The sequence below is a fragment of the Amblyomma mixtum genome, chromosome 8 (genome assembly GCF_055824585.1).
Source record: "Amblyomma mixtum isolate Tamu chromosome 8, ASM5582458v1, whole genome shotgun sequence".
Lineage (NCBI taxonomy): Eukaryota > Metazoa > Arthropoda > Arachnida > Ixodida > Ixodidae > Amblyomma > Amblyomma mixtum.
Window position 1 is genome coordinate 14,371,147 of NC_143019.1, and position 113,730 is coordinate 14,484,876.

At 46.3% G+C, this 113,730-nt stretch overlaps 3 protein-coding genes across 6 annotated transcripts; 2 read left to right on the plus strand and 1 right to left on the minus strand.

The window, feature by feature from the left end:
* Positions 1–46,216: 46,216 nt before the first annotated feature.
* On the plus strand, positions 46,217–57,233 carry LOC149331430 (uncharacterized). The gene is made up of 4 exons (XM_089555499.1): positions 46,217–46,744; positions 51,429–53,401; positions 55,492–55,697; positions 57,085–57,233. The coding sequence occupies exons 1-4, from the start codon at positions 46,217–46,219 to the stop codon at positions 57,231–57,233; spliced, it is 2,856 nt and encodes a 951-aa protein (XP_089411625.1).
* Positions 57,234–62,140: 4,907 nt separating this feature from the next.
* On the minus strand, positions 62,141–69,052 carry LOC149331431 (uncharacterized). Its single transcript, XM_089557345.1, has 2 exons — positions 68,264–69,052; positions 62,141–62,501 (listed from the first exon to the last, which is right to left on the minus strand). Exons 1-2 carry the CDS (start codon positions 68,980–68,982, stop codon positions 62,141–62,143), a joined length of 1,080 nt encoding a protein of 359 aa, XP_089413471.1. The 5' UTR covers positions 68,983–69,052.
* Positions 69,053–76,851: 7,799 nt separating this feature from the next.
* On the plus strand, positions 76,852–107,153 carry LOC149331432 (uncharacterized). Of its 4 annotated transcripts, none has more exons than XM_089556568.1 (5): positions 76,852–77,226; positions 96,524–96,588; positions 101,366–101,569; positions 102,335–102,599; positions 104,754–107,153. In XM_089556568.1, the coding sequence occupies exons 3-5, from the start codon at positions 101,367–101,369 to the stop codon at positions 105,093–105,095; spliced, it is 810 nt and encodes a 269-aa protein (XP_089412694.1). In that variant the 5' UTR covers positions 76,852–77,226; positions 96,524–96,588; position 101,366; the 3' UTR covers positions 105,096–107,153. The 4 variants fall into 4 exon arrangements, with proteins under 4 accessions (XP_089412694.1, XP_089412692.1, XP_089412696.1 ...); XM_089556569.1 differs by having other exon boundaries at positions 76,901–76,969; XM_089556566.1 differs by lacking the exon at positions 96,524–96,588.
* The last annotated feature ends 6,577 nt before the right edge of the window (positions 107,154–113,730 follow it).

Here is a 113,730-nt window from a genome sequence, read left to right on the forward strand (position 1 = left end):
CGCATCCGGAGACAGATTTCGGAGAGACCAGTTAAATTGCACACAGGGACGGTGTAATTATAGTTCATTACAATGTTCATCACCTAAATTAGGGACACTGTAGGGCGAACGCCTGACACAACAATCTCCTGTACTACTGAAATTATCATCCCTGCACAATATAGCGCGCAGTTTTTCTCGTCCCTTTCGTGCTGCACTCAACTAGCTTCCGACACAACCGTGTGCCGACCCGGCAAGGTCCTAGCTTGGTTGTTTATTCTTGGGAAGAGGGCGTCACTGTCCGAAACCCTTTTGTGCGCGGGCATGCGGACGGACGGGCTGGCCGGGGCTTACGGGCATACGTGTGGACTCCAGAGTTCGGTTAGCGTTACGTTTGTGCGTCCGCTCTTTGAGGCCGTGTGTACATATATATATATATATATATATATATATATATATATATATATATATATATATATATATATATATATATATATATCAATGCTCGCACCCGTTGTATGATCGAGCAGACGGCAGAGGAAGGAACGGGTGTCGTAAGATGAACGCCACCGCCCTGTCTGTGCCGGGGGTGTGCGCTGGCGAAAGAGTGGCCACGGCATCCTCTCGACTTCGGACTATGCGCTGCGTTCTCTCTTTGCGAAAGGAGTCCCTCCCGAGTGCCCATAGGTGCGGGGAGTAATCCCCGCGGGAGTTTGTTGCTCGGGTGCTGCGGCTGTGGACAGATATCCCGAGGGTGGACGGGAAAGAGGAGGGTGGGAGGAAGGGAAGGGAATGGAAGGACACTCTTCTGACCGGAGAATATTGCGACTGGAGAGAGGGAAAAGTGTCGGAAAAGTGGTGTTCACGGGGAAGGGTCCTCGGTCGTCACAAACATCACAGGTCATGCAATCGTGAAGTAAGACGTACATAACCGAGAGAAAAAATGAACCTTTTTACTTTCGCCCTCATTTAAGAAGCGCGCAACGACAATTACTGCGCAATCTGTACAGTCCCCAGTACTCAATCGGGAAGATGAACGTGACTTTGGGCTGCCTACTGGTTAACGCGAAGGTATTGTGCAGTGCATAAGACCCTCACCGGAGCAAAAACTCGCCGTCATCCGGCGTTCTCCAGAAACACCGTGATTGGATGGCGGACAGTGACGTCATCAGTAACGTCACCAGACCGGATAAATCCCATTGAATAAAGGGCAGTGATGTCACCAGGCCGGGGAATGCCCATTGGCTGGAGGACAGTGACGTCACCAGGCCAGGTTCGCCTGTGTTAAACCTCCACCTGTAAACAGCGGCAGGTTGCAGGTGGTGCAAGGGAAAAGCTCCGGAAGAGCATCCTGGATCTCACAAGACCCACCACAGTCACTTCCGGCAAAAACATCAACAGCTTCGAACGCTATCGCGTTGTCAACACACAATGGAATTTGGCGTCTGTGTTTATTGTTTGAGACATTACCAGGACAACGACAACACAAGCACACCTATAGCGCTGCCGCCGACAGGTATTGCGGCCTATATGCCTCAAATACGGTATATCGGTAGGTCATATTTATTTTTATTTATTTATTTCATACTGCAGATCATCTTACAGATCCAAGCAGAACACTCCATATTGAGAACACTCCAAAGCCTCTTTAGTGTCGCTGCTATCCAAGGGTCTCAAATTCTCGGCCCGTGGAATCTCCCTGTATAGCTCCCTGGCCCACAGGAGTTCACCCTTCGTACCTCAAGCGCTATGATTGTAGCATATTCGTTTCTTTTTCGTCCGATCTCTATTTCCTCGTTTTTTCTTTTCATCCGATTTCTTTCTTTTTTTTTATTTTGGAGAATAAATTTTCAGTTGCTATAGTGTGCACCTTAACGTGCTTTCGTACCTTCCCATAGCATTTTTGAAAAATTCTTACGAACCTTCGCACTACTAATACATCCCGTTTTCATCTGGATCTCATCCTTTAAAGGGAAACTGCATAGGTTTTAGAAATCATCGAGCTTAAGAGAGTCGAATGTGTGAAAGGTGCAGGTAACTCTTGCGAACTCTTTTTGGTCTAGCACTTGAAATAGTGAAGTAATCGCCGATTAAAATCCGAACGCCCTTCAAGCTTCTCCGCAGCGCACAACGCCAAGTGGGGGGCGCATGATGACTTTATCGAAGGTATCGGTACATTTCCAACCCACAAACGCCTTCTTTAAATGAAAAAAACCAACGCCACCGAAGGCAAACCCTACCGAGCGCTGTTTGGCAGCGTCTAACGAGTCAGGGCAGGGTGTGGCTGACGACAGCGGTAATTTGAAATCATACCTTCCGAACTACTTTCAAGATACCTTCCGTGACGTCACGCTGAGTTTTCTTGCACTTCTTCGGTGCATTGAGAAGAAGCGCAAAATTCAATCGTCGATTACGTCACTATTTTAAATGCTAGTGCAAAAACACTTGGCATGCTTTACCTACAGTCTATATAGATTTGAATCCTTGAATATCGCGAAATTCTCAAAAAAGTGCTGCAGTTGCCCTTAAAAACGCTTTTTGCTGTTTGACATCAGAAGGTTGCACACCGTGTCGTACTTTTAAGTCAGGGGCTAAAGATGCTTTACATGGGAATCGCAGTGTGCTGTAGTCTCAAGTCTTGGCATCGTCACCGCCTGTGAGTCAGAATTTGACTTTCGCTGTGTCCGGGAAGGCAGAAAAGGGGTCACAGGCTGTGAAGAAATTCGTTGAACTTGAATACTACAAATCACATGGACATTTCATACCGAATATGCCGGGTGTCTCAAATTATTCGAAGCAGATATATCTTTTTAATAACACCAGTTAAAGATACTTCGGTGTGGTCAGTGCAAGTGGATTGTGCGGCATGGCGGACATTATTTACTTGATCAAGTGCAATAAAGAGACGACAGATTAAATAAATTAACTACTCACCTTTTTATTTTTGGAATTAGGGCGCAAAATTACTCTGCGAAATTGAATGTGGTCAACACCGGAAGTGAGCCCACGTTCTGAAATTTCTGAATCTACAGCGGGGTTTGAGATGTCGAACGTGAAAAACAGTTGTTTAAAAACTTGTTAGATACAGGCTTCCACTTTACGCACTGATTAAATGGCGTCACTCGAATATTCGAATATTTGATGCAAGAAATACTTACGCTGTTCATGTGTTTTAAGACGTAGAAGATGTTGATGTAGTTTTCGTGACTGCGCCACATACAGCGACGTCATTTGTTGAATGCGTAACGAGAGAAAGCAAGCCTATAGGGAGCGTTTGAAGACATCTTTCTCGCTTTCAATATCTCGAACAACGTTGGCGACTCGAAAATTTTAAAAAGTGGACTGACATTCGATGTTGACGGCCTTCAATTTTGCAACATAATTTTGCTTCCTAAAACGAAAAATGTTAAAGGTTATTGGTTAATTTTGGGTAACTTTGGTTAATTGTCCTTAGGTTACACTCTATCCTGTAGATAATATCCATCATGGCGTTCAGTTTAGTTGAGGCTATTGTAAGTTACTTGCGAAATTAGCCTTGCGATCATCCTTCCATTAAATATGTATGCGCAGACCACACCGGGGTATCTTGTATGGCTTTTGAAAGCACAATCAGTACCGGATAATTTGAAACATCCCGGTATACACAGGGGCTTTGATTAAAGACTGCGTAAAGGTTGCAAAGCCGTTTCCATTTTGGCCGCCTCTTTTCTTTCTTGCTACAAGCTTAGAAAACAAGATACTGTCAATGCTGGCCGCGTGGCGAGGTGAGTGTCAGACTCCTGATGCATACTGCCGGATAACAGAAAAAAAACTTATCCAGCACTCATGCTAGGGGGAACGAACACAATGCACCAGTGTCTCACAGAGACAGTTATTCTTGGGCGCATTAACTGAACAACTACAACCGCGGCGACATTATCTGATGCTCTACAATTTGAAAGGGTCATTGTCAAACGGTATAGCAATGTTACAACACAGGAAACGGGTCTCACACTGATATCTGCAAGGTGCCTCAGTGCGTTTTTTTTTTCCTGGACTCAAGCGCTACGCGACCGCAGAAAACACTCGTATCACTCGAGGTGTCTTGTCTAGGGCTCAATCAGACTGCTAGGTTAAGGTGTAGACTAGAATCGATTCCAAAACTATTCTCTTTCGTCACCGGTTGCTGCTCCACCGCGCCCTCGTTGCCTCAAAGGTCATCTAATCGTGATGTGAGCGGTATTGGGATAAAATCAAGTGAAAAACATTTGTTATATTACGCCAGCATTAATCTCCAAGCTGCCTCGTTGACCTCCTGCGTTACTTGCAGTCAGCTGTCCTCGTAACCCGCGATCCTGGAAGCCGTCGCCATGAATTACTATGTGCATCTGCTCCTCCGCAAAGCATCGTCATCATTAGCCTGACTACGCCCACTGCAGGGCAAATGCCTCTCCCATGTCTTTCCGGTTAACCCTGTCCTTCGCCAGCTGCGGCCACTGTATTCCCGCAAACTTAGTATTAATTTCATCCGCCAACCTGACTTTCTGCCGTCCCCTGCTACGTTTGCCTTCTCTTGGAATCCACTCCGGTTATCTTGCCTTTGCATTACATACTCTGCCCAAGTCCGCAAAAGCATGCGTGTGCATTGTTTCCAGGCGCCTCCAAAAGTATATACGTATTTTAAACATGTGCTCCTCTTTGCCCTGCGACCTGTCCTCACCATTTTTTCTCGTCTTCTAGTCACGTGCCAACCTTTCGGGCTCAGCATCGCACAGAAGCTATCGGCAGGGCTGGGCTGGCAGTCTTGGCCATCATTAAAACCATCTTTCACTCTGCCATCGTACAGGACAAAGGAGCGAAGCGCAGAAACCTCCGTTTCTGCGACCCTGCGACCTCCTGCCAGCACCTCAGCGAAGCCTCGGCGCCAGGTGCCACAGCCGAGCAATACACAAGTCGTCTGCTGTCTCCACGGAGACGTGAACGGGCTAAAAAGAACCCCGCTATGCGGTCGGTCGGGCAGTGGTCAACAATGAATCTCCGCGGGAAGGATTCGGAAAAGGATGGCTTGACCATCAGGAAGAAGCGCAAAAAAAAAAATGGAAAGAAAATAGAAGATAGTAGTTGACGGCCTCGGCATTTTAGACCCGCTGACCCAAAGAACAGGGAGAAAGAGCCGCACGGGGAGGTTAAAAAAAGAGGAAAGTTTAAAAAGAAGGGGTGGCGGGAGAGTGCCCCCGTGACAGCTCGTTGGTCAAGAAAGTGAAAGCGGCCGGTCAAGAAAAAACGACCGCCCCTGGACGGGAGGCTCCAAAGAATGGAATGGACGGAGGAAGCCGCTCCCACGCTAGAAGCCTTTCGCTTTCGCAAAAGGGAAAGTTCACGGTGTCGTCCGCTGCTCTCCAATGGCTTTAGTTTTTGTTTCTTTCTTTTTTAGCGCTGACCGTTTTGACCAGTGTCCACTGCGATCACGGATCACTTCTTGTTTCTTTCAAAAAACACTTTTCTTTCCTTTACTTTTATTTTCTTTTTGCATTCCGGTATCCTTTCTTTGGCACTAGCGAGTGTGGGAACAGAAGGGGAGAGAGTGAGCGGTGAAAAACAAGTATTGTGCTTGGCTATACCGGATGTCTTGCAACACAACTGGCACGGCAACATGTTAGGAGGTTTCGCCAGTACAACCAAAGCTCTGGATGGACATGGTATCTGTGATGGGCTGCGCATCTGGCTCTTAACGACCTTCTGATGGAAAATGGCCCAAATGGCAAAACGCACTTGCCTGATGCGGCGCTTAAATTCTATCACTCCCAAGATGGCGCAGTCATGTTTACACCCGATTATTTTCTCAATCCAGCAACTGCTTATGCTCGAATCTTCACATTTTTGTCCTTCATTCTGCTACAGGAAATTGACTGGCGAACCAAACGCATGCGCCTACTGCCGACAAATTAGTATTAAGCATCGCTAGCATAGGAAAGTGTTTTGTGAAGTCCTGCTGAAAGTTGAACAAGTTAGCAGCTGGCATCTATCTGGCTAGAAAACAGAGCGAGAGACTGCACAAAAGAAATGCACACCACAACCACGCTGATCACTGAAAAAGATTTACGTTTGTTTGTTTATTTTTTCCAACACTAAGAAAGCTACAGCTCCGGAGCCGAGAGTGTCGTGTGCGAGACCCCGCACTGATGGACGAAAATTTCTCCGGCCTCCGCAAGCTTGGCCCACGCGACTCACGATGAGCAGCCACGCCTCGCCATTCCACCAACGCGACCTTTTGTAAATATGTTCCATCCATTCTGCGTTGTAAATAATGTGTAAAGACTTGAAGAATGGCTACTCCGCCCTTCTTCAAGAGAAATGTGCATGTGCAGGACATGTATGTACAAACTAAAAACGGATGCCAGGGGTCGGAAGGCGTAGTCAACGCTGGTGCCGAGAGATTCATGGAGCGTCAGGTTCAGAAAATTTGCTGGAATAACGCTCCCACGGAAGGCGCAAAGCAGCAATAACTGGATACCATTGGAACAGGCATTTGTTTCCTGTGGATTTAACTGTCCTTATGAGAACATGAAAAAGAAGATGGTTATGATGCCAGTGTTCTAAAGCATGCCTGCTGACTTGAGAAGTGCGCTGAATGCAAATAACTCTTGAGGGAGTATAGCCAACTGCTGTAACCAAATCCTCCAGTCAGATCCTTCAGGTAACTCGCTGACTGTTCCTACTGTGCCATGATAAGATTAAACTAATCGTCTGACATACTCCATTCTTTGCTTTTCCTCCCAGTCTTCAACGAGGCCTCTGTTTTATAACACCTTTCAGGATTTTGATCCTCCAGACTTAATAAACACATATATCTTCCCAAGCAGCAGAGGTAATTGGCCCAATATGGGGAACGTATTGGCAAAGACCCGTCCAACAAAGAACCAGAGTGAAAGCAGCTATTTGCAATATTGGGCCAATTATCTGTGCCGCTTGGGTTAATTGAAATTGGCGACAGAAGTCTCCCGTCCGCAGTGCCCATTATATACCGATATTGCGGCATCTCCAGCTGAAGGATCGCATTGCGGTGTTTTTTTTTTGTTTACTCATTTTTCTGCTCCGACTACAGCCGAGTGTCCAACGGGTGCCGCTCCGAAAGGTTGTGCGCACAAAAGCGCCATTGGTCCGGGCGCTCCCTCCTTGACCAGCTGCTGACGGCAAGAAAGTCTAGCAGAGCGAAAAGCGGTCCACACTGCCGCCTTTTTTGTCGGGCAGCAGAGTTTTTCGGCGTGCGCCCTTCTTCAACCAGAACCGGGTTAGCGATACTCGCGGAATCACGCGTGAGTAGTTCCAGGTGACCCTCCGAGAACGGAGGGAAAAGGTGTGTCTACCTCTTGCGCCTGTCGTGTGAGAACCGCTCGAATGTGCGCATCCCACGTAACATTTCTTTTGTAAACACTGTGCTGGACCCAGCCTGGCGGTATATGGCCGTACCCAGGCTGCTCTTTGGGTAGTTTGCGTTACGTAACGTTTGGATTAGCTCTTTGAAAGCCGCCTTTGCTAAAGCTGCTTGCTTCCTTCATCCCTCTCAGGGTTTGTGCTAGTATAGGTTTTGTCTAATGCCCCGCCTTATATTGGCAGCAGTATTTGTAGTTATTTTCTTGTTTGTTTCTCGTTAACTCTAGAGGTTGTTTCTACTAATATGTGTTTACTACGATCAGACTGACAACACAGAATGTAAACCAGCAGGCTTGTCTGAAGACTGACAAAGTCTTCCTTTCAATTTCCTTTCCGAACTGCAGGACGCAAACTTAGGAATGAGAATTATCGATAATAAATAACCATAAAACCTGAGTACAACGCTCTACCCCTGAAAATCGAATGTCACCCGGTCAGTGCTACAGATAACTCTGCTGACTGCATTATTAAGGCGAAAGCCTTTAATGGCTCATATATCGTCCGTTAACAAAGCGTGTCACACGCGTTTAGCCCGGGAACTACAAAAGATAAAAGAAAGCCAATGGTTGCTTCATATAGAGGAGAAAAAATGAACCTAGAAACCAAGTTCGGTGACTGTAGGTTAATTATTTAATTTATTATAGGCAAAAATCTCGAAATTGCTTCGATATAACGCAGACGTTGATATATATAGCCATGGGAACGGCGTGACGGCACATGCACCGGAAGTCGTCACGGCTTAGCGAACATTGTCGCAGAATGGTCGGAAAAACGCTGGATTTGTGTAAATTAGATAGAAAAATGTGTAATTAAGCGTAATTAACACTTGAGATCCCCGAAAGATGTATAATTTGGGTATCGATATAGCCACGGGAACAGTGTGACGTTACATCCACCGAAAGTCGTCACGGAAAAGTGTCCTCGGCTTTCGCCTCTCAACACTTTAGTTGCCAAAGTGTCCTCGCAATTTTCACTTTCACCACATGCTATTTATAGCACAGCCGAAAAAAAAGCAGCTACGGCTCCCGAATTTGAGCGCGTTTGCCTTCCAAACTTCTTTCTGGGGCGTCATTCCCGGTCACCTACGCTTCGGTCCGGTGTCCACAGGGAGCTTACGTGTTTCCACCTTTCCCTTCCCCACACTTCACCAGTCCTGTATTTCTTTATCCTTGTTTTGCTTTCTCGCGTGTCCGCCCAGAGACGAAGGCAGATGGAGGCGAGCTGATGGTGAAGTACACACTCCGTCCGGTTCCCCGGGCGTACGTGTTGAGGGAACGGGGTTGGACTGACGCACCACTGCTTGACCCCGTATAGCGCCCCCTTTCGGACGGGGTCACCCCGCGACTTCGCACGCGTCCACCCGATGGGCCTTGTCGCGCGACAGATGCCCCGCTTCCATCGTCCCAAGGTCACCCTGGGAGAGAGAGGGGGAAAGGGGGCTCGAACAGAGGCTCTCGCCTCTTGGAAGCTCGAGAATGAGCTGCAAACAGGGCATTACGTAGGCTTCAACCAAAGGACACGACAGGGTGTCAACAGAGCTCTTACGCAGACGACCTCCTCAACAGCACGGCTGACGAGCTCAACAAGAAAAACATGGTAACAAAAGCAGCCACAATTGAGAAGCATGTTCACCCTAAAGTCCCCTTGGCACACCCCACACGTAGGTTATAAACATGGTGCTTCGCTGTGCGATTGTTTTGAAAAGTGCTTTGTCTACTCTTCTCAGGGGTAGCTAAGAAATTTCAAAACCAATTATTTCTTTTTCATTTCGGCGCACACATTATGGTCCCCGTTTTCACTTTTACACCACTCTTCTGCGATAATAGGATCGGATAACCCCGTCGACTTCTTCAAAAGTTTCGACGTGTACACAGTGGGTGTTGGGATTCAATTTTTGTGCACTCCACTCAAACAATATTTATTCGTCAGCGAAAAGCATTGTTAGTCAGCTCTCCCCCCTTCCCCCCTCCCCCTAAACACACACACACGCGCGCGGTACAAGAAAATTGTATTGGACTCCACCCCAAAAAACATTCTGGATACGTGCCTAGCGCAGTCAGATGTTTTTCAAGACGATCTACAAATTCTGTATTGGTATTTTGTTCCTCAAGCCAATAATTAAACAGCCAGCTAAATATTCTTTACTAATTAATTAACTTTGAAGAAAGAAAAATATTAGACTAGGCCATGCGACTCTGAACGATGCTCAGTTGGTTTCACTGGGTTTGAGACACACCACCCTTTTAAAAGCTTAGTTACATTTAGCTGGGACACTTTATATGAAGGATGCCAGGCGTCATCGGAATTAAGGAACGCTTAATTGAATGCAATACGAGCTCCTCGTTTCCCTGTTCGTGTGTGCTGTAAAGCACGGTATACGAAGAGGTATACATAGTGTTCATTAACAAACATTTCACTCATGCGCCAAGATAGCTTTTTGCGTGTCCTGAAGCCTTTTGTCGCAAATAGCACTACAGATCACTGCACTTGTGCTATCACTATTGTCCTAGTTTTGCAAATTTTGTAAAATTTCAAAATGTTACTGAATTGATTCGTTTATTTTTACATGCGAACAGCAGGCCTTTGTCAGGTATTGCACAAACGCATTTAGCCTGATCTCTATCGGTTTGTAGTCAGTGTATTGGGAAAACGAAATAAGAAAAAAAATAAAAAAATTACGGAACGATCAGACACCTGATGCACAATTCTGCGAAAGCAGTTGGATTTTCCCTGACGAAAACTTAGGCACACACAAACAAAAAAACGGGGTGTGACAGAGACAGGACGTACCCTGAGATGGCGATGGTGGTAACAACTTTAAAGAAAAAATAAATAATCTCGTCAAGGGTGGGCTGCTGCTTGTCCAAGAGTCCGTGAGCCTGGGCTTCACGGAGAGCTCTTTCCACTCGCCATATTTGGTCAGTTGGTTCGGTCAGATGGGTTTACTTCAGTGATATGAAAGAAATATTTGTCCTGCAGTTACGTAGTTAGCTTCATGATGTTTATGATGGGGAGAAACAGCGTGAACGCATTTTGACTGGCGTTACAAGTTGCAAGACAAGCTGCTAGCGGCATTGAAGTAACGTTTCGTCCACAGTCGTCCTTCAGAGGCGCGATACAGTCGAGCCCGGTCATACGCGTATCGAACTCAAACATTTTGAATTATCGGCTGTATCGAATAAGCAGATAATCATCTTGAAAATCCTGTGCAAAATAATAGAAAAGTCTAGTTGTACGTCGAACTCTAATCTCATCGGTCATTCGGCATTGATTGTAAAACATTTTATTCGCCGGAAATAGCTTGGTAAGAGGTCGCGTTAAGTGGTCGAGAGTACGCAGCCCTCGACGACTTTGTCAGCCCACTCCACACTCTTAGAAAAAAGGTAGTAGTACTTACTAACTTTGGGGTAGTAACTGATTGTCACATATGTTACTACCCTGTTAGTAACTGCAGTTAGTAACGGGGGGGTTAGTAACAGTTACTAACCCATTGAGTTAGTAACGGCTGCTACCCGCAGTTAGTAACGGGAAGCTAGTAGTATTTACTAAGAAAATGAATAGAAACTCGCATATGCTGCTAGGTTGGTGTGCTGGCATGGCTTGTCTCATTTGTACGTACTCGAAAAATAAAAAAGCTTCACAGTCAATGTGACTAATTCCGGAATCCAGACAGAGCTATTAGAACGTGCTGGCAGTAAATCACACACTTAGGTTTAAGCTTACCGCGCATTACATGTAGAAATTATGCGAGATGATGGCATCAGTGACCTTACCGCGCGCACACAAATATTCAGAAGGCAGGAAAAGCACAAATCAGGAAGAGTCACACACACGCACTGCGCGTGCACATGTAGGGAAATCTTTCTCAGTCTTATACTCCGTGAATCAGACTCTCATTTACGGGCTAGTGGCTCGTACCTGACCTGACCGCATGCCCCTGCAGAAATGTTTAATTACAAAACCAATTTATTGGCATGACAGTCTGAGCTAGTTACATTCTTTGACTATATTTTGACTTTATTTTGGGGTAAAAGGAACGGTTACTAACTAGGTAGTAACTGGCGACTACAGTTAGCAAAAAGGTAGCAAGTGCTACTTTTACTAACTATACCTCGAAGAGGGTAGTAAGCAGTCAGCAAAAAGTAGTAAAACGAAGTCAGAGTTAGTAACTGCTGCACTTACTACTAGGGGTGAGCGAATATTCGAAATTTTCGAATATATTTCGAATATTATATTTTTAGTATTCGTATTCGATTCGAAATCCAAGTAATCGTGTTGTTTCGAATATTCGACCTGACGCGAATATTCGTATCTAGCCGAATATTCATTGTGAGCACCGGCGTTCATTTCGGTACGCAAGCCCTTTCGACAGATACGTAACATGGTGGCGCCCAGAGCAATGCGCATGGAAGAAGGAAAATTCTTCCTTCCTTCAAGTGCCGTAGCAGACTGCGCTGGTGAGCTTTTTTGTGGCTATACCTGCGAAGCTGGTATAGTCAGAGCTGTGTACGAAGTACCTCGCAATACGTGTCAGGTCAGTGCGAAGTGAGAGGGCATTTTCTGTGGCTGGAGGAGTCGTTTCAGCTAGAAGGGAACTACTTCAGCCTGACCATGTGGAGCAGCTGGTTTTCTTTCACGACAAACTTTTATGTTCATCCCAGCAACGCGCTTTTGCGCTGATGGCAAGCTAGCCTTAATCAATGCTGTGTACCAGCCATCTTCTCTGATATTTCCACTCTTTTAAGAACAATGTTCGAGACTTTGGTACTTTTTGTGCAGCCACAGACACCTCTGGTGTTCATTTAATCATCGATAGTTGAGCTGTAATGTTCTTGGGTGCTGAAATAAATGTTTTGTAGTGGTTAAATGCGTCTGTCCTTGATTATTCGATACTCGATTCGATATTCGGAACCAAGTATTCGTATTCGATTCGTATTCGAAAAATTTGATATTCGCCCACCCCTACTTACTACCTTTTTACTACCCATTTACTAACATTTTACTAACTTTTTTTAAGAGTGGTGCTCCGCCAAAACTTGCGTTCTGCGGTTAGAGCTAATCAAACGGCGCGCTGCGCCTCTGCAAATGGAGCTTCTCTTGAGTGCGCCCGACCCCTTTTCGCTCGCGAAGATGGGTCAGCTGCTTGAGCTTGTGCGCTTGCTGGTAGCGCGAGCGCTTCAAAATCGCGCGGCCAGGTGAACGTGGGATATGCTTGGAGGTGGCCTCTTGTCCCTCGTAGTCATTTTCCATGCTGCATCGCTGTCCTGCCAACCCCTGAACAACTACAGTCTAGCGGCGTGCTTCAATAATGATAAAAGAATTTCCACATTTTATTCCCCCTCCCCCCCCCCCCTAAAAAAATAAATAAACAAGCGTTCTCAGCAAATTGTCTTCTGCGGCAAAGAACCAAAAATTGCCAGAAAAAGCCCGAATTATGGACCATTTCGCTGAAGAACTCTATACGTACCTCAATTCAAGCTAAAAAAAAAAAAAAAAAACAACCGATTCCGACTCCCCGAATTCTGGAAAAAAATAAAACCCCGAAGTGAAGAGACCTATACTCCTTTCCAGAAGTTGATAACAGCGCTATGAAGGCTATGAGCGTGAACAGCTGGAGAAAAGGAGACGATGAGGCTCGTTGTGACACCTATAAGTTAAACTTTCCGCTCTCCTTATTGGTTTGCAAGACGTGTAGCTCTTTTATAGCGCGGTGAGTGAGTGTTGAAATGTTGTTTGCGTTATCCAGGTGAATTAAAGGAGGAAGCAGTACGAGGTGAAGAAGAAAATATATAATCTTGACGCAACAACGACAATAAACGACAATACAACGGCAATATTTTGGCGATTGGAATGCATTTCGGCTAGAACGTCACCCATTTTCTCGGAAGTGTATGCGCAGTTTTTTTTACCCTTTACTCGAACGGAATGCTACCTGAATGAATGGCTTTATACCATGACACCAAGAACGCATCAGGCTTTGTTTTTGCTCCAGATATTATTCTTCTTTGTTCTATATATCCTGTCTAATAGCCTTGTTTTGTTGGTTTAGTGTGAAATACAAGTCCTGCTAGAGCCCATGATTCGCGGTGGCAAACAAGAGAAGAAAAAGGGATGAGATGCGGTGCATGGTTATGGTTATGCGGCCCAGTGGTTCGAGCGCCCGTCTCGGCTGCGGGAGGTGGTTGGTTCGAAACCCACCGCCGGACACCCACCGGTAAAAATGGGTACAAGCGTCCCCCGGCCTGGCTCTCGGCTTTCTTTAGGGGTGTACGTTTGGGAGAAGTCATGAAACAGGATGAAACGGATGAAACAGGAGGCGTTCCCCATTGAAAGCTTTTCCTAGTGCCTACAGGGACGCACGAGAGAAAAATACATTTCCATTACACAAATTTACGCACACTTATTATGAAAGAAGCACATGACATCAAGTTTTTTTTTTTTACCTGCTGTTAGCAGCTTTTCTTTTTAGCGCACGTTAACAAAGGCTCTACTAGCTTTTGATCAACATACCTTTCCATCGGCTTCTTTCTTTCGTCTGCCATGTTCCTGTACTGTTTATACCTTTCACATAAACCGCCACTATAGCCTGCGGAAAGGTTCCGACATCCAGAAAGTTCGGTGGCTCACTCAATATGACAAACACGCACTAATGCTTTCACTCGCTTTGTGCATGGCAGTATCGTTTCAAAATATTTTGCCTTTAAAGCCTGTCGCAGCAGTAAAACACGCATATTTAACCATCTGTGAGGCACATTCATCTCTCTTCGCGTGATAAAAACTAACTTAAAATAACAAAATCAGCGGCTGCTGTTCGATTTGGTTATACGCTACAATTAAAGGGAAACTGCATCGGTTTTAGAAATCAACGAGCTTAAGAGGGTCGAATGTGTGAAACTTACAGGTAAAGCATGCGAAGTCTTTTTGGGCTAGATCTTGAAGTAGTGAAGTAATCGCGGATTTAAATCCGGGTGCCCTTCAAGCTTCTCCGCAGCGCACAACGACAAGTGTGTGTGTGTGTGTGTGGGGGGGGGGGGGGGGCATGATGACGTCATCGAAGGTATTGGTGCAAAACATCTGTTTTGAAGGAAAAAAAACCAACGCCACCGAAGGCGAACCCTGCCGAGAGTTGTTTTGCTGCGTCTAACGCGTCAGGGTAGGGTGTGGCTGACGACAGCGGTAATTTGAAATCATGGCTTCCGTGACGTCACGCTGAGTTTTCCTGCACTCGTACGGTGCATTGAGGAGAAGCGCAAACTGCAATCGTCGATTACGTCACTGTTTTAAATGCTAGTGCAAAAACACATGGCATCCTTTACCTACAGCCTACATAGATTTGAATCCTGGAATATCGCGAAATTCTCGAAAAAGTGTGGCAGCTGCCCTTTAAGTAAAGATAAATTCTTTTTAAAGTAGAAGTGAAGACAGCCGGTGGCATAATTCAGATAGTATGGAGCACAAACACGACAGGAGGAGGTCGTGGGTTTGGTTGCCATTGGGGATAAATCTGCTCGTCAACTTTGCCAGATTATCTTCTACCTGAAATTATTATTCAATGACTTTCCTTCCCAGAGCAACAGTAACAGAAAAAGCAATGATACTGTGCAATCTCCCGAAATCTAACTCGCTTAATTTGAACATCGGGTTAATTCGAACTACACTTTGGTCCCACAAAATGGAGCTTAGATTCGAACTTCGCATAATTCTAATATATTTTAGGCCTCGTTTGAGTTAGAATCATCGAGATTTAACTGCAGTAACGTTTCTATAAGCTCTCGTTGACTTTAAAGGGCAACCGCAGCACTTTTTTGAGAATTTCGCGATATTCAAGGATTCAAATCTACATAGGCTGTAAGTAAAGCATGCCAAGTGTTTTTGCACTAGCATTTAAAATAATGACGTAATTGGTGATTTAATTTTGCGCTTCTCCTCAGTGCACCTAAGGAGTGCAGAGAAACTCAGCGTGCCGTGACGGAAGGTATGATATGTCGTCAGACACACCCCGCTCTGACTCGTTAGACGCTGCCAAACAGCGCTCGGCAAGGTTTGCCTTCTGTGGCGTTGTTTTTTTTTCCTTCAAAGCAGGCGATTGTGCGTTGGAAATGTACCGATACCTTCGATGACGTCATCATGCACACCCAACTTGGCGTTGTGCGCTGCGGAGAAGCTTGATGGGCGTCCGGATTTTAATCGGCGATTACTTCACTATATCAAGTGCTAGCCCAAAAATACTTCTCATGCTTTACCTGCAAGTTTCACACTTTCAACTCTCTTGAGCTCGCTGATTTCTAAAACCTGTGCAGTTTCCCTTTAAGGGTCGTTAACCTTTTTCGTATGTGTATCCATAGTAAGCCATATCCCTCCAAAACTCGTCTGCTCATACCATACATCAAAGAATTCGTTTTCATTCCTTGCCGTATAGTCTCAGCACTTTCCTAATTTCGCTATTGGCGCCATGTTGACGCACGATTGTGGGGCACCATCATCGGGGACCCGTTCGCAACCCTGGTCAGTTGTTTCGTTTAGCGCCTCCCGTCTCCCACTTTGAAAGGAGGAACAATGCAACAACGAAAATACAGGGCCCAGAAGCAGACCCTGGCGGTGCAGTTCCCCGCCAGAGTTCCGCTCACAAAGGAACTTGGCGCTAGCGGGAAACGGCGACTGGACATCGGCGGCGTTCCCAGAAAGCACGACCCATCTGCTCGAACTACAGCGCGAACGCTTCGGACCCAAAGGGTTACAGCTCCGGGGAGCGGTCAAGCTGTGTGGACGTTCCCGGCCCATCAGAATTGTCGCGTTGTGAGTGCGGAGAGTTGAAAGGGTTACCACGTCCGGTCCGGCGCCAATTTTCGAGTGTCCATTGTGAAGAGAGGAGGGTCCAAAGAGAACGACCATTTGGGGAAACCCCTGCGAGTGTGCGTTAATCTGCTCGCCACCCTGTAAGCGAGCACTGAAGCGAGAATGGATGAGTACGGCTGCTGGTGGGTACAAGTCAACAACCCTCGGCGTCCAGTGTTCCAGCTTTATGCTGTGCGTTTGTGTTCTCTTTTTGTTGTTGTTCAGCGGGTTATTCAGAGAGGAGCAGCAGTGGATTTCGAACCACGCTGGTGTTGTTCACTGACCGAAAATATAATGCAGTAAAACAGGCTTCACAAGAGCCTATAGCCCCAGATGCGAGTGTAGTTATGAACGTTACAATGAATGAAGAAATTGAAGTGATAATAGAGAGCAGAAACGTGAAAAAGAAATCTAATCTAAACTGCCTCACAAACATGCGCAATGTTGCGCAATGCGCCTCACAAACATGCGCAAGTTATAATGCGTAATTGTATAGTGCAACGGCTTTGAAAGTAATTTGTTGTCAAGGCACGAAAGGGAGCGTCAAGATTTTTTGCAGCGTAAATAAGAGCGCGATCTAATACGTTGTCCACATGTCGAGTGGTCGTGTCAGACAATCGCCATTCGCCTTTTGGGAGACGCATCACCTGTAGTCCTGCTGCGTACTAATGGAAGGTATAGCCCACCGTCTCGGCGCAAAGTTATTTCGAGACGATACCTCAGCGGTCAGGACACTGACACCTGCTGGCTTGCCAAGACACATGAAAAACGCTCATATGTGCCGACTGATATGCAGTGTTCAACTTTTGGGAGTGTTTGAACGACGGTGGGTGAATTAGGCACTGGTGTTGCGATATCCCAGTGAATTAGTTAGACGCGAGCGAGTGGGGGCCCATACGCTCGAAAGTCAAGTTTGAATCTAGGAAATTGACATTTACGTGCCAAAGCACTGTGAAGCATGCACTCCACGGAAAGAAGGTATCTGGTTTACTTTAGAATACTTAGACAGTAAACAAGAGTTTCGTGCATACTAGCGGACTGCCATCGTCACTGGGGCAACTTATTCATTTTTCATTTAATTTATTCATTTTTAGGCAATACAAATGCTGTCAAAGAGGCAAAACAAAAGGAGAATTTTGGCCTCCTGAATAGGTCATGGCCTTGTCGGGTGCAGCAGATGTAGTAGCATGTTACACCTTATACATACATCCTAATCGTGAAAAGAGCAGATGCTTTATAGAATTCTATCTTGAGAAAAGACAATTTGCGCGAGAAAAAAAACAACAACATCGTCCAGAAACACACACTAGAAGTACAAAAGTGCTTGCAACATTTGTTCACAAGACATAAAGTGTAGGGTTCAGTACACACGCACAGACTGTGAGACATAAATGTCAGTTCGCTTAGTGGCGGCAAGGAAAAAGATAAGAATAAGAGAGCAGTAAAACAAACAAGTGCATCAACGCTACTGTTCATGGCATGACAGGACGTATGCTCTTCGCATAAACTTGTATGTATACTGATGTGACATTTCTTTCTTTTTTTTGCAGTTTTGATTACCTCTGGATCGGAACTACAAAACGCCATAATTAATGTAGCATTTGAGTTCGGTAACTTGTTCTCAACCATTCGGCCGGTAAGAATGTGTGGCGCAACGAATAACCAGCATCTCTTTCCAGGTATCGATTGGAAAACGCCACAAAATCCATTGTCGTCTCTTTATATACAGGACGTTTCAACTAAGACTTTACTCAATGTTTAATAAATAGGCTTTCAGAGTTAAAAGAGCGCTTTTTTATTGGCATATCAATATCATTGATGTAATACATCAGAACACCGCCACGATGTGCTAACTACCAAGATGGTTAACCAATATTGATTAGGCAACATTTTAATTATTGTTAGGCTCCTTGATTACTGAGAGGCATGTAGCCCAGGGTAAGTAATATCCACATTAGGTTTTAGAATTTCCAAAACACGGTTACACTCGGCGCTGTGGCCCAACAAATTTGGCTATTTCGACGAGTAAGATGCACTGGAGAGGTTGCTTTGCCCGCAAGCTTCTCGAAAGCGCATTCATTTTGGCAGTAAGTAGCGAAAATTTGTTGGACCATGGCGCCGATGGTAACCGTGTTTTGGAAATTCTAAAACTGATATGGATATTACGGTGGGCTACATGCCTCTCAGTAATTAAGGACCCTAACAGTAATAGTCAAAAAGTTAACTATTCACTATTAGTTCCTGCTAGTTAGCACGTCTTAGGTATATTCTGACGTACTACACGGCTGACAATGCTGTGTCGGAAAAGGTGTTCTTCTAACTCAAAAACCCTATTTTAAAAATTGTGCAAAAAAATAGGAGAAACACCCTCTATATATAAAATCAATTTCAGATGATAAGAATCCATAAAAGACGATAGGTTGTGATGAGTCGTAAGTTCAGGAGAACTGACTTGTCCGTTTGCAGGCTGAAACAAACTTGTATCTTTCCTAATAAGCACGCATAAATCTTTCGCTATCAGTTTTGGCGGAAGTTCTCCATGCCAACAGGCAGTAGTTTATACGAGATTGAACAAGAGAAAAATGAAATCACTTCTTGAGCAAAACAGTCAACAGTTTATGAGGTCTGTACAACATTCCAACTGATTTGACAACTTTGATGCGAAGATTATTCGAATGATGACATTATCTATGTTTCTTACCAAAGGTGACTCCAGCAAAATGAATGATTATCAACCTGTCCAATACCTGAAGTTCAGTACGACAGTCTTACAAGATGTGATAAAGGCTTATTTTTTGCACAAAACAAAATCAAGTTCAGCTTTCATGGATAAAAATTTTGAATATTGGAGTATTGTAAGGCATGGTTATGGAAATATTGAAGGTAATCGTCCATTCTTGTGATATGTAGCGAAATAAATTTATTTCAAAGTGTTTCCAACGATCGCATCGCACAGTTAAAGGGGCACCGCGATGATTTCCTCAGTACTAGTTAATATCATTAAATAGAATCGCCATGCTTTCCAGAGACCAGAGCAAAAAGAATTATTGAAATCGGAGCACGCAAACGAAAGTTATTCCACCCTGAAAATTCAAAATGAAAAGCTCAGGCGAAAACGCATTTCACTCGCTCATTTCACTCACCCAGTACCGAGATTGGGCGCTACCAATCAGAACCGCGCCTAGCGCACACGCAGCGGAAGCGTGCATGCAGTTGTTGCTTTGTCGGGGCTATAGACAGCCGCGCGTTTTGACGGCGTCTTCCCCCGGTGTACGCGGCGCCGTAGACAGGGCAGGGGTGACTAATAACAAAGGAAGCTCCCCGAATTTAGTCGGACTGGGAGGCTGTCGGCAGTAGCCCCACTCCTCCCCAAACTCGACTCCCGTCTCCTGTCCGGCCTTTCTCTTCACAATTTTGGGCAAGGTGTGTCGACTGGCTTTTTTTTCGCTGCCGTCTTGGTATGGTCACGGCCGGTCTCGACGCGCGCGCTTTCTGGTTTGAGCCAACGTTTTTTCAACAGCGCTGACCGCCACGAAGGTTTGAAGCGGAATGGAAAGTGTCGCCCCTAGCTGTATTCTTGTTAGTTTTCGTTCGCTTTCCCTGCTTCTTTCCAGCTTTTGTGGCATCCGAAAAGCTTTCAACACTCAGAGACATAATATTTTGGATCCATTTCGCAAGTATAAAGGAACAATATGCATACTGGACGCACAACCAATGAGAAAGGCAGCGCCCTATCTGGATGCCACCTCATTTCCGCTGCCGCAAATGGCCGCCGCGTTGCGACACCATCGGCTCGAAACAAGCATTTCTAGCGAAGATTAAAATATCAAATATTATGAGTTCGGTGATCTCATTGCGCGTTCAAGACTCACAATGTCCCTTACTCTGTATACAAAGAATAAAGACCCCATGCTTTATCTACGTCGCAGGGCACCTTTAAGACTGCCATAGAAAACCAATAGGGAACGCTTTTCACAATAGCAAATACGTTAATAGAAAAAAAAACATACAAGACTGCAGTAGGGGAATCTGCGGATACATTGATTGTTATAGTGAAATCTTACGTTGTATGAAATAATTGGTTTCATAAACGGTTTCCTGTTAAATTGCTGAGTATCATCGGCATATAGCATTATATCATTAGTTAAAGAAACGTTAACTATATCCTTAATATAAATAATAAAAACTAAAGGTCGATAGAATGAATCACTGCCGAACTCCATATTTCATAACATTTATTGTGGATTGTGCACCGTGTACTTCTGTCTCGACTGAAGATAGCTACGCATTATTTAATGTGCAATACAGCTTATTCAATTTAATTCAGGTTTGCTTAATAAAATATCGTGTTTCATATAATCATATGCTTTTCAAATGTCTAAAAAATTCCTACAGTAAAAAACTTTCTCTTCATGTTGTTAAATGCGCCATTTTTAACCCACATGCTGTAATGCGAATCCCGTTGACTTGCCTTTTCTGGAATCCGTATTGACAGTTCGTTATTACGTGCGGTGTCGAAAGAGAACTTTATCAAACGGATGTATGTAACACGCTCTGCGATTTTTGGAAAAAATGACGGAAGAACCGAAATAGGCCTATATGAGGAGGAGGAGGAGGTAGAAGAGGAAAGGCAGGGAGGTTACCAATCCCCCGGCGTGGGTATGTGCCATTCAGCCTGAGGACATCATCATCATCATCAACCGAAAGAAAAAATTCAGGGGGCACTTTGACTGTCTAAAGTGGGTAGAGGCGGAAGCGTTTTCCGCACCACCTTCGCTGTTTCTGGGGCACTGGTGGCGTCACATGTAATTGAGTACTAATTACTAAGTGATGACAAATCACTAATTAATGGTTAATTACTGATTAATGCCTGAATACTAATTAACTGCTAATTAATGCCGCTTAAGCTTCGCCTTTAGGAGTGGAACGCGACAGCGCGTTGTAGCGCTGCCAGGGAGACCACGGAACGCCACCACCCGTTCGGCGCGATGCCTTGCCCTTTGAACGCAACGCTTTTTGAGGAAAGGAAATGGCGCAGTAATTCTCTGTCATCTCGGTGGACACCTGAACCGCACCATAGAGGAAGGGAGGAAGTGGGAGTGAAAGAAGATAGATAAAGAGGAGCCGTAATGAAGAAAATGAAAATTGTATTTGAGGAAAGGAAATTACGCAGTAACTGTCTCACAAAATTCAGGGGGGCACTTTTTTGACCTAAAGTGTGGTCACTGATGTGTGGTTAAGATGTTAAGCTTCGCCCCTAAGAGTGGAACGCGACAGCGTCTAGCAACGCTGCCAAGGAGTCCATAGAACGCCATCGCCCATTCGGTTCTACGCCTCGCCGTCGGTAAATTGGTTTTTGAGGAAAGGAAATGTATCTGTCTCTCATTTGTCGGTGGACACCTAAACCTCGCCGGAAGGGAATGGAGGAGGATGAGAGTGAGTAAAGACACCGTATTCACTAGACGCGCCTTTGTTCATTCCAAACCATCGAGATGGCATGGCGGAGTGGATAGCATGCTCGTCTATCACGCCGAAGACCGGGGTTCGATTCCTGAGCTTGACCAATTTCTTAATCGGTTTTATTTATTTATATGGCCTGACTCGTAAAGCTAATTAGGCTAATTGAGTAATTAAGCAATTAACTAAGGTCAGTCCCACTTACTTGGAGCATCACTATACGATCCCTTCAATTGGTTGCATGGTTACTAGCCAAAGTACAATTGGCCCCGTTTGAAATTCGCGCACTGTGACGTCACGACCCTTTCCACCAATTGAAAAGCGTGACATTTTCTGTCGACAACTGCTGCTTACAACGATGTGCCATTAAAGGCTTCCGCCTTAATAATCGGTTTGCTACCCTACAAAACAGGCCTATAATTGCTTAGATCAATGTATTGTCCCGAAGCCGTTTGTTCCATACATGCCAGTGTTAAGTGCGTAACGGACAAGCCGAGTTTTTAAACACATGATTGCATGCAGCGTTAGTTGTACCGTATAAAACGCCCACCTCCTCTGAATCACGTGACTGCTGATTAGACCCCACGTGACCACATATTATCAAAAGCGTCCGCACCCCAGCCTGCATATATCCTCAAGGCCTTGATCCCCCTGAGCCCCATTTTCCTTGGTTAGCAGGTTTAGCGCAGAAGTTTTCGATTACGACAGATTACTTTTCCTGGGGTAAACTCTCTCTCGCTACCACTGGTAAAAAAAAAAGAACCGAACCTCCTGTTTGCGAACGTCCTTGTAGCCGCGACGGCAGCGAAGGAAAATCTCTTCGTGGGTCTGATGAATTCTTTCCAACTGCGATGCTGGGTCAACACTTTCGCAATTACAACAATGAGCTGACGGGCTAGTTTAGGTTCCAATATGGCAACACAGCGCTAAGAACAATTAAGACATAGAGAAGAAAGCACAGACAAACGCTGACTACCAACTGAAACTTTATTTTCAGAGGAGTAGCAAATATGTCAATAAGGAGTTGGCACTGTCTAGAGATTACTGCACGATCAGCCTATTTCAGCGGAGTCACATCACTAATAAAACATCGGAAACTTTAACGGCAGCTCGGGAGGTTTTTTTATAGGTTGCCATATTCTATTAAAAACATATACTGCTTTTTTTTTGTTAAGTTCGCGATTCCATGGCTTCAGTTCAGTCTCTACGAGGAACACTGCATATTCGAAATCACATACCACCCCCTCCCCGCAAGTGCTTAACCGCTCTGCGTTTCACTAACAAAACTTTGAGGCTTATATCGCATCGTGTAAAACGTTTTCTGAATAGCTCACCGTTATCAGTCGCTATGCTTAAACCATTCATTACGCGTAAAAAATCTTTTTTGTTGTGATGTCTGCGGCGAGATCACACCGCCACACGATGCATCATCCCCGGACTGACTGAGTTTCGGCTTCGGTTTGCTGCTTTCGCGTTTTTTAAATGGTTCCATTCGATATTTTTGGAAAACCCTGATTATTGTGATATGCCCATCAGTTCGAAGTGCTTGAAAAACCCCGGAGTGGCCTCTTAAAAGGCGTGGAGCCTTAAAGGGGCTGCGAAACACTGCCTGGAAGAATACCGGCTATACTTCAGGTGGGTTCTTTATGTCACACAGATGCTGACTTAAAAAGAATTACAGGAATCGATACACAGGAACGGGAGTTATTCAGTGAAGAAATTTCAAAATACAAGCAAACAAAACACTGCCCTCAACTCGATTTTGGCGGGGCTTCCCACTCCTATTTCGTTCTCCCAATGACGGCACCTGGCGCAACCAATCAAAACAGCCAGCCAGAGCACGTCGCGGAAGTTTGTACTCCATGGTTGCCTGCTCTCTGTAACTCGTTCTTGCTGAGACTGGCAGCGTTGTTTCCATGCCAGAGCGCCCCTGGTGGTGTATTTTTATTTTACTTGCTTTACAGGGCTTTTATCTAAGACAATCAAGTTGTTTTTGTTGATCTAATATAAAACGCAGACAGGTGACAAAATGTGTCTCTATTTATTCACACAATTTGCAGTATATTTACTGTTTATCCGGTCATCAAGCTCGCGCCAGGTGATGTCATATCCGCTGCTAAAAACCCGCCACTGTGTGGCGACACCATCAGAGCTATGAAGTTGTTTTTGGGAGGACATTAAAATATTAAAAAACGGAATGTACGCGGTATTACCGACGCTAATAGCACCATTATAACTCACTGTATGCAATCAACAGGCAAAACAGTTAACTAAGATTGTGTTTCTGGGCCCCTTTAAAATTACAGAGGTGAAAATGCCCTTCTTGGGACCAAGCAACGGTAAAAATGGAGAGCAAAAAGTGTTAAGGAAAACAAAAACAAACAGAAGCACGGCCAGGAGGGGTAGGCCTGATTGATTGATTGATTGATTGATTGATTGATTGATTGATTGATTGATTGATTGATTGATTGATTGGTTGATTGATTGATTGAGCTTCCATTGTCGAGAATGGTCGCTGACTGCAGGGCTAAAATCAGAGGCATCATAAAGGACCAACAAAACGCTAATAATTAAAGCATTTGTTGCGAAGAGGCAAGTCCGGCTTCTCAAGGATAAGGTTACGTGACCAAAATCAAAACATCAACAGTGCGGCGAGACATAAGGCAAGCTACCGGACGCACTGTGCATGCTCAGACGCGTCCAGGAATCCTAGCTATTTTCCTGCTTGTCCTCCGAAATAAAATTTCACTTGGTAGTCAGCGCATGTCTGATTTCCTCCTTACGGCGTTGTTTCTAAAGAGTCAAAATGATGTGAAATATGACGCAAAGGAATTACCTATATGTGCTTAGGGAGGATGTGGGGGAAGGTGGGACGAGAAAGGGGGTAGAACCCGTTCGTAGTCCCACATCAACAACAGCACAAAGAAATACCCCTCCCTCGAACAAAAAAAAAAATTCCCGCGTTCTCACACTCGCAAGCTCCCGCAGCCCCATCTGTCGCATTCTCGCACGTCGGGGGCGACGTAGTGATTGTCTACCAAACCAGGTGGCCCTAGTAGGTTAGCTTTGCATAGCCTCGAGTAGAGGCGCGCCCTTTTTGAGACCGGCCGTGCGGTGCCTTTGCTAGGAACACTAGCTCTAGCTAAAGCTCCTCGATGCCCTAGCTGGGGTTCGCCTACATAGCTAGCGATGCCCTACTTACCACAGCGCAGGTAGCAGAGTTAAGCGAAGATACTCAATTATGAATTCTAAGCTCTGAGGGAAAGCCGCTCCTTGTGTGACAAGAGCCTTCATTACGGCATCATCGGTGGTGTTTGGTATACTTGCTTTTTCTTAGGGCGCAAGCTACAATGGGTCAGAAGCAACAGATTTTCCTTGTACTGTTAGCAGCCACTGATACCGCCATAGACTGCCCGCTAAACGTGGCAAAACCCCGGCAGTTCTGGTTCGCTTTTCCTCACGTGTAATGAAGGACCAATGGATGGCAAAGAAGCAAAGTATGCGGGAAGCTGAATCCACAGTGTACTTTCTTGACAATTTAACAGCGCAGAACAAAAAGCTCATGTGGATGATGAGGACAAGGGCCACAGAAAAGCAGTACGAATATGCTTGGCACAGTAATGGAAAGCTTTTTGTGCGCAAGTGCCAGGGTGAAACGGCAATACGGATCGCGTGTGTTGCTGACCTGGAAAATATCATCTGAGCAGGCACCGCCTCTACTTCGCCTTACTGATCAGTTTTTTTCATTATTTTTCTTTTATGGCATCACAAACAAAGCCTCTTTACTACAATGCTTTATCTTTTAACTCTGCGGTGCGCAGTTGTCTTGTTCACGAAAATGACAGGATGTCAGTCTTTCATGTGAATATTAGAAGTCTAAAAAATAAGCACTTTGAAATGCAATCAGCTTTGGATTCCCTGAATCACAGATTCGATATACTAGCGTACACCGAAACATGGTTCACAAATCAAAATGATGTTATCTTCTTTCGTGGCTACAAGTTTGAAGGCGTGTTCAGAGAAAACCGTAGAGGAGGTGGCGTCGCATTGTATGTTAAAGAAAACCTTGACTATGAAGTTTTATCAGATTTTTCTCTTGTCGATACCCACTACGAATCGGTTGCTATAAAATGTCATGGAACACTGATCGCTTGCATTTATCGGCCCCCATCTAGTGAAAGTGCCGAATTTATCAAGTTTGTGCGTGATCTTCTTGAATATGCTTGTATCGTAAATATCCCTGTTGTTTTGGTTGGAGACTTTAACATTGATCTTTTGACAAACAGCTCCCCGCGACGTCTTTTTTGTGAAGCCATTGATGCATTTCTCTGCACCAATGATATTCAGTCACCAACAAGAATAACCTTAGAGAGGGACTCATTATTAGATTTATGTGTTACAAATCATGAGTTATCAAGAGTGCTATCAGGTGTGCTTACATTTGATTTGAGCGACCATCTGCCTATATTCTGTTTTTTTCCTCGGGCGATAAAAAAAAGGAAGCAAGTACCAACTCCCCAGATAGTATATCGCAGTTTCAATCAAGAAAACTTAGCTAGGTTTAGATCCATGATGGAAAGCACTGCCTGGAGCGAAGTTTACAATGAGTTAAATCCTAGTATAGCGTACAATATCTTTCTTCAGTTAGTAAAAAGCAAATATGATACCGCATTTCCTTTGACAGTGGGAAAAACTCACAAAAAGTCTCGAAAGCCGTGGGTTACGAGAGAGTTATATCGACGAATTCAAACCCGTGACAGGCTTTTTGACAAATTCATCCAATCAAAAGATCCAGTCATACTTAAGGAATACAAAAAACTTAGAAATAAGTTAGGCTCTGATATTAAAAAAAGCTAAGAAACAGTATTATCAGAATAAATTTTCAGCAGTCTCCAATTGCCCAAAGAAAATATGGGATTGTTTGAGCGACCTCATGGGAAGGGCGACAACCCATATTCCCAGCACATTAACATTCAATGGTGTTGAATACAGTGGCGCTGCTTTGGCAGACAAGTTTAATGCTCATTTCCTATCCTCTGGCGAATCATCTCAGAAGCAGGATAGAAATCATGAAATTGCTCAGTATATTGCCTCTCCAATTGGTAGTTCCATATTCTTGAATCCTTGCAGCGAACATGAAGTATTCACATTTCTTAGAAGCCTAGACAAATCCACTGCGGCAGGCGCAGATGAAATTAAGGCCGAGCCTATTATTGCTGTTGCCGATCTAATTAGCTTGCCCTTGCAGCATATATGTAACAACGCGTTAGTTCAAGGTATTTTTCCAGATGGTATGAAAATTGCCAGAGTGGTTGTTTTACACAAAGGTGGCCCTTATGACAATATAAACAACTACAGACCTATATCTGTACTCCCTTTGTTTTCTAAACTGCTGGAATATTTGATCAAAATCAGACTGTGTAAGTTCTTTGACGACAGACAAATTTTTGTTAACGAACAGTTCGGATTTCGTGAGAAGAAGTCAACAGAAATGGCATTGCTTAGTATAAAGGAAAAAATATTTTCTAATATGGATGACAAACAATCTACAGTTGGACTTTTTTTAGATTTCAGGAAGGCATTTGATTCAGTTAAACATGATATTTTATTTTATAAGCTACCGTTTTATGGCATTCGAGGAGTTGCCTTAAATCTGATCCGTACTTATCTTTCCGGTCGCGTTCAGTATACATGTTTGAATGGTCATCAATCACAACCTGGTCAATTAATATACGGTGTCGCACAAGGGTCTATTTTGGGTCCAGTATTTTTCTTTCTTTATATCAACGATATAATAGCCATCCCTCGAACTCCCACAATAATTTTATATGCAGATGATACCAGTGTATTTTTTTCTGGCATGCATCTTAGTAATATTCAGGCTGAGGCAAATGCATGGTTACAAGAATTGTCTTTATGGTTGAATATAAATAAACTAGAGTTAAATGTTAATAGAACAAAGCTTATTGTATTTAAGGCACGTAACAAGCCTGATAACAGTGAAATTAATCTTACATTCAAAAATAGCGTAATTGAGCGTGTTTCTTCCTACAAATTTTTAGGCATAATCTTTGAAGAACACTTGAGTTGGACCCTGCATATTAATAAGATTCATGCCAGCATATCAAGGTCATTATGTGTATTATATAAACTTCGAGACCTTGTTCCGAAATGGCTGAAGTGGCAGTTATATTATACCCTAATTCAATCACATCTTCATTATTGTTTACTTGTTTGGGGATCTACAACGAAAACTAACCTCACGAGGCCTATAACATTACAGAAAAAAGCAATACGATATGTCGAAAACCTTGCATACAATGATCATACAGGTTTGTACTTCTCTAAGCATTCTATTCTAAAAGTCAATGAATTATTTGAGTTGAAACTGCTTTCTTATGTGTTTAACGATTTCAAACATCATCCCACTAAATATGTTCAATTAAACTCTAGTAGTGACGCGCCTTATAAATTAAGGCACGTCAGTTACAGAGTACCATTCGTAAGGACTAACTATGGAACCGAAATGCTTTCATATTTAATTCCCAGTCTTCTAAATAAACATACACAGGCCATAGAAATTATTCAGAAATCTGTTTCCCAAAAGTTATTCAATAGAAATGCTAAAGCTTACCTCCTTTCTCGCCCGAATGATTAAAATTCTTGATGTCCCTGTTTTTCCGTCAACTCTTTGAATTCTCGTGTTTTTCTTGTTGTGATGTGCCTTGTAAATATTTACTTTAATTATGTCATTGCAAAAGTATGCACCTTCCTCCTACTTTTACCTTGTATAATTATGTGTTGTGTATGAAGCTCTTGCTTCTTTTGCCGCTTGTTCTGAGCATTGTGTCGGGTGCTTGGGCCCCGTCAGGCAGAGTGCATCTGCCTTTTGCCCCTGTATCCTAGACCTTGTTGTCTAAATAAAGATCTATCTATCTATCTATCTATAACTACGCTGAAATTCCGATCGTCATGTATCTCGTCTCCAAATGCTCGGTGATTTTCCCAACGTTTGCTGCACCATGGAATTAACGGGGTCGCCAAGCATTTACTTAAGCGTTTTCTGCTTCCTTTTCTTTTTGCTGCAATACATGCTATACTAAATAAAGAGAGTTATACCGCAGCGCGATCCGCGATTAGCCGACGTGATCCGCTTTCCCGGGCCCCACTGCGCACGCGCAAAACATTATGGAGGCGCCAGATGGCGCCACGTTCCCGTCAGCTGCGTTCGAGGCACAGGAAGCTAAGAGTAAAATACTATATGAAGAACGCCTGAGGAAATTGGACGATAACAGATGGGCAGCTAAGGTATTTAAATATTTATACAGAAAGAACGTTGACTCACAGTGGCGGAAAATAACTAGAAAACTAACCAGTAAGTATGCCGGTCATGCGGACGGAGAAAGAAAGAGCATTAAACGACAGGTTGAAAACGCGGAAGTTAAAAATTGGATGAATTCAATGGAAAAGAAACATAGTGTAGAACTATATCGATTCTGGAAAAGGCAGATCAGGAAAGAAATTTTCTATGATAACTCAAGAGGCAGTGCCCTACTTTTTGAAGCTAGATCAGGGTGTCTTAGAACGCGCAGCTACAAAAAGAAATTTAACGAAGAAGATGACACATGTGCAGTGTGTGGTAGATCTGTGGAAACAATTGAACACCTTATAATCAAATGTGATGGTATCCATCCGGATGTCGATGCAGGCACAGTCACTCTTTCTGAGGCCCTAGGGTTTAAAGATAACAATGGTCATGCAAATAAATCTGCAGTGGAAGTCAGCAAAAAGCGATTGGAGGATTGGTGGCTGAAAAGCAGATATGTGGCATAAGGTTAGAATTTTAGGAAACCGTAGGCAAAGATGATGGAGAATCTTAATGAGAATTGCCAACTGCGTGTGGGCCTGCCACGTCGGGACCAATCAGCGCGTATGTAGCAGTAGCCCGCGAAAGTGGATCACAATAGCGGATTGTGGATCGCGCTATGCTATAACTATGGCTATAGCTATAGTGCATGGAATATACTCTAGGCACTATACTGTAACTTTCTTTTTATCACAGTGTGCACCGCCATCCTCATCGCCATGGAGGAAAGAAGCCTACTTCCATGCCTACTTCCCGCCGCCAGTGACAGCTCCAGTACCAGAACCCACGGGCAGATGGCGCCAGGTGTCTGCATGTGGCGACTCGGGAAAACCTGCGCATGCGAAGGCGCGCTGCAGGTGCGAAGTCTGCTGAGCCAGCATCATGTGATCTCGTGACCTCCTGATATGATATTAAGAGTTGCGTGAGGAAAACAGCCGCACAACTCTGCCCCAGAGAAAGCATATTTAACTAGCCCTAGCTTAAGCTCCTTTAGGCCTAGACAGTCACTGGAAAAAGAAAATGAAATTAGGCTGGAATCACAAGCTATCACACATATTACTACTGAAGTTAACTAACAATATTTTCAAAATCTGTTGAAGCGAAACGATATGACCTAGCAGATTTGTATTACATATTGTTATGTGTATTATGAAATTTGCGTATCATCATAATCATCAGGGTTGGGCATGGTACTTGAAAAAGTATCTTCGATTTCGATACCCGATACCATTAAAAATTTTATTCCCGATACCAATAAAATATACAGAACCAAATGGTTTCCGATACAGGTACTCGATACTTGAGCAAGGTGTGTTGCTGGGCGAGTTGGGGTACATCTTCAGAAACGCAGCGCTTGCAGACAATTGAGGACCAGAACGAGAAGGAGCGCAGCGCAGTTGTGTGTCCTTCTCGTTCTGGTCCTTTGTCTGCAAGCGCTGTTTTTCTCAAGATGTACTCGATATATACGTCCCATAAGTCTAATATTAATTAATAGAGCTAGCAATATCATTAGGTAAGCTAAGAAATTTCTCCGAGGTTTCGGGAATCTTTAGTGTATTCGATATATCGCAGTGTTTTTATTCCGGCCGCACGGATATACTTCCAATTTCTTTAAACTGCTGCAGGCGCAGTTGACTTCGTTAGAACCTTAGCATTAAACTAAAGCCGTGGTGACGTTGAAATGATCGCTTCCACTGGCAGCCTAGCCAAACCAGTCTGCATAAAAGTAAGCTTGAAACATTTTCTGACACTTTTAGTTTTGTTACTGCAATATTTGCCAAGTTGCTTTTGCCTTTGCCCTATGCTATGAGGTGCAAACTGGGTGGGCTTGAGAAAACCGAACAGTTATTTCCCAAGCATTGTATTCAAGAGAAGTTTGAAGTTGAACACTCTATGTCAAAAGCTATAACGAAGACAGCGAAAAATAAAATGGCTGAAAATTTTTATGAGGCAAAACGTGTCTTGCTAATCTGTTATTTTGATGTTACCTTCACAAAATGATTTTACTCAAACCACCGGTCTAAAAGAACCTCGCGAGGCTAGGTGCTGTAAGCGAAAGAAATGGAAAACAGAGAAGCCGAGCCTGTTGCCTTGTTGCATTTTATGAAGGTGGATTTTATCAACGGGTAATAGTGAAGCATAGCCACATCGACCCTAGGATTTTAGAGGTGTACTTAATCAAGAAACTCGAGCGTTACTGGTCGGATACAACTCAAGAACTAAACGGCAGATGGCCCTCGAAGGAGGCCGTCCAGACAATGGCGTCGACCGATTTCCGTGACGCTGCGGTTAATCCGATTAAGCTGTGATTATACCCCGATCACCTACCGCCCCCTGCGATTTCACGCTAGTAAGGGAGTAATTACTCACTGACATCCACCCGAGTGCAGCCATGCGTCCACAAAGGAAAGCTCGTATAACTTTCTCAGAAACTTCGTAGTTAAAGAAAAATTCGTCCTGGTCCGGGGTTCGAACCCGCGACCACCGCTTCACCGAAGCAGTCGCTCTTCAGCTTTCCTTTGCGGCCGTATGGATGCGCTCGGGTGGATGTCAATGAGTAATTACTCTCTTACTACAAATCTACTCCGCCTTGGGGGATTCCCCTAAAACAGTTGACCGATTCCACGCTAGCCGGACCAAGAGGATCGCCATTGGCTGGAGAGGCCGCTTGTGGGGCAGTTGACTCTTCGTTCTAGAGTTGTATTCTTGAGAATGCGTGCGATGATGTATTTTCCTCTGATGACCCCATTGCCACGAGTGTGAAGCGTGATCTTGACAGCGAAAGTCTTCTATTTATGTTGACAACCACAGCCTTGTTAATTAAGAGTAATGGCTGTTGTTTCGACCCCAAGAGTGAATGTGGCTTCTCGTCCCTTCTGTTACTGAGAGTGCGGAAACGATACATATACGTCGTCTCTCTGTCGAACAACGAACGTAGGAAGAAGTGGGATCATTCATTTAGGCATCCTCATTTATCATTACATGCCGTTTTATGCCCTGAGGCAATAAACATCGCATTAAAAAAAAAAAAAAAAAGTGGGATCGGACTAGCGTTGCACTGGCATCGTCCCTTCATGATTTTAATACACTCCCTTTATTTTTCGTGAGATACTGCTTGAGCGAATGCCTTCGGTCCAAAGTCTGACTAACAGCAACCTCCAAATCTGCGCACATTTCTTTTTTTTTTAGTATTGAGTATTGTTAAAATACACGGTACACTAAAAATGTATTTTCGATACCTGTACTCTGACACTTTCATTTTTTGCAAACGATACCTAATACCTATACACAAAATGTAAGTACAGTATCATATAGTATCGAAGGTACATGTACCTTCGATACTGCCCATCAGCGGCGTAAACCCCCCTTCTGTCGATGTTTTTTTTCGCTCATGTTATTTACACACCGCATCCATATACGTAAAAACGAAAATAAGACGATTGTATGTTTATTCTCGAAAAGATTGATGTACATTGTCGCGGCTCTAGGAAGCGGAAGTTATTGCGGAAAAGAGCCACTCTTCTTCGCCATCGCGCGATGTATGACACTTCTTTAATTTGTTGGCACAGTTCACAGAATTAAACACACCTTTTCACGTCATCCTACTTTTTCATCCTTTTGCATTGTCCTCGAATGATCATAAACTATCGCGATAATAAAAAGTGCTCTGTTTTTTTTGTGTGTTTTTTTTTCAAAGCGCCTCTCCAGCCGGGCGCAGGTTCACATCAGATTCACATGAATGAGGTAGAAGTTTTGACAAATGACATCCGCTCGCAATGGCTGACTTTGTTGTAGAGCAGAAACTTCTGTGTTGTATATATGATGTGAAAATATTCTAAATAGCCTGGATTTTTCGTATGAGTGTTTTTTGTCAGAAAATATGTTCTTTACAAATCAAGCCCTCGGTGTCCCGCGTATACTCGCATTTTTATAAAGATATTATAGCGAACGAAACCAGTAAAATGACGAAGATATTGTTTGGGCGCAGACTCTCTTTCTTTTTTATTTTTTTACCTGGGGGGATAACACCCCCCGCAAAATATTTCTCGCTATGCCACTGCTGCCTATGCCTGATCGTCATCAGCCTGACCACGCCCACTGCGAGCAAAGGCCCCTCCCATAGCCGCCTTATCCCGGCAGACTTAATCTCATTCAGCCACCTAACTTTCTGGCACCCCCTGCTACGACTGCCTTCTCTTGGAATCCACTCCGTTATCTTGGCTTCGCATTACAGGCCCTGCCCAAGCCCATGTCTTCTCGATTTTGATTAGGATATCATTAACCCGGGGTTGTTCCCTCACCCGCTCTGAACGCTCCCTGTCTCTTAACGTTACACCTATCATTTTTCTTGCCATGGCTCACTGCGTTGACCTCAATTTAAGTTGAATCTCTTGTGCTAGCTCTACATTTCTGCCCCATCGGGGATAACCAGTAAGATACAGCTGTTATATGCTTATCTCTTGAGGGATATTGGTAAATTGCTATTTATGATCTCTGAGAGAATCTTTCAAATGCGCTCCACTTCATTCTTATTCTAGTTATTTCACTTTCGGGATGCCGACCTGCGGTCACTAATAGCCCTAAGTAGACATATTCCCTTACCATTTCCAGCACCTCGCTACCAGTCACTGTTCTGTTGCGATACTGCTAAATAGTACTTCAGTTTTCTGCGTGTTAGTCTTCAAACCCACCGTACTGCTTCGCCTGCCTAAGTCATTGATCATGCTTTGCAGTTCTTGTCCTGAGTTACTTAGCAAGGCAATGTCATCAGCGAATCGTAGATTGCTAAGGTACTCTCTATGAACTTTTGTCCCCAACTTCCCCATCCAGTCCCCGGAATACCTCCTGTAAACAGGCGGTGAATACCATTGGCGCGATCGTGCCTCCCTGCCTGACATCCTTCCTTATTGGAATTTTATTGCTTACATTTATGGAGGGCTATGGCTGCTCTGGCGCCGTTTTAGATGTTTTCGAGAAGTATTTTTACATATTTTTATATAAGGCTCATCTACACCCCGATTCCGTAATGCCTACATGACTGCTGAGGTTTCGAATGAATGATGCTTTCTCGTAATCTATGAAGGCTATATATAAGGGTTGGTTGTATTCTGCGCATTCAACTATCACCCTGATTGATAGTGCGAATATCGTCTATTGTCGTGTAGCCTTTAGGAATGCCTACCTGGTCATTTGGTTGATTGAAGTCTAAGATTGTCCTAATTCTATTAGCGATTACCTGAGTAACTACCTTGTTGACAACGGACAGTAAACTGATTGGCCTGTAATTTTTCAAGTCCTTTAAGTACCCTTTATTATGTATTAAGACGATGTTGGCGTACTTCCAAGCTTCCGGTACGTTCGATGTTACAACGCATTGCGTATACGGGGTGGCTAGTTTTTCAAGCGCAATCTCACCTCCCTTTCCCCCGTTTTCATTTTCCGGAATGATGGCCAACGTGTTCAGCTTTCTGCAGAATAAAGAATATCAATTAATTATTCCTGAAGGGAGAGGCGAGGGAAAAGGAGGAAAATGGGGGTGATGGTACGTGTTTTCTTTATAATAAACGGGAAGATCAAGGATCCATAGGTAAAGACGACAGCTGTACTCATGTATTTTGTTCAACCTTCTTTAGAGCAATTAAGCAAACAAGGGAAGGGGAATGAGGGGCTCGTTATAAATATGACAGAAGCCAACAGCCAGAGAAACCAAGGGGCACGGGGGATTTTTTTTAATTTATTTATTTATTTATTTTGTGGTGTTCATCAATTTAGAATATTACTGAATATGCTATCGCTTAAAGCTAATTGATTAGAAAAGCAGAAGAAAAAACAACCACATGCCGCCGGTGGGATCCGAACCCACGACCTCCGAATTACGCGTCCGGTGCTCTACCTCTGAGCTACGGCGACGGCTGTCGAATCGTCTGCTTTCGGGGGTATTTATATTTACAAATAACCTAACCTTGAGAGTGTTCATCAGCGCCACCCACGTTCGTAAGAAGTATAGAAGGGAGCGGTAGAGCAAGGTATAAAAGCATCGAGTCGAAGAGTCGGGTTAGCGGGAGGGGAGAGGATAAATGCGAACCGCCGTAGAGCCTGCGAGACAGCGGTGCCGTTTCTCAATCTTGGAAGCTGCCATTGCCGTTTCCGCTGCTGTCACTTCAGTTGAACCGCACTCGACTCGCTAAAATCGAATTCATGTAAACACGCAGTCGTCGAGTTGGGCTGACCTTGCTCAACCTGATCCTCTGACTCGACCCGCCGCTGTTTTTAAGTGATTGTGCGCAGTGGCCGCTCGCGCGCACTTATTTTCGGACAATGCTTGGACATTAGCGCGCGAGCGGCGGGAACTTGATTACTTTTGTATTTTGTAAATAGTGTACAAAGCTCTTCCTTGTCCTTTCTTGCTATCGATCCCCTCTATACTCCTGGCTATCTCTCCCTTTCTCTTTAATTTCCGCCGGCTGCAGCTCGGGAGCTTAAGATACTAGATAGCAATTGCCGCGGCCGGCAACACTCTTTTGCTTCACCTTTTTTCTTCTTTTTTAGAAATAAACCACTACCACCACCAGCCGCTGCCGGGTTCGCCTCACTGTGCGAGCCGGTGACGTCACGGTGGTCACTGTCGTTCCTGTCGACCTCAGCAAACGCCCCGACCAGCTGTCCATTTAGTGGTGGTGGTAGTGGTTTATTTAAAAAATAAAAAGTGAAGCAAAAGAGTGTTGCCGGCCGCGGCAATTGCTATCTAATATCTTAAGCACCCGAGCTGCAGCCGGCGGAAACGAAAGGGAAAGGGAGAGGATAGTGAGAAGTGTAGAGGGGAGCGACAGCAAGAAAGGACAGGGGAGAGCTTTGTACACTATTTACAAAATACAAAAGTAATCAATTTCGCGCCGCTCGCGCGCTAATGTCCAAGCATTGTCCGAAAATAAGTGCGCGCGAGCGGCCACTGCGCACAATCACTTACACAAGAAGTAAACTGTATGTACATAGCCTCGCGCACGTAGCGTCCTGTCTCGGATTAATCGCGCGCGCGGCACACTGCACTAGCGGCCGGGGTGGGGCGCCCGGCCGCGTATACCGTCCGAGGTAGCACCCACGGAGCGTTCGTCGTTCAGAGAAAACTTTTACAAAGCACGTGTCAACTACCCCCGCGAATTTCTCTAGCGATTCAGTCGGCAACGGACACATGGAAAAAGACGGGTGTGGATGGGGGTACAGGGAACAGCTTAGGACGTTATTTTTGACGAGTTCAAAAGGGTGTCTGTAGTGGTTCAGTGAGCGGAGGAATGCGGGTAAAGAATGCGGATAGCCCTGGTCCGAAGTTTCCAGTTTTTCTGAGATCGCCGAAACTGCAGAGAGAAAAAAAAAAAAGAACAGAAACACCTTCAGGAAACCGCTGGGTCGGGCGGTGACGATGGTTTCCTTGAGAACGCAGTGCATTCCTGCAAGTGTCAACGGTTTCTGCACGAAAGTAAACATCTGGTTGCTGTCCCCTCCTTTGTTTGCTGTCTTTTTAGTGTGTATGCGAAACCAATGCGTGCAAGCTCGTGTTAAATAGTGTACAAAGCTTTCCCCTGTCCTTTCTTGGTGTCGCTCCCCTCTATACTTCTCCTCACTATCCTCTCCCTTTCCCTTTCGTTTCCGCCGGCTGCAGCACTACAACCACCAGCTCGTGTTCTCTCACATGTGCTTTCTGTCGCTCCCCTGTTTCTTTACCCCTCCCTGCCTGCTTCTAGTTACTACGGTCCCCGCTCCCCCCCCCCCCCCCTACCCAAGTCCCACTACCCTCTCCCTCTCCAAAATACCCGAAAGCTTCCAACGTCACCACCATCATGGCAGTTGCCGCACCTAGCGAAAACCTCTTCCTTCTCTTTGTAATTTATTTTCATAAAATTAATAACTTTACTAATCTCCTCTGGCACTTGCCCTTCGCCAAGCACGTTACACCATGAATTCCTTCCAAGAAGTTTCTCAGAAAGCTGAACAGCTTTCCTTCGTAGCCTTATGGCTGCTGGTTGGTTGGTTTATGGGGTTTAACGTCCCAAAGCGACTTAGGCTATGAGAGACGCCGTAGAGGAGGGCTCCGGAAATTTCGACCACCTGGGGTTCTTTATCGTGCACTGACATCGCACAGCACACGGGCCTCTAGAATTTCTCCTCCAAAGAAATTCAACCGCCGCGGCCGGGATCGAACCCGCGTCTTTCGGGTCAGCAGCCGAGCACCATAACCACTGAGCCACCGCGGCGGCGCTTGGGTGGATGTCAATGAGTAATTACTCCCTTATTACAAATCTACTCCACCCTTGGGGCTTCCCCTAACCATTTGACCAACACTGTTACCACTTCGAGTTATTGATCAATTCGCGCTCGTCCTACCATAACCTTACCGTCCTGGTTAGCTCAGTTGGTAGACCGACTGCTCCGGTGAAGCGGTGGTCCCGAGTTCGAACCCTGGACCAGGACGAATTTCTCTTTGACTGCGAAGTTTCTGAGAAAGCTGTATAGCTTTCCTTTTTAGCCGTATGGCTGCTCTTGGGTGGATGCCAATGAGTAATTACTCCCTTAATACAAATTTCATTTCATTTTATTATCTTAAAGGCCCCATAAAATGGGGTGTTACATAAGGGGTGGCAAGAATAAAAGCACAAATTCACAATGACAGGAAAGTTTCTACATTATCAGTGAAAAGACTTGGGCAAGTGATGGTGGCAAAGTTGTTTGGAAGGCCGTTCCAGTCTGCGGCTGCACGAGGAAAGAAGGAATTAGAAAAAGTGACGGTGCGTGATCGTGGACGGGCAACTTGTAGGCGATGGCTGGTGCGGTGAGATATGCGTGCGGGTGGAAGAATATAAGGTGCGATGTGCATAGGGCTGTGGAAGAATTTGTGAAATAAAGACATGCTGACAATGCGACGGCGGAGCGATAAGGGTGATAATCCGGATGCTGTTTTTAATGGGGCACCGCGATGATTTTCTCAGTACCAGTTGATATCATTAAATAGATTCGTCATGCTTTCCAGAGACCAGAGCAAAAAGAATTATTGAAATCGGAGCATGCAAACGAAAGTTAATCCACTCTGAAAATTCGAAATGAAAAGCTCAGACGAAAACTCACTTCACTCGCCCATTACACTCACCCAGTACCGAGATTGGGCGCTACCAATCAGAACCGCGCCTAGCGCGCCTGGTGCAGTTGTTGCTTTGTTGGGGCTGTAGACAGCCGCGCATTTTGACGGCGTCTTCCCCCCGTGTACGCGACGCCGTAGTCAGGGCAGGGTGACTGACCACAAAGGAAGCTCCCCGAAGTTTCTTTTTGAGTTGGACTGGAAGGTTGTGAGCAGTAGCCCCCCTCCCCCCCCCCAAACTCGACTCCCGTCTCCTGTCCGGCCTTCCTCTTCCCAATTCTGGGCAAGGTTTGTCGACTGGCTTTTTTTTCGCTGCCGCCTTGGTATGTTCACGGCCGTCTCGACGCGCGCGCTTTCTGTTTCGAGCCAACGTTTTCTGAAGAGCGCTGGCTGCCACCAAGGTTTGAAGCGGAACGGAAAGTGTCGACCCTAGCTGTATTCTTGTTAGTTTTCGTTCGCTTTCCCTGCTTCTTTCCAGTTTTTGTGGCATGCGAAAAAACCTTCAGTGCTCAGAGAGATAATATTTTGGATCCATTTCGCAAGTATAAAGGAACAATATGCAAACTGGACACCCAACCAATGAGAAAGGCAGCGCCCTATCTGGATGCCACCTCATTTCCGCTGCCGCAAATGGCCGCCGCGTTGCGACACCATCGGCTCAAAACAAGCATTTCTAGCGAAGATTAAAATATCAAATATTATGATTTCGGTGATCTCATTGCGCGTTCGGGACTCACAATGTCCCTTACTCTGCATACAAAGAATAAAGACCCCATGCTTTGTCTACGTCGCAGGGCACCTTGAACGAAACACTGATGTTATAAGAGTACGACGAATGAATGAAACGAGCAGCTCGATTCTGAACAGATTTGAGGGGCTTCCCCTAAACATTTGACCAAGCATTTAGATATCTGTCGTTAATAATGTAATATAGAAATGAGGCTATATGCGAGATAAAAATCAAAGTGCATTTTACTCCCCAGTGAAATGCGAGAGCTGCAAACTCCATCTTTGACGCGTCGCTCAACGAGACGTCAGAATAAGGATGAGAGAGAGATAATATTTATCAGCGCCCGTCAAAAAGTTGACGGGGATCCGAGGCGCACCCAGCCATGTCCGCCCCCTCAGCCGTCGGCGCGAAGTCCCTGGGCTACAAACTTTTGACAAAGATTGTACATATTGTCTTTCATCGTACACGGTCTCTCTGTGCAGGCTTCAGAGATACGATTGAATCCGCACAAAACAGGCGTTGCTGGTCTGACGGGCGACACGTTCCGGTAAGAAAGGCAGCAGGAAATGCAGAGAGCGGACACGGATGTCGGGGAAGCTTTGAACCCTTGTCCCATAGTCTCATAGTCGTGTATTACAGCATTTCAAGAAGTCGCAAAGTGCGCGTTCGCAAAACTTGCAGCCAGTGACCCTGTTCTACACGTTGCCCCAAAAGCTGTCGCATCCAGCAACCTGGACTGGCATAGCACAAAGAATTATTGTCCGGACACAACAAAAAAGCGCAGGTAAAAAGTAGCAAGGATGTTTTTTGAGTGCGCATTTTCGCCTCGCTTATTTCTTTTGGAGCCCCACGAGCAGCCAGAGATCTTGCATGAAGTTAAGTTGTGAACAAGAATGGGCGCAAATGCTTTTCAACAGCGGGCGCCTCTCAAGCGATGTACTGAGCGGAGAATACTGGGCGGAGAATACTGAACCAAACTTTTGGAGCTGCTCTTTTATTTATTTATTTATTTATTTATTTATTTATTTATTTATTTATTTATTTATTTATTTATTTATTTATTTATTTATTTATTTATTTATTTATTTATTTATTTATTTATTTATTTATTTATTTATTTATTTATTTATTTATTTATTTATTTATTTATTTATTTATTTATTTATTTATTTATTTATTTATTTATTTATTTATTTATTTATTTATTTATTTATTTATTTATTTATTTATTTATTTATTTATTTATTTATTTATTTATTTATTTATTTATTTATTTATTTATTTATTTATTTATTTATTTATTTATTTATTTATTTATTTATTTATTTATTTATTTATTTATTTATTTATTTATTTATTTATTTATTTATTTATTTATTTATTTATTTATTTATTTATTTATTTATTTATTTATTTATTTATTTATTTCAACATACTGCAGGCCTATGTGGCCCAAGCAGGAGGGGCAAACAACCTAACAACACACAAAAGAAACGAAAAAACAACACACAGAATCATTCGGCGATTACAAAGGGAAGAAAAAAACAACAGCATTCAAAAATACAAAACGAGACAACTTAACCAAGGAAATGTTCTTCTAATGCGATGCTAAAATTGCTGTTTTGAAAAAGGGATTCTGGGAGCATGTTCCAATCGGAGATGGTTCGGGACAAGAAGCTATACTTAAATGAATTTGTTCGTGCAAAGAAAGGCTGCAGTGTGTGTTCCTTAGTGTGTCGTGTACGTCTGGTGGTAGAAGGTTGAACATAGTTAGGTATTGGAATGTTTACCTCGCGTGAAATAATGTTACGGAGGTACAAAATTCAGTTTATTTTGCGGCGGTCTGAAAGAAGTGGGATATTATTTTCTGCCATTAGCTTTGTGGGAGAATCAAATCTGCTGTATTTGTGGAAAATAAACCTGTCTGCTTTCCTTTGAATGATTTCAAGGGAGTTAATGTTCTTTTTCGTATGCGGATCCCAAATGATAGATGCGTAATCGAGCTTCTTCCGAAGAAGTGTGTTATATGCCAAAAGCCTAATATTAGAGGGAGCGGAACTGAGTTTTCGTAAACAAGAGCTTGACTGCTAAAATTCATAAATGCGGCATAGCCTCAGTCGCTTTGGGACGTTAAACCCCATAAACCTAAACCTAAATTATCAATATGCACAAGTGAGCATGAGGCCTGACAGATGTGAAGTAGATTAGCGAATCATCTTCACCGTTTCTCATGACACGGTGAAGACAGACCACCGCCAGAACACTATTAGTGATTGGAATGTTTGAAATGAAAATGGCGACTGCTCATAGCTCCAAGCCTCCCATTAATGCTACGCGCTTTTTCTCTGTCGTTCCGAGAAAACCAGACTGGTAAAACTCTGCCGTTGGCTGTTTGCTTGAGGCCACTGCTTTCTTTACAAAAAAAAAATAACAAAAAAGTCGGCTAGGCAGGTGCGCGTTCCTGTCTATATCCCTTCCCACTCTCATTGTCACCGACAGACCAGCTATGCCGAGAGCAGACACCTGCGCCCAATTTTCTCCTCTCCACGTCTTGTCGCTCGCAGACCTCACCCTTTTGCAAACTGGTCGGGTCCTTTCCTTCCACTTTTTCTCAGTGTGGAAAGGATAAGTTATAAATCCCGTTCACGGCCCGGCGCTCGTCTTCGTCAGTCCACCACGCCCGGCTCTTCCCTTGGCAGTCCCTCATCTCGGTCCGGTGAGTGAGCACGAATGTAGTACGCCTTCTGAGATTTTACGCAGAGAAATTCAGAAAAAAAAGTGAAAGGACAGTTTGCACCATTCTGTAAGGTTCGGGACGCCCTTTCTGGAAATTTTTAATTACTATTTCTAATTGTTATGGTTCAAGTCTATGGTTTTAATTGTCTCACGACTGTTGCGTCATCCGAGGAGCCACATCACGTAACACTTCTGTTAGGCCTAGTTAGTGCATGATAACACTGCTGCCCTGTTGCGCATGTCCTTGTGTTTCTCTCATGTATCTCAGTCGTATACTGAAGCTATTATGCCAGCCCTCAAGCTATAAATCTCTGTACGGCAAGGATAACCATTGTCCTCATCTTCAAAGAACTTTTTGATCTTTAGGGAAGCCGTAATGAGCTCTACTATTCGAATGAGAAGCAAACCATGCAGCCTGGTTACTTTTGGCCAATAATTAATTCTGAGAATGCTGCGGAAAGTGTTGTTTAAATTTTTTTAGGCATTGTTCTCAAACTTCGCTGCTGCACTGGTACTATCAGTAACTCCATTCTTGCAAAATCTTTTTTTAGCATTTTTTTCTTCTTGTTTTGTCGATGTTATTTTTCTGTGCATGTATCCACTCCCCTGCAATAGCCTTTTTGGCCTCTGTAGATACCTTCAGCGAATAGACAATTTTTATCAATGAAAGCACCAGGTAGACATCGCGATAACGTGGATTCGTGAAATCGTGAAATCGTAACCTTGAAATCGACCTTTTGACCTCCGATGATTTGCGGGCTCGCGTTCGAGGCAGCTGTGCACAGGTTACAGAAAATGTGCACCAACCCCTCTAAAATGCACTTGGGAACTTCAACTGCCTTAAGTTTCTCAACATGCGCATAGATGCTATGCCACCTCCTCCGTAGCGCATCATCTCCGCGGGAACTATCAGTAGAGGTTAAAATGAAGGTCATCGCCTCGACAGAAGTCTAAAACGGTGAGGCGGTCCCTATACCTGGATGATAACGGTACTGCACTTTGTATCGGGCGGCAGCTTACGCTATCAAGCTTATAATTTTCGCCTTAAGTTTTTTTCTTTTACTCCGCTTTTAAAATGTCTAGCTGGACTATCTTTTCCTCTCGAAATTGAACCTTCCCATGACTTCCTCCGCCAGTCTTCCCACCTACCCTTCATCACTGTCACACCTTTCCCGTCCACTCGCCCGTCCTCCCCAGCAAATCCCAGCGCTATCTCTCTGTCTGTTGCGGTTCCATCGTTGAGGGCGGGGCGAAGTTCCGCGCACCTCAAAACCAAGTGTTCTATGGTCTGTTTCCGTTCTACAGGCAGCGCACAAAATATCCACGTGTTCAAATTTAGACCTGTTCGTTTTTTTCTAGCTTCAAATGCAGTGAACTTTCTCGCGAGTTATCAAATAACCGCTCTTTCTTAATGCCCTGTTTCCGTGTCCTATATATCCCTGGCGCTGATTTTTACTGTATTCTTTCTTTCCACATTTTTCCGTCTCCGTTACCTCCGCTTTCATACTAGTATTATGCCGAGCCCCATCCCAGTAGGTACTTCATTCTTAGCTTTCGGGTTCTCTTCGTTCATTTTGTGTTAATACTTTTCATGTATAGATACTTGTACGCCGTTTTTGCCCATCTTGTTGCCTCCACTGTGGTTAGTCTGTTATCATATTTCAGTTTGCTGATTGTTTCTTGAACCTCGGAACGACGCCCAACAAATATCTCATTCAGAATGTTCCCATGTGCTCCAATGACTTTCCTACACTTCGTTGTCTGATTTATAGACTTGATTGCATTTCTTATTTCATGCACAGGACTGCAATTCCGAATTTGAGGCCTAGTACAATAATTCCCTTCCATACACCTCTAACCACCTCATATCTATTATCGCTCCATAGTGGTATATGCTTCATAATGCCTGAATTAATTTTGCTTTAAACCTTCAGAATCCTGTCGTGCACTTCCAAATATTTTGTTCCCTTCATTTAGCCATATACCTCGATACCTGCAAGTGTTCAAGTGGTCAACCATGGTGCCTTGTATTTCTGGTGGGCCTACCCTTTATGGGCAATTATTCTAGACTTCTCTCTGCTGAAATGAAGTCATAACTTGTCGCCCTCCTCACCACAGATCTGAACTAGTTCCTGCAACCTATCTCGCTTGTCTGCTAGCAGTACAATGTCGCCCGCATACATTAGTCCGGCCAGCACTTCATTTACCTTCTGGCCTTATCTCAAACTCTTTTTGACTCATATCATGAAAAGTAAGGGTGATAGTGGACAGCCCTGCCTTAGCCCATTTTTAATTTTAGCTGGTATTGTAGTTGCTCCTCCCCGTGTTACCACCACCTCATTGTCTGAATATAGACGTTGTAGAAACTCGACAAGATTCCCGTCTGAACCATATCCCTCCCATTAGCCCCAAAGCTCTTCCTGACACATTGTCATATGCCCCCCTAATGCCTAAAAATGCTATCCATAGAGGCCTCCGACTCGCCTCAGCTATACACTGAGTTGTGACAGATTGTCCCCCAACCATCTGTCCTTTCGGAAACCGTTCTGCAGCTCTCCTAAGACCTCCTCGCGTTCTGCCCATCCTTCCATTCATTTTCACCATCTTCATTGCTAGCCTGCATGTAATTGACGTAACCGCAATTGGTCGGCAGGATTTAATGTTGTCTTGTTTCCCTTAAAAACCTTTGTATATTAATCACATCCTGCTCAATTTCCAATATTTTGGTGCATCTCTTACCTCTATTATTTCTTCAATGATCTGACGTAATTTCAGTTTGCTTTTTTGGTCTAGTATGTTAATTAATCTCATAGATGTGCCGTCTGGTCTCGTCGCGGTTCCAATGGGAGCCTTGCTTTCTATTCTGTCCAATCTTCTTAAGCTCTTTCTCCTTTGCACTGTTGCCGTCTGTTTCATTCCCCTCAGGCTCTGCAAAGGCTGCTTCGATTGTTTGGTACAATCCTGTGCTCCATATCTCTCTCTACACTTTACCCCTCCTGTATGGACATAGTGTTGGATGCCCTCTTTCCTCTTCCCTTGTAACCTTATGTGCGCCCAAATCCTATTTGCGGCATTTCTGTCTTTCTTCATTTATCTTCATCATCCATCGGACTCCTGCCTTTCCTATTTTGGCTTAAATTAATGCCGCAGCCTCCCTTTCGCTCTCAAGGTATTCATTCCATTTTGAATCCACTTCACCTAGTGTGGTCCCCTTTTTCTTTGCCAATCTCTGTTCCCTAGATGCCTGTTGTCGTGCTATTGCTGCCTTCTTCCCTGTCCACCAACTTTTTCGTCTGTTTTCCCTTCCAGGAATTCTTCCCTTTTTGGTTCAGCCCTTCTCTAGCTCCCTTTGACCCCCCCCCCCAGGGCATCATTGTTCATCTAATGTTGCTAGACGGACATCTGTTAAGGAAAATATACCTCTATATTAAATTATGAACAAACGGTTGAAGAAAGAGTTGTCGCAACTGTGAGTTCTCCGCGCTGTATCATGTAAAACAAACGCTCAAAGAACGTATGATATGTGATCTGCTTCACATGGTGGCATGCAAGAAACCACATGATCAGCACTTGTCAACCACGGCTCTTAAGCGTTTCACGAAGGTAGGTGTTTAGGCGCGTCGGCATTTCATGCCTGAAGGTTGTGGCGCAGATATCGGATAGACGAAGCAGGTACACGCTGCACAGACGCTGACTGTGTCTGTGGCACCTTCCATCTCTGCCCACTGTCCCTTTTATGCTCCTACCTGTTTCTCGCCTTCCGCTAAAGGGAAATACAGCTCCGGTTAAACTGCCAAACCCTTCTTTCGTTTCTTCCTTAATATACCTTCCTTGATTTCTACTTCTTTCTTTCTGTTCTTTATTTCCTTCCTTCATTCCTTTGCCTCCTGCTTTCTTTCACTTTACTTCCCTCCCGGCCGCGGTGATCGAATTTCGATCGAGGCGAAATTCCTGAGGCCCGCGCATTGTGCGATCTCAGTGCACGTCAAAGAACCCCAGGTCAAAAATTCCGGAGCCCTTCTCTACGGCGTCCCTCATGGCCTGAGTCGCTTTGAGACGCTACACACCCGTAAAACAAACCTTTCCTTCCTTCCTTTCTGCTACTTTTCTTTCTTTCTTTCTGCTCTTTATTTCTCATTTCGTTCCACCATTCTTTCCTTTTGCTTTCTTCACATCCTTGCGTCTCTTCCTTCCCCTTCCCTCCTTTTTTCATAACATAAGAGTAGCGCAAAACCAGGACAATGGACAAAAGGGGAGAGAACACACACCCACAACACATCGCCTGTGTTGTGGGTGTGTGTTCTCTCCCCATTTGTCCGTCGTCCTGGTATTGCGCTACTCTTATGTTATGGATCATTACCGACTTGCCCAAATTTCCACCCTGGTGAATCATACTCCTTTTTTCCTTCCTCCTTTCTTTCATTTCTTCGTTGTCCTCGATCCTTTTGACAGTTCGTTCGTTCAGCCGTTGCGGTTCACATCTCATCCTATTAACACTTTATCCCCACAATGCGTGGCCCAGATCGGACCGCTGCACTGCGTGTCGGGAGTCGACGCCTCCGCAGCCAGCAGCATGCTCCCTTCTCGCCTCCTGGTCGCCGTGGTCCTGCTGACCACGCTGGCGACACTGCCCGGCCCGTCGGACGGGACCCTGTCGTACCTGTCTCTGCCCGCCGTTCTGGTTGGTCTCCCGGTCGGCCCGATGGCGCTGGGCTTGGGTGTGGCCGGCGTAAAGATCGCCATCGCCAGCCGCCTCCTGAAATTCCTGTTCGGCGTAGTGTTCCGGGGCCGACGCGGCCGGGAGCCCGGCATCAGCGTCCGCAAGGAGTTCGTCCACGTTCCGGCCAGGGACCTGAAGCCTCCTCCTCTGACCTTCGTCCAGCCGGTGCACTGGGCGGGTCCACCTCTGCCTTCCCATCCGCCTCCGCCGGTACACTGGGTGCCTCCACCTCCACCTATGTATCTGCGCTCGCGGTCGCTCGCGTCAGCGTTCACCCTTCCCCAACCGTACGGGCTTCCCGAACAGCACTCCGTCGTCGGCAGGAGTGGTGTACCGGCTCCCCCTCCAGTGTTCGCCAGTAACCGGCCGCCAGCATTCCAGGTGTGTGGTAGCCCGGTGGGCTCTGTTAATGCCTATGAAACACAAAAAGTGCTCGTAGAAATCTTTCATCTACACCAAGACGTTTTGATGTCTTAAATAGCCTAGATTTTATACAGCCGTGCGCAGTCTTGGAGACCTCCTGCAGGATGGATGGATGGATAAGGACGAACCCTTTAAATCGGGCGCTGGCTCAAGTCACCTAGTAATGACTCGTGAAATTTCATTCTTGTCTTCGTGTTAGCCACCAATCAGATATCCTTCGCTTGGTTACTTCTACCCGCTTAAAATCTATTTTTCTTTCACTGTCCCTAAAAATAAGCCCTGCTGCTTTCAACTGTAGGGTGTAGCCTAAGCTAATCCCGAACTATCTGTCGACGATAAGAGGTTTTTCCTTGACATCTTGTAGACTTATAAGAGGTTTTTGCTTGACATCCTGTATACTTCTAGTTTATACCTTGTTTAGCTGTAAATAAGCGTTTTAGCTCATTTGTAGCTGTGGTATTCGATGCTATGGCTAACAGAGGCCTTACCTAGCCGTGTACAAGTATTTTAGCCGTTTTGTATCCGATGTAATGTATTCCTTTTAAATGAAATGCACTTTACGAAGCGCCCAATATCCTTGAAGTCTCCGAAGCAATCAGAACTGTGAAGGAAATACAAATGTCCTCAATGCTCGGAAGGTAAAATATGTGAATTGAGGGTGCGTTAGAAACTTGTTGCTGGGCTGTCTATAGCCCTTCTTGTCTGACGTTCGGCCTGTTGTCTGCAGATTAAAGGCGTATTTGCTTTCCGCAGAAGTCTAGGCCTAAGGTAATTGGTTCATGAGATAATGCAGCAGTTTTTTTTGCAATAAAATTTTCTCTATCAAAGTGCAAATCAAAATGCTCTGCTATCTCGTGTAACAATTGCCTGGTACCTAGATCTCTGCGCAAAGTGAGAACATTCTTTTAATCTGTCGACAACTGGCCAAATGCCAGGCAAGAAGCACGAGAGAGCACAGCAACAAGTTTTCTCACCCACCTTCAAAGCACACTTTTTTTTTCTCCCAAGCAAACATAGTTAACTGAAATTTTATTTTTCCATATTTTTATCGCGACCTGAAACAAAACAAGCCATGTACAATATTATACTTGAGTTCTTGGTTTGTTGGCTTATGTATGCAGTGACTAAGTTTCATGAATCCAGTACAACTTCCTCTATATGATTACTTGTAAACTGAAAATTACGGAGTTTAATGTCCAGGAGCGACACATGGGCAACGAGGGACCCCGTAGTGCAGGGCTACGGATTAATTTGGACGACTAGGGGTTCTTTAACGTCCGCTGACAGGCATTTTTGTATTTCGACTCTATCGACGTTCGGCCGCCGCGGCCGGCATCGAATAACTTGTGACCTTGGGATCGGCAGCCGAACTCAAAACCACTTAGCCACCTCGACAGGTTTCATGAACACTTCATGATAATGGATACTGCACAGTCCATTCCGCCCTTATAAGCTTAACCAAAGCCTCTGAAGACGAGCCTCACTGATATCAATCCCATTAAGTTGAACTGCAGCACTGGCGAGGACAGAAGAGATTGTTGGCAGGAATAAAATCCGGCCAGAATGCAATCGAGCAGATTTCAATGTGTAGGAAAAATTCGCGCCTTTCCTTCCTGTGTTTAAATAAAGCTGGTCGCTTTGAAGCTATGCCACGTTGCCGGTAGCGATAATGGCACTTGATTTTTCTAGGGTTCCAATTTATCCACGGCTACGCAAGAAACCAGCTCCTAAAGGACGTAAAATATGCGAGGGCAACCTAGCTGTGCCCACTTAACTAGAGCTCAAACACATGGAAACGCCCTGTTTTAATACACCCAACGTTACACTTTGGTATGAAAACACCGGCTGACACAGCTTTGATTTGCAAATCAAAGGAGCGACACACTAGCCGACGGTTCAATCAGGCATACTAGCGGCTCAGCCGCGTTTTCTCTACTCAAGAGAAATAGAAAGCATCCACGTGTGTAGCCTCAATACCAGTTTTCCGGGCATCAAAATAAATGCCCCTGAAAACAATCTTGCTGATGTGTCATAAAATGCTGCGTTTTGTTAAAACGCTGTTTCTGAGCTCTTTGAGAGCTCTCAAGTGCCAGTTATAAAGAGCGAATTAGGTTTGCAGAGTTTATGCAACGCCTTGCAAGCATTGCGCGAAAAGAACTTGATGGATGCAGTCTACCTTTTTTAGTTGGTCCCTTGCGTTTCTTCAGCAAACGTGTAACTTTGACGTATTGTGCCAATAAAATAGACTTCCAATCCGCCGCGGTGGATCGGTGGTCATGGTGCTCGGCTTCTGACTCGAAAGACGCGGGTTCGATCCCGGCTGCAGCGGTTGAATTTCTTTGGAGAAGAAATTCTACAGACCCGTGTACTGTGCGATGTCAGTGCACGTTAAAGAACCCCAGGTGGTCGAAATTACCATAGCCCTACACATCCTAAATCAAACCTAAACCGTGCAGCTATGTGCACGGTTGCATAAGATGTGCATGGCTCTCTGGTACACTGTGCATTTCATTAATGTTAATTTTAGTAGAGGATGTATGTTTGCCTTTAGCAATTGTGATGCATGTCTAACACTTGCTTTTGATCGCTAGTATATTCCACCTTTGCAGTTTTGTGTCCCATGCTGAAAATTGCACTGTAAATGGACGTTTATGCTGTGGCTGTCTTTATCTTCAAGTAGTAATGCGTATGAATGATGTGAAACCATGTTAGAGATGGCGAGTGCTATCAAGGTAGCTCTTTTCGGGTTTTTGGTTATGCCTCCTGAGGCACGTTTACGCAATTGTCTGGAGTAAAAAATAGGAAATGAAACAATAAATTGGAGGCTTATCAAGGTTAAGCCCAGTGGATGCGAAGCATGTCCTTAGCGTTTGGAGGCATCTTGACCACATACACGCCCGGCGCAAAGACGCTGGCGCGGTTGCGGGCACAGACTGACGCGACGGCGGGCGCGCGCCGCCTCATCCCTGGGGGGGCGTCACATCACGTGATGCAGCGATGGTGGCGCCGCCGCCGCGTCGCGCGCGACGGCGCGAACCAAAGCGTGGAGGCCTCCGCCGGGCGACGTCCGACGGCGCGATATGAGGCCCCATCTGCAGACGTCATCACGTGATGTCACATCATGTGATCTCACTTCAAGGTCAATGGTGGCCACCGCCGGGAGGCGACCGACGGCGCGATATGAGGCCCCATCTGCAGCCGGTGTGACGTCATGTCACGTGACCTACTTGAAGGTCACTTGAAGGTCAATGGTGGCCACCGCCGGGCGTCGCGCGAAGGCCCGAAACCTACGTTAATATGCTTCGCATAAAATATGTTTCGCATAAAAGTACCACCTTCTAGAATTTCGAAAAATCTGTTCAGTGCTGCAGCTCAACCAATTTGGCCTTGGCGTACGCGTTTCAGTCATCGCGCGGTGCCGCACCGACCAGTTCACGTCACCCCATAGAGAACGCATCACGTGACCACCCTTCCGTCTGTAATGGCGCAGCGAGCACCCCTGCGCCGCAAGCAATCATTTTTTTTAGAAACTCTAAAAAGTGATATGGCTATTACTGACGGCCAGCTACGCACTTCTAACTGCAACAATGCACCTAATGGTAATAGTTAAACAGTTAATTATAGGAAATTAGTTAACTAGCCTGCTATAGTACGATGCAGCTTTAAAAAATAGCAGTTGGTAACGACGGACTGCAGCAGTGCGCAGTGTTCATTCAGTATTTCTCCACTCGCCAATCAACACTGAACGAAACAAGCTTTTGAATGTTTACGTAAGGGATCGCTCTGGTGCAAGGAAGATAAAGAACCAAGCCGGGCATGACTATATTAAACGAGCAAGACATCAATATTGTAGAGCTTGTAATTTTTTCTTGTGATTAGCTTCTTGTTTAGGTACCAAGAGCAGTTTTAACAACGGAGTGCTTTTTTGTCATAGGGGATTTCCATGAGGCGGTTTTGAATATGGGAAAGGGCAACTGCAGCACTTTTTTGCGAATTTCGCGATATTCAAGGATTCAGACCTATATAGGCTGTAGGTAAAGCATGCCGAGTGTTTTTGCACTAGCATTTAAAATAGTGATGTAACCGACGATTGAATTTTGCGCTTCTCGTCAATGCACCGGAGGAATGCAGGGAAACTCAGCATGACGTCACGGAAGGTATGATTTCAAATTACCGCTGCCGTCAGCCACACCCTGCCCTGACTCGTTAGACGCTGCCAAACAACTCTCGGCAGGGTTTGCCATCGGTGGCGCTGGTTTTTTTCCTTCAAAGCAGGCGTTTGTGCGTTGGAAATGTACCGATACCTTCGATGACATCATCATGCCCCCCCCCCCCCCCCCCACTTGGCGTTGTGCGCTGCGGAGAAGCTTGAAGGGCGTCGGGATTTTAATCGGCGATTGCTTCATTATTTCAAGGGCTAGCCAAAAAAAAAAAATTCGCATGCTTTACCTGCAAGTTTCACACATTCGACCCTCTTAAGCTCGTTGACTTCTAAAACCTATGCAGTTTCCATTTAAGTTGTATACCATATCTGCCAATATGGTATTATAATGTCGCCCATTTTACGAAATTCCTGTTTTACACCCGTATTACTCGAAATATTGTCGCATAATAAAGTACATGAGGATTCTTCTTTCCGCAGCCTCCTTGGACAAAGTTCGTGCGACCGCCGACTCCTCCTCTTCCTCCGCCGCCGCCAATCCATTTCGTAATCCCTCCGCCCCCGGCAGCGGCCCTGCCGGAGCCAAAGGAAGCCCCCGAGACCCGTCCCGTCACCGGCACCTTGTCAAGAGCACCCGAAACGCTTCTTGCTGACGCCCAGCCGGCAACCGGGGGCACCTTCGACCAGATCCTCAAGATCGCTCAGTCTCCAGCCGTGTCCACAATAGCGAGCAATAACCCGGAGCTAATCGTCAGACTTATCCAAGGAATCTCCGGCGCCAAACCTGCACAGACTCCGTTGGGCACGCCGCACAGCACTGCGGGGCTAACCACCAGCAAAATTGGCAACGGCGACATACAAGCGCTTTTCAACTTCGTTCGCCAGGACCCCAACCTAGTACGTAACATCGTCAGAGCAGACCCGGGCTTCGTGCCTAGCCTAGTGAATAACCTCCTGGGCATATCCGGCCAGAAGAGCCAAGAGCCGACCCCGGCACCACCGGTCAATCCATCAGAATTCGGTTTCAAAGAACCCAACGACACGAATGAAGCGGATTCGAAGGTTCCGGCTAATGTGCCCATAGACTCTGAGGAAAGCGAGACCTCTGCTACACCTTCTGGGCGCAAGCCACAAACCTCTGTCACACCATCACCTCCTAGGCAGACCGTGATGAAGCCATCAGCCTACCCTGCCCATCCTTATTCGCTTCTGGGCTATCCGTCGAGATTTTACAACACTTTCAATCACCGCCAGTCTCCTTTCGCAGTTTTCAGATTTCCCAGCAGGGCCGGTGACGTGGAACAACCCTTCTTCTCCCGTACCCCTTGGCACACGCCAACGCTGCTAAGCCAACTCCCAGATCAGCCCACCGTCGACGTCTATGAAACAGCCGGGGAAGACAAATCCGAGCCTTCGTATCAAACGGAAGTCACGACAGCACATCCCAGCTCCCAGGCTGACAGGACGGTTCAGGCAGACAAGACTGAGTCGTCCTACCAAACCGAGGTAACAGAGCCTCGAATCATCCAAGCCTACGGATCCGGTGCGAACGCCAAGCCAGGGTCCTCCTACGACAAGCCCCAGCCTTCCACTGATGATGACGTCAACAACGATCCAACCGAACCCACTGTAGAAGTCTTCGTGATCAACGAGGAACCAGAGCTCGAGCCCGATTTCCCCACCTCGGAGGAGCTGAAGGACGATGTCCACACTTCACCCAACCACGATGATAGCAAACCTTTGCCTTCTGGAGGGGTCCAGTTTGTTGCTGAGCCTCCCGCGGAAGAGGTTAATGCTCCCATTCCTGTTTTCGTGCCTGCCACGGGAAAGTTCAGGCCGGATTCTCCTGACGTCACTCATCTGAAGGGCAACGTGGACGGTTCTCCTGCTGCTGTCTCTAACCTGACAGCACACCTCAGCACTCAGGCGGAGGAGCCAGCTCTGAGAGACCAGCTTAAGCGGTCTTACCAAATCGAAGTAACACCGAAACTTCCGATCGTTCAGACCTACGAGGCTGGTAGAAATGACAAGCCCCAGACTTCTTACGGTAAGCCTGAAACCTCCTACCATGAGTCCTCCAACGACAAGCCCGAGTCTTCCACTGACAAAGAAGACAGCAAAGATGGAGTCGAACCCGACGTAGAAGTCGTGGTAGCCGAACAGCCAGTCGTCGAGCAAGATTTGCCTGCCTCAGATGATCAGAAGGGAGATGTCTATGCATCGGCCAACAACGGTGACCAGAGTTCTTTGCCGCATGACGAGAACCAGCACGTCGCTAGGCCTCCTGTGAAGCAAGTGGTGGCGCCGCCCCCGGTCAGGACCGTGTTCACGCCCGTTACGGGAAAGTTCCGCTACGATCCTTTCGGCACCAGTGATCCTGGGAAGAACGTGGCTAGCTTCCCCTTCGGTCTCTATGACCCGACTGACCTGGACACCGAGCTCCCTAAAAGCAGGTGAGTGGTACGATGGTTGATTCTACTTTCTGTTGTTAGTTGGTTGTGTACCTGCATGTGTGCAAGTGTGTGTGTGCGGGGGGGGGGGGGGGGGGGGGGGGGGGGGCTTTGCTGATCCGCTGTCGTCTTTATCACCGCTTCTTCGTTAAGAACCGCAAATTCTTCAGCAGTTTAGGAACGGTCACAAGCGCTTTCAATTGTCCTACCGCGCCTTAGTCCCTGATCACTGCCCCGATAACTGTTTTAACGTAAAAGCATCTCTTGGCTCATTAGCAGCGTTCGTCCGGCAAGACAGATCCATAGCCAAACGAACACTAGCCACAGACAATCCATACTTTGGCTTAACTGGCTTAAGACATAAAGGACAGAAATAAAAAACAATAATAATAAACTAAAAAAGAAAGATATTAAAATAAAAATAACACAAAACCAAAAAGTATACATAATAAAAATAAAACAAAAGTGGAGAACAACTCGAGGGAGAAAGGACAGGGAAAGGCTTTCCCATTTCCGCTCTTAAGCCGACTTAAGAGCAATCCTGTAATTTTTTTGAGGATGTAGCAGCAGCTAGCTGACGAACAATCTTTATGAAGTGTCAGCGCAGAGCATTAGTTCTGAATGATGCCCGCATTGTCGCAATTTGTTCTGGAGATGTTGGCAATGAATTCCGGGTTAATGAGCTTCAACTGCATGCATGAACGTGTTTTCAGTCAGCCAATTTATCATATTACACTGAGGATACATTTAGCACCGCTCGATTTGCAGGCCGAGTTTTACAATACGGCGATTTGCCCATGCCCGGATGTTGCTGCGAGCGTGACGGTCATCATAAATATCTACCTTTCCAGTGAAACAAATCGCTTGAAACAAACGCAGTGAAACGCAGGAAACAAAAAAAATAAATTACCGAGAAAGTGTGAATATCGATAGGAATATTTTTTTTCGTTTTATTATTCTTTGTAAGCCATACTGTAACATGCGCAAAATACTTCAGAGTCAGATAAGCTCGAGAGATTGGACTAATTTCAATTAAAATTGAAGTAGCTGGCAGATTCCAAGGAACGCCAAGGTATAAACACGCAGAAGACAGAAAAATAGGAGCTCAGACAGGCGACCCGTTGTAGCGCCTTCCGCAGATGGTTTCTTTTGATACCGAACCTTATTGCGGTTTTTGTAGCGTGAGTTACATTGCCCACAGTCTCGCCGTTTCGCGTGCTCCCTCCGTCGACCATACTGCGCATGCGCGAGTGACGTCACTGCGCACAGCTGGCGCGCACGCCGCCGCAGAGCCACGCGACGTCGCTGCTCACGCTACGTATATCTTGGCATAGCAGAGCTAAGCCACTGGTAACTTTTTTTTGCCTTCAGACTAAATTTTACTTTCATATCTCCTCTCGTGGTCTATACCTGCAACTGTGGTACCGCTGTAAAGCGAGCACTTTTAAGTGCGCATAGGAGGAGTGTCACTCACAGAACAATGCGCGCCGGTTAGTGGGGTGACGGAACGCACTTTGCTGGAGGAGTGTATACAATATGTGGGCGCATAAAGAAGTATACAAAAGTTTATTTCACTTGTTGTGGCACTGATTTTAAGAAAGTTTCCTCGTTATAGCAACAAGCGAACCACCACAACAAAGGAACAAGATCAAATCCAACCCTGCTGCATGCCACCATTTTCTTTCTTGTCATATTTCTGAATAGACTACGAGCTCATTTTGTCTGGTCTTGGCTTTTCTTCTATTTATAGGTTTGTTTACTTGTTAAAAACCACTTCAGCTCGTTTGATTTGCTCAATCATGTGAATTTTCGTCTCTTTTTCTATTTCTTCTACTTTTTAAAAATATTCCGCAAATTTTCTGGGGGCATCTTTTTTTACACGAGTACACTGTCCTTTCCCGTTTCGCACCGAGTAGCCTAAAGGGGTGCCACAAATATCCAGTGTGAGCACTGCAGGCCGGACAGTTTTTACAAAGGAGTGTGCTACATGCATCCCTGTTCTGCGATATCATACGCATGCCTTTATGAGCATAAAGATATCATAACTAATGATGATGACGATGATTGCCCTTTTCCGCTCCTTCTGCGTGCAGTGCGACTGGCCGCAAGCAAGAAGCTCCCAAGGCCCGCGTCCGACGCACTGCCCCGAGCCCCAGCAGCGCATCCGACCCCTGGAAGGAGGCGCGCAGCATGGACTCGCGTAAGTGCGTCTTCAAGATGGTCTGCTACATCGGCGCTAACGACCAGTCGTTCGGCCGGTTCGCGGAGAGCACCTCCTTCATCTTCAGGTACATCGGCCGTTTCGTGATCAGGTATTAACGAAGGACCCTTAATTGCAAGCGCAATTCCGATGTCGAAGTCTAATCGGCACAGCGCGCAGACCGGACACAGAAGGAGTGCACGAAGGCGATGTGTCCTTGCATCGTTCTGCTTAGCATGGCGCAAAGTCAACCGTCCCGGATGGATAGCCCTTTGCTGCAAGCAGTGTAGTAGACTGTTTCGAGGTCCGTTCAGCTGTTTTTAACGCGAAAGCGCTACTTTACTCGCGAAGCTGAAAACCCGAGGTATCTGGGAAGCCTCAACCCCCCTCCCCGCTACCTGATAGCACGACTGGTTGACTATGAGGTAATTGGAACAAAGTTCCAGTGGCTTTAGGCGACTACATAGCGGCGACTCACGCAACTCAACTACGAGAGGCGTGGGGGAGCCTCGCGCCGCGCCGCCGCCTCTTCCCACATGTGCCCTCTCTCGGTCTCCGCTGTTGCTCCAGAACACGGACTTCGCCTTGAACCGCCGGCGCGCTCCGCCATCCCGCTCCCGACTCGCGAGAGCCATCGGTGCCGGAATTACGCAAGCAACCGCGCGGCGATGTACGCGCGCTTCTCCTGCCATGTCTTTGTGTTGCTTCAAGTGCTTTCGCCCGGCATACTCGGTGCAACTACGTCAAAACCCTACCGCTTTATTTTTGTTTCATGATCTCATTTGCGTTAGTATACCTGCATCACCCTTGTTGTGTGAACAAGGTAAAAGTTTCAATGTGTGCAATTGTGCGGGGCCTTGAATACAGCACTACGAATTTTAAGTGATCGCTCCGAGGGCATTCTTGTTCTTTCTTGTGCCACCATTGAGCGTGGCCCTTTTAAGGGATCGGATGAAAAGTATTAATTAAATGTAGTGGCCACGGCAGTAATGTTGAAGGTATACGAGGTACAAACTAGAGGAGAGCTCTGTGGATTAATTTCGATACTACTGAGTTTCTTCGACAGCATTTCACCTCCGCCGAAATTCTGCAGATTCTCATGACCATGCTAGCATGACAAAGCAGAGAGTGGACAATCCTGAACCATGCATGGAGGATACTATGCCCTTTCATCTGCCACTCCTTATATTGTCGTGAGACTTCCTGCATTGTCAGGGTGATTACATTCGGCCGACGCCATTGCTTGGAAGAGGGGTCCTTTGACGCATAAAAGCAACTTCGTTGGTTTCGGCGCTGCTGCAGATAACATTTTTACGCAATGGCAGGTGGAGATTGGCTGTTTCTACGCGCATATTGCATTACATTAACAGTATTTAAGTAATTTCCGCAGCGCAGTGGTTACTGGACCCTAAACTAATCTGAAGTTGGGATCATCACCAGGGACAAACTAGTTGACTAACGCCCTCTGTTTACAGGAACGTGAAAGCGCTCATGGGCAGCAGCGAAGTACCCACCGACTACAGCCGCGCTTACGAAGTGGGCCGTACGCACGGAGGGGAAGGCTGCCGCATCAAGTACAACACGTGTCCCATGGCCGTCGTCGACCTGGTCAGCCTCTCGGCGAACTTCGGTTGAGCACGCCAGAACTGGCGACGCTTTCCGGAGGATGGCGCCACGCGGGAGTCTCGCGCCTAGTCACGACGCACCTGACCTTGGCGGTTAACGGGAACCTCGTACTTGATTTCCTGACTGTATTATATTAGCAAACTGAAACCAAAACTTCCAGTTTGTATGCCAATTTAGCTTACACAAGCTGGCATGTTTTTATGTATCTAGTGGACTTTCTGTCGTTTGTACACTAATTGTCGGAGTGTTATATGTAAAGCGCGTGCGCACTGCGTTCTATTTATTGGGGCTCATCAAAGGTCATCTGTGTTACCCTGTAAATATATTATAGCGCCCGGCGACGCTATAAAGCGCCGGCGCTAAGATCGGCGTTACAGCGCGCGCTAGAAAGAGAATAAAGATCGACCGCGCGTGCTCGGGGCGCACGCCCGGCACGGGCAGTTCGGAACGAGAAGCCTGCCACGCTGGTCGTCTCTGTCTGGTGCTCCGCTGCGACCCCGCAAAATCCACATCGTGGTGACCCGGAGAGCCGCGCCTTCTATCCCAGCGGCGTCCCAGCATGGCAGGCTGGCAAGACCTGGATTTCAACCCCCCGCTTCCAGCGTTCCGGCCTGCAGGCGTCGGCGGGTGGTTCGCCCAACTGGAGGCTGCGATGTACTTGAACGGCATTACCATCCAGCCGTTCAAACACGCAGTCCTTTGCGACATTCTCCCGCCTGATCTCCTCTGCCGACTCGCCTGCCCTGCCTCGGGATGCCGGCCCTACGACGATTTGCGCGCTGCCGTCCTCGTCTACTACGGCGCATCATACTACCCGCTGCCGCTCCATGATGAGGCGGACTCGCTTTCGCCACCGCCAGCGCCTGCGCCCGCACCAGCATCGCACTCGTCTTCGGCTGCATCCTCCAGAAACAGCACGCCGCAACCGTCACTGGCCAGTACTCTTCCGCCCCAGTCCAGCGTCTCCGGCCCGGTTGCTTTCACACTGACCGCCCCCTCGAATTCCTGCCCTCTCGCCAAGGACCTGGCTCAAGACGAGTGGCAGCCACCCGAGCTTCTCGACCCTTCACGTCTGCAGCTGTGGCCGTTCCGCCCGCACAGCCCTGTAGTTTGGTTTCTGCAAGTGGACGCTCAGCTGTACGTGAACGGCGTCCGATCACAGATCTGGCGGTACCTCCTCGTGAAAAGGGAGTTGCCCGCCGATCTCTTTACCCAGCTTGACCTTTCGCCGCCGGGTGAACACCCTTATCATGACTTGAAGGACGCCTTCTTCAAGTTTTTCGGCTCAAACCTTCCCCGTCCTGCGTCCCACGCGGTACAACAAGCTTCGGCTCTAGACGCCGATCCACGTGTGAGCACCCGTCCCACGACTCCTGCCCAGCCCTGCTTGCCAGCTGTGGTGCCTGCCTTGGGACCACCACCAGAAGAGGTCTCTCTCGACCCGACCTGCGGCGCAGCCCCGCTCCTCGTCACATGTTCGCCTGTCCCCTCATGCCTCTCTCCGGTGAGCCCATCTGTCCTTCCTGTCGCGGGGCACGCATGCACGCCACACCAAGACCCTGTCGCTGCTAATGCGCAACCCGCACTGCTTCCCACGGCTCCCTGGTCATCTGGCGGCTTCGCAAGTGACTCTGCCTCTGCGCCAAACGAGACAGTCACCGGAGGTAGCATGCATGCGACATGGACGCGCCTCAGCGGGCCCCCTCCAGCACCGCCTGTCGTAGCAGCACCAGCGCATCCCGTTTCTTCCGACGCTCACGGGCCGGATTTGCGCCCTACTCCTGCATCCACCGCTGCCACTACCCAAGCAGTCCTGGCTTTCCAATCAGATGGCAGCCGCCCGTTGCTCACTCCGCCTTCGCCTGCCATGCCGTTGCTGCGCCGCCACGAGCGACTGCGCCATCGCCTCCGCTTCTACCACTGCTGCTGTATCAGGCGGCACCTACTACCCCGCCGGCTGGGGCGACGCACTTCACACGCTCGGACATCTGTACGTTGGTTGATGTTCAGGCCATCCTCGAGCCCACTGCCACCACTACTAGTTTCTCTGAAGACTGCTTTACGACCATCTCGTCGACGCTTACTGGGTGACTTTTCATGTCTGCTGCCCCGGGCCTGCGCCCCGAGCACGCGCGGTCCATCTTTATTCTCTTTCTAGCGCGCGCTGTAACGCCGATCTTAGCGCCGGCGCTTTATAGCGTATTACCAATAGAGGGCGTCATATTTCTTTCTTGCAATTTCTAGAACTTCGCCTTGTTTTAGTTCATATGTGAAGTGCTGCGATGCACACTGCATTGTGTTTATTCGTGTCTCTGTAAATATATTACAAATAAAGTTGGTCAAATTTCTTTCTTCCAAATTCTGGAACAGCGTTTTTTTTTCTTTTAAAAGCAAGATATTTACTGACCTAGGTTCCCACGCAGACTAAGAAACTCAAGTGAGAGAGTGTATGCAAAGGCTAGAAGAACCATCACTAAATCGAACTATCAAAGCTTCTTTGCTTCGTTCGAAATCTGTCCTCGATGAATCGCGCAAATGGGTCAAACACCCATTTACAGCGGTTGATTCAAATGGATTGCATGACAAGATGCAAGCATCACAGAAGATGACATTTTCGCGGAAGAAAGATGTGTAAAAAGGCAATGAAGCTTTACTAAACAGTTGCTGCTCTGTAGGCGCGTTAAACGTGTTCCTCATCTTCTCGCGGGGTACGCAGATTTGATTCGAAAAGAGTTTAAATCGACGCTGTTTACGTACCGTACGCTTAAATACGCTAAACGCGATCATTTCGTGGGATATGAGATTAGTCGCATTCGTACCACAACGTTTTCAACGGATGAATGGACGATAGCGTACCCTGTGAAACAGGATGGAGACAGTTTCCATCTCTGCAATAAAACAGATGATGATGATAGTGTGGCATAGCCCTTTGTAGTGGGCGGGGCGCAAAAGATAGGCGCAAGCTCAGCCTAGTGGTGCCGTCTGGTTGTTACAAAGGGAGCCATTTTTGGCACCAAACCGACGCTGCTCCGGTGAAACTGGCTGCGAAGCGGTGACCATGGTTCATTGCACGACTGTGGGGTGCGCGAGCCGCACTCAGATCAAGAAACTGAAGACCAATTAGAAGTACTGTATATTTGTCAAGATCCCGAAGGTGCACTGCAGGCATGATAGGGGGGGGGGGGGGGGGGGGGGGGAGCTGTGAGAACGGAGGCGCCGCGAATTGGGCGTCTTGATGCACATGGGGGTCAACAGGTACGGAATTAACAAAAACTCGGATAAGTACTGAATTCTTTCACGATCATTCTTTTCAGGTACACGGCTTTACATCTGCAAACCATTAGAAGAACGTTTGTGGCCTAACGCTGTAGTATACCTAAGCTAGCCTTTCGGTTGTGGCCGAAGTTTGGCATATGCTTAGCGATAAGGGTTAAAAGCGTTCCATATGCCACTGCTTTTGCCTGAAGGTTAATATAAGATATGGCTGGCCTCAGCTATCGCGCCTACAGTTCGTTTCGGTGAATGTTGGCGCTTTTTAAGGCGAATGCCTTTAAGCGCTCATACTCTGCGACCATGACTATCCGTCCGTCCGTTACATCTGAAGTGAAAGTCGGAACTAGTCATGACTACTGCGCCATTAACCAGCAATGACTATATAGACACGACTAAATGGTCATTAACCAGTCAAGACCGGCACACACAGAGCGTTCACATGACGTGAGCGCTACCTGGGGACGAACAAGCGGGACGTCAAGCCCGCGTTCTCAATGAATGCACAGGGGCTCACGATTGTTTTGTAACGGGTACGCGCACTTCAGCTTACTATATCTTCAGACTATCCGGGATGATTATTTACCTGTTTATTTATTTATTATTTTTCCTTGGGAGAGGGAAGTTGCCGATAGAAAACAGCGGAGTAGCTCCAAAAGCCTTCCAGTGAATCCGAAATTTCCCGTCTCAAGGGTGCCGTTGTCGCATCCTCTCAGCAGCACTGGTCGCTTGCTTATCACAACAAATTCTCTCTCTCTCCCACTTGTGTTCAAAGCAGGGGTGCGAACGCGAGGAGCAGGTCGAGGTATGTGCAAGAAAGTGTAGCATTGTACCTTTTCGACAACTACACGACATCTCGAAAGCTGGCGTTAACCGGCATTCAGGACCATCCCCCTCCCCCCGTCTTCTTTTCTAAAAAGAATGCTGTGGGGGGCGACTGACTCATCTTCCGTCTCGCACTGAACCTTTCTTTTGGCAGAGCAGGAAGTGAAAACGCTGACCCTAAAAAAGGGTCTTTGGTTTCGAGAATTTTCCTGGAAGCAAGGTTTCCACCGCTGGCAGCGGCGTGCGTTCGGGGAAAATGTCTTGTTCATCGGCGATGCAAACCGAACGGTGACCGTCGTATTCACGCCCATCAGAGCTCTTTGGGCGCCGTTGGAATAGCATACTGCAGGAAGCCGAAACTTGTGCCATTGCGTAGAAAGTGATCAAACGCCAGGCAGCGAAGAACTGCATTAAAAAGCACATCGAGGGGGGCCCTCGAAATAACTAAACGTGGTGGTCAACTTTGAATGACGTTTTCTGAATTCTCCTTTCCTGGGTTGTTTCCCACCTTGTGGAACACATACCTTCACGACTGTTTCGTTTATTTTGACCTAGTTTGTTTCGTTGCAATCAGAACCGCACTAAATGCAGGGGCAGACAATGTTTTGTAGTTTTTGTGAATCTGAATTCAACGCTCTAGCTCAGCTACCAAGTAAACCATGACAATGCATGGTTCCCCTAAATAAGCGCTATGTCTTCCTGACCTTCTTGAGATGACATCCTTGTCCACGAATGGTCTCCTTGGGGTGCTCCATTTCCTTTACATGTTATTTTCCACAAACACAAATCATAAATAGCCGTGAGCACCGTTTCTGTCAAACTTATTTATTCTCCAGTCCCAAAGCCGCTTGCGGCTTCAGTGCCTCGAAGCGTTGCCATTCTATAATGTGAATCATGGAACGGACCATGAACAATTGACGAGACAGTAGAGATGGTCGGTGAAATGATATGCTCCAGGGTTTCACTGTTAATTCCCGGTCGATGATGTGGATGACGTGGACCCCTGACTGTGCCTCTGGTGAGGCACTACATGTTCCGTACTGGAACTTGTAGTGGTGTCGGTACAGGGGTCCGATCGGGTGGCGGCAGGAGGAGATCCGACCGCGGCAGCCGTAGCGGCGACCGTTCCGCGCCATGGCGGCGTAGTGGGCTGCCGAAGATCCCGTGTCCCACATCGGATACCTGCACGAGTCAGGGACAGATTGAGTTGCACTGGCACTGATTTCAGGAAGACGACGCGAACTGAAATGCACTGCAATGAATGGCGTCGTAATAGGGGGCAACAGGTTTTGACAAGCAAATTAGATCTACGAATAGGCTTTCTTCCACCGTGCTACTACACATCACCACGGCGGCCAGGCGATGTCTGCATATGCTCCCGCAGGGAGCAGAGTTGCGCGAAGGTCCGTCATTTTGTTGCAAGCTTTGCGGGGAAAGCAGCTTATTGTGCGGCAGGAGCCCCACGAGAAGGCAGCTTAGAGGCACCCCTTCTCCCATAACAAAGCAGACTGCACTCAAGATGGGAGTTTCTGGCCCCCTCCGGCTCATACCTTGGCTAGGGTGTCTAACGTGTGACGTCAGCAGGGTCATGCGATCGTCCCTCCGCGAATAGCGTTACGAGCGGCGCGGGGAAACAGTCGCACAACTCTTCGGGTGCACATACGGGGTGTTTCACCTAAGACTTTGCACCATTTTTAAAAAAATACTTTTTGACTTAAAAGAGCGCTTCTTTGGGCATAGCATTGTTAGCCGGGTAGCGCCACAGAATACGCATAAGACGTGCTAACTAGCATGGAGGTTAACCGATGTTGAATAGATGTAGCCCACCGTAGGTAGTAACGTAGTAACCATTTCAGTTTTTAGCATTTCGAAAACACAGTTACCCTCGGTGCAACAAATCTTGGCTCCATCGCGCCAGAATACAGGCGCTCTTGAGAAGCTTCCAGGGAAGGCAACCTCTCCAATGCGAGCAATTCGTCCAAATAGCCGAAATTTGTTGGACCGCGGAGAGTAACAGCATTTTCGGAATTCTAAAAACTGATGCGGATATCAATTACGGTGAGCTGCACGCCTCTCAGTAATTGAGGAGCCCAACAGTAATAGTCAAAAAGTTAACTGTTCTACTTAGGTAACCAGCCTGCTAGTTAGCACACCTTAGCTGTATTTTGATGCGCAACACCAGTGAATAAGCTAGGCAAAAAAAAGCGTTCTTCGAACAAAACATTGGCAGTGGCTTAGCTCTGCTATGCCAAGATGTACGTAGGGAAAGCAGGCATGCGACACAGCTGGCGAAACGAGCGGAGGCGAGCTCAACGACGAGGCAAGCGGTGTGACGTCATACCAGAAGCGCGGCGTCCGCCAGCTGCGGCGGTTGCTAGGCAACGGCTCAGGGTCGGTCTCTGTGCCTCCTCGGAGCACCGCCACAGCGAAATCGCAGGTTCGTGGCCAATGTAGCTTTCGATACAAAAGCCTATTTTAAACAATTATGTCTTAGGTGAAACACCCTATATAAGAAGGGATACAAATGTGTCTGCGGTTCCTTCTTGGGCCTAATCGTTCAGGACGGAATTTCAATTATGAGCAAGGCAGACGACTGCTTAACGACGTACGAACTTTGGGGAATCGAAGAATGATCACATTGAGGAGTGTCCACCCAGAAAGGAATTTCAACAGCGCTTCGTTGCGATAAACCTTCTTTGATCCCTCGACCTTCGTGCGAAGTCCAGCTGTGTTGCTTGTCCTAATCGAACGTTTGCAGAGCAAGCTGTAGAGGCTGTGCGCACCTAAAGCCCTCCCAATAAAGAAAGATATATTTTGTGCAGCGAGGAAAGTCCGAAAAAAAAAAAGAGAAACGTAAATCTCTTCATGCAGTTTTAAAGAAGTTGATGCAATGGCAGCGACACAAGCATGACCGAATTACGAACGCATGACCTCATTCCAGCCATGGCATTCATAGAAGCACGTCCTACTAGTGTTTGGTGCCTATTCTATGTGTTTATTTAAGGCAAAAGGCAACTCCGCTGAGCCTTGCAGTGATGTTTTTGAAGAAGAAAAGTAGTGGTTTACTACCAACAAAATAATCTGAAAACGTAGAGAGCCATTCATTCGCCCGAAAAGAAAAAAAAATGGGGGCTCCGGTATGGCACCTCTTTCTTCCATTCACTTCCTCCTTTATCTCTTCTCTTACGGCGTGGTTCAGGTGTCCACCCAGATATGAGAGTTACTGCGCCTTTTCCTTTCCTCAAAACCAATTTTCAATTAAAATAGAACGCTTAAGCTTCGCATTTAGGAGTGGAACACGACAGCGTGTTGCAGCGCTGCCAGGGAGTCCACAGAACGTCATCGCCAGTTTCGGAGCTGCGCCTTTCCCGTTGGAAACACTTTATAACGCAAAGAATTTTTAGGAAAGGAAATGTCACAGTAACTGTCTCACATCCTGCCTCAAGCTAGGCTCTAACTTTCTAGTTAAGTTAGAGATTAGCTTGCTGAATCGCATACACAATCCGGAACATTCTGCGGCAAACAGCTGGCATGATACGATTTTTTTTCCGACGCGTGGTCCGGTTTTGCTTGCCTCTCCAGACTCTCAGCAGTTCCGATTTCTCAACCAACCAACCAACCAACGAGGACCTAAAACTCCAACCAACGACCGTCCCAACCAACGAGGACCTAAAACTCAACGTCTACCTTGACGGGACACCCATACCCGAAAAGACAACAATAAGAATTTTAGGCATGTGGGTTCAATCCAACCAGCGCAGTACTCACACTTTTACCCTGTTCAAAGCAACAACACTACAAGTCTCACGCATGATCACCCGCATCACCAACAGGCGACATGGCATGCGTGAAGAGGACACACTCAAACTAGTCAGAAGCCTTGTAGTTAGTAGAATCACGTACAGCCTACCCTACCAGTGCCTCAACAAAAACGAAATACAACAAGCGGATGCCCTGCTACGCAAAGCGTATAAGACAGCGCTCCGACTTCCGCGCAACACGTCAACCGAAAAACTCATGGCCCTGGGATTAGATAACACCTTTGAGGAGCTACGAGAGGCGCAGCTTGAGTCGCAAAAACTCAGGCTGTTGCAGACAACGACTGGAAGAGCGCTCCTGCAGAGGCTCGGATACCGCGAGCAGATGCGAGAAATGACGAGGACGGCAACGATCCCCGACGAGCTTCGCAAGACCCTCAAGGTAGCGCCAATACCAAAAAACCAAAAAACATGGATCCCAACCTCCATCGAGGGAGAAGAGAAGCGAGGGCCGACTTCATCGAAAGAACATACGCTCCTCAAGCCACGACCGTGTATGCAGACGCGTCTTGGAGAGGAGGAGACACCAAAATCGCTGTGGCGGCGGTGGTCGATTCGTCTTTACGCGAAATGACCAGCGCGTCTCTCCGAGGCTGCACAGCTGCAGAGTCCGAGGAAGTAGCCGTTGCTCTAGCGGTGGCGGAGGGCTATAGAACCGGGCGGTCGCTAACAATACTCACCGACTCTCAAACAGCCTGCCGAAATTACATGAATGGCAGGATAGGTCGTCACGCGCTCCGTATACTCCTCGCAGCGAGCGACAGAATTAAAAACCAGGAAGAACAAAGCGACAAGATCCCACACAAAATTGTGTGGGTACCGGGGCACACGGGGGTGGCAGGGAACCAAGAGGCCGACAGGATAGCTCGAGGATACATTACTTTCCGAGCATCCGATGAGCCCGCGGAACTCGCGCCAGCACCCAGGGATTACTCGGCCATACTACAAAACTACAGAGGCAGAAGATTGCGGTATCCCCCACCGCACAAATCTCTCAGCAGAGAGGAAGCTGTCACTTGGAGACAATTACAAACAGGCTCTTTCCCAAACCTACATATACTAAACAAAATGCACCCTACCATATACGCGGACAAATGTCCCTGGTGCGACGGAAAACCTACTCTCTATCACATCACATGGGCCTGCCAAAAGATAGACGTGGTCCCCAAAATACAAAACCCGAGTGCGGAGCAGTGGGAGACTCTGCTGTCCAGCGACCGCTGTGAAGACCAAGAAGGTCTGGTACAGCGAGCTCAACGGGCGGCAGTGGCCAGCGGAGCCCTGGACTGAGGGCAACCGACCACTGATTAGAGGCGGACGACTTCGACAGAGAAGACTCCTGGGGGTAAAATCAAGGAGAAAACGTCTCTGAAGATGCTCCCAAACCGCAGGAAAAAGGACTAGAGAAAAAATAACGTTTTTTCCTTCCTTCCTTCCGACGCGTGGTGCTCACAACTACAAGTACTACGAAGCCCACGGCTTTCTTCGACCGAGCGAGCAGTATATGCTGTCGCGTGAAATTGCAAATTGAGTGAGACCGAAAGTGACATATTTACTTTTTTTAGGCGGTGAGGCACTAATCACTGGTAAAGAAACAAAAAAAGAAATTGGAGATGGAAGCAAGTCATGATAAGCATACTGTGTCCTTAACGCCAACAACCCACTCATGCACAGGCTTGTGCCATCACGCATGAGCTAGACAACATTATCGACGAAAGACGTCGTTCACTATCAGTTGTCAGATACGTAAACGGCACAGAGAAGTGATAGTGCTGGCTCGTAGCTCTTTTCTTTGGAGGGCAACCGTCTTATCCGTTGCCACCCAGATATGAGACAGTTACTGCGCCGTCAGTCCTGTGTTTTGTGTGCCTTCTGTGCCCCCGTTTCTTGCGCCATACCAGTTTTTATTTCGTCTTAACCCGCAATCTTCTCTGTGACTACCTCCCAGCCATGCTCACTATCAACGAGGTTTCAAAAAGGAAATGATCGCCATTTCGTCTGTAATGGCACATGACGCATGTGCCCCATTCCAAAGCACGCGAAAAATTCACGAGGACAACTTCCTTTCTGAGCACAGTGAGTGAAATGATCGCTTTTCTTGTTGCGCATGTTTCTGACGTGGTGACTATGAGAAAAGCGTTCCCGAATGCTCGCCCTTTGTTTGCTCCTGGCAACACGTAGCGTGGTGGCGAAAGGCAAGTGATGGCACCTACGTCGCTTTCTTTTTCGTCGCTTCGTCTGTTCCTGTTCTGCGTGCGTGGTATCTGTATAAGCTAGCGTGATAACTCAACCTTGAGGCTACCCCCCCCCCCCCCCCCCCTTTGTTCACTTTTTTGAACGTCAAACCATCTTCCTACTTTCTGTCTACCGTGCAAGATTAACAAGTTATTCGAATCGGATGTGATTCGGTCACTTTCAGCGCTACACGGTAACAAATAATGCGATTTGCATACGATAACGACGGGCAGCGAAACAAGAAGTGGAATTAAGGGACATCAGTGCGCGTAAAAGGTGCTCGAAAATGCTGCAGTTTTTTTTGAAAGCGAGCGAGAGCATTTCAGAGCGAAATTGTTGCCGTCAAATACTTCCGGCCATGCTACAGAACTTGAGCTATCAAAGTCAGGACAAAGTAGAAAGTCAGCCACAAAACCAATAAATCAACAATATGGTGAAGCGCCCAAAACTTGAAGTGCGCAGTTACAGCTTTAAGTGCTTCCGAGCTAAACGTACGTGCCACGCAAGCCAACAAGATAAAAAATAATCTAAGATGGCGAGCAGCATCGTGCTTCAGGCTAACCTCTGCCGTTGGCTAATCCCGAGAGTAACAGCTGCCCACGACAGCCTCCAGTGCGACTAGTTCCACGCCAAAATAACCACTTTTTTAAAAACAGGAAACAGAACTCAATAAATTGACCTTTTTAAGTTCTTCGGTACTCACATTACATTGCCACATTGCTTGTTTATGCTGTTTATTTAGAACGCAGAGTATGCTCGTGTTCACCAAACCCACTCGAGAGCTAACGACACATCCGAACCTGATTAATGATCGACTGGTCATAAATTTGCTAGTTTGACAGGGGTGTAAAATGCGAGTAATAAAACAGCAGCAAACGCAGCGTAGCTTACCTGAAGAAACGGTCCACCTTCACACCCAGAGGGCCAAATCGCAGTGGGTACCGGGACATCTCGCAGATCAGGAACGACACGCAGTTTTCCACGTCGTTCATCCGCACCAGGTTCAGGTGCCTGCGGACGCGAGCCCTGAGGAAGGAGGAGTTCGTGGGCTGCACCACCAACATGGGGTCGAAGTAGAAGGGGTACTTGCTCAACCTGCGCATGACCGGGCGGCTGGTCACGTTCGCCACGTTTCTCAGCGGCCCGGAAGACACATTGTGCGACGTCGATGAAGCCTTCATCGGTGCGGCAGTCGTGCCATCGGTCGTCGAGATTTTCGATGAGACCGGCGTTGTGGTCGTAGGTGACGACAGGATCGGCGTTGTCGTTGTGGTCGAGGTTCGCGACGTCTTGGCGGCGCTCCCGCGTAGCCTCGTGGGTCGGTTGGGAGGTCGGACGGATTCCACAAGCTTGGCGACCTCGGGGCTTCGAAGCAGCGACGCGTAGTACCTGCGCAGTTCTCTCACCACGATGGGGTCGTTCACGAGGTTGACCAGGCTTTGCATGGCCGTTGCTACGCGGCTGACGAAACGGTCTTCGGCACGCCTCGACCCGAACACCCGGTTCCGGAGCCAGGAGAGGGGTGAATCCGGCGGGAACGTCTCCTGAGCGACGCAGCTCAGCAGTGGGGACCACGCCAACAGGAAGAGGATGCACGTGCTAAGTTTCATGGCTGCGGACACACGAGATCGGACTTGGACGAAGCAGTGAAATTCCACGTGTGCCCGCGCAGACTGAAAGACGCTCTCCCGTGCAGTCTGTCTGCTGCTCCGTCTGCTGGCGACTGAAAAGCCACGCCCGTTGACGTCAGGCAGGATGGAAAGGAGGAAAAGAGGGGGGGGGGGGGGGTAGTGTTTTGCAAATAACTTAAACTCGTCCTTGTGGGATGGAAATCTGGCTTTTGTCAAGGCTGCAGCGTCGCCCTCCCCCTCCCGTCCATCTTCACAGCGGACGCGTCATCCCGAAAGAGTTCTTATCGTCAAGGGAATGAATGGGATGTGCTACAATGCTGGAGGGAACCAGTTCTTTCTTAATCAAGTTGCCCCCCCCCCCCCCCCCCCTTTTTGTATCCGGGGTTTACAGAAGCTAGAATGTTCAGCATGATAAGCTGACAGCTGATTATCTTTACAGGGCTGTCAGATAGGACTGTCTGAATTTCCGGAATATAGTCCGCACCAATTGTATAGTCGCCAGGGGAAAATTCCGGCTAAAAATAAATTTTCTTGCTTAGAACTCCGGACTCGGTGTCTAGAGTACACAGGGATGAATTCAGGTTTTCTAGATTAGTATTTTAGAGTCACCTTGAATGCAGCCGAGAAGGCTGTTCGTCTTTTCGGAGCCAGCCATCCGAACAGTTTTGACTGTGCTACCCTTGGCGTTACGTCTACATTTACACGTCCGGGTATTTATTATTTATTTATATTCACGACGTATGCAGCATGAGCTCACAAATACAAACACTTTAAAGCCTCCACTCATCGTTATCGCGACAGCATTTGCTTGCATATCGAAGCTGATTGCATATCGGCGCTGATTTCGCTATGTTGCTTACCACGGTAACAAAGCGTAGGCGCCTACTCAGGGCAAGTTTTTTCTCTTTTTTTTTTCACTTCATAGCCACCGGTAGGCTTCTCCGGCTACGACAGAAAAGCTGAAAGAATAAAATAACGTATTGTCCGCATACATTGATAGTCCGCATGACGCAAAACTGCAGCTTTTAAACATGTATATTCCGCGGCCTGTACGGTTCGGAAATTACGGTAGGTTTGAAGAGCATCTGCTGTTCTGTCTATCACCCTTTTTTATTTCGCATGCATTTTTCAGAATACGCATCCGTGTATTAGAGTTGTAGTTTGGGCTTTTTGGTCTTGTGAGTTGGCTAGAGGGAGTTGCGCCAAGAGGCGAGGACAAACACAGAAGTTAACAGGATAGGCGCCGAGCTACTAACAATTTATTGAGAGCGACGAGCAGGTTTCAGGTGCAAGCCAGGGTCTACGTGACACCAGAAAGCCAACAACAGCTCGTAAAGCAAATAAATTTTCGTATCGAAACAGCACTAATCAATGGCCTATCAAACGTTTGGCACGTATATAGCAAGAATTCAACATTCAGCGGAACCGGTGAGCCGAAACCAAGACCAGTGCCAAAGGTTTGTAACCGGATACAAACGCCTGTAGCCGTTTGTATTCAGCCGTTTTGAGTTGTAAACAACTCAAAAACGAAGCGTCTTTTCTCCGTCAAAGGACCCCCTTTCAGTCAATGGCGCCGGGAGATTCTCGTGAACCTGCTAGCGTGAGTATGCAGGGAGTGGTAAGTGAAATGGGGTAATCGCCTCCCTGCATTGTAAAGCCGCTCCCTGCATTGTGACACTAGTAGGTTCATGAGAATCGGCTGACGCTGTTGTCTGTAAGGGGGTCGTTTTACAGGGAAAAACAGCTTTGTTCCCACGCGAGAAAACGCGGGTCAGGTTCGCCAGAATTTTGCCCGCAAGTAACCTCGTCCAACCATTGCAAAGAATGTCCCAAACTGGAAAATGTACTTCGCCTGGCGGCCGCTGGAATGGTGGGTTACGGGAAAAAAAGTCCATTCTGTGACCCCCCACCCCCTCCTTTGGCTGATAGCTTGAAGGGTGTTGGCAGCAGTGCGCACATCGTACGCATCGCTCTAAATTCTACTGCCTTTGCAGGATCAACTACGGCGCCGTTCATCTGCCGAGAAGCTTGACCTTGGCGGCATATCGTCTTCGCACGGGCACCACCGTATCACTGTAGTGATAGGCGTATCGCAGCCTTGCCTGCTGGGATCTGTCTACGTGGGATTACCGCCAACGACCGCCTTTAAAAGAGAAGCCACATCAATCTGCTCTTCAGTTTGGCAGCAGTGCGCACATCGTACGCATCGCTCTAAATTCTACTGCCTTTGCAGGTAAGCGATTTACTTCTATTGGTCGTCTTTTGACGCTACTCTGCGTACTGCTGCCAAACTTGAATCTGATTTCACCTTTGTTCGTTAAAACTGTAACCTTGTAATCCTCAAGCATGACGAAGGAAGTCATGAAAGCACTTGAGGATTTTAAACGAGAAATGAGGCACGAACTGCGCTCCGTGAAGGATAGCGTCAAATTCTGTAGTGACACGTGTGACGAAACAAAAGTGATTAGCTCCGAAGTTAAAGCACTCAGACAAGAGGTCAGCGAACTCTTGAAATGCAATGAAAGTCTGCGAAAGGAAAACCGGCGACTGACGCAAAGAGTTGAGGAACTTGAGCAGTACAGTCGTCTGAATAATTTAGAGATAAAAGGTGTCAATTCAACAGAAAGCCCCCAGGACATAGTGATGAAAGTTGGTGAGCTAATCGAAGAGCCTGTCTCTGAGGGCGATATTGATACCTGTCACAGGGTTCCCACTCAGAAGTCTGATGAGACCAATATCGTAGTTCGATTTGTGAGAAGGGAGAAGCGACATGCTTTTCTTTCGAAGGCTAGGAAACACAGGATTACAAACGACAAACTCGGTTCCGATGAAAAAGATCCTGTGTTTGTTAATGAGCACCTCACGCAGACTAACAAGAAGTTGCTCGGGGCGGCTGTTGCACGCAAAAAGCAGGTTGGTTGGAAATTTGTTTGGACCTCCGGATGCAAAGTGCTTGCACGCAAGAATGAGACGGGTGATGTGCTAAAGATCCGAGATCTGTCTGATTTAGACAAGATGACTGCTTAAGGTGTGTTTTGCTGATGAGAAAACTGTTGCTGTTTTTTTTTTCCTCATGTATTCCTCACCAACATGTCGTTATTATGACAATCATAGCTTTAACTTAACCTATTGCTCAGAGAGAACTAGATTTTCTGCAGTTCATTTAAATGTTCGTACCATGAAAAATAAGGGCGACTGTATCAACTTGTTCTTTGAATCTTTAAAAGTAAAATTTGATGCAATCTTGTCTACAGAGACTTGGTTGACCACTAACAACGATCACGTTTTACTTCCTGGTTACAATTATAATGGTCTTGTTAGGTCGAGTGGCAGGGGCGGTGGTGTTGCAATTTATGTCAAAACTTGCTATCCACAAAGGGTCATAGAAGAGTTTTCGATCATGTCTGCAAACGTTGAATCTTTGGTCATAGCTTTGCCCCATACTATAGTTGCTACAGTATACAGACCACCTGCTGGTAACCGACTACAATTTTTCCGGTTCTTTGAAAATATTTTGGAACACCTAACGTCTGCCAATCTTCCGTTTGTTCTTATGAGCGATGTCAACATAAACCTTATGTCTGATGACAATATCACACGTGAACTAAATAGTATTATTCATACATACGCATGCTCTAACATTATCACTTTACCCACACGAGTAACTCCATCTACTGCTACTTTGCTAGACATTTGCGTCACAAATGTATTACTTCCTGAAACTGTGTCTGGTGTGCTGATCAATGACATTAGTGATCATTTGCCAGTTTTCTGTTTTCTTCCTGCTAGATTATATCAACCTAAATTTTCTGTGATAACATATAAGACTAGAGATATTAATGAAGAATCTTTATATAGATTCAAGTCACTGGTTGACGATGTTTCCTGGGACACCATATACGAGATGACCGATGTAAATGATGCCTATGAAGCTTTTCTTCATAAATTTTTGGCATGCTATGATGAAGCTTTTCCGCTGAAGGAGAGGAAGGTTAAAAGTAAGAAGTTTAGAAAACCATGGATAAATAAAGCATTGTATGATAAAATTAAAACCAGGAATAAAATGTACAATAAATTTATTGAAACTAGAAATACTGATCTCTTTGCTGAATACAAAAAAATATAGGAACAAACTAAATAAAGAACTGAAGACAGCCAAATCCGATTACTATGTTCAGCGCTTTTCGGCAATACGCAGTGACTCTAAGAAAGTGTGGTGGCAAGTAAATAATTTGCTGAATAGAAAAACTCAGTCTGAATTATCAGAAATAGTTACAGCAAACGGAGTAATGGCTGGCTCTGATTTAGCAACAGCAATGAATCAGTTTTTGTTAATGTGGGCAATGCTGATTGCACTGACCCAATCTCGTGTGAAACGTACTCAAACCTAATAACACCATTATCAAACTCTATCACCTTCTATTCTGTAACTCCCACTGAAGTAGCTGGTTTAATCAGAAACTTAAAAGACAGCGCATCGGCAGGGCATGACGATATTAAGGCTTCTCCCGTGAAACACGTGGCAACGTCCATATGTGGTGTCTTAACGTACATTGCTAACCTTATGCTTACAACCGGCACGTTCCCAAGTTACTTAAAGATAGCTCGTGTGTGTCCCGTACATAAGGGCGGAAACAGAAATGAAATATCAAACTATCGGCCGATCTCTATATTGCCAATGTTATCTAAAGTGTTTGAGGGAGTAATAAACGTTAGGCTCGAAAGCTTTTTTCATAAATACAATATTATCACTAGCTCGCAATATGGATTCAGGAAGAAAAAGTCTACAGAACAAGCATTGTTAACCATTAAAGAGAAAATAATTGATAATGTTGAATGTCGGAAATACACACTTGGTTTATTTCTTGACTTTCGAAAGGCCTTCGACTGCGTTCAACATGACATTTTATTACAAAAACTGGCGGATTATGGAGTGCGTGGTATACCTCTTGACTTATTAAGAAGTTATTTGTATAACAGGCTACAGTATGTGCAAGTTCATGATTGCTCTTCCACTAGTATGATTATAAAACAAGGTGTTCCCCAAGGATCAATTCTGGGACCATTATTATTCATAATATATAGTAATGACATAACTAATATTCCTAATTCACCCGATCTAATAATGTATGCTGATGACACAAATGCCTTTTTTACAGAATGTTCTTTGCCTAGATTAGCAATAAGGGTCAATGACTATTTAAATAGGTTAGAGAATTGGTTAATGGCAAATAAACTTGGCCTGAATCTCACGAAAACCACATACATAATATTTAGACCCATCAACTCTACTGTACAATGTGCTGTAGTTATAAAATACAAAAACAATATCATAGCACAAGTGTCCAACCACAAATTTCTAGGTGTTTGGTTCAATGAAAACCTTTCATGGAATGTGCAAGTTTCAAATTTAGTGAAAGATCTCAGTAAAACTGTAGGGTGTCTTTACAAAATTACTAACTTAGTACCAACTTGGCTCAAGATTTCATTGTATTATGCTCTTTTTTATTCCAAAATATCATACTGTATTCTTGTTTGGGGAACCACTGGATCCGGTAACTTTAATAGGTTGCTTGTTCTCCAGAAAAAAGCTCTAAGAGCCATTGAAGGCTATTATGGGAGACCGCGAGATTTACCTACAGAACCATTATACAAAAAACATGCTATTCTACCAGTACAACAAATTTATTATTTTCGTTTACTGCAGTATATTCACCATAACAGATTGTATGCCACTCTACCTGACAGACCTGCCATAATGTACCATCTGAGAACACGAAAAAAACTTGTGCCCATCACTCGGACTAACTACGGGAAACAGAAATTAACTTTCCAGGTACCATTTGTCATCAACCAAACTTCACTAGAACGGGAATTCTCGTCATCAACTAAGGTATTTAAAAAATGTATAAAAAAATATTTGGAAGAGAATCCTGTTTAGTTTTTTGGCCTATACTTGGTATAATATATGTTTTTTACTAGTCTTTGCTTACATGAAAACGTCCTGCGGCATAAAATTTGTCAATTCATGCTTGTTTATGCCATATTGTTGTTATATTATTTGTTGTCATTGATGTATTTAATTCATGCTTGTTTATTCATATTATTTTAGTTGGTGTGATTGATGTATCAATTCATGCTTGTTTGTGTCATATTGTTGTTGTATTATTTAGTTTCTTTGTTTGTCCTGCATAGGCGCTAAAGGTGTGTGCTGCCGCCTGTATCGGGGAGCCAAGGCCTAGTCAGGCCTACCGCCTTTTGCTTTGGCTTCCCCTTTCATTTTTGAAAGAAAATAAACACCAAACCAAACCAAACCAAACCAAATGTTTTGGGCTTCAGTCCCCCAGCTTTGGCCGTATATCCACAGAAAGTTCTCGGTTCTACTCTTTGTACACAGAATAACCTGCCTATATTTTCGTTAACCACCATACTATCGCGTCGCGGTGGGGAAATACTATAGTTACCTTCAGAATAATGGCCTGAGGGGCGAGTTGGTGCATGATGAAACGAACGCTGGCGCAACAAGGACACTAACTACAAAGGGACACCACATGCGCACAATTGTTTATCCCTACTTGAATTTTACCCTAGATCTACGTTTGTTTCCTTTGAAACAGAAACGTACTTGCAGAGAAGAGGCATTTGCATCGGTTCGTGTGTTGCCCGTGCGTTGTGTAATATATTTTTATCAACTGTTGACCGTGCTTTAGCTTCTTCCCTTGAGAGTAGCCCAGTCCTGCGAATTTTGAGATACGTGGACGACTTCTTGGTGATAACGAGCAGTACTAACTCTGCATTGACGCCCCCCAGCACAGTGGGAAGAATCTTATCCGTTTTCAGACAGCAGGGAAAAGGGCTGGCTTTTACTCACGAATTTCCAGACAACAACAGCTTGCAGTTTTTAGATATCAATATCAAGTTTTTTAGAAGGACGAGTGTGTTGGATGTATTCCCCCTGAGCAAAAAAAGGAACTGCTTCCGTACGGATCGGTGCACTCCAACACTGTCAAAAGGGCGACCGCTTCACTTTGGCTCGAGTCCGCATTGCTTAAGTCCTGTGCTCACATGGCTGAGGCTAGCTTCAACAATCAGACTGAAAGGCTTTAAATAGCTGGCATCCCGCGTTCTGTCGTCTGCAGCGTAGCAGAGACCCTCCTTCAAAAAATGAAAGGCAAGAGGAAAAAATCCCGTGATAAGCTGGGATCAGGGCGACCACAAGTGGTCCCTTATATACACCGAGTGGAATACAGCTTGAAGAAGGTTGCTGACCGGTACGACTTTCCTGTCGTTTTCTCCGCGCCCAAAAAGCTGAGCGGTGGTTAATGCTCGCGGATCGGCCAGAAGAAGAAAGCCCTGTGCGAAAAGAGGTACGGCAGGCATTTCGTTTCCTGTGCCGTCGGAGTGGTGTATGAAATCCCACTGACGTTGTCTGTTGTTTGTTTAGGTGGATTGTTAACTTTGTTAATGGTTTTTTTTTTCCTTTCTGTTGTTTTTTCTGGTTCTGACTGCTTTTGCTTCACATGTTTGATTCTGCTTTTGCTACGACTGTCACTTGTTTCTTACTTTTAATTTTGGTGTTTGATTTCTGTCTGCTTTTGCTTCTCATGCATGACACTGCTTTTGCCAAGAGATGGCCTCCTCTTATGTCTTTTATCAAAATCTGTTTATCTGCAGGGGTTAAAGGTTTCTTCTCTGTTTTTCCTGACGTTGCTGCTTCTTTTCCACGTGTTGGGTTCAGAGCGAACAGCACGACGGTGGTGATCGGACACCCCCTTATCTGCTTTGTTTTCGCCTTACAGATTTCAACGACGAACCCTCCTGCACTCGACTCAAGACAGCACTAAGTGTGACGTCACAGACTTTTGCGCCACCGCGCTTCTACCGGCCGAGCTGTAAACGGGTCACACGAGCAGCAGCGACGGTGGTGATCGGACGCCCCCTTATCTGCTTTGTTTTCGCCTTACAGGTTGGTGAAAAACCTACTTTTCTACTTGCCATTTTTTTCTTTCACCACCGCTGCTGCTGCCGTGTTGCTCGCTGCTGCCTTGTTGCTCGTTGCTGCCTTGTTTTCTACCGTGCTCTCAGTTGTAGTGTTAGGAGAAAGATTTTCCGAATTTAAACCTGTATGTTGCACAAGCTATACCAAGGCTAACATGCCGGGGACATGCCCTTCCTGCGAAAAATGTCTGCCAAATGACGGACTCGCCATCAAGTGCGCCGAATGTGAGTACACCTACCATCTCGGCAATTGCTCTGGTGTCTCTGCGTCAACATATAAGGGAAAAGGCGAGAAAGGTCGCAAAGCGTGGCGATGTCCAGAATGTCGCAAAACAAACGCAGGAAGCTCTGACTCACCCAGTACGCAACCTGACCTTGCTAGCTGTTTAGCCGGCATATGTCAAAAACTTGATGCTCTTGCTGGCCTCCCTGACCAAGTCGATGAAGTGAAGAAGTCCATTGAACTAATGTCAAAAAAATACGATGATATACTTGAACAACAGGTAAAACATGAGAAAGAGATCTGTACCTTAAAGAAACGTGTTAGTGCACTTGAGACCAGAGTCGACGCTGATGATGTTGAGTCATTGAAAATGACTGTGAACGACCTTGAGTGGCGAAACAGAAAGCTGAACCTTGAGGTGCAAGGCATACCAGTGACAAATGATGAGAATCTGATGGAAAAGGTAAATAACTAGGGGTGTGCGAATATTCGAAATTTTCGAATATATTTCGAATATTATATTTTTAGTATTCGTATTCGATTCGAAATCCAAGTATTCGTGTTCTTTCGAATATTCGACCCGACGCGAATAATCGTATCTAGCCGAATATTCATTGTGAGCACCGGTGTTCATTTCGGTCCGCAAGCCCTATCGACTGAGACATAACAACATGGCGGCTCCCAGAGCAATGCGCATGGATGAAGGAAAATATTTCCTTCGAATTTTTCCTTCCTCCAAGGGCCATGCCTTAGCTGACTGCGCCGGTGAGCTTCTTTGTGGCTATACCAGCTTCGCAGGTATAGTCAGAGCTGTGCACGAAGTACCTCGCAATACGTGCCAGTTCAGTGCCAAGTGGGAGGGCATTTTCTGTGGCTGGAGGAGTCGTTCCAACTAGAAGGAAACTACTTCTGCCTGACCATGTGGAGCAGCTGGTTTTCCTTCACGACAACCTTTTATGTTCATCCGAGCAACGCTTTTTTGTGCTGATGGCAAGCTAGCCTTAATCAGTGCTGTGTACTAGCCATCCTCTTTCATATTTCCACTCTTCTGAGAATAATGTTCGAGACTTTGATACTTTTTGTGCAGCCACACACACCTTTTGTGTTCATTTAATAATCGATAGTTGAACTGTGATGTTCTTGGGTGCTCAAATAAATATTTTGTAGTGGTTAAATGCGTCTGTCCTTGATTATTCGATATTCGATTCGATATTCGGAATGAATTATTCGATTCGTATTCGAAAAATTTGATATTCGCACACCCCTATAAAATAACGTATCAAAATCTGTGGATCTGCCAGAGCTTACATTGAACGACGTCGATATTGTGCACAGACTTCCTTCAAAGCCAGGAAAGGTGCCCGGGATCATGGTACGGTTTTCAAAGCTCTCAACTCGTGACATGTGGTTTCAGAAGCGTACAGCTTTAAGAGACGCTCACTCGGATGTATCAGTCAGCGAAAACATGACGCGTCAAAGCCGTGAGCTGTTGCGGTATGCAAAGGCTTGGGCAGGTGAAAATGATTACCAGTACGCTTGGCACTGGAATGGGAAAGTGTTCGTTAGAAGGAAACAACGCGATCCTGCGATTGTCATTCGTTGTCCAGCAGATTTAGACCAGTTGTAAAGCCAGTAATGGCGGCAATACGCGGCACTCTTTTTCCAATGGCTCTTTCTACTGATCTAGTTAATATTTCTGACCTCAATAGTTTCATTAAGCCTGATAATCCTCATTGTTGCTCTTGCATTCATGTTAATCTCAGATCTGGTCGAAATAAGCAAGAAGAACTTGTCTGTTTTTTCAGAGAAGTGCAACTCGTTTCAATGTTATGTTTTCTGAAACGTGGTTTACTTGTGAAGGTGACGTCTATGTGATTCCGACGTACAAGTGTTTCTATATGAACCGATCCATAAGAAGGGGAGGTAGTGTTTCAATGTTAGTTTCGAATATTATGGAATCAGAAATGGTGCCTGAATTTTGTTGTATTACGCCCCATTACGAAGTCCTGGCAGTCATTGTCTGACACAAGGATATTTTGTGTCTGCTATCGTCCACCGGGTAGCAGTTCTGCTGAGCTCTTTTTATTTCTTGATTCATTCCTAGAATTTGTTAACATGAACCAATATCAGTTAATTTTAGGTGGTGATTTTAACATTGACATGCTGGCCAACAATAACACAACAATCGAGTTCAATACTTTACTTAACGTCCACTCCTGTGAAAATGTCATCATGTCACCTACACGGATTACGACAGAATCAGAAACACTTTTAGATCTTTTCATAACAAACTCCAAAACAGAAAGCTTGAAATCAGGCACCATTGTTTATGCTCTGAGTGATCACATGCCAATATTCATATCTGTCAATCTTGCTCCGATTTCTCAACGACAACCCGACCAAATGTCATTTTATCGAGTTATAAATCATCATCACACGTTATGCGAGTTCAAGGAACGCTTATATATTGTTAACTGGGAACATGTTTTTGAGGAAAGCGACCCTGATGAGCCGCCGCGGTGGCTCAGTGGCTATGGTGCTCGGCTGCTGACCCAAAAGACGCGGGTTCGATCCCGGCCGCGGCGGCTAGAATTTCTTTGGAGGAGAAATTCTAGAGGCCCGTGTACTGTGCGATGTCAGTGCACGTTAAAGAACCCCAGGTGGTCGAAATTTCCGGAGCCCTCTACTACGGCGTCTCTCATAGCCTTAGTCGCTTTGGGACGTTAAACCCCATAAACCAAACCAAACCAAACCGACCCTGATGAAGCATACGAAAATTTTTTAGAGATTGTTACTGACATTTATAATGCTTCCTTTCCACTTAAGAAATTCTCCCAGTCAAAGAAAAGTAAGAAACCATGGGTCGACAAAGACATGTTGCAGTTGATAAGAAAACGCGATAAACTTTACAGAGTGTTTTTACAAAGTAGATGTCCTGAAGCGCTGAAAACATTCAAAAAATTTAGGAACTTCGTCACAAAGCAACTTCGCGTCGCTAAAAAGCAATATATTTATAACCGATTTAATTCAACTGGTGGACAATCTGAAAAAGTTTGGAAGGTTTTAAAATCTATCTTCAGTAATTCTTCCGAATCGACCACAAAAATTAATCATGAAGGGACTGAATTAAAAGGTTCTGATCTAGCAGATGCCTTTAATGACTACATTCTTTCCTTTGCTGACACATCAAGTGGCGACGTAAATCTGTCCTATATGAGTGCCAGAAATGGTGAAACATTTCTAACACCGGTTACAGTAAATGAAGTAATTACAGAATTTTTAGCGCTTAATAATAGTAAAGCTACAGATGCGTCAGGTTTTCAGATACAGCCAATAATTTACTATCGACATTCTTGCACCTTCCCTCGCCCATATCTTCAACCTATCCTTAGTTTACGGTGTTTTTCCGCATCTTATGCAAAGGGCAAAAGTCACACAGTAGTGTATAAAAAAGGAAACAAAAATGAAATGGGAAACTGTCGCCCGATATCAATCTTACCGGTGTTTTCCAAAGGCCTCGAAAAAGTTATTCTTAAACGGCTATCCTCCGTCACTGAAAGATGTAACATTATCACTACCGCTCAGTATGGGTTTCGTAAAAATAGATCCGACTGAGTTAGCTCTCCTTGCTCAGAAAGAATTCATACTAAAACATTTTGAAGCCAAAAACATGGTACTTGGTTTATTTTTAGATTTTTCAAAGGCGTTTGACCTTGTTAATCACTCTGTGCTGCTTAAAAAATTAGACCACTACGGTATTAGAGGCATAGCCCATATGCTGATTTCCTCATACTTGCGACATAGATCTCAGTTTGTTAGTATTGCCGGTGAATGCTCCCAGTTGAAAGCGGTAGCTTCTGGCGTTCCGCAAGGGAGCATTTTGGGTCCGTTTCTTTTTGTTCTTTATATTAATGATATTGTTCGCATCGATAGCACTGCTAAGTACATAATTTATGCAGATGACACTAGTCTGTTTTTTTCGGGTACTTCAACGGCTGATCTCGCAAATCCAGCTAATAAAACCTTAAAAGAAATAAATACTTGGACTGCTAATAATCACTTAAGAATTAACGTTAGTAAAACTGCAGCCGTCATGTTCCACCCACGTCACAAACACTTTGAGCTTCCTCTAATTGAATTAAACAATACCAGAATAGAATTTGTGCAGTCTGTGAAAACTCTGGGCGTTTACTTTGCAGCAGATATGTCGTGGAATGACCATATTAATTACGTCGTTCAGAAACTTTCCATAACAGTTGGTATCATGCGCCGCCATTGCTTTAATTTTCCTACGTCAGTCAACACGTTACTTTATCACTCTTTGTTCTCTTCCATAGCCAGCTACGGATGTATGTTGTGGGCAACAACAACAGCTGAGAATATGAACTAACTCACAGTCTTACAAAAACGGATTATACGCATTGCATGTAAAGTGCCGTATTTCTTCCACACTGCGAGCCTTTTCCACCGACACAACGTTATTCCAATGAAATCCATGTATAACTATAGGCTGTGCTATAAATATAAACTCGCCATAATGAAAAATGATGACTTCTTACTTACACTTGCTAGGTTAGAGCAAAGCAGAACTGTGTATGATACCCGCGCAGCAGAGCCTTGGAATGTTAAGAAATGCCGCACAAACTATGGCAAATAAATGTTGCAGCATACCTTACCGACACTTTTGAACCAGTTCTACTGCCACAAGAATCTTGATGTCTCCAATATTTCTCTGAAAGAATTGCCCCAAATATTCGTGTAGTTCTTTTCTTCTTGCTATTACCATTTTGAGTGCACCTGTCAGTTCTGCTGTCCTTTATTTTCTCCTCCCCGTCTTTGCCTTTATAGGCTCTTTGATCTAATGTAGTTCTTTTTTCCTTTACAAACACAATGTACTGCGTACTGAACGTACATGTCTCATTATCTGTACCGAACATACGTGTTTTTTCTCCTTACATTTTGTTTGATGTCGTACTCCGCCACCGTCAATGCTGCACTGTAAGAGGAAGCCAGGACCTCTCAAGCTGTCTATACAGCTTTTTCCCTGGCTGTCCTCGCAACACCTAGTTGCGGAAATAAACCTTCAAACCTTAAACCTATAATGCGATGAGTCTCATGCTTGAGCTGTATGCTTAAATATGCCACCTTTCCGTATAACAAACAGCTGGTAGTGTGCGTATGTGGTGTCCCTTTCTTGTTAGTGTCCATGTTGCGCCAGCGTTCATTTCATAGTTACCTTGTTTTGTGGTACTTATGTGCTGCCATCTATCGACGCAAAAAGTTCAAATCTGATTGCCTTTTAGCTGGTGAGCGCTCTTAACACCTTTAACCAATCTCTAAAACAAAACAGTAATATATTGGAATCCGTCATATTACATCTAAATACTCATTCTATTGGAGTTTTAATTTTGATCAATTGTCAAAACCTGAGTTTGTACCCTTAAAAGTTGAGAAATGCTCACACCAACGCTTCGAGACCAACTAGGCCCCTTCTTCAGGGGTGAATGATAGCCAGGCAGGCAGCAGCAGGAAGAGGGCTCCGCCTTCCTTTTGTTATCGCCAATCTCTTTTTGCTAAGAGTAGAGTTAAAGATGATTCATTCCCTTTCTACGGATGGGCTCAGGCTTCTCCAAACTTGTTGATTCGGAGGTGATGAAGAAGGGGTGATAGATGATGTAGGTGATGTAGAAATATACAAAAGCAAACTGTTACACAATTAAAGTCACTGTGAAAATACAAATTGTCACTTAAAGGGACCATGCAAAGAATTAAAAGCAGCTTGTAAATGTTAGAAGTGATGCTCAGAAGCATTGACACCAAGTATGAGTCTTCGGAACTGAGCCGGCAATTTATTATGAATTTTTAAAAATCGTGTTTTTTAAAATTCGCGGGCCGTTTGGTGTCTTCGTAGGGAGCCATTTTGGAACGAAAATCGGGAAAACAGACGTCACTAGTCCCATGACGTCGGCAGGCCACCACACGCTGTCATTCGCTCGAGCCGCGGCAGCTACGACGTCACGGGCACACTTCCGGTAGCGGTGAAAATCGTCTGCTCGAGCCGCCGCGCGACCCCCTCGGGCAAGCGCGAGCCAGCTAGGCATTGCCTTCGCGCGTGTGGTTTCAATTTACCTCTGCCGCCTCTTTCTGTCGCGAGTTCCGGAACCAAGAAAGCGCAGAGACCGGAGAGACGCTGCCGACGCACGCTGCTCCTCGGGAGTGGGACAACCGGAAGTCGTAAACCGGACGTCAGCGAATGACGTATTCATGGGCGGAGCCCATTCCCGGAGATGTTTTCTTTATTTTTTCTTGGTGCCCCGCGCGTACGAGTTGAGGGGGGAGAGGAGCAGCGTGATTTTTAATCGTCTATAACTTCGTTGTTATTGATGCTAGCTCAAAAATTCTTGCGTTGGGGTGACGAGTGATGGATTGCCTATCTTTACGTAATCTCGATAAATTTAACACACACACAGCGAAACAACTCTCCAGTACCTAGGTGTTGTGAAAAGCCCGGAGCCTCTACCTAGGCTGTTGTCCAATGCTTTTGCGTCCCATTTTAAGGTGTTTCACAAATAAAGAAGTCATGACGGTCATGTTCCGAGGCCCGCCCTAGACTTCGCTTAACCGATAAAAATTTCATACCAGGTAGCCTCAGACCCTGGAGGTTGGACACAACCTCGAACCCAAGGCTTGGCTGTAGAGAAAAGCTAACACAACAGGAAAACATTCACGACACCCTCTCCGCACGGGAGACCTTGTCCTCTCCGCGTGATGCTCTCTCCCTTTCCCTTTTTCTCGTGCATCCTGGCGTCCGGCTTGTCACCGCTACACCCCGGGTGCCACTTGTCGAAGGATGACGTGCCCTTTTAGCTCATTTACAGGGCGACTAATTTCCTGGCTAATCACGGGAGTGTCGGATGGCGGAGGCAGGAAACGAGCCAAAATGCATGCTCTTTCGAAAAGCGTGCTGGCAAAGCAACGTTTCCACTGCACGCAACTAGTGAAAAACGGAGGGTGTTTGGATCGTGCGCAATGTAGAGGTTGAGTTGAGCTTGTATTAGGCGTACACTACGGAAATTCCTGTGCCAAACGGCTATGTCTGTTTGCGCCTTTTGTTGAGAGGTGGTATGGCTGCAGCGTCTGTGTATTGGTGCTTGTTCCCGGGTCCATACTGAGAGGTTTGTTGAACAGATGGGTCCTGGTGCGAGTGGGTGCATGCTGGTGTTGGAGGAAGATGGAGTGGTTTGAGAAATGCGCTGCCTGGCGGTAAGGTCGTGGGAGGTCAGTTAAAACAGATGGTGAATGGCAGCTTTATGTTTGTCAATGTGTCCGTTCCCCAGGACCTCAAGCCTGTTCATCATGGTTTGCAAAAGCTGCTATCGTTCTTGGAGACGTTGTCGTTTCACACTGGCAAGTTGTTCGGCGAGTTTGTCGAGTTGTTCGTAGTGACCAAAACGTTGCCCTAACCAGCACCCCCCATGCCAAGCTTGCCGAAACAACTCTTCATGATTGCCAGCGTAACCGTGGACGCCATCAAAAAATTGGCAGTGGCTTAGCTCAGCTATGCCAGGATATAAATAGCGAGAGGTGCGGTATATACCTGGTTACGTCTAGTTTTGCTTATCGTCATGGCTACGTGTTAGACATTAAAGACACGACATGTGTGGAAGGCGGCGCGTTTTATCAACTTTTTCCACCGCCGCATCACCATCCTTGCCGCGCATACACGGTAGAGCACGGCGCGCCAGCTGCATGTCGCGCATGCGCAGTCTCTCTCTCGATCGGAGGCGAGCGGCGCCGAGCACGGTGCACCAGCTGCGCGGCTGTGACGTCACTCGGCTCCTCGCGCATGCGCACAAGTTGCACCGAAGGCCCACAGGGAAATGGCGAGACTGCGAGTAATGTAGCTCTCGCTGCAATATCCAGTATCATTATGCGTGGCATCCCCCAATAGCTCATGCAAGGGTACTAAAACCAAAGCCCTACCGATTCTCACTGAACAGGAATTTCTTCGCAATACGATGACCTATCCCTCAGGCATTCTTATTCTCCAAGCCAGGCCCTCATGAACCAAAGGAACCTGCTTATACTAATACCTTCGAGGGTAAACGAGTGCCTAGTTACTTCTTCTCCTTGGGAACCCAGGCTGCTAGCGTTCAATCTGGCCTTTCGCACCTTTCTCATAAAACTCGTTTTTTAAGGCGAAAGCCTTTAATGCCTCATACTGTCGTTAGCAGACGCGTCGGCAGCCGTGTCGACAGACGCGTCGGCAGATTCGTCCGCCTTTCGGCGTCACTGCTTAAAAGGCTCAAGGTTCCAGCATGAATAAAGGCTCATCTAGTGAATGCATGGGCTTCATAAATAAAATAAAAGGAGTAAATTCAAGAAAAGGAAAATAAAAATAAAAATAAGCAAAAATAAAAACAAAACAAAAATAAGATGTGGAAATACAAATAAAAACAATAAAATTAAGAAAAGGAGCAAAAAATAAATAAAAAACAAACCACGAAAAATAAAAAAGTGCATAAAAACAAACAGTGGCCAGGAAGGTGAGTGGGACCGCCTCTCCTCCTCCTCCTCCTCCCAAACCTTCCTCTCCACCCACACCCAACCCAGTAGAAACCGAGTTACGAAACCAGATAGCAGCCCTAAAAGCGCAGATCGAGGTGCTAACGAGCAAACTAGAAAGTGCGCTGGCTAAACCCCAGCCACCTCAGCAAGAGGAGGCGATGGAAAGCGACGCGGAACCTAGTCTTGAAAATAAACTAGAAGCTATTATGAGAAGGGTCCAGGAATCCATTCCCACCATAGTCTCACAACAGATAGCGAAAGCGATGACGGTTCGCAAATACGCTAACACGAGGAGACTCCAGAATCCCCGAGCCTACAGGATGCGTAGGGTGCTGAGCGAGGACGAGGAGGAAGACCACCAGGAGCAATTTCCCCTCGAATAACAACAATCTCCAGATACAACATGGCGAGACAAACTAAAGAGTGTCCCATAACATTAACCCAGTGGAATAGTCGAGGCTTGAAATCGAGGACTAAGAGAGCGGATCTTAGGATGCACCTGTCTACGTACGAGCATACTCCGGCAGTAGTGGCCGTACAGGAACCTGGCGGGAACGTGAGCCTCACAAACTACAAAACGTTCCAACTCGACCCCCTAACGTGCATCTTTGTGCACAAAAATTTCACTGCAAAATTGGTAGATCTGGAATTACAAACCAGCTTTTCGCACGTGATGGTGACTCTTCTGCCACTGAAGGAGGATTCACCGCTACACATCCTGAACGTGTACTGCCCACCTAAAGCAAAAAACGTAACCTTCTCCACACTCCTGAGCAGAGCTATCAGGGAAGCGGGACGAGACCCGCTACTAGTAATGGGAGATTTCAACGCGCAGAGTCCCTCATGGGGCTATCATCGAGAAGACCTACGAGGACGGAAGCTAGCGGAGGCGGCGTCCGCGTTAGGTCTAACCCTACACACTGACCCGGCGTGCCCCACGCGGATAGGGAACTCGGTGCAGAGGGACACGTGTCCCGACTTAACCTTCACGAAAAACGCGAGGCGAGTGGAGTGGACGAATACGGAGGAAATTCTCGGTAGTGACCACTGCCTGATCACCATAACGATCCGTACGAAACCCCTTACCAGGCCTACGGGGCACACTATGCTGCCGGACTGGACGAAATTTCGAAAGGAATACGAGGTAAGCTCCATCCAGGAGCAGGGATATCAAGCCTGGACAAAACAGCTGCTGATCAACCTGCGTTCGACGGAGACGCAGGTAAAGCTCTCAGAGGCGGTGACGGACGTGGACACCCACCTCCTCCACCTATGGGCAGCCAGACGCAGCATGGTCAAAAGATGGCGTAGACAGAAGCATAACCGAAAGCTAAGAGCTCGGATCGCTGCAATCACTAAAGAAGCGGCGGAGTACGCGGCGCAACTCGCGGACGCGAACTGGGTAGATAGGTGCAACGCGGCCGCTAGGCAGATGTCTAGCAAAAACACGTGGCGCCTCTTCCGGGCGCTCATAGATCCAAACCAGACGCGCACCGAGACGCAGAAGCACCTGCAGAGAGCGGTACATGCATTTCAAGGAAATACGGCCCAGCTCGCACTGAAGCTTCGGGACCAGTACCTGAGCACGACCCAAGATCCAAGGGGAGAAGCTTACATATACAGTGGAGCCCAAAATGCCGAGCTGGACGAACCTTTCAAAATATACGAACTCAAGGCCGCTCTATCGAGGATGAAACGCGGGACCGCGCCAGGAAGGGACGGGATCTCGGTAAAACTCCTAGCCAATCTGCCGGACCGGGCATACGAATCCCTCCTAGAACACTTTAATTCGGTTTGGATGGGCGCAGCTCCACTTCCCACGGAGTGGAAGACGGCGCTGATAACTTTCATCCCCAAGGCGGGCAAGGCCATAGATACGGATAACCTCAGACCTATTTTTCTCACCTCGTGCGTGGGCAAACTGATGGAAGCTATGGTCAGAGATAGACTATCTGAGTACCTAGAAAACAAGCGAGTCTTCGCCGACTCGATGTACGGCTTAAGACCAAATAAATCGGCTCAGGACATCCTGCTGCAGCTCAGCAGGGAGGTACTAAACCCGATCGAACATCCGAACGGGGATAAGATAGTGCTGGCCCTAGATCTGAAGGGAGCCTTCGATAATGTGACACACGAGGCGATCCTCACACACCTATCAGAGACGGGATGCGGCAAGATCGCTTTCGAGTACATAAAACGCTTCCTCACGGACAGACAGGCCTACGTGAGGATCCAGAACGCGGAACACGGCCCCTTTCTATTAGGCACGAGAGGGACGCCACAGGGAGCGGTGCTATCCCCCCTGCTTTTCAACTTGGCAATGAAGAACCTGCCGGTCCACCTGGAGAAAGTCCCGGGTGTGCAGCACGCGCTGTACGCAGACGACATCTCCATTTGGACCACGCAGGGCTCTCTCGGAGAAATGGAGGCCAGCCTGCAGGAGGCGGCCACCGCGGTGAACGAGTACGCGAAAAGATGTGGCCTTCATTGCTCCCCTCAAAAATCCGAATTCGTGCACATTCGCCCCAACAAAAAATGCACAAACAAGATAGAATTGAGACTTGGATCGGAACCGATACCCGAAAGAAGAGAAATTAGAGTCCTAGGTCTTTTCATCCACCAGCGTAGGCTGGCGACGACCACGCTCGACAAACTAAAGAAGGTGGGAGATCAGGTGGGCCGAATGGTCCGCAGAGTCTCGAACAAGAAAGGGGGATTGCGAAGCAAAGACGCCTTGCGGCTGGCCAATGCCTTTGTAACAAGCAGAATCCTGTACTCGACCCCCTATCTCCGCCTCAACAAACACGACCAGAACATCATCGAGGTGATAATACGCAAAATGGCGAAGAAGGCCCTCGACCTCCCGATAACCACATCTAACCTGAGACTCCAAGGTCTGGGTATGACGAACTCCTTCGATGAACTTAGAGAAGCCCACCTCACAGGTCAATACACGCGATTATCGCAGACGCCGTCGGGACGCCGCCTTTTAGCCCGTCTGCACATAGAACACACGACTCTAACCGAGGACAGAGTAAAACTCCCTCAGGAGTGGCGTTACGCCCTGCACGTAAGACCACTCCCAATTAAGATGTCCAGGGACGACCACGAGGGTAGACGCAGGGCCAGGGCAGAGGCCTTAGCTCACCACTACGGAAGGAAACCCGGGGTATACTACGTGGACGCATCCGGCCCGCACCAAGGCGGGTGGTACACGGCGGCGGTGATCCACGAGTCCAAAACGGTGAACGGGCTCACCTTCAAAGCCCGAAACGTAACTCAAGCAGAGGAAGTCGCCATCGCATTAGCGGCAACACACTCCGATTCCAAGACAATCATAACCGACTCGCGAGGGGCGTGTCGGAACGTCCAACAGGGCTGGGTCCCGTACCTGGCCTACCGGCTACTGCAAAACAGCTCGTACGTAGGAGGTCCATCCCACCGCTTCATAGTCTGGGCTCCGGCCCACTCGGGGCTAGGAGGAAACGAGGCAGCAGATGCAGCCGCCCGCGCGCTCTCTAACCGGGCAACCTCGTCCCCCGCCTCCTCTGAAGCAGTAGCGGAAGCCACGCCGACCTACACTTACAGGGAAATAACGCAGTTATACCAAGACAGACATAAACTGTACCCCCACCCGTGTAAAGGATTAACGAGAGCGGAAGAACGCCTGTTCCTCCGCCTTGTCACGAACACCATGATGTGCCCGGCCTCGCTAAAGCACTTTGACCCTGCCTTCTCCGGGGAGTGCCCGCACTGTGGGGAGAGGTCCTCGGACCTCTACCACATGGTGTGGGCGTGCCCCTCCAACCCTGCTTTTACTCCAAACCCAAACCCCACCCGAGAGGACTGGGAGGCGACCCTACTCGCCTATTGCGACGTGAAAGCCCAAAAGGCGATGGTCGAACGAGCTATGGCGGCAGCGGAAGCCACTGGGGTCCCGTACTAGGGACTCCACCTAGTGTTTGTGAGGGGAAGGGCACTAAGCCTGACTCCAGAGCAACCTCCATGTAACTCCCTCTTTTCAGAGGAAATAAACGTTTTTACCACCACCTTGCAGCATTTTAGAGAGCCAAAGTGCCCCCTGAATTTTTTTCTTTGTGCTGGAGAATAAACGCGCAGCAGTTTTTTGGCCATCAGATTTCGTTGGCCCATGATGAATGATCTCTCTAGATCACTGGCCAGTTTGCTATTACTTCTGCTCTTTTCTTGTCTGATAAGTGAACTACAGTATTTTTAATTTCCGTTATGCCTTATCTTTTTCTTTAACCCTATAATTTGTATTATCTTGTTTTCGATTGCCTGCTTATTTATTTGTTGTCTGGTGCTTAATTATTTTTCCATGTTATACCTAGCCTGTTTATTGTTCCCTTGATCGTTAATTATGTTCCTTATGTATGTTTTTTTACGCTCACTCCCCCCCCCCCTCCCATGTAATACCCTCGAAGAAGGACAATTAGGGGTATGTTGAATAAATAAATAAATACAGGACACACTATTGTCTCGCCAACTGTTGAAATGGCTGCGCAGCCTTCAACTTATGTGTACGGCACCACCTTGATTCGAACCTTTTTCGTTGGAGGGTATTGTTCGAGTCCGACTACTCTTTTTTTCGGTGAGCATCATTGTCAGCTTTTAGAGCTTTGTATAGTGAGCTAAATCTGCTGGTCGCGCATGTCAACAACATGTTTGTTGAACATCTGTACACCTGATATCATTCCATCAACTTCTACTCTGAGGCCACTCAACTGCAGACCGTGGCGTCAAGCAGTTTTAACTTGACATGTGTCATAATCTGGTCGACAAGTTCAGCTTCGATGGCTTTCAGCCTGCTTAGCAAGCTCGGAATTGTGAGCAAAGCAGTTTGATGCAACAACATTGCAACAAAAGGTATTCAACAGGTTCAAAAACAAGTCATCAGCAACAGCTGCGGTAAAATGCGTATACACACTATATTGAAAAAAAAGGATGCTAAAAGCACTAAAAGCGCCAACTGGAAGGATGCGTGAAGAATCGTTAGCTGCGTTCTTTTACCCCATCCAGGCTGCTATGAAGCTAGAAGAACTGGCACTAACAAACATTTGCGTAAAGAAATAGAAATATGGGTGGAGTAGGGGGGCCGGTGGCCAAGTTCATCCCAAACACCTCATTCGAGCCTCCAAAATCAACAAGTAAAGCAGTTATTCGCCTGTTGTGGCGCTGATCAAGATTAATGAAACGGCTGATTGCGAAAACTAACTTTGAGGGGCCGCTTGACACATGACCTCGCGAAGGCTGAAAGGACTGTTCGCTGAATAATGTCATTGCCTGTATTCGCTAGTTTCATGGCCTATAGGGGGCGTCACTGTAAATCCAATATGGTTGCCCGAGAGACGATCTGGCGGCCTCGACACCTTGGTAATGGGCTGGGCTGCCAAAGGCTGCATTGAAATGTTCGTGGGAGTGCTGCATAGGCAGAAGAGGCTCTCAATGCAGGCCCTATTATGTGCTGTGGCGCGAGGATAGGCACAGTATTGTCTGTCACCGTACAACTCTTTTGTGCGCATGCTCCGCAGTTGCGCGTTAAAAATTTATATCTCAAGAAAAAGACCGCAGCGGTGGCCGATAGTTGTTTGCGGTGGCCTATATAGTCGCATGCGAGGCATGCGGGAGGTGCAGGGTTCGATCCCCAATGCCGCCGGGTACCCACCGGTGATGCAATGGCTACAAGCTTCCCCTGGCCCGGTGCTAGGCTTATTCAGGGTGAAATGCTTGGGAAATGGGTCTTGACCCCACCTTAAGCAAACTAAAATACCTTGTGCCATGGCACTCTTTGATAGCAGATATCCTTGCGCCATAAAAATTCGCTATCATCATCATCATATCCCAAGAAAAATGGCGAATGTATAGATAATGCCGTGAATTTGACAGGTTGGCTAGAGAAATGTAAAGAATACCGAGCATGGTGGCTCCTGCCGACGCCCAAGTTCAAACGGGATGCTCTATCCGTCCATCCATCGATCCGTCCGTGAAATCTCTTAAACAAATTAGGCGGAGTGGTATACAGCAGAGGCTCCCAGGTTTAACGTATGCGGGCGATATTGTGCAAATAGCTGAAAGCTAGGATGAATTGCAGGCTCTGGTTAATACTTTTAGAGAAGGAGACGTTCTAGGTTTTACTTGTAGCGCCATTAGGTCAGATTTGAGTACATTTCACGATTCCATAGATTAGGTGCTTACAGTACAAGGACATGAGATGCCCAGGCTGGCAGAATACAAAAATTTTGGAGCACGGCTAGACGAAGGACAGCTATACATGAGAAGGCACGAATAGACTAGACACAAAGGGCGAAGAGGTGCCGTGATAATGAAGAAAAGGGCTAGCATCATGAAGGTATACAAAAGGTATAGGTCGGCGGACTCACTCGGGCTCACTAAGGCTCATTTCACATCATGATCTTAGTCGTGAGTGAGTCCGGACTAACGTTCAGGTAATGATCCGAGTTGTGAGTTCAAACTCGCATGCAGATGATGACACGAGTCGTGATGAAAGTGGACTCGCATTCTGATAGTGATCTGAGTCCTCCCGGTCAGTCCGGTAGAAGGCGGGGCTATCAAACCAAACAAGTCCATGATGTGAGGTTGAACAATCGTATGATCACACGATGCTGACTGGGCACATGTTCGAAACATTCTTTAGCGCGAGTTTCCTGCCCACTCGTAATAGTAATAATAAATAGAATTTGGTCAAGATGATGATCCGCAGCAATTTCAATGTTTCGTTGTACGTATTTTTGCGGCTGCTGCACTCTGGAACATTACTGAAAAGGCGAGGAAAGTTTATTAGTCGCCGCTCTTGGTCTCGTTGGATGTTAGCTGTGGCTTGCTGTATCGCGGTTGTTCTAATTCTTCATTTACTGTTTAACTGGTTGCCGAACGCATGCAGCGGACCTATATCTTTATGTCCCATTAGCGGTAGGTACAGGCCTCTAACCTCTCAGCCAGACCTGGTTACAGGCTAGCTCCAGTTAAAACCTCACCGCATCGCAGTTTTTTATAACATTTTTTTTTTGTCCTTTTAAGCGCGTACAGGGACTTGGGCCGTTGGGCGTAAAAACGATTCAGCTGCCCGATGTGCGAGCTTATAGGAGTCCCGAGTTGGGTGAGCCTCGGTGAGTCATGAGTTAAACGGCGAGTAATCCTGAATGAGCGAGCTCAGATGAGTCGTGAATCGAAATGAGTGGGCTCAGATGAGTCGTGGATCAAAATGAGTGCATGAGTCCAGGTGACGCGTGAGTCGAAATGAGTGAATCCAGATGAATTGTGAGTCCAAATAAGTGAGTGAGCTTAGATGAGTCACGTGTCTGAGTGAGACAGGAGTCGCTATGAGTTGTTGACCACAGACGAATGCTGTGTCTGAGTGAGCCCAAGTGATTTGTGAGCCTAAATGAGTTTGAATTCATCAGTTCGAGTGAGCCCGGGCCTCTGTGAGTGTGAGTTCGAGTGAGTCCGTAGGTCGCGCAAACTTTCTGAGTGAGCCTCAAATAAATAAATAAATGAATAAATAAATAAATAAAACAGTGCTGCCGCTAGCCCTTTGGCATTTCGTATAAATACTGCTCTTGTGCGAATATTCCTACGCGCATTGAATAGTCCAACAAATATTCGATTCGTATTCTATTCAGTTCTTTACCTGATTCGCATTCGATTCGTTTTTTCACTACACACAATTCATATTCAATTCAGTAATAAAGCTGGCCTATTCATTATGGTTTCGGTTTCGAAAAAGTGCTATTCGCACACCCCTGTGTATTTTTCACTATATGAAGCAAGCCAGCAGCCATGGAAACTATTGCAAGGAAAGCATGGGAAACCATTGTTCTTTCTTTAATCGGAATGTCGACCAACACCACAAATTAAAAAAAATTATTCCTATATAATTTTCTTGATTTCACTCACTGCTGACCTCCTTCATATGTATGTATACGTCATACTTAGGGGTTGGACTTTTCGGTTTAGACAAAAAAAAAAACGATAAAAGTAATTCATTTTTCGAAATTCGGTTTTAATCGAGAAAGGTCAGTATTCTTGGTATCTAAGGCATAGCTAGCTGGCTGTTAAAGTTGAAAATTAACTATGTAGGGAAGGCAGGGGCATGACGAGACGATGGTACTGTTGGATAAGTGGCACAGTTGTGCGATTTGAGGTACTACTCCGCTAGCTTATACACCTCTCGCATCCTATCCTAGCCGCCTTCTGTCTAAGCACTGTTTGTTCATTATCATCACCTGCTTCAGGCAGTTGGTTAAACAGGTTAATCAGGTGCATGTAGGACACTGACTCGAAGCAGCGCATGGGCATCACGAAAAAACACTTCGGACAACCGCGACGACTGAGCAGCAGTTCCAACGCTGCCATCAACACACAGACCACGTGATGCCGCTACCTCGCGCTCAACCCACTGCGAAAACCTACGGAAAACATGTAAACCTAGTTCTCAGGAGTAAACTTCCACCTCGGCTTTTGGCCGCCGGCTGTCTCGTTTAACATGAATGTCTCTTTTAATGGTGGCAGCAATATATTCTATAAGCGCAGCTTCAAGTACCACTATTTGAACATTCATTATTATAATCATCATCATCAGCCTGACCAGGCCCACTGCAGGGCAAATGCCTCTCCTATGTCTTTCCAGTTAAAACTGTCCTTTCCCAGCTGCGGCCACCGTATCCCCGCAAACTTCTTAATCTCATCCGCCCACCTAACTTTCTGCTGCCTCCTGCTACGCTTGCCTTCTCTTGTAATGCACTCCGTTACCCTTAAGGACCAGCAGTTATCTCGCCTTCGCTTTACATGTCCTGATCAAGCCTATTTCTTCTTTTTGATTTCGACTAGGATGTCATTAACCCGCGTTTGTTCCCTTACCCACTCTGCCCGCTTCCGATCTCTTAATGCTGCACCATCATTTTTCTTTCCATAGCTCACTGCGGTGTCCTCAATTTAAGTTAAAACCTTCTCGTTATCCTCCACGTTTCCGTCCCATAGGTGTGTACTGGTCGCATACTTTTCTCTTGAAGGATATTGGTAAACTGCCATTCATGATTTCAAAGAACCTGCAGAATGCATTCCACCCCATTCTTAATTCTTCTTGTTATTTCCTTCTCATGATCCGGATCAGCAGTCACTACCTGCCCTAAGCAGACGTATTCCCTTACCACTTCCAGCACCTCGCTACCAATTGTGAACTGCTGTTCCCTTGCGAGGCTGCTGAACATTACTTTGGTTTTCTGCATGTAAATTTTAAGACCTATATCGCTCTGCTCTGCCTGTCTAACCCATTGATAAATTGTCCAGGATGTGGAATAAATGGTTCAGGATTACAAAAATACCGAAAAAGACTTCAAGACCCTTGAACCACAGAGGATTGCTACATTAAAGCGACGGAAAAATAGTCAGTATTTTATTCATCGAAAATAATATTCACCGAAAAGAATAAAAACGAAACCTGTGTTCGGAAATAAAAGCCGAATAAAAGTCCGCCGAATTTTCACAAAAATGGAGACTAAAAAGTTCAAACCTTAGTCATAACAAAACTCTCATCGTCGTTTCCAACCAGTTTCCTCAGGAAGTCGGCGTATGTGGATACACATCCTGCGGCGCAAGCAGCCGGAGCGTACAGCTGGAACATTTTTCTCGGCCGTTCTATATCACATAGAAAGCACAGCACGCACAAGCGAAATTGCCTGTCCGAAACAACTGCACCTGTTTGAATTCGTAACACCGATGAAGAACCGTTTTTTTTTTTTTTTTCACTTGTATGTGTCATGCCACGAAGGCAACAACCACAACAACTGGGACGCCCGTACAGTGAAAATAATTTTTTTTTTTTCCAAAACTGCCGTCCTCTGTGCAGCACATGCGTGTCAAATTTGAACCATAGAGGTCATACACAGCTTTTATATTTAAGCCTCATTGCAGACATGCACACATGTGTGGGTCGGTGGTGAGCTGCGCTTTGAGATTGGTACTGCTGTACTGAAGTAAGTGCCACTTGATCTTCTTATTATTACTGATAAAGTTAGTATGCCGATAACAGCACAAAATACTTCTATTTAATTAAGAAGTATTTAGCTGGGAACTACGTTTAATTCCGTGCAGCAAATGGTCAAAATACATCATCATCAGCAGCCGCGTTGGCTCAGTGGTTATGGTGCTCGGATGCTGACCGAAAGACGCGGGTTCGATGCCGACCGCGGCGGTCGAATTTAGATGGAGGCGAAATTCTAGAGACCCGTGTACTGTGCGATGTCAGTGCACGTTAAAGAACCCCAGGTGGTCGAAATTTCCGGAGCCCTTCACTACGGCATCCCTCACAGCCTGAGCCGCTTTGGGACGTTACACTCGCATAAACCAATCAAACCAATCATCATCATCCTATTTCCACTGCACGGAAAAGGCCTGTGCCATGTCTCTCCAATTAACCGTGTCCTTCGCCGGCTGTGGTCACTGTATCCCCGCAAACTTCTTAATCTCATCAGCCCACCTAAGTTTCTGCCGCCCGCTGCCACGCTTGCCTTCTCTTGGAATCCACTCCGTTGCCCTTAAGGACCAGCAGTTATCTCGCCATCGCATTACAAGCCCTGCTCAAGCCCATTTCTTCTTCTTGATTTCGACTAGGATGTCACTAACCCGCGTTTGTTCCCTTCTCTGACCGCTTCCGATCTCTTAATGTTACACCTATCATTTTTCTTTCCACAGCTCACTGCGGTGTCCTCAATTTAAGTTGAACCCTTCTCGTTAGCCTCCACGCTTCTGCCCCATAGGTGAGTACTGGTAAGATACGAGTGTTGTATACTTTTCTCTTGAGGGATATTGGTAAACTGCGATTCATGATATGAGAGCCTCCCATATGCGCTCCACCTTATTCTTATTCTTCGAGTTATTTCTCATGATTCGAATCAGAGGCCACTACCTGCCCTAAGCAGTCGTATTCCCTTACCACTTCTAGCACCTCGCTACCAATTCTGAACTGCTGTTCCCTTGCGAGACTGCTAAACACTGCTTTGGTTTTCTGCAAGTGGATTTTAAGACCTACCGCTCTGCTCTGCCTTTCCAACTCATTTATAAATTGTCCAGGAGGACAAAAACACCGCAATAGGCTAAGTCACTTTGACCACAGAGGATTGCTACACTAAATCGACGGAAAAAAGTCAGTATTTCATTCGTCGAAAATAATATTCCCCGAAAAAAAAAATAGACGAAAACTGTGCTCGGAAATTAAAATCGAAGAAAAGACAACTGAATTTTCAAAAAATAGAAACCAAGAAGTCGAAACCCTAGTCATAACAAACCTGTAATCTTCCTTTTCAAACCCTTTGCTCAGGAAGTCAGCGTATGTCGATACACACCCTGCGTTGGGTTGGTATCGGTTATCCCTCTCTATAAAATGTGCCGCGAATAGCTGGAGCGTACAGCTGGAACATTTTTCTCGAACATTCTCTATCACACAGAAAGCCGTTCACGCACTAGCGATATTGCGTGTCCGAAACAAGGGCGCCTGCTTGAATTTGTAACGTTGACGAAATGAAGAGGCGTTTTTTTTTCACGGGGACAACCGTACAGCTAAAATGTTTTTTTTTTTCCCCAACGCACTTCGAATTCTCCCGCTGTAACACTGCCGTCCTCTGTGCTACACACGCGTGTCAAATTTGAACCGTAGAGGTCGTATACGGCGGTTATATTTAAGCGGGCATGGCAGACATGCACTCATGAGCGGATCGGGGGTGAGTTGCGCTTTGAGATTGGTACTGCTCTACTGAAGTAAGTGCCACTTGATCTTATTATTATTACTGATAAAGTTAGTATGCCGATAAAAGCACAAAATACTTATGTTTAATGAAAAATTATTTAGCTGGGAACTACGCTCAATTGCGTGCAGAAAATGATCAAAATACATCCCCATCATTATCATCATCATCCTGACTACGCCCACTGCAGGGAAAAGGCCTCTCCCAGGTCTCTCCAATTAACCCTCTCCTTCGCCAGCAGCGGTCACCGTATCCCCGCAAACTTCTTAATCTCATCCGCCCACCTAGCTTTCTGTCGCCCCCTGCTACGCTTGCATTCTCTTGGAATCCACTCCGTTACCCTTAGGGAGCAGCGGTTATCTTGCTTTCGCATTACATGCCCTGCCCAAGCCCATTTCTTCTTTTTGATTTTGACTAGGATGTCATTCACCCGCGTTTGTTTCCTCACCCACTCCGCCCGCTTCCGATCGCTTAACGTTACATCTACAATTTTTCTTTCCATAGCTCGCTGCGTTGTCCTTAACTTAAGCTGAACCCCCTTTTTTTAGTCTCCATGTTTCTGCCTCATAGGTGAGTGCTGGTGTAGATACCGCTGTTGCATACTTTTCTCTTGAAGTGTATTGGTAAACTGCCATTCACGATCTGAGAGCCTGCCATATGCGCTCCACCTCATTCTTATTCTTCGAGTTATTGCTCAAGAATAGATTCAGCGGCCGCTATAGCTGCCCTAAGCAGACGTATTCCCTTACCACGTCCAACACTTCACGACCAGCTGTGGAATGCTGACTGGGTTAAGTCCGTGTATTGTGTTTCGTGTCTTTATATAGTGTTTTACTGTGTAGATGCTCTTGAGTGTGCGTGATTATGTTTTTTGTTGCTCTCTTCTACAATGTAATAGGGCACTGTGTACACTTCTCTCGTCCTCTTTAATGACTGGTTACGTGTACAATGCGCTCGATGACAGATTTGTTGGTATTTTTGCTTTCTTTTTTCCCACCACTCCTGTAATGACCCTTCAATAGGGTTAACAGCATCAATAAACAAACAAACAAACAAACAAACAAACAGATGGATTACACTCATCCTCTCTATAGCCGAGCAGTTGACTGGCCAGCATGTGGCGCCATCTGACGCCCTCATAAGATCTGCGTATGTGGAGCGGTTTCCAGCAGAAGTCGTTCGATGTAGCGTCTGCTTATCGCGCTATGCTAAATCTCTCTATTGTCTTATAGCTATGCAGATAAAAGCTCACATCGTAGCTGCCGTACGTATTGTTGTAGAGTCAAATCCCTGTTATAACAAAATTGTTCATGAGGAAATAGTGGGTATAATGAAGGAGCGACTGTTTCCCTTGGAACTCCAATAGAAGCCCACGTATTTGATATCTCATTATACCGAACTAAAATTTTCCTACAACGGGATATAACGAACTCAAAGTAAACCCCACTACCCATTTAGTGCTGAGCGTAACAATTTGTAACGGCGCTCATCTCTTCTGTATCCCTTCGACACGGCAAATTTAAATTACGGGACACAACCCGCTCGACCAAGCACTACACAAAATGTGCGGAAAACTCCCCCCGCCCGCGGAGCGTGCATTTATGCGAACAGCGGAATGTGAGGGTTCGTGGGGAGGAGCCATGCCCACGCATTACCGTCAGATTCAACTATCGATCGCCGTGCAATTTTTTGACGGCGCGCACCCACTCTTCGGCTAAAATTAGAGTATGCGGCCAGCTGAACTATTTCGCGCAGAACAAACAACTCTTAAAGCTGCCCAACGAGTCCTTGGAGCATTAGGAGGTGGAGATGATTAGCGCCGCCTTAAAGGGCAACTGAAGAAGTTTAAGAATTCGACGAGTGTGAAGGTGTTGAACGTTTGAAGCTTGCAGATAAACCATGCCGAGTCTTTTTGGGCAAGTATTTGAAATGCTGAAGTATTTGCGGAATATAGCCGCGTCGGAGTTCAGACTTCTCTACAGTTCTTCGCGCCGGGCAGAGGTCGCAGTGATGACGTCATGTGCGGCGTCGCTACGTTTCCAGAGAAGAAACAGCTGCTTCAGGGAAGAAAACGGCAGCCACCGAAGGTGAAATCCACGAATTCTTTGGCGGCATATAGACGCACGGTGACATGTGGACGAAAGCAGCGGACATCTGAAATTTCGGCAACAATGACGTCATCAGAAGTTTTCTCGCACTTCTCCGACGCAGTGAGGAGAAGCCTGAACATCGTAGCGGTTTTAATCGGTGATTACATCAGCATTTTAGATGCTAGCGCAAAACTACTTGGCATGCTTTACCCAGAAACTTCATGCATTCGAATTCTCGAATAGCTTCGAATTCTGAAAGAAAAAAAAAAGCCGAGGTGGCCCTCCCAGGACCACATACCCAGGGGTTGAGCCCAAGCCACTGGCATCCTGCACTGAGGATCCGATTGACCCAGCTCCTGTCACCCCACTCTTCGGAAATAAGTGTTCACTCACTCACTCACTCACTCACTCACTCACTCACTCACTCACTCACTCACTCACTCACTCACTCACTCACTCACTCACTCACTCACTCACTCACTCACTCAATCACTCACTCATTCGCTGAGTGGTCCGTTGCACTATGCTGAGCCTCGAGAGTGCCCAAGGTCATTGGAGATGATATGTATACCTAACGCGTTACAAGTAATTAGGGACTCGTAATAATTTACGTTCTTCGAATTCTATACCGCACTGATTACTCTTCATGGGCAGAAAACAAATACAAAACTTGATTAGCACGCTTAGATGGTAGTAACTTTTCGAATTTTGATTATGAAGTTTAATTCTTTGTTCACTAATGAAATCCAACTTTATGTTCTCCAAGCCTAGCCCTAATTTGCTGTTTCTAATTTTTGTTTCATGTGCGTAGTTTAGACCACAAATAGTGCCTTTTCGGTGCTAACCTACCGCCTCCCCCATCCCCGGCCATCGGGTATCCCCCCCTCCCCCTGCAAAAAGTTCTGTGGATGCCCTTGAATATCTCTTTTAAGGCGAAAGCCTCTTATGGCTCATACTCGCGGCCAAGGTCATGTCCGGTGTAACGCCGTCTTCCACGAATAACGCGGCAACTAATCAGGATAGAAGAAAACGAATGGTGGCGTCAGATAGAGGAGACGATATGTAACCCCGACGCGGAGTTTTATGGCTGTAGGATGATTAGTTAATTAATTATAGCCAATTATAGCGAAAAAAAACTAAGAAAACAACGAAATGCGTCGATATGCGCGGGCGTCGATATAGCGACAGGAACAATGTGAAGTCACATCCAGCGGAAGTCATCACAGCATAGTGAAGATTATCGCAGAATGGGCGGATGGGCGGAAAAACGCCAGATTTGTGTCAAATCAGATTGAAAAATGTGTGATTAAGCGTAATTAGCACTTAAGATCACCGGAAGATCTATATTTTGGGTAAAAATTGCTCAAGAACGAGGAAAAGTGGATGATGACGTCACATCAGACGAAAGGTCGTCGAAGCAGGGCGATCCGCCGCCAAGCAACAACTGCCCACGCGCTGCGCATGCGCGCATGCGCAGCGTGACGTCACCGCTTCCTCTCGCCAGAGTCGCCACGCTGTACTCCTCTGTCGTGAAATGCATTTAAGCGCGGCGAATTCAATTCAGTGCAATGAGTCGCAAACGGCTTTCGCCTTCCCGATATCTAAGAGATATCTAAGTGCCTCCAACCAATTTTTAATTGTCCTTGCATGGCGCTGCTTTAGGATGGAAAAATGTTTTCACTTTGTTTATTGCATTGCCGCAGGATGTGTATTTTTCGGTCGAGGCTCTTCGCTGTAGTCCTCAGCGCCACCGCGCTTGCCACTGTGACTCGCAAAGGGCAGGGCGAGCCCCACGTCAGAAGAGTTGTGGACCTCAGCTACCCGTACGACGACAGCACCATCTACTGGAGCCGGAACGACCGCTTCCTTCTCAATGTCAGTGACGTGCCGAGTGACGCAGAAACATGGTCAGTTTCCATCGCTATATCGCGGGCTAAAAGCCGCATCTAAACACGATTGCTGAATATACAACTTCCGCGACCACATTTAAAGACATTTTGTAACGCTACAAAAAAAAGAGAAAAAACGTGACGAACATGCAGAAGTAGGAAAACACTAGCCGGAACAAACTAAGTGTATGCTGTATCTATATTGCTATTTAGATTTATTTAGCGAGCTGTGGAAAGAAGAATTAAAGGTGTAACGTTAAGACCGGAAGGGGGCAGAGTGGGTGAGGTAACAAACGTGAATTAATGACATCCTAGTCGAAATAAAGAGTAATAAATTGACTTGCGCAGGGCATGTAATGCGAAGACAAGGTGAACGCTGGTCCTTAAGGGTAACGGAGTGGATTCCAGGAGAAGGCAAGCGTAGCTGGGGGCGGCAGAGAGTTAGGTGGGCGGTTGAGAACAAGAAGTTGGAGGTGATAGGCGGTAGCCGCAACTGGCAAAGGAGAGGGTTAATTAGAGAGACATGGGAGAGGCCTTCGTCCTGCAGTGGGCGTAGTAAGGCTGATGATGATGATGACGATAATGATGATGAAGATGGAGCCGAGTTGACCCCGAAACGGTGGGACATTGTTTCAACAATCCTTGGGTGGTGACAGTCACCTCTGTCTAGTGGCTGTGTATACCTTTCGCTACAGTCTTCAAAAATGAGAAGTCACCAACATGACCATCTGTCCATGTTATTGTATACCATACTATACACTTCCTGGCACATCGCACCCGCAGGTACCAGGTAGACACCATCGCGACTCTCACCCACGGAGGGACGCATCTAGATGCACCGCTACACTTCGTCAAGGACGGCTGGGACGTGGCACAGATCCCCGTCGACAGGCTCGCCTTGGTGTCCATCTCCCTCGTGGACATCGCGCAGCGGTGCGCCCAGAACAGGAGCTGTCAACTGACCATCTATGACGTCATCCAGTGGGAGGCCCAGTACGGCATCCTGCCAGATCATTGCGTTCTTCTGGTGCGCACCGGTTGGGATAAGGTAACGCCCGTTTGTAAGAGTAACATCCGTCTGTGAGATTACAAAATGATTTCAGAAATCTCGGTGTTGGAAAACTCACGGGACGTTTACACCCCGTGTAACGCAATTTTCAGCCGCAGTTCTTGGGGAATTTTAATTTCGCATATTGCAAATTGCAATATGCAATTTGCAATATATTGAGGTAAGAAATTTGAGACCGACATGCATATACGAAGAGTAAGAAACCCCCATTTACTTTTGGAGACTTACTCGCTCTTCAAGTAGCACTTCGCTCCAGTCCTTGTAAGACATGAAGGAAGCCTTGTTATCTGATAATTGGCGGGATGCGTGTTCGAGGTGTTGGACCAATGCCTGATTCTGAAATATGAAGCTTGCGAATGTGTTCAGCGAGGTCGTCACAGCAGTGGCAGGAGTTATGAGAGAGAGAGGAACTACGCTCTCACACGTGTCGTCAATGGCTTCGAACCGCTCAGCGGAGGGCATTACCATGGCGCGTTCCAGTGACGTCACGTTTGACATAAGTGCAAGTCTCCTCATTCTCCTGCCTAGGTACCCCCCCTCCCCCCTCGGTGGTGGTTACTACCTTCCGGTTGCGCTGGCTACTACTACTACTACTACTACTACTACTACTACTACAACTACTACTACTACTACTGCTGCTGCTACTACTACTACTACTACTACTACTACTACTACTACTACTACTACTACTGCTACTAGTGCTGCAAGTTCTACTACTACTACTACCACCACTACTTCACTGCAACTTCTACTGCTACTACTGCTACTACACTACTACTAATACACTACTACTACACTACTAGAACACTACTAATACTACACTACTACTTCTGCTACTAATTCTGCTACACTACTACTATTACTGCTAGTTCTAATACTACTACTACTACTACAATTACTACTACTACTACTGCGCTACAACTTCTACTACTACTACTGATACTACACTACTACTAATAGACTACTACTACACTACTACAACAGTACTAGTTTTATTACTACTACTACTACTTCTACTATTTCTGCTACACTACTACTACTATAGCGACGCCAAGCCAAAGGAACGAGCTTTTGACAGCTTTCACTGTAAAAGACAAATCAAGTTTGCCAATGGTAAGCGCGTGCTCTGTCTCATATGGTATCCCACTCAGACGAGCCTTGTGCTTCACATGTTCCAACCCAAGCCCACGAAATCTGGACAAACATTTCTAGTTTTCACGACTGCCACCATGCGCCACATGGCGCTGAAAACTCAAAATCGCCGCGGGGAATTTCGAATGTTCGGCACATCTTATCGATTTTGAATGTCCGTCGAAAGTAGTTGGCACGAGCGAAGGAAGCGTTTCAGAGGCGAGATTTTCAGGCGAGGAGGAGAATGTGTCGGGCATGAGAATCACCATGTTCAAGCAACATCTCTCCGGGCTCTGTGGATTTTTCAAAATTACAATTCTAAAATATCTCCAATGAGTTACGTGGTCACGTGCTGAGTTACGTGGTGTTTCGCTACTGTTGGCAAACAGAGGGCGCTAGCTGCTAATGTCCATGGCTGATTATGGCTGCCACCCGATACAAAGGGGATAGTCAAAAAACCATCATCATCATCATCAAGAATGTTGGGCCTGTAATTGCAAAACTTTACAAACCATCGCAGCTGTTAAAAAAAATTCGCTGTGGCTTAGCTGGGTTAAGCCCGGTAATTGCGAAAGCAATATCCGTACCTCCGCTGTGGTTCAGCTGGTAGTGTAGCTGGTGGTGGTGCTTGTGGTTAGACTTGTGGTGATGCATCGGTTATACAATTCATTCCAATCCAATCCAATCCCATCCAATCCATTCGATTCTAATCCAATCCACTCCTATCCAATCGAATCCAATCCAATGTAATCTACTCTAATCTAATATAATCTAATCCAATCCAGTCCAATCCAATCTAATGTAATCCAATCTAATCCAACTAATGCAATCAAGATCAAATGAAGGTCAATGATGGTCACCGCTGCGGCATTGGTGGTCACCCTGCAAAGTGCAAGTAGTATTGCTTTCGCAATAAAAGAATAGCAGAAGTTTAGTGCCTGCTAAACCTAGTGATACGAGTGATACACGGATGTTACGCAACCAAACCTTTTTCCCATACAGTTTAGCAACAACGCAACCGCCTACTTCGGCTTGGACGCGGATGGTGTCCGTCACTTCCCTTCAGTCAGCGAGGAAGCCGCCCAATTTCTGGCACGTGAGCGAAGGCTAATCGGCATGGGCATCGACTCCGGCTCCTTGGACGTGGCTGACCCGTTCACGGTGCACCGCATCAACGCCCGCCAGGGGCTCTACAACTTGGAAAACCTGCGCGGACTGGACCAAGTTCCGGCCATTGGGGCGCACGCTACGGTAGCCCCGCTGAAGATCGCCGGTGCCAGTGGGTCGCCGGTGCGCGTATTTGCGTACCTACCTGAAACTCACTTTCACGGTGCAGAACTGTAATAAAAATTGGGGGCCCACTTAAGCTCAGCCTTTAAGAGTGACGCGACTGTTGCCCGCGCAGACACGGACACTGTTTCTTCCTTCATAATCACAATGCCTATCCGTCTCTCGTAGAAATGATTGTAGAAAGTCACAGTGTATCTGTATTTAAGAAAAAACTGAAGATTCTTTTTCGTCCTGTACAAATTTAAGCTAACTGTGAATACTTAATTTCTGTGCCTTGTTTCCTTTTCGGCCTGAATGTGCATATTATGAATGTGCTTTTGTTTACTGCTAATTGTTGTTCAGCATATCTTACATTGTTTATCACTGTTCACTATTTCTATTGTGATAATTTCTGTTCATTGTTTTGAAAGTGTTTTTTTTTTTTTGTCCATTCGGCCACCGTTGTTCAAGATATATTTATTATTCGAGGTTCAGGCCTCGTCAGGAGGCGCAACCCGAGGGTCAGGGGTTCGATTACTCCCATTTTATTTTCAGCGCAGTTAATTAACTGCATATATACTTACATGTCATAATGACGTTTTGAATCATGTTGCGAGCCTCTAATCAGCAGTTTTCTGTTTTAATCACTCTTCAAAATCGCCGCTCCACTTGTGATTTAGCCACCCTTTCGACTAATACGGATTTTTCGGTAATAATGGCAACACCGACGCTGGTTTTTATGCATGACGAGATCATTGCGCTGTCGCGCAAAAAATCCTCCCGCACATCGCTCTGTGGCCTCGTCATGCTGCCGGAAAAGCGCTTGTTTGTTCTTCGTTGCATTTAGTTTTGGTATACGGGACAAAGTTCGCGTTTTATTGCAGATTTTCCCGAAATCGACGCCACCCTGCGGTGGTCCCGCGAACTTCTCCAAGAAGGATGGACATGCGCGCAATAGAGTTGTTTGCTCATTTGCCGGAGTGGTTCGCAAGCGTATCGAGACGTTTTGGCGTAGAAATGTATCTTAAGAGCGCTGTTGCATGGATGCTTGCAAGAATACGAGATTTAAGTGCCGCTAAATGTCACTGCCTAAGTTTTCTGGTGCCAGAAATGCAGAGAGAGCATGGGAACCATTCCACGCTCTAGTCGAACTCTTGAAACACAATGACTGAGCAATTTTTATAAGGCACCCTGCCTATATTTTAAAAAAGATGATTTGCTAGGACAAGAAGGGAATATGTAAACACGGGACGCTGTTTGTTATGAAACATTGCAGAGCAGACATGTCTAACTGGAACATTTCAAACGCGGAGAGTTTTGTGTGTGACTGTTTTTGTAACTGTGGGCCTTTTTAGGGCATGCGTGTACGGTGATGTGTTGCTTTGCTAACCGCGCAGAGTAAGGTGGGTGTGATGCGAGGATTTCATACCTTATATTTTTCTCGCTCTCCACCTGTACACATGAGCATAAATATATGTTCAGATTTAATGCATTAATGAAATTTATGAGTAGTAAAAACCGCAAACGAGTGCAACTTCAATAGTTCAGACTCAGCTGACAAATATTTTTAGCTTGTTTCTTATGAAGCAGCATGACAAGAACTCCAACTTGCAGCTTGACTGGCTCTAGCAGCTTAAGTGGCCCCCGACAAGAACTTGGCGCCAGCCAAACTGCCTCTGAGCAGCTTTCTCTCATTTTCCCAGCCACAATCTTGTATCTTCCTGTTTAGGGAAATAAATCAAATTAAATCAAATTAAATTTCCGATCACTGGGTCTTCTCTATCTGGCCTTCTGGTTTCTTCATTCATCCCCTGTGCAAGAGCCTTCATCGCTGATATCATATGGAGTTAAAACTTTCTTCGAAACACACATCGATGACCTATCACTCCGCTTTCACGCCGATTGCTTTTGAACGCTAGAGATTGCTTATTCTTTATCTGCAAACAAGGGCGAATTTATCGTGAAATTTTAAATCAAGCATGATTATACCTTGGTCACCCCCGGCAACGGTCTTCCATAACGCCGCCTTATTAGATCAATTGTGGCGCCTCCTCTAGGTCTTGAAACAACCAATAGCGAGGGCTCTCTGAGATACTTCTCCGTTCAAACTAAATAAAGTTTCTTCAATCTCTCTGTCTGCTGGGTTCATGACGATCATTGCAGGCGTCGTCTGTGTAGTTGGCCGTGACTAAAACATCCCAGCCGATCAAGTGCTGACGTGATGTCCTCTGAACAAACTTTGTTATCATTGTAAAAAAAATGAAGGAAATAAAAATAAATCCACCACGAATATCGCATTTCACATTTGACACTCCCGCTTTCAATAATCTTACAAGAAAGTACACGTTCCGGTGTGTCGATTACTATACCTGGGAGATAGCTGATAGAAGTGTGGAATAAATGCTTTGTGCAAGCCGGTATCTTAAACTGGATATCATACGGCACAAAACTCGATAATGGACGTGGCAAAAGTCAGCGCACCAAAACTACGTGTAGGTAGATCTTCACAAAGCGCGCGCTAGTGGTTCTAGTCATAGATAGCGTTGCGTACTGGCAGAGATCTGAAATTGTGAGGAGGAGGAGGAGGAAAACTTTTATTCCTATTTACAGTGAGAGGTCGATGGGGCGAGCCGGACGGGCCCGCCCCTTACAAACACTAGGAGGAAGTACCGAGAAATGGCTCTTGGAAACCTCATGCCACATCTTACTGGTTTTACCAGTATGAAATAAAAGGATATTATGCCCTATGCCTGACTGTGTCAGAACGAATAAAGGAGTTCGTGTTTTCGATTTTTTTTTACCTACATTGAAACGAGACAGAACGATCGGAAGCGGCGATACGTAGAACGGGGCGGTTCGGGCTAAAAAATTTTCTAGAGTATGCGAATTGTTATCAATGCCAGAAGCCCTAACGGACCGCCGCCGGCTGTGTCTCTGCATGAACAGCGCATGCGCCGTGACATATCATGGGGGCGCTCAAGCCGACAAGTGTCGTAATCTTCAGGCGATCAACAACTGCTAGCGTCACCACACTGCTGTCCTCGGCAAGATATCGTGCTGTGGTCGACACTTCCCCGCTACTCACATCGACAGCGGTGGTTGCACGGTGCTGTTCGTGCTTATAAGACAGCTCCGTCGTCAATTGCAGGTTAGTCTTTTCCCTTTACTTGCTAATTAGTGGGTTTCATTCTGCGGAAAAGTGCTCTGAGCTGAAGGGGGTTTCATACACTGCCCAGAATGTGCTTGCTCGTGTCGCATGAGCAAATGCTCTGAGGTGAGAAACGCGGCAGGGAAAAACAAAGCTGAAGCATTATTTCGGTCATTTTTACGCGCTACGCATATTAACCTCGCCTTAGAGGAACGGAGAGTGGGATGAATAAGGATGAGGACGTCCTAGATGCCTACTAGATCCTGATCGCGATCCATGCACGACTAGAAGAGCTAGACAACCCCAGTAAAAAGCTGGTAGCATTGAGAAGGTGATCACATTGTCTGAAAAATGCAATGGAGTATTACAAACAGTAGCGTTAGGCTAGATGCAGAGCTGAAGGTACTCCGCAAGCGAGTTGAAGCCGCTCAGACCCGTAGTGACCAGGCGCAGGTTAACAGTAACGGTCCATGATTTGAAATAGAGAAGCAGACGTCAAAACTTGGTTATCCGTGGCACTCGGCTCTCTGGAAAAGAAGACGTGTTTTCAAAAATCAGTGCCGCCGCGGTGGCTCAGTGGCTATGGTGCTCGGCTGCTGACCCAAAAGACGCGGGTTCGATCCCGGCCGCGGCGGCTGGAATTTCTTTGGAGGAGAAATTCTTGAGGCCCGTGTACTGTGCGATGTCAGTGCACGTTAAAGAACCCCAGGTGGTCGAAATTTCCGGAGCCCTCCACTACGGCGTCTCTCATAGCCTTAGTCGCTTTGGGACGTTAAACCCCATAAAACCAAACCAATCAAAAATCAGTGACGCTCAGCGTATGCGGTAGAACTACCCAGAATTAGTCCGTATGAAGTCGGGAGCTTGCGTAAGCTACCATCGACGCCGGCTAACAACCAGGACACCACTATCCGCTATTTTCGGTTGCAGCAAAAAAAAAAAAACTGATTGAAGAAAGGCAAGTAGTTGACTCGGGAACCACGTGGCTGTCATGAAGAACTTGACTCGACTGATTAGGTTGCCCCTCCCTGTTAGGAAATGGGCGAAAGACAGTGGATTTCAATACGCTTGGCGCTGCAATGGCAGCTTAGGAGGGCATATACTTGCAGGCCAGTTGGTGGAACATTATGGAGCAAAACCGCAAAAGAGACATGACAGTAGCAGGCGACAACACAGAGCACGTACTAGCAACTGGACGTTTACTGAAGAAACACCGGGACTTATATGAATCAATCGCACGTCTAATCTCGCAAACAATCGCGTCTGATTGCAGGATTACTCTTGCTGGTTTGGTTTGGTTTATGGGGTTTAACGTCCCAAAGCGACTCAGGCTATGAGAGACGCCGTAGTGGAGGGCTCCGGAAATTTCGACCACCTGGGGTTCTTTAACGTGCACTGACATCGCACAGTACACGGGCCTCTAGAATTTCTCCTCCAAAGAAATTCCAGCCGCCGCGGCCGGGACCGAACCCGCGTCTTTTGGGTCAGCAGCCGAGCACCATAGCCACTGAGCCACCGCGGCGGCGGATTACTCTTGCGATTGATCCATCACTAACCGAGCACCAAGTGTTGTTCCTGGATGAAACTAATGACAGCGTAAAAACTCATATGCTGCGAACTAACTTGTCTTCACGAACACTTGTAATACCATTCCACGTCCCCTAACCAATTATGGGCGTGGAACACAACATATTTTGCCTAGCCACAAGGGCGTCCGCAGAATTTTTTGCAGGGGGGGGCCCCGTTGGTGCCCCGGGGGGGGGGGGGGGGGGGGTATGTTCGTAGCAGAAAGGCGCTATTTGCGGAGTAAATTTATTTATTTATATATAAATAAAAATTAAACAAAATGCACACATGAAAGAAAAATTACAAACAGCAAATTAAAGCGCGGCTAGAAGAGGTACATTGGAGTTTATCAACGAAGAAACAACTAAAATTAATAAAAATGCAAAAAGATGCTATATCACTTCGTGGAGAAGAGTGCTCAGTCTTGCTGCATACGGGTTCTCGACTCACCCGGATTGATGACCAGCACACAGCACAATATGTTCACAAACACGCAACTACAGTCACTCAGTCAGTCTTCCTTGAACAGCAACTGTAGGCGCCTCGGATTTTTCTGGGCGAATTGCGTAATTACACGTGTGATAAATTCACTTCTGTGCTTCATTACACGCTCTCGGTGCACACTCATCATACACATTGATTGGAAAAACTGTTGAACGCGTACGTTGAAAACAAAAGATGACTATATATACAACGAAAACTTATTTACAAGATAAATGCACGCTCGCAGCTTCATACACCTCGCTCCATCTTGCTTGCGCATCCGCACAGTCGAGCAACCGCACACACACTGCTCTCCGCTCGTCGTTTTCTCGTCCGCTGTCTTGGTTGTTCTCAGCTTCGCTGACAACCGGCCACTAAAAACACCCAAGCACAAACACAGAGGCGCGCACACGTGCAAGGGCTTACTTGCCGCAGTATCCCCGAATGCGCACTTTGGGGGTGAAAGGAACGCCGCGCAACTTCCGAGGGGAAGGGACACTCGCCACTCCAGTCGGAAAATTTGTTTTTGTGTTTTTATGGGGTTCAGAGCCCCAAAACGACTCAGGCTATGAGGGATGGAGTAGTACAGAGTTCCGGGTAATGTCGACCACCTGGGTCTCTTTACCATGCACTGACACGCACAGTACATGGGCGCTGTTGTGATTTGAGGCCCAGCCAGAGGTGACAGGCGAGCCAGGCAGGCGCCATCGGGCTGCGTTGACCAAAGGCGCTGGTTTTCGCAGAAGACGCAAAGAACGCTGGTGTGGGGGCGCCTCGGGAGACTGCGTCGCCGTGAACAAAAGCAGCTAATCCCCTTTGCCGGAGATTCTGAAAGCGGCGCTTCTACCGAACTGCGCTACCCGTGGATCGGAGGAGACAGCGCGCGGCGGCGGCGCCAACTCATCGCCCGCTTGCTCCTGAGCAGCCCGACAAAGCGGGGGTGGACACGGCTGATTTTACCTTCCCTCCTTAAGAATTCATCGGTGACCGGCGTAACGATAGGCGAAAACAAGATGCCCCGTGCACTGTCTGCCTCCGTGTCGCTATCTCTCTAGAGATCAAAGAAACAGACACCCATCTCAAGGCGGCTCGAAGCACATGCTCGCCGGTGCCGCTGTATGTCTGGAACAGGTCGCCCTTCAGTAGAGCTAACGATGGCGTGGTTTGAAAACGGCGGAACGACGCACGCCCGGACGCGGCATTTCGCAGATGTGACCATGCGGGGCTGCTTTTACCCTTTTGACTGAGCGCACCACCGCCCCTGGCGTGCGGCCATCACTCACGGTTCGAGTGAGTGATTTTCCAGGGGGGTGCAGCCGCCCCCCCTTGCCCCCCCCTCCGGACGCCCATGCCAGACACTACTTTTATCACATACAGTTTAGCGACAACGCAACCGCCTACTTCGGCTTGGACGCGGAAGGCGTCCGCCACTTCCCGACCGTCAGCGTGGAAGCCGCCCAATTTCTGGCACGTGAGCGAAGCCTAAGCGGCATGGGCATCGACACCCCTTCCGTGGACTTGGCCGACCCGTTCACGGTGCACCGGATCAATGCCCGCCAGGGGATCTACAACTTGGAAAACCTGCGGAGACTGGACCAAGTTCCCGCCAGTGGAACTCACGCCACGGTGGCCCCGCTGAAGACCGTCGGTGCCAGCGGGTCGCCAGTGCGTGTATTTGTGTACATTCCTGAAGCTCACCTTCGCAACACAGAATTGTAACAATATATCCCCCCGCTCCCCCTTGTGCCCTCATTATGGGGCTTTAATGCGTTTTTGTTCGGAATTGCTGGTGGTTTTACGATGTTTGGCAAAGTTCTTGTGACGACCGTTGCCGGGGTAGTCGTTATAGCATGCCAAGGTGTTTTTAAGGCGAAAGCCTTTAATGTCTCATCGTTGTAAGCAGCAGTTGTCGACAGAAATGTCACGGTTTTCAATTGGTCGAAACGGCCGAGACGTCACAGTGCGCGAATTTCAAACGTGGCCAATTGTACTTTGGCTAGTAACCATGCAATCAACTGAAGGAATCGTATAGTGATGCTCCAAGTCAGTGGGACTGAGCTTAGTATATTGCTTAATTACCCAATTAGCCTAATTAACTTTCTAGTCAGGCCATATAAATAAATAAAACCGAGTAGGAAATTGGTCGAGCTCGGGAATCGAACCCCGGTCTTCGGCGTGCGAGACGAGCATGCTATCCACTCGGCCATGCCAGCTTTTTTTTTTCTTTATTGCCTTCAAAGGCGTGGGAATACAGTGCATTACAACATATGTGACTATTTACATGGCTACAGCACTCCTCGCTTCCAGCGACCATTCCAACTTCTTCAGTTGGGATAGATTCTGGAAAAGGGATACAATTTCTTCGTCAAAACCTCGGTCTTTTAACACATCGTACATTTTCAGGACACTCTCAACAAAATATTGATACACAGATCTGGCACTACGCCACACTGCATGCAAGCCAAGTAGAAAAATGGTGTCATATGGAGCTCCATCGTCTTCGACAGGCAGAAACCTAATGCCGTGCGGAGTGAGCGGCAAATCTTTCTTTATGGTTCGCTGCAACACGTCCCAAAAGAAGATTGCATTATTACAGTCGACAAAAACATGGTCAATTGTTTCCTCCTTCCTACACAGAAGGCAATGGGTGCCCCACGGGACGTACATGTCTCTTTCATGTAACAATCTTTTAACAGGTAAGGTACCTGTGTGCAGCTGAAAGAAGAAAGTTTTTGCTGAAGGCGTTACCCACATTCTTCTTACCCTCTTTAACACATTTTGTCCCGGTGAGGCCCCAAAGGCCGACCGATACAAGGGAGCGGGAAAAAGGACGTGTAATAAGTCTTTCTTAAAGGGGTGGAGACACCAAATTTTGAAGCTATAAAAAGCCTGCTATGGGATTGCTATGTATACAAGGGCCCTCACAGCCAGGTGTTGGACGCAACAAACGTTTAAAAAATAATTTAATTCGGTTCCAAAGATTACCTAAATGCTCACTCTCACGATCTAGACCCATCGCTAGCGCCATCAACCATGACGTCACAAGGGGTGTAGAAAAATTAAAGTTTTAGTGACGTCATACCAAAATACAGTGACGTAAGTACGATGAGCGGGGCACAGCCGCGTGAGCGCAGTCGACGCACCAGCGAGCCGCGTTTGCTGCGGCGCGCCGTTGCGAACAGCGGCGCAACATCCGATTGCAGCTCGTTGCCTGCGTCCGGCCTGCTAGATGTCAACGGCGGGCCGCTCGCGGCAACAACAACGACGGGAAGCGGCAGCCAGTGCGAGCGCGGAGACCGGCAGCGTCATGATGACATAGGGCGCACTCCTTGGAGCCGGGCGGCCTGCGCCAGTCTTCGTGCCGAACGCCGGCATCTGAAGAACGCGATAGTATTGTTTGTTCACGTTTATAGCAAACCCTGGGATACATGAATATCAAAAATGCATCGTTTCTGACGATCGTTGGCAAATACCGAGTTCCTGGTAGAAGCGATGACTGCGATGCAAGCAAAT

Bases quoted from the DNA above. Each gene is read 5' to 3' on its own strand.
- LOC149331430 (XM_089555499.1), top strand. From the start codon at position 46,217: ATGCTCCCTTCTCGCCTCCTGGTCGCCGTGGTCCTGCTGACCACGCTG. The intron at 46,745-51,428 runs GTGTGTGGTAGC...TTCTTTCCGCAG, and splicing joins ACCGGCCGCCAGCATTCCAG to CCTCCTTGGACAAAGTTCGT. The intron at 55,698-57,084 runs GTTTCGTGATCA...GGAACGTGAAAG, and splicing joins CATCTTCAGGTACATCGGCC to CGCTCATGGGCAGCAGCGAA.
- LOC149331431 (XM_089557345.1), bottom strand. From the start codon at position 68,982: ATGAAACTTAGCACGTGCATCCTCTTCCTGTTGGCGTGGTCCCCACTG. The intron at 62,502-68,263 runs GTAAGCTACGCT...TGACTCGTGCAG, and splicing joins AAGGTGGACCGTTTCTTCAG to GTATCCGATGTGGGACACGG.
- LOC149331432 (XM_089556566.1), top strand. The intron at 101,570-102,334 runs GTCAGTTTCCAT...TCGCACCCGCAG, and splicing joins CCGAGTGACGCAGAAACATG to GTACCAGGTAGACACCATCG. The intron at 102,600-104,753 runs GTAACGCCCGTT...TTTCCCATACAG, and splicing joins TGCGCACCGGTTGGGATAAG to TTTAGCAACAACGCAACCGC.